Genomic DNA, 134,961 nt, shown 5'->3' with positions numbered 1-134,961 from the left:
CTGTGCAATGTGCGGCCTCTGTGGTTATGGCACCCTGAATTTATATTCACGCTCGACGTCGGTCGTCTGTAGATCATAAGTGCATACCATAGCTGGCGTCTCCCAAGTGCGGACTGATGAACGTGGAGAATAAACTCCCAGCCTTGGGCTGTGGAGGCCTGGTGTGTTAGTCGTGTGAAAGGAAGCGAGACTGATTTCTGCCGTAATGAATAGCAGAGATGCATTTAAATAAGAGGATTAATATGTCTGCCTTCTATATGGTGAATAAATTGATTTGGGGATCCTTTGTGGGAAATGGGCCAAGGAGGGTTTGCCCAAGAATCTTTTTTGACCCTCGGCCGATCGCTTCACAGTGGCTCTGCTTAACCATGGAGATGAATTATGAATGTTGGAAGCGGAAGGTGGCAACTCATAACAGCACCTGGATATATATAAGTTTGTATTTGAACATACGCAGGTTTAAGGTTTAGTAGAGAAATGAAGATTTTTCTTTGGGCACCGTTGTGTCTGTTCAGCTGGTCTTCCGTATCCGTGCACACCCCATGCGTGTGCATCGAAGGCAAGCGCTATATCTTTGCACACTTGCTACTGAACAAGTACTTAAGACCTTTAGAAGCAATATTGACCGGCTCTGTCCTGATTTTACCTTTTTTGTAGATTTCGAGGCTACTAACAAGAATCCTTTCGTTCCCTCTGTTTTAGCTCACTCCATCACTTGGCGAGACAAAACCAAGATTTCGACTTTGGAGAGGCCAAACTTAATGAGGAGGAAGAAAAGAAAAAGGAAAAGAAGTTGCTACAAGACTCGATTACAATCCACTGCACCTTGTAAATGCTCTAACTGGACATGAAGGAGGGGTTGGGGGAGGGGGTGGGATTTTCAGTGCAAGTAGCACATGGTTTAAATATGAATGGATGAACCTGTGATCTAGTCCTTGTCTTGTAATTGTGGATTAATGTCAGCGTTAATCAGCCCCTCAAAGGGAGAGAAAAGCCGGGCCTTTTCCCTTGCTGTACCATATTCAGCATTTGATTTCCATGGGCTCCACCATTTATGTGTAAAATTTGAAATGGTTGTCACCTCTCTCCGAGGAGCAAGCTTGAAGCCTCCACACCAGCTGCTGCTGGAGATTGAAAGCCCAACTGTGGGGCCAGGAGGGGAGCTGGCTTGGCTGGCCGCAGAGTGAGGACCCCTGGACTCTCCACTAATCTCTGAGGGGTTGTGCTCCCCAGGAAGGTTCTGAACAATGGGGCCATTGTTGGTAGGCATTTGGTGGATGTTCTTTTCTATTTATAAGTGACTTTAAACTTTCCCTTGGCTGTTAAGAAGTTTGTTATAGATTGAGCTATTTATTGTTTGAGCCTGCATGCTGAAACAGTGCTTAAAATGGTCTTCACGTGTATGGATGTGTGTGGATGGTTGTATGTTTTGCACAATTTTGTGGCTGTTGGTGAAGCGCTTTGCTGCACAAAAATGAAAACTTGGGAGTTACTGTTTGGAGTATAACTGGAGGGTGGGTTGGGAAGGGGGGGGGGTTTGTAAATGTCAAGACAGGGAAGGAGTACAAAACAAAAACAAATCACATCGTAGAGGTAGAGGAGGCATGGAGGTCGCTTTTCTTAGACTCACTCACTTTTAATGGTGTTTCGTGGGCCCTACTCATGCTGATGGCTCATGGGGTGAGAGGGAAGGCTTCCTTCTGCCCTGCTCCTTCCCATCCGGTTCACCCACTTCAATCTCAGCTACTGAAATTTGGAAAGGACCAAGTCGCCTCGCGGTTTTTTTTTCTTTGTGTCGTATCCTGAAATCCTGGAAAATGCTATGGCATAGTTTTGTATATAGGGCACAGGTAAAGGCATTGCCCCCGAGTTTATTTATTTCTCTATTTATTACCCTGTGAAAATGCTTTGCCATAACCACAGTTACCAGGAAAAGGCTGAATTGTCAACAGACGTCCGTGAATTCGCTCGCCAGATTCGCTCGACCTGGATGCATTGTTCTCGCTTCTCGCCTTCCGACGTTGCAAGCGTTAGAAGTTCTTCAAGACCGCGTTCACGTTGGCACGGGGTAGACTTCAGCGCTCACCCTTCGCGAGGTCTCTAAAAGAACTCTTTGGTGTGTAAAAGAGAACATCTGGCAGGAAGACACCAAAGAATGACGAGCAGTGGCCCCTGTTGAGAGGTTTTTCCGGGATAGGCGGGAATCTGTTATGAATACATTCTTTGCTAGTTCGAGTGTTTGTTTACTAACCATGTGCCGTGATAGGTATTAGTGCCGGACCCCGCGAGGCGCTTCCTCAGGGGCGTCGGGGGAAGGCCAGGGGTTGCCAGCCAGCACCACTTTCATCCGTGTTGCTCACGTTACCGTAGTTTAGAAAATAGAGCTTAGGACCGATAACAACCTTTTACATCGTGAGTGTGTTTGCATTGTCTAGTGACAGATCAACCCTTCGCATTTCTCTTTACCTGGATGCTTTAGACTAACTGTCCCTGTCTGTTCGTGCCACGAGTAAGTGGGCTATCGCTGGACCAAAGGCAATGAGCCGTTGGAATAAAAGCATCCCAGTACTTTTCCAGCAGTCAGCCCCTCGCTCCTAGATGTGTTGCAAGCCATGCAAATGTCTAATTGCACCCTGGCAGCAGAGGGGTGGCGTTTATACTGTAGCTCTTACAGCTCTCCGGTTTATGATGCAAATCTGCCGAGATGTGTGTGTGTCACTGCGTGACTTCTGAAAGCGGGATGAATTTTCTGCAGCTGTTTCAAAGTTGTGGTCTGTCCTTGAATCCTCTATTAATTACTGTGTGTGAGCCAGAGGGAGCCGTGGTCAGGGTGGGCCCCCAGCCTGCAGGGAACTTTCTGGACTCCCACTCTTTGAATTGATGTAGGCATTTGGGCTCACTACTTGACCATTCTCACCCTGTGAAACGTCCCCCACTTTGAAGCAAACACAATTCACAGCACAGTGCACACAAAAACCTTGGCAGAAGACAGAGAAGGTTCTTCTTATTCTGTGGACTGGTTGCTGTGGAAACAGATAACAAAGGGCAGCCTTCCACTTCTGGTATAATTGTGTAGCCCCCTTTTCTCTGGGCTTGACACCTGTCTGAATAAGAGTGATTAGAGCTGAATAATATCCCTCTCTTGGCTGTTGAATATGTGGTTCACGTACAAAACTCCATGTAAGTTGAAGCGAAGTGTTCGTGTTCGTATGTGCTTGGTTGCCACTACTACGTTTTTGAGGTTTCGTAAAACTTGTTATTTTTGTTTTTCACAATGTGAAACTGAAGGTCAAATAAATTATTAGAGTTTTTCTCTTCATTGTGTGTGGGAGTCTTTATTTTAATACAGCAGAACTTAATCTGCGAAAATCTTGTGTCCTTTCTGGCTTAATCAAGATGAGGATCGTTGCGTGTATTTTCTGAAGGCCTTTCTTGCGCCATCTAGTCACGTACTAGAAAGCAGTTTTGCGCATTGAATCATTAAAAATGTTGGCCTTTTCGGATATTTCTTTAAGCGAAGCACAACACCTCAATTCTGGGTTATTGGTAGCTTAGAATATAAAAAGTCACATACCATGCAATGTTAAGACAGCGTGTGTAATATATAGAAGAAGTGATTTTTTAAATCCAGCTCATGTGGGTTATATTTTGGTTGGAAAACAGAGAGAAGGGGTTGGAGTTCAATCCCCTTTTCATCTGATATGCCTTAGAAATCATTTAAAGTAAAGTGGGAATATATGCCTATTATTTCCCTGGATTGGCACAGAAAAACACAAGTTTAATCCCTCTGATACACTTAGCTTCCCCCAAGTTTGAAAGCCAGTGTCCCAGCTGGCTCAGTATAAAGACTGAGGAAGACTTTCACCCCCACCTCATGATCACTTCCTGTCACAACAAGATGCTCCTTTATCACTTGGGCTGGGCTCCTTGCTGTTTTAGTGTGCAGAGCAATGTTGGGCATAATCTTTTTCGGATAGGCAATAAATGCTACCTAATTAGAACTCTAGGAGAGCTCACGAGTAGGCAGAATGCAATTATAGCCTTTGGACTTTGACCAAAATGCCAGAGCAGATGCCTTGGGCTTTACAGAAGGATCATCCAGTGCTGTGCTGGGTGAGGCTGGTCTAGTGCCAAGTTTTGGAGGCCTCAGATCCCATGGGCAGGGTGCTGATGACCCATGGAAACCCTGTTGATGACACAATATACAACACCATATGACAGGGAAGAGGGAAAATTTAGCAGCTGGGAGTCGACACGTGGGACTTGGATGTTCAGCAAGAGTCTTGATGTTAATCCTCAGAAAGGTTGAGAATGACTCCTAGGGAGATGATTGGAAATCAACCCTTCATACCCAGCAGTTCTTTTTCTTGATCATCTCAGTGAGGACATGTAGGGAGAGTGGAGTAGAGGAGATACTTCAAATACTTAATTTTTGTTAATTTGGACATTTCATTTCATTCAGACGTTCAGGTCGCCCAAAACAGTGGATGTACTGGTTTGGATCGCCTTCGGTTGTGTGTAATAGGAAAATAGGAATCTGGCGATGATGGTGGCTTAACCGCAGTGGTGAAACTGTTCGGCAGCTGGCAGCCCAGGGCTGTAACGGTGCCGTGCACAAGCCCACGGAGGTCTGGGGCTGCTCTTTCTGCTTTGCCATCTTGGGCATGGACCTGTGGGCCTCAGGATAGCAGCTGTAGCTCATGGCGTCACATGGTCTTTCCAGTCAGCAAAGATGGGGACAGGCTAAGGGAGAGAAGCATGGGCCAGATGAAGTTCTTCTCTTTTCTGGGGACAGTAATGGTTTAACAAAGGCCCCACCTAGGAAACTTACAGTTCTCTCTTGTTGGCCAGAACCAGGTCACGTGAACTTCTGAGAAATAAGGGAGACCGAAGAGAGGCGTGCTTTCATTGGAACACATTGTCAGCCCACACAAAAATGTGATTTTGTTAGTGAGGATGAAAGGAAGAATGAATGGATTGGCAACCACCCAAAGAGTCACTTTAAACTGTAGCCTCGTTGATTGATTACGTTGTGCTCAGACGACACGAAGGATGTGCTTCAGGTTCTCTCTTAATCCTCACAAAAATGTAGGTAAATCCAGAACTTTCTTAACATCTCTGAACCTCAGCTCCTTCATTTATAAAATAAGGATTAATACTCTCTAATAGGAAGAGTTAATAATTCACAAATTTAAATTAAAAAAAATCTAATGTTAGTTTTGAGAGAGAGGGGCAGAGAGAGAGGGAGACACAGAATCTGGAACAGGCTCCAGGCTCCGAGCTGTCAGCACAGAGCCCAATGCGGGGCTTGAACTCATGAGTTGTGAGATCGTGACCTGAGCCGGAGTCAGACACTTTACCAACTGAGCCACCCAGGCCCCCAATACTTCACAAATTTAAGACAAAGCACTATACCTAGTGCCTGGCATATAGTAGGTTCTTGATGATTTTCAGCCATCGTTTTAATTTTTATTTTTAAAGATTTTATTTTATTTTTAAAGTTGTTTTGGTTTTTGGTTTTGTTTGTTTGTTTTGGAGAAAAAGAGAGCCTGAGCAGAGAAGGAGCAGAGAGAGAGCGAGAGAGAGAGAATCCCGAGCAGCCTCTGTGCTGTCAGGACAGGGCCCAACGTGGGGCTCGAACTCACAAAGTGTGAGCTCATGACCTGAGCCAATGTCAAGAGTTGGACGCTTAACTGACTGAGCCACCCAGCTGTCCCAAAGATTTTATTTATTTATTTTTAATGTTTATTTATTTTTGAGACAGAGAGAGACAGAGCATAAATGGGGGAGGGTCAGAGAGAGAGAGACACACAGAATCCGAAACACGCTCCAGGCTCTGAGCAGTCAGCACAGAGCCCGACGCGGGGCTCGAACTCACGGACCGCGAGATCGTGACCTGAGCCGAAGTCGGCCGCTTAACCGACTGAGCCACCCAGGCGCCCCAAGATTTTATTTTTTTAAGTAATCTCTACTCCCAATGTGGGGCTCAAACTCACAACCCTGAGGATCAAAAGTCACATGCTCCTCCGACTGAGCCAGCCAGGCGCCCCTCCGTCATCATTTTGAAACACTGCTAGGAGAAATACACCTGCTAAATCTAAATGCTAGTGCCTATTTCATGCAAGGGATTGCGTGAAGGGGTGCGGACCCACCACCTAACTCTGTCCTCACAGCGACCTGATAGCCAGGCACTATCATTACCCTCACTTTGTAGATGAAGAAACAGGCTTGGAGAGATTATCTAACTTGCCCAAGGGAGTGGTGGAGCCTGGGTTTCAAGGCCTGCTCTCCGACCTGCTCCTCTCCATCCAGGAATGTGGAGAAGGGATTCACAGGGCTGAGCCCGACTGTAGGAAACTCAGGGCTCCTTGTGTCCCGCACTTCCAGCAAGACTTCACTTCACAAGAAGATCCAAGGGAGCTGCAGCTGGAGAGTCTGGCCCTAAGACACGAAAACTGAAGAAGCACGTGGGAGGACTCTGTGTGGTGGTTCGAAATGCCCCTTGACAACATGCTCTGAAGACAAGATTGTGGAGAATTTAAAAATAAATGCCCCCCCCCCCCCGCCCCGGGTGGCTGTTAACATTTGAGAATTTATGGAGCTGTACGCTTATGCTGGGTGTACTTTTCTATTTGTACAACTTTTATTGACTGAGAGGTTGAATATACAATGGACAATAGCCAGACCATAATAGGAAGAGAACTCTGACCCACAAACTGCAACAAGCAGCTCGGGAAACCGTAATCTCTAGCAGCCAGCCTGCAGTTGAAGCCAGACTTGTGGGAAAGTCAGACCACTATCTCTAGCAACTGGTTCAGGAAGCCAAACACCCCGTGTAACAACTGCCTCAAAATGGTGAGGATTCTGGTTGATAATGGATACATTCCCTAATTTGTGTCCTTGCTTCTGATTTAGGACCAGCCAAAGTGAAACAGGCACCCCTGATCATCACCCACTTTTAATCAGCCAACCTACAGCTTCCCCAGGCCACCTGCCTCTGATCAGGACAGATCCGAAGCCTTCCCTCTCCTCCTCCACTCTAGAGCTTTCTCACTTCTCAGCCAGCCTTTGAGACTCTGCCAGAATGCAACTGACAGCGGCTGACTCTCTTGCCATAGCAAGCTCTGAATAAATAACCTTTGCCTGCTCTCATTTGGCGGGCCTTTGTTTACTCTCGCAGACAAATGTTTGTTCAATAAAATAATTAAATATTTCAATAAAAAGGTTCACAAAAATGAAGTGGGGATCAACACTGTGAGTTCTGGGCAAACCGGGTTTGCAGAAGGATCCTGTTTTCGTCCTGACGGAATAAAATGAAATGTGCACCATACATATGAGAAAAATGGATTTTGAGTTAATGGGGTTGAGATTAGGGCATCTGGTTGGCCAAAAGGAGAGCAATTGCTTTGTTTGGGAATATTTTGAAAAAAAGTGAGAACACTTAAGTAAGTTTTTATGGCCATATTCGTGGTGCACATGAATGTATGAATAAATGCAAAAATTTAGCAGTTAATTCCTGGTCGTGCCTGTCACAAATCTTAAGTGCTTTGCCTGTCTGACACATACTCAGACAAGCCATCTGTCCCGCATTTGAGTTTAATCGTAGACAATGAATTTTAAAGCTCTGTTATTTGTCAGACATTGGGCCACAAAGTTTAAGACCTAAATTTCAGAGGAAAAAAAAATGTATGCTGAGGCATGACTGTGAATTAAAAGTAATTTGCCTAAGTGAATTATAAATCTACCATAATCTTGTCCAGCTCTGTTTATAGCCCAGCTTGCTTTGTGATTCCCGAGGAACCAAACGAGACAAAGTTTCTGTCTTTCTCTCCCTGGTCCTGTTTCCTTGGCAACCTAATCTTTATCTGAAGAAAGATGGAGGTCTGTGCGGAGGAAAGGCAGTTGGAATTTCAGCAAAGTCACTCACTAATCCTTCTGGTGTGTTATCAAATGATTTGTTTTGTTACAAAAAGTTATTTTACACCCACTTTGTAGATAGTACTGGGAGGTGTTTATTGGATATCCTGTAAAGCCTGAGAGAATGTGTCCATGTAAAGCTGTACCCACAAAGAAGATGAAATCAGCCTCTTGGGGGACACAACTAGGCACCCGCAAAGTGAGAACTGAATGTCTCTTGGGGCACCTGTCTGGCCGTCCATGGAGCTCCAACTCTTGATCCCGGGGTTGTGAGTTCAAGGCCCACGTTAGGCATAGAGATTATTTTAGAAAAATCTCTCTCTCTCTGGTCTCACTCAGCTACCCACATACCTTCTGGCCAAGCACTGATGCCAGGAGAACCATTCTGAGAGAATGAATCTTGGAATTTTGACATCATTTGTATTCTCGGGAGGAAAGGAAGGGAGAAAGAGGAAAAAGGTGAAGGACACTGAGGGATAGGCGTCTGGTGGGTCGTGGCCCACTTTACATCCCTTTCCGGCACTTCCTGAGAGTGCACTTGCTGAGGAGATGGATGGGGGTCCACCAACGTGCCCAGGCCCCTTCTGAGGGGGCTGTTAGTCATTCACACGTTTATATAAATCAGGCCAGTTGGAAGGGTGGGTGCAGCTTGGGAGTGCTGACAGGCGGCTTCCGGGTACCCTAGCAGGGCGCTTGCCTGAGTGGGATTCAGACATTATGGCACCCCCAGGGGGAACACCAGGAGGTAGGAAGCCTGGAGGTGTAGTAGTAGCAGGTGGGAGAAGAATGAGAAAGGCAAAATTTTACTTCCAAATATTATGGTTAGAGAGGAAGGGCGGATGACTATGTAGGACCCAGAAGATTTTTAGGGCCATGGAACTACTCTGTATGAGACTACAAAGGTGACTGCTTGCTATTACACATTTGTCAAAACCCATAGAATGTGCATCACCAGGAGTGAATCCTAACGCAAACTATGGATGTCGGGTGGTAAGGATGTGTAAGTAGAGGTGTTTTGTGCGGTGCCAGATGTTGGTAAGGGGGGAGGCTGTGTGTGTGCCTGAGGGGGTCGCTCTACCCTTTCCTCTCAACTTTGCTGTGAACCTAAACCTGTTCTAAAAAATGTTTATTAAATGCCAAAAAAAAAAAAAAAAAAATTACCTTAGAAGCAAAGGAGTCTTTCTGGGGTGTGCAGTACATTGTTTCATCAAGCATACAATATATATTTTTAAAAATGTCATTGTGAATGGATTCCAAGTACTGGAACAAGAAAAAAACTCTTCTTCCCATTCCTGTGTCTGTTTTCCCAGGACCCAGAACCAAGCCGACACTAGTAGAGGCCCAGGAAATGGCATCACGATGGCTAATCATGACCCAACCCCCAATGATTTCATGGCCGATAGGCTATGTGTCCCACCTTCTGAATTGGCAACTTACAACTCACACTGTCAGAACGGACTCACCCATAACTTAACGACAGCCTATATTTTGGCAAATACCTGTATATGAATATCTGCGCTCACTGTGTGAATGCTGATTCAGGGATTTTATTTCTGCAAGGGTTTCTCTCTGCAATACTTGGCAGTCAAAATTTAATTACTATAATATATTTTCATTTTCCTTTTCAGGTATTTCTCTGGAGCAGAAAACTAATTTTGGAAAACGGCTGAGTGGGTGTGCAAATGCCCATGTGTGGCTAGAAATTCATTTCTTCATTTGTTGCTTTATTTGCTGGGGAAAAGAAAATTAATGCCATTTATTGGAAGTGTAGAAATGTTCAAAGAGATAGACTAAACTATTTGGGCAGAACAATGGGTGTTTCAAAAAGTTTTACTAGAGTTGATTAAAGATGTCTGGGAGGGGAGCAGAGTGTTTCTCTTGGATGACAGGAGCTTGGCCTTGATGGCCAGTGTTAGGGCAGAACTCCTTGAGCTTTCTATGAAGAGGCATCTGTCAGCCTTGGTATCCCTAAGGGTGGAGAAGTTTGTGGGGAGGAATTTTGTAGGGCAGTGACTGCCTATACAGTCTCTAAATGGCACTCACCGCTTCTTCTGACCTTCAAGAATCATGAGAAAGGCAGAGAACCATGATATCTTGACGTCTCTTGGTTGGCTCTGCTTGTGCTCTGACATGCAACGTTGAGTGTGTCACTCAAGGTGATAGGTGTCATTAGTAGATCTTGTCTAGCCTCTGACAACAAGGGATGGGCATGACTCCTTCCTACACATCACTGAGAGCGTAGGAGCTCTCAGAACCAGAGAGGAAAGAACCATGAGGTGGGAAGGTGTTGCCATAATTGCACCTGGAAGCCGGCGCCAGGCATTGGCTCTTAGTGGGGAGCAGAGAGGGGAGAATCTGAGACAGAGATCTGGGCATCTCTCCTCTTTCCAGGTTGGCTTATGCACCAACAGCTCTTGTTCGCGGGTGGGCGTGGAAAGGCATGAGAGAGTCTATGATGGGCACAGCCCTAGACTCTGTAATCTGCAGCACTGAACAGAACCTGCCAGAATAAGGTAAGAGAGATGACAGATGGAGCAGCTCCTGCCCGACACAGAAGGCCCCCCCACCCATGGGGAAACATGAGTGTTTACAAGAATGCTCTGCATCCTTCTTCCGTCAGGTCCCAGGGGTCCCCCTGCACTGTGGTCTGAATGCTCTCCCTGGTCCTTTCTCCTTATTCTGCAAGTTCTTTCTCTCTAGACATCTCTTGCTGGTCTATTCCTGTCTTGACATCTGCCCTTGAAGATCCAAATGAACTCATGAGGGTTCTAATTGAAGACTAAGATCGAATCTGCACCCCCCCCCCAACCCCCATCATCTTGTCCTCTGGCCCTATGATTTCATGTGGGCAGGGCATGTGTAGGAAGGTGACAGAAGTTGTTTTTACAAGGGATGCCATCACCCCAGTGGCCCAGCTTTTAGCATCTTACTTAAAAAGGGCCAGTTTCTTCACTTTCTTTTTTATATTTGGGGAGATGACTAAATGTTTTTGAAAATTTCTTAGCATTTGGCAATAATCTGCCTGAGCATAGTGATATGATTGCTCTGTTCACAACTAAGCTGCAATTTTAGGCAGAATTTTCAGAGCATCTCAGCATCTAACAACTCACGAAAGCTTGACAGTAATTTCAGGACACATAACATCTGCTCATTTCATTTTGTTACAAGTCACCTGGGCAAAAACTTCCTCACTCTGGTCTGTAAATGAGCTAATATCCAGTTAGAACATTCTGGTTAATAGCAGTAGCAATCTTCCCTGAGCCATGTATAACGAAGCCTTAAAGGTAATGGCACTTCTCTGGGTTAACAAAACAAAACCATTATTTTTCTTTGTAGCTCAGATGGGCTATTTGCTAATGTCTTACTAGTTCTAAAAGCTTATTCTCTGAGGAGGGAGCAGTCTTGGTTTCTTTGAGTACAAACTACTCCTTTTATCTGTGAATTTTGAGCAAATGGATTTGGGATCCATTTAATGGGCATTTTGTTTTATTTTATTTATTTTTATTTTTTAGAGTGAGAGAGAGAGAACACGAGCAGGGAAGAAGGGCAAAGGGCGGGGGGATGAGGGAGGGGGGATCCCAAGCAGTCTCCATGCCTAGCACGGAGCCCAATCCCACAACCCCGGGATCATGACCTGAGCTGAAAATCAAGAGCTGGATGCTCAACTGAGCCACCCAGGTGCCCCTAATGCTCATTTTAAAATAATGCGGTGCTATACTAACACTATAGCCTCATACTTTCTGATCATTTTTTAAAGTATGACTATTGCATCTATTTGAGATTTTCCAAAGGGAGGTGGGTCTTTGAGTATTGTTATTAAATAGATGCCAAGTGCACGGAGCTCCATAGTTATTTCTTCTCCCATTTGCCACCACCCCCCCCCCCCCCCCCCCCCCCCCCCCCAGATGACTATAATGTCACTCAAGAGAAGTGTATCGATTGAATGCGTTTGCAAGGACCTCGCTGCTTTGGAAGGAGCAGGAAGCCCACATTGGTCATCTTCAGTTTATTACATAACCTGGCCACACGGCAAGTGTCTTTCTTCAAGGTCAGCTTTCTGTTGCTGGTGTGCGGTTTTAGAGGATGACCAGAGTACAGCGCCCTGGAGAAGACCGCAGTTGATGCCAGGCTCTTGGGGCCGTCAACCACGGCCAGAAAAGAGCCTATCAGCCGCCATTGCAGGCTGCAGTCCCAATCCTGCTTCTGGGTCCTTTGGCCAAACTGGAGACAGCAGGAAATCATTGAGAGTTGGGCGCCTGGGTGGCTCAGTGGGCTGAACATCTGACTTCGGCTCAGGTCATGATCTCGGGGTTTGTGGGTATGAGCCCTGCATCGGGGTCTGTACTGACAGCTTACAGCTTGGAGCCTGCTTTGGATTCTGTGTGTGTGTGTGTGTGTGTGTGTGTGTGTCTGCCCCACCCCTGCACACACTCTGTCTCTCTCTCTCAAAAATAAATACAAACTACAAATTTTTTTTAATTAAAAAAAAAAAAAAAAGGAAATGACCAAAAGTCATCTGAGCTGGGGCCTAACCAAAAACTTGAAAGTTCCTTTTTAGCGCTCCATGCACGTTTCCTCTGCACCTGTGCTTTACCCCAGAGACAAAGCTCTCAGGATATCATGGGCTCAGAGCGGATCATCAGTCCAGGGCTAGAAGCTGACCTTGAATCTGGACTCTGGGCCTGTGCTTAATTCTCTGCAGTGGCAATGAAAGCTCATTAAAAAGCTGACACATTGTTTTCAGCCTTGAGCTCATCTCTGTGATTCACTTCAATGTCTTAAGGAAGGAGAAGAAACCAAATTAGTCACAGAAAAAAAAAAAGAAAGAAAGAAAGAAACATTTGGGGCCTCCTTTTTTATGTCATAAAGTTATTTGTAATTGGAGAGTTATTAACTGATCCCACTAAGAGCCCCTTCTGTTGAAATGTTAACAGCAGGAGACAAGTTAAACCTACCCGGAACGCTGTCCTTCACCCACTTGAAGTGTTACTGAAGAACTAAAATAGAATCACAGACAGCCACACGCCTTGCTGCAAATTCATCCTTAGAATTTAGCTGAAGGAGGAATGACAGATGATGAAGAAGTGTTTTAAATGCGGAAGAAGTTGACTGGAGAGCTTTCATGTTTCAGCTTGATAAAAATAATTTCAAACTTCTTTTTTTTTTTTTTTTTTTACCAGAATTAAAATATCTGAATAACTCGGGCTAGTCCCTTTATACCGCAGTGCATAAAACCAGATCGATTTAAATAGCAATAAACAGCCAGTTGTTATTTAACTTGATAATCATAATTCCAGATGGGAATAATTTTCCGGGGAATTTGAAGAAATATTTTTTGAGGTGAGGTTTGGGGCTTTATGTGGCACCTGTGATGGCAGAGTCCCCAGAAATGTGCCAAAGGCCCAAAGGAAAAGGTAGGTGCTTGTCAGAAGTAACCGCCCAGATTTTGGAAAGTAAGTGTCAAGATAGATTCTCAGTGAAGCCAATTATTATGTAACAAATTTTTGAAAGCCTGTAAGAATGACATATGTTTAAAAGCTGATGAGCAAGAATTGTTTAAATTTGAGACCCAGCTTTCCACGGAGAGGGTGTTAACCTGGATGGGTGCAGTTTTACGCTGGCCCCTAAAATGGGGTGGCCCAGATATAGTTGATCCCTAATACCACACGTGCCTGGTTTCTGATGAATCTGGCGTAGGGACAGAGCAGGCAGGAGCAATCATACTATCCTTATTAATCTGCAACTTGTATTTTTTCTCTTCGTATACCATTCAGTTTTTCCTATGCAAATATTCTCCGAATCTTGTTCTCTTTTCCTCTGGAAGGGGGTTGGATATCTGGACATTAGGAATAAGTAGGCCCTCTGGCCTACCCTGTCTTACTCGCTCCGCAGACGTATCCAACCGGAAACAGTCTTCGTTTTTTCCTATTTCACATTCCATTGGCCTCCTCAATCCAAGCTGCCCAGTAAACACTTGTACTTGACTTCTAACTGCCTTTTTTGGGTCCTTTGCCAGTTTGGATCTGAGTTCCAAACATATTTGAATGGATGCAATCAGCAAACATATTCTCAGTGGCTTGGCTATGGATAGAACTTCCTAACGCTAACTGTCATAAAGTTTATTTTTCAGAAGCGCAGTCTGTTGGCAAAGTGCTCAGACCTCCAAACCGCTTTAGTTGATGCCTTTGCGATGCATGTGATACCGCCGTTGTGGTTGGTGGCCTTGGCGCTGTTCAGCCTCTCACAGTGATGTGCCGGGACCTCTGTCCATCGCCGCTGCCACGGCTGTAAGATGTTCAGTCAAGAACTGATGCGTTGAGCAGCGGAGCAGGTGCACAGCAGAACAGTATGGCGATGATACGTGGGAGAGAAGAAAATGGACGTGCAAAGCATTTGCCCAGGTTAACCGGTAGACCTTACCTATCTTCCTGCCTTTAACAGCAACATGAATTTTTTTTATTAAAAACAGTGACGTGATGAACACACAGAGGTGCCATTGATTTTTTAACTCTATTTTTAGCTTTGAATTAAGTGACTGCAATAAAAATGTACACCTTTGTTTACTGAGGAAATGGAAGTTGAATGAATAAAAACCTTTCTTTCTTGGGGCGCCTGGGTGGCTCAGTCGGTTAAGCGTCTGACCTCAGCTCAGGTCATGATCTTGTGGCTTGTGGGTTCGAGCCCTGCATCGGGCTCTGGGCTGACAGCTCAGAGTCTGGAGCCTGCTTCAAATTCTGTGTCTTCTTCTCTCTCTGCCCCTCCCCGCTCATGTGCCGTCTCTTTCTTTCTCAAAACAAAAACAAAAACAAAAACAAAAACAAAACCCCTTTCTTTCTTAAACTGATGTCTTCTTTCTTGGGGACTAGAGCTTTTTGTTTTGTTTTGTTTTGTTTTTAAATTTTAATTGCAGTAGGGCGTCCCTAAATCATGGGAGTAGGAAAAGTATCATGGATGCCATAGCAGGGACACCTGACTTAATCTTATTTTCCTAGCTTGCAATGACACCAACCCATGTCACTAGCTGCAGAATGTGTTCAATTATGTGGTGTCTTTAATCTGGAATGTCTCCATGCTTGGAAAACATCATTGCTTTAATTATCACCACACCCCTAGGAGGAACCATAGGTGGAAACTCTGACCAGCATCCCGGTATTACAGGTGAAGGAGTGAAGGAAGGGCTGCTGAATGGCTAGACAGACAGCCTTGAAGGCCTGGGGGCGGCAAGCATACCGGCACCGAGGCACTGAGTTCAAACTCACAGGTCATTACGCTGGTCTGTAATGACCAGTGTCCATTGACTGAGATAGGTGATGACCCTGAGGCACGCTGAAGTGGTATATCAGCAATGGATTTGAATGGAGTCAAGAACTAGGTAGCTAATCCTCATGCTGGCTTTACTGAGTGTAAAAAAACACCACTTTCCAGGCATATGGGAGGACTAAGTACCTTCAGAGGATTTTGAATCACTAGTTCGGGGCAGCCTGGCCAGACAGTTAGATCTGAGGGACAAAGTAATGCTCACTGGTCTTGCCTTCGGATTGTCCTCTTCTGTAGTCCTTCAGGCCAACAAAAGCGCGTGCGCGCGCTCTCTCTCTCTCTCTCCCTATGTCTCTCTCACTCTCTCTCACCACCACCACCCCCACCCACCCCCTGCACCCTCCAGCTCTACTCGGGCTGTGTGAATCTTTTTTAGTTGACAGTTAAGGAGAACTACGATATCATGATATTAAGAATTAAAACCATATTTCCTCTAAAAAAAAAAATCTCAAAGGAGAAAATGCCCGGGGCTATGGACCCAGATTGTTGTCTTTCTGGGCAGCTGGTGCATCTCAGAGCTAAAGATGCACATAGCCATTTGGAGGTGAGGCATCAGGACAGCGGGGTTCTGTCTGTGTCTCACATTTCGCGAGTATTTACCGAGGGACACCTGGTATGGCATGGTGTGGCAGGAGGACAATGTGGCAGAAAGGACTGATGAGCAGGGATGCTGTATACAGGACCAGTATTTTATTCACACGTGTGAGAAACAGTCACACGAGGTGTCATTCTGAGTCTTCGGTACTGGGAGCCCTCGAGCAAGCAGTGTCTCTGCCCTCCAGGGGAGAGTCCAACCACAGGCAGTGCCCCCCACCCTTTTTAAAAAAATTATAAATATTGTATCATTTTCCTCTTTACTCTCCTAAATTTAAATTGCCAGATGACCTACCGCCCAGGGGCCAATAACCGTTACAGTGTTCTGTGTCAGGTTCCCCCGGGGGAAACAGAAACTGAGACGGCATTAGGAGGCAAGAAGTATATCAGACGTACTCTCAGGACCAATGCGAGAAGGAGAGGGAGGGAAGCAGGACCGGGCTGAGGCAGAGGTTGGGCTGTGCTTTGAGGCAGTCTCCCAAGTGACTCAGCAGATCTCACAGGGAGCTCTGGAGCTGGGGTGATCCTGAAGAATTGTGCCCAGCCAGTGCCTTCCCACCACCCACCTCCCTTCAGTGACAGTCAATGGGTGCGGGCGGCTCCCAGAGAGCAGTCAGCAAACCGGAGACCAGAGTGGTGGCTGGGAAGGGCGGTGGCACTCAGCTATGGGCTGCCAGAAGTCACAGCTGGAGCAGCTGTGGGAGCCCTGATGCGGGGACCTAGGAAGGGGCCCCAGGGCCCAGCACAAACTGTAATAGAAAGGGGGGCACCTGGGTGGCTCAGTCGGTTGAGCGTCCGACTTTGGCCCAGGTCATGATCTCGCGGTCCGTGGGTTCAAGCCCCGCATCAGGCTCTGTGCTGACAGCTCGGAGCCCGGAGCCTGTTTCGGATTCTGTGTCTCCCTCTGTCTCTGACCCTCCCCTGTTCATGCTCTGTCTCTCTCTGTCTCAAAAATAAATAAACATTAAAAAAAAAAAATTAAAAAAAAAAAAAAAGAAAGGAAATATAATAGGAAAGTAATTCATAATAAAAGCATGTGTATTTCCGGCAGGACAAAACTGAAAGATATTATGAAGTAGTTTGATACTTACAACTATTTGTAACCAAGTAGTCGGGGCTTAAGAGAAGGTAATAATACTCAACTGAATGTTGTCAACACTTTGTATTGCGCATTTTGAAATAAGGGCTAGGTAAGCGTATGTGTATCTATACTCGAATGTGACAGTTACATCTGCAAACTAATACATTGTCATTGGATGTAAATGTCAGACGTTTACTGAAAAGATGATCAGTTCTTGGTAAAATTCCACACAGAGCAAGTATCTGCACACAGAGGTTGCATTCTTGGAAAATTCAATGTATATTAAATCTGTGAAAAAATATTTTGTTATAGATGTTAAATGGAGTTAGATATGAGGCTCAGCTAATTTTATCACGTTTTCCACTTACATAAGCAGATATTATTTGAAGTTTGGGATGGATATGGGAAAATTCCTCGCCATGGGGACCAGATCCCACACTTGGTCGAGTGTTTACCACCTCTAGCCACACACACTAAATGCTAATGGTGCCTCCCAACTCATGTGACAATCAAAAATAGTCTCACAGGGGCACCTGGGTGGCTCAGTCGGTTAAGCAGCTGACTTTGGCTCAGGTCATGACCTCACTGTTTGTGAGTCAGAGCCCCATATCGGGCTCTGTGCTGACAGCTCAGAGCCTGGAGCCTGCTTCCGATTCTGTGTCTCCCTCTCTCTGACCCTCCCCTGTTCATGCTCTGTCTCTCCCTGTCTCAAAAATAAAATAAAATAAAATAAAAATAATCTCACAAATTTCCCTATTTCTCTAAGGAGTAATATCCCTTCCTCTGAGAACTCAGTTACTCCTCTGCTTCTAGCCTAAACAGAATGGTCTTCCCTTCTGTTTAGGTGTTTTAAAGATGTCTTAAAGCAAGAGATCTGGCAAGCTCTGTTAGGTCCCAATTTCAACAAAGCAGTCCAAATTAAAGAGACTGCACAGCTATGCGCACACATGGTCAAGAGCGAAGTCACACGTGGGATCCCACAGCCTTGAGTGCTGGTCCCCTGGCTCTCCCATAAATCCTGGGAGGTCACCCTCCAGTGTTTGATCGTCAAAGCCACAATCTAGTTTATCTAGAACTGACTGATCAGCATCCGGGAAGGGTTGTGGGCATCCTGGGTTTTCTTTACTTAGTCAGACTTTCACTGCCCACTGAGTTTCCTCAGTGGCTTCTTGCTTTGGCAAAGCTGAATTTTAGGAGAAGACCGCAGATTCATGGGCGGGGGGGGGGGGGGGGGGGGCGTGGGATGTAATCTATCATACCTGCTTACATACAAGCCAGGGAAATGGTTGTTTTCTCACAAGCTTGATTTCACCCTTAGTGGGGCAGACTCTGTGCTCCTTTCCTCCTACATCAAATAGTTGGCCCCAGCAAACACAACAAGAGTAGCCCGCCCAAGGGAAATTGAGAAGAATGGTAGGACGAGGACCAAGGAAATGGAATTTGAGATAAGGAGAAAGATTTCCCAGCTGATTTGAAATAGAAGAGGCAGCCACACCAACCGGGAAATCGAAAAGGAAAGTCTTGGATATGAATTATCTTGCAAGGGATGTTTTATGCTAATTCAGATGTTAGGATTTAATTGTAAAGCAGCAAAACTGCTGACGCTAGTGATGGTTCAGTCTGTATGAAGAATTACAAGAGTCTGGAAATGACTGCCCAAGACTTAGAGTAATTTGCATCCATAGGAGTCCATGCTAAGGAGATGGATGTGTTTTATCCGTGCACCTGAATAACATACAGACAACTGTTAGTCATTTGTTTATGAATATTTTCCATTACCACTCCTCTCTCAACATGTGGCAAACATTTATTATTTCCTTCTGTCCCCTCTTTGGTGGGCTGTTGGAAACAGCTGGCACATATCTTTTGATAATTTTGCTGATGACTTTTCTGATGCACTGGGTTTCTTCTCGTGAGAGAAGAAATTATTGATCTTCCCGAGACATTAGTTCATTGCTGCCGAGAGGTCCAGGAGTGTTTTTTAAATGAATAATCAATCATGCTGCTGATTCTACCTCAAAATGTGGGTATCTTAGGAATTTCTGAACAAATGCATATTGACATAAGTGCCGTTCTACACTCAAAGGACTACAGTGTGATAATTTCCTAAATCGTGGTATTACACCTTCGTGGACTTGAATAGTTCACATTTCATTAGAAAAAGTAGTGCTGAAAATTGTGTGCATGCAGTTAACTGTAGCAAATCCTTGTTAACTCTGATATGATGCAGACTAATTTCAGTTTTATTCTGGTTTTATGCAACTTATCTTAGTTTTTTTTTTTTTTAAAGTAATACAAGCAATTCTGAGTATTTGGATCTCAAGTTCTTAGATTTTTGGGAATATGGACTGAAACGGACAGATGCATCATGGCAATCCTGTAGTCCTTGAGATGAGTGAAACTTTACCATTGGAACCCTCTCAAAGTAGATTAAATCAAAATAGGTCAATAAGAGTTATAATCAACCGGGGTGATCTCATTGATGGTAAAATGAAGGAGACTCAGAAACTAATTCCAAAGGCAATTACAAGTGAAGATTTCTAAAAAGATATTCTCCGTGAAATCAATACACAACCTTCCAAATTGTTATTTTTTAAAAATTACATGCTTGCTTTTTTTTAAAAAATAAAAGTTTCTCATTACCTAGTATTTTTATTTGACATTCAATTCTCAATTTTCTCTGTTTCTAAGGATAAGGATATCATGCATAATTGGTACCTGTAACTTAAATATTTTACTGAACTGGTGACTAAAACAAAAGAGTGAATTAAATTTTATCCATTTTTCTGCCTGCACATTGTACATGAGTATAAAAATATATATATTCACTTATACACATACATGTATTTTTTAAAGGTGAGAAGGCAAGCTGTAAGAATATAAGAAAAGGCATAAGCCTAGTAAAATGTACATTGTATAGTCTGTCTCAGAGTAGTTGAGTTAATCTGAAATAAAAAGGAGCTGTGTTTAAATAGTGTCTCAAATGAAATCATATTATGTATTATGGTTCAGAATTAACAGCAAAAAAAAAAAAAAAGAAAAAATAGAAAAGATTATTATGCTTAAATTTTTAAGGCAAACACTGAGTGATTTTTTTCCTCAAAAGCATAAAACAGAGATAATTGAAAATGGACAAAGAACATGAATAGACAGTCTATCAAGGAGAAAATAAAACTAATAAAAAACATGGGAGGGCACCTGGGTGGCTCAGTCAGTTAAGCATCTGACTCTCAATTTCAGCTCAGGTCATGATCTCACAGTCTGGGTTCAAGCCCCATACGGGGCTCCGCGCTGACAGCACAGAGCCTGATTGGGATTCTCTCCCTCTCTCTCTGCCCCTCCCCTGCTTTCTCCTTCTCTCTCTCTCACAATCAAAATAAATAAATAAACCTAATTTTTTTTTTTTTGCCTAACAAATTAGTAAAAGTTAAGACAGAGAGAAAGAGAGAGAACTGACAAAACTATGATAGAACAAGTACTTTCATACATTGTCAATGGCAGCATAACTTGACACAATATTTCAAGACACAATCTAGACTATCTATTTCAGGATCCTTAAAAGGCTGACGCCTTTGGGGCGCTTGGGTGGCTGAGTCGGTTAAGGGTCCGACTCTGCACCCAGCTCACGTCTTGATCTCAGTGTTGTGACCTCAAGCGCTGTACTGGGCTCTGTACTGGGCGTGAAGCCTACTTTAAAAAACAAAGGGGGCGCCTGGGTGGCTCAGTCGGTTAAGCGGCCGACTTCAGCTCAGGTCATGATCTCGCGGTCCGTGAGTTCGAGCCCCGCGTCGGGCTCTGTGCTGACAGCTCAGAGCCTGGAGCCTGTTTCAGATTCTGTGTCTCCCTCTCTCTGACCCTCCCCTGTTCATGCTCTGTCTCTCCCTGTCTCAAAAATAAATAAACGTTAAAAAAAAAAAAAGAAAAAAAGGCTGATACCTTGGACCCAGTTATGCCACATCCAAGCGTCCTTACTGTGGAAGGACTTAGTGAGAAAGATTCAGGTTACAACGAACGCTCCCCAAGCCCCAATTGTCCAGTGACAGACTGGTGGACAGTGAACAAGGGCCTATCAACTTGATGGAATGCTGCAGAGCCATTAAATGGAATGTTTACAAAAGATACGTCATAAAGAAGAAGATGTTTATGGTAGGATGTTAAGTAAAAATAAAACAGCTCTCACGGGGATGAAGGGTATATCGTAGGGAATACAGTCAGCAGGACTGTGATCGTGGGTGATGACAGACAGTAGCTCTACTGGGGGAGAGCAGAGCACGATGTACAGAGACGTCGAATCACTGGGTTGTGCACCTGACAGTAATGTAACATTGTGTGTCAATAGTACTTCAATAAAGAAATAAAAAGAAAACAGTTCTCAGAGTCATACATGGAGTGTTAGTTACATTAAGAAGAAGAAGCGAAACTCAAAGATGACAGATAAGACAAATGGCTGAAAATAAATAAATCCAAATAGAAACTCTGGTTTTATTTGGATGATGATGTAGCCCATGTATCATGTGTTTCCTTTTTTCCTACTTTTCCAAGCGTCTTTTGAAAATAACAACAACAAGAACAAAACTGGGGCGTCTGGGTGACTCAGTTGGTTAAGCGTCTGACTTCCGCTCGGGTCATGATGTCGTGGTTCGTGAGTTCAGGCCCCATGTCAGGCTCTGTGCTGACAGCTCGGAGCCTGGAGCCTGCTTCGGATTCTGTGTCTCCCTCTGTCTCTGCCTCTCCCCTGCTCATGCTCATTCGGTCTGTCTCTGTCTCTGTCTCAAAAATAAACATTAAAAAAAACCCCTACTTCAAAAATCATAAATTTAAAAACTTAATAACGTGTTACAATTATACGCTAAGAGAAGTAGTTAGGGAGGCTCCTATCCTGGCGTCAGATGGCAAATCTTACCAGGTGAGTTTTCAAAAAATTCTGGATGGCGACATGGTTTAAGCTGTGTCATGACTCTAAAACGTGAGACATAAAAGTGCCAATTATCTAGCTATTATCTGCATACATGAACTTCCAAGGACGGGACTAGCTGAAACGGTTCTGGGAAACCACCATTCTATGAACCTGTGCTGTGTGAGCTCAGTCTGACTCTGTCCTGTCCGCACACCCCGCCCCCCTTCTCTGGCCTGTCCGCGCGTCCCCTTCTCTTTACTGGGGAAGCCAGACTCCTGGATACTTCCGCAGAATGAATGCTAGAACAAGCCACTCCTAAACCATTCTGCGTTTTAGTTTCTAGTGACTCACTATTGCCTGTCTACAGAAAGGCCCAGGGTCACCAGGTCTGATATTTCTTGTTCTTTTAGAATTATGCCTGCAGCCCCCAGTAACATCAGGAGTTATAACTAGAAAACTAAAAATGTCTTAGCTACAACAAGCAAACGGGGCTGGGGATCTTGATGGCTTGGAGGGAGAGGGGCGCTTCAAAGAAAGGCATTAATAGCTCTGGAAACTCCTTTTGCATTGTTTGCTGTAGAAAAGACTGGCTTTGCTCTTTCCCCCTTTTCTGAGCTGATCATACTCCTCGTCTTTAAGGTCTCAAATTTAGCATCGCTTCTTCATAGATGCCTTCCTTGGCGCCAAAACCTGGGAGAGACACTGTAGGCTTCATAGCGCACCACCCTCCCTTTCCTAGAACTTACAAGGAGTACTTGTAAGTATTAGTTAATCCTTCTTTCCTGCTGGACTCTGAGTCCATGAGAGCAGGAACCTTATCTATTCTGCTTATTGTCATGTCCCCAATGCCAAGAACAGGAGCCTGGTATACACTGGGTGCTGAATAAATATTAGTTTAATGAATGTATTTTCCGGTGTGGTCTACTAAGGTAGAGAAAGAATGGTTGGCACAGAACCAAACAGTGGTGGAGTTGGAGGCATAAATACTAAAAGCCTTACTATTTTTTTTAAACAAGTATAAACATATACATAAATAATATCCTATCATTGCTCTAGTATTGAATTCAAGAAGATTGGCCTTGGCTTTTGTCTCTGAAAGCGATGAACACAGTTTGTCTGGTTCCTCCACTGTGAGAGGAGCAGGCATTTGGTACTCCTCCAAAATTTAGGCTATCTACTCCTTAGATACCTTTACCCACTTGAGCACGACTTTAACGTAAATAAAGTTTAGCACAACTGGAGAAATGCAGTGTGGCAAGGCGAGTTGTGAATCCAGAGACCCCCTAAGTCCCTCTTTCCTGGAGTTCAAGATAAATCACTCCACTTAGCATATCTGTTGTTTGCAGCCTCTACTTCCTTGCCTTTTTGTAAAAGCAAAATTCTTGGAATTTATCTTACAAGCGCAAATCACCTGTAATTCTTTGCACTTAGTAGCTATTGAGCATGTAACTACAGAGCTTAACAATTACCATATACTGTAATCATGCAAAGATTTTAATCTTTCAAATTAGATCTCACCTCCACACTGGGAGAGGAAAGGAAATTTACAGGATCATTAGCTCATGGGCTAGTTGGCACCTCTAGCAATGTCAGGAAGTCATATGCATGAATGGTCTTAAGGTATTATTTATTTTTTATTAAGTGCCTTGCATTAAAACTGCCGTGCATGCTCTGTATTGAAGAAACTGGAGAAAAATCCTTTTTGCAAGGGAATGTAGCCCTTGCTTGATAACAAAACTTGAGCGGAGGATGGCATATTTTGTAGAGGCATATTCTGCTGCCCTTCAGGGTGAATACTTAGACGTTCGCGTGTAACAAGGGAACCGAGTCAGATGTTAGAACAGGAATGCCAAAAAAAAAAAAAAAAAAAAAAAGCTTGTGCTTAGTCTTTACGAGCTGGTTTCACACCAAATTTGGGAAAGAGAGTTTTGAGCTACAGAGTTACCTCTTCTTACCCCAAACCCCAAACCAGAGCCTGCTCCGTCCTGCTCTCTGGAGCAGATTGTGTACATGTGTTCCCACCTCCACATTCAGTGATGCCACATTCATAACTTGCAGTCAGCCATAGGGGTACTCATTACACCATGACAATTGCCAATGTGCAAACCAGGGCTCCGTCCACCAGACTGGCTGGTACACATTTACCAGTATATCGCTTTCCCAAGCCTACCTCTAGGAGAGAGGAGGGATGGGCAAGGAAGAGAGGGAGGGAGAAAGATTTGGGAAGAAAGACACACACACACACACACACACGCACACACACACACAGACATTGTAAGGCAACCAGTAGAAAAGTCCCTGACCTAGAGCAGGTGTCCAGTAAATTCAAATACCTCCCTCCCTTTAGCAACAGACAAGAGGAGTGAGACCACAGAGCCAGTATGGCAGCACATGGAGATGCGCGTGTGGAGGACATCATGCCAGTTGGGTCTACTGGCTGTGATACATGTGACATTTTTCAGAGGTTGATCTATGAGAGTGAGGAGGCTGGAGGGGAACATGGCCAGGAAAACGTGGGTGAGTTGAAAAGAGGCAGATTGCGCTCAGCATCAACCCCTGAGAGCAGGAGTGGGGAGCAGAGAGATCTTGGGGGAATTTATTAACTACACAGGGAGCGTTGGGACTGAATTCAGGGCTTTGGGAGGGTTTGGAGCAGTTTCTTTTCCAGAGACATAAAAATGAAAGGCATTGAACTTGGTATTTTTTCAACTTTTCAATCTCTTGAAGTCAGAAGCCATCTTTATGCATGTATTCACTTATATGATAAAGGGAATCATTTTTGCTATTCAAAAAGTGCTAATGAGAACTTACATGACCTGTCCTAGAGCTCATACTGCAGAGTTTCAGGACAAGGATCAAACATAAGCCTCATTTCCAAAGGTTTTATAATCTCTTTAGGACAAAGCTAACCCACAGAATACGGTAAGATAAAAATTAACTGCTGGGCAGTTTTATGCTTGTTAAAAAGATTCCAGTAGGGTTGAGAGAAGGCAGGGTGCGCCGTGGGTAGATAATTCTTCGAGACAATGATAACAGAGCTTTTCTGAGCTTCTGTGCCTGCTGATATATTTCTCTATATCATTATGAGCTCCATTACAATCAGCAGTCAAATTATAGTACCGCTAATAGAGATCCATAATAATAAATTCTTTACGATGGTTATAGACTCACTCAGCCTTAGAGCTACACTCCAAAGTAGGATGATTGCCAAGTGTTTTTAGATCCCTGCTTTATACTCACTGAGAGAGTCAAATTCAATACCTCGTCTCCAGCTTTTTATCATGTCAGTAGCAGAACCGGGGAAAAACAAAACAAAACAAAACACATGTCCCCACCTCTGATCACTGGCTCTAACGAACCAGCATGAAGAGTGGTATCAGGTCTGAATATGGAAACCAGCCTAGAAAAGTCCCAAGATATCAGAGACGACAAGAACAACCAAGGAAGTGATATATGCACCTCTTGGATGGAGAACAGACACAGGATTTTCATCTGTAGACCTTCAGACAATAGGGAGGTATGTGGACCATAAAAGGAAAAATTGGAACTGTCTAGAGAAATTGAGATTAAGGTGTGCACATGGGCTTCGATCTCAGCAAGGAGCAATTCTAGGAATGTTTTAGAGATAGCACTAGGCAGACCAGTTGAGGAAGTGGTGTGGGAATTCAGTAAAAATTGAGGGCTCAGCTTTTAGACCCGATGACCTGGGAACAGATTACAGAAAAGACAAAAAAAAAAAAAAAAAAAAAAAAAAAATGAAAAAAAAAAAACATATTTTGTTCTAAAATAGAACGTATAGCATATACAGGCAGTAAAGACAGAAAACATCGGTGTGTGTTAAAAGTGACCGAGAAGATGAGTTGGGGAGAAATGCAGATTTAAGGAAGGATCATCATCATCAGAGATACAATAGTGTTTGGGGAAAACATGAGGTTAAATATCAAAGTACAAAAAGTTCAGCTAAGCTTAGGAGAGCTTGGTATTGAATGGGCTACAAATTTTAGTCCGACTGCTCAGAGAATATGGGGCAGAACAAATTTCTAAGACCCAGAAATGTCAGTTGTTGCCTGTCACACTGTGGTGCGGACAGGTCACGATAATACATGGTTCTTAGATTTATCAGACTGCTTCATCCAGAAGAAGAAAGAGACTCAGAGGCGCCTGTGTGGCTCAGTCAGTTAAGGAGCCGAATCTTGATTTTGGCTCAGGTCATGATCTCACCGTTTGTGAGTTTGAGCCTTGTGTTGGGCTTCATGCTGGCCGTGTGGAACCTGCTTGGGATTCTGTTTCTCTCCCTTGCTCTCTCTCTCTCTCTCTCTCTCTCTGCCCCTCCCTTGCTCTCCCTCTGTCTCAAAATAAATAAATAAACTTAAAATAAAAAGATAGACCCTCAAATCTTGAGTTCCTTCCTCCCTTCATAATTCCTTCCTTCCCTTTTCCATTCATTCATTTAACAAATATTTATGGAGCGTCCACTTTGGGTCATTCTCTGTGTTGGCTGTTCAGGGTATGAAGCTAAATAAGGCCCACACAGCCCTTGTCCTTGAGCAGCTCGCGGTGAAGCAGACAAAACAGATGGCTTGGAAAATATGTATTTACAAAATAACGTAATGATGTGTTATAAGAAAAGAAAGTTCATAGGCAATCACACTGTCTTTTGAAAAGGAGCTTCCATTTCATTTTGGAAATTATATGTTGCTTACTCTGCATCAGAGAATTATCCAAATCCTTTACGGTGCTCTTTGGGACTCTGAGGCAAGGGAAGGCTATGTCAGAATCACTCGTCATCGTGCAGAGACAGCACAGATGTGCAAAGGGAGATATGAAGCTCGCATCTGAAGGAGAGTTTTCGTTGGGGGAACCATTCATTTTTACAGCATTCATCATAGTTCAGTATTGAGCATCACTGCTGTAGGAATACTGATATTCTTCCTTATCTAGCAGAGCAGCTCCTGCCAGATGGCTTTTCTGTTTTGCACAATGACATATATCATTATCAGACACAAAGGTGAATACTCAGTTGAAAAGGCAGAGATTCGTTTGGTCAATCAATAGGTTATCTTGTTAAATTGATATCAAACAAGAAATTTTATAAATTTAGGAATTGGAAAGACATCTTTATATTCAGAGCATTAAATTAAGTTGGAGGTGTTAGGGGGCATTGAGCGGACAACAAAGTACACTTTTAGAATATTGTTCAAGAGGGGCAAAGACAGGACTTGCAAGAATTCTGGATTATGTTGGAAATCCATACCACGTGAAATAGATGTAAGTGATAGGATCTGATCTATAGTATAAACTGACGATACATGAAGGAATGTGTTATCATGGGGTTTGTCTCTTCTGGTCCATGCCTCTAGCTAACTGGCTTTTATCTACACACTTTGTGGTATGAAGAATATGTCACCCATAAGGCCCAAACCAAAAATGATCTAAATATTCTATGAACAGAGGTTGCAGGAATGCTTACAAAAGGATGTTAAGAACTGAAGCAAACTTCCGGATAATTCAATAGGAAAAATATCCAATTGGCACATCTGGGTATTATAAGGGAGATACAGAGTGGGGGGAGGGTGCCTGGGTGGCTCAGTTGGTTGAGCGTCCGACTCTTGATTTCGGCTCATGGTTCATGGGATCGAACCCCGCGTCACAGAGCCTGCTTGGGGTTTGTCATTTTCTTCACATGTGCTTCACATTTGCTTATTCTCAGAGAACATTTTGTTTGCCACTTATGCCCAAATCGCTAGCGGGGGCGCATCTGGACAGGCTCCAGAACATTACCCGAAGCTCATGTTTATAGCACTGATACTGTTTTTACTCAGTTTACATTTTTAGGGGTGGTGGCTAAGGGAGGTTGTAGTGATGGAGATTATTGAGGGGGAGGTTTGAAGTGCTCTCAGGTTACCCCATGGCACTGCACCTCTCCTCTGGCCAACACTTGGGAGAAACTGAGTGCTACAGCTCGCAGAGAATCTTAACACCATTTGCATAATAAAAGTAGCTGAGGCCTGCTCCATCTCAACTCAGCATTTCTGAAACTTAACTTGACCACAGAAACCAACCTTCCCTCGACTTTGTCTGCCTTCCCAACTCAGGACGACATCCCAAAGAAACGGGGTTTCTAAAAACTCATTTGTTTGCTTGGGCACTCCCAAATGATTTTTCAAAAACTACGTACTCTCTGGTAGAGTTAACATCTAAAATTTTCATCCTGGATTTACAGAAGTACATTCTTGGGGCAGCCTGGATGGCTCAGTTGGTTAAGCATCCAACTCTTGGTTTTGGTTCATGTTGGGATCTCATGGTTTGTGGGATCCAGCTGGTTTTTGGAATCAAGCCTCGTGTCAGGCTCTATGCTGACATTGCAGAGCCTGCTTGGGATTCTCTCTCCCTCTCTGCCCCTCCCCCGATTTCTCTCTCACTCTCAAAATAAATAAATAAACTTAAAAAAAAAAGTAAAGGGGCGCCTGGGTGGCTCAGTCGGTTAAGCGGCCGACTTCAGCTCAGGTCATGATCTCGCGGTCCATGAGTTCGAGCCCTGCGTCGGGCTCTGTGCTGACAGCTCAGAGCCTGGAGCCTGTTTCGGATTCTGTGTCTCCCTCTCTCTGACCCTCCCCTGTTCATGCTCTGTCTCTCCTTGTCTCAAAAAAATAAATAAAAAAAGTTAAAAAAAAAGTAAAAAAAAAAAAAAAAAGAAGTACATTCTTTGTAACCAGGAGGTAGAAAACATTAAATATGTTATGATTTGAAATAAGATGAGAACTGACTGTAATTAAAAGGAATATTTTATGACTGGTTTGAGAAAATAGATTTTAGGGGACTTCCTGAAATGCTGCTTGAATCAGAAAGAATTTGAAAAGAATCCCTGCTTGTGGGTTTCATCTTTAAAAAGTTGATAATTCTAGGAAACATTCCAAGAACATTTGAGTGATCAATGTCATTAATCTATACTGCATTGATTATTCTGAAGTCAGAACCTCCCACACAGGTCAAATTTCATTCTATTTTTTTTAATTTTATTTTTTATTTTTTAAAATTTACATCCAAATTAGTTAGCATATAGTGCAACAATGATTTCAGGAGTAGATTCCTTAATGCCCCTTACCCATTTAGCCCATCTCCCCTCCCACAACCCCTCCAGTAACCCTCAGTTTGTTCTCCATATTTATGAGTCTCTTCTGCTTTGTCCCCCTCCCTGTTTTTACATTATTTTTCCCTTCCCTTATGTTCATCTGTTTTGCCTCTTAAAGTCCTCATATGAGTGAAGTCATATGATTTTTGTCTCTGACTAATTTCACTTAGCATCATACCCTCCAGTTCCATCCATGTAGTTGCAAATGGCAAGATTTCCTTCTTTTTGATTGCCGAGTAATACTCCATTGTATATACATACCACATCTTCTTTATCCATTCATCCATCGATAGACATTTGGGCTCTTTCCATACTTTGGCTATTGTGGGTAGTGATGCTATAAACATGGGGGTGCATGTGTCCCTTGAAAACAGCACACCTGTATCCCTTGGATAAATGCCTAGTAGTGCAATTGCTGGGTCGTAGGGTAGTTCTATTTTTAGTTTCTTGAGGAACCTCCATACTGTTTTCCGGAGTGGCTGCACCAGCTTGCATTCCCACACATTTCATTCTTGACAGAAGGAACTGAGATGACAAGACAAGAAGCCCCTATGTTTAAGGTGACTTGAATGATTAGCTCACCATAAAAGATCTGGCTTAAGAGAAGGGTATATCTTTCTTTTTCAAGTGTGATTTGGGCTATCAGGCAGTTTCAGAAAAGGACGTATAGAACATATAGGACACCGAAAAAAAAAAAAAGCATAGAGGACATAGAGGAGATGAAGATCTAGAAACTGATTCCCTTCAGATGGTTTATTTAGCATCTATACCCCCTGGAAAGTCTGTGGGTCCCTAGGGGTGTAAGTGTTGCTTTGTAGTTCTCTTGCCTTAGAGCACAATTTTGGGTGCTGTTACCACAGCGTTTGGCAGTAACACCTGAACTGGTCTCTTACAAGTCTCTTTTTGTCCCCTAACCAGTTACTTCCATCCCCACAAAACCTTTTTCTCCATGGAATGGAACAAATATCTTGACCAGGCAGGAAGCTTCTCCACAATATGGTCTTTGCTGACCTCACACTTTCTTTTCCTGCTCCCAGCCCCAGGCCCTAAGAACCCTGAACTCCAGCCTAAGGGATCTCCAGGCTCTTTCTGGAATGTGCATTGCCCTTTCCTGCCTCCGTGTCCTTGTTCTCTTTGTTAGGCACTGTTATTTTCCAGACATCTGCTTCTCCCTACCTATTAAGAAAGAGCTTGACTCCCACCTTCAGAAGGGCTGCTCATTCAGTCTCTCTCCCTTCTCCCATTCTCATGTTGTCCTTTGTACCTCCCACATATCTTCTGTGTCTCCCATTAGCAATATCTGGACAAGTGTTTGTCTTCTGAATTACAGTCAAGTCCCTGAGCAGCCATGACTGCATTCAACTGTATTCAACTGTATTCCTCCTAGCACCTAGCACAAGGCTGGTTAAATGTTGGTCAATTTGTCAATTTAAATGGTTTAACCCCATTTCGAATATGAGAAGGGCGTGGAATCTCCAAGAAGGAATGTTGCTCTTCCTTGTACCTGGGGAGCCCCCTGGCCTCAGGAGTTGGATATTTTGACATACCAGCTGTAGCCTGAGAGACCAGAGGAACAAGATGGCCGTGCCCCCAATCCACCTTAACTGTAATGGCGGCGGTATGCTGGTGATTGCAAGCTGGCTTAGATTTGTGGAACAGCTGTAAAATTTGCAAGGCTACCCACAAATTATACTTATTTGCAAAGGCAAATAAGTATCTCCTTTTCTTAAAAGAAAAAAAAAAAAAGTTTGCATACCCAAAGTGTTTTAGGTAAATGAAGACCTTAGTTTTCCCTAAAGGGCCTAACAAAGAATTTCAGTCCCTATTGTCAGAAATGTCTTTGTGGCAGGTCCCTAATCTTTCTTTTTCAAATTTCCTTCAAAGGATGGTTAAGGAGTCTTTAATTAACTATTAAAACGGGTGTTCTAACACGGAGGACAAGATTTAGAAAATCCCTTTAATTACTGGAACCAGATTTTCTCCTGATTTGTAAATACCAGTTTACTCCTCAACCAAATTAGGCTTTAATTAAACTGGGGGTAGGGGCTTGGGGGCCTGAGTACTGGGAAGTGCCTTAATTTGCATCAGCCCTAGTTTCAATGAAGTTGGTTTAAGGGTGGGGATGAGAGATTCTTACTGTTTATTGTTTAAACTGGAAAATCAGGCAAAATGGGATTTGCTTTCCATACAGGAACTCATGGAAATTAGACACACCCTTGCCACCTCCAATTTATTCAAATGCCATTGCTAGAGGATTACCATGGGGTCCCTCAGTGGTATGAGTTTATGAAGTAGCCCCGTGTTTCTTGCTTGCTTGCTTTTTTCCTCTGTATACATTAATTAGGCAAAACGAGGCTTATGGTTCTAGTGACAAGGAAAGAAAAACCAGAGCTTGCTCGACACCTCCCTCAATATAATGTTTAACATTCAATATGGTGCACAGTTTGTTGAGAAAATAAGGTACATGTTTTGTCATTCCCCTTATGGATTTCAGTCAACACATGGAGGTGTTTGAAATGATCTGCTAATCCAGTTTCCTTTCCTTGAACCATCTGGTTCAAATTCTGTCTACCTGCTTGGAGTGCACCAGTCTCGTCTGCATGTACATATAAGGAAGTCACAACTCATTAACAGTTTAGGGAAAATCCCTGTGGAAATATACAACTTTACTATTGTGGTAGGTTTCCTCTTGGGAGAAAATTAGATAGGACTTTGATGTAAACCAAAGACACTTGAGGGTTTTGGGAAGACATGAGTGGTCCTGAAAAAAATTAAACCACTTTAAAAGCTTTTATTTTAAATGGGAATAAAGTTATTAGCTCACTCATACCACAGCTCAACTACCAGTGGTCATGTGAAGTGATGTGCCGAATGTGGTCTTACTAGTTTCATGATGAGCCCCTTGATCGAATTTTTGAAGGAACATCCAGCAATAATAAAATTAATGGATAATTGGCTAAGTTAATAGACCTACTCAGTCTTCTTGTGGCCCATTTTGGAGGTTGGGAAATCTTAACACCCTCTTTTCCAGCGCCCTTGAAGCTAGGAATGTCTATGTCACATGGATTTGGCCAATGAATTATAAGTCAAAACTTGTTGGGGGCTTCTGGGAAATATTGCTTTCCTGGTAAAAGGGAAAGATAGATCAGACCTACCGCCTCCTCTTTCTTAGACCCAAAAAGAAAGACTGAATGCAGACGCGATGTCTACAGTGGAGGCGATCATTTTACGACCATAAGAGGAAGTCTATAAACATTGCAGACATCAAACAGATTTTGTCAAGACACAAAACCAAAACCAGCAGCCGCTTCCCTCTAGATTTCTTTGCATTTAATCCACCTTGTTGATGACTTGAAGCTGAGTGCCATCAATATAAATCCTACATACTTGCATGTGCCTTGAGAAAGGTCTTCCTAAGCTGAGTGACTCCGCCAACCTTCCCTCCTCCACTGGGGCCTCCAATGGCTTGGGATGTCTAGGTGAGCCTGGAAGGTAGCATCCGGGCCTGAGCACAGAGCCAATGATATAGTGTGGGTTGAAGGAAGAAGTCAAAGACCCAAGAAGAAAGACGAGAGATGATTCCCCAGTCTCCACTTTGCACATGAGGAAATGATGAAAGCAAATGTTGCCGTCTAATGATTTTGCACGATGTAAGTGAGATGAAAAGTCAGAACTCCATACAAGCATTTGCAGGTGCCCCCCCTAACCCCCCCACCCTCATTCACTGATTCGCTGCATTTCTCTCTTCCCACGACCTTCCCCAGCACCTGGAATCTTCTCAGGAAGTCAGAGCCTTACCATATTTGCTTATTTATCTCCGTGTTTATTTGTCATGGCTAAACTTTGATACTAGTCTACATCCCCTTCTCAATTCCTCCCACCTTTCCGTTTTTGAAAAGCGCTTCCCCTCAGCTCCCCTGGTCTCATCTTACACAAAGTTAGTTCAGAGGTACGTGCAAGTTTATAGTGTCTGACATTTTAGCCAGAAATGAAAATCTGTGGCGATGAGGAAATAAAAAGAGAACCCTTAAGAGCACACGCAGATGTTGCATTTCCTGATGTGGAAGAGGATATAATATCTAAAAAAAAAAAAGCTGTCATAAACATTTTTACTTTTCCTGAGCTGGATTTGGCCTTTTTTTTTTTTTTTTTTAAGAGCGCTTCTCATTGACTCGATATATGGAATAAAATGGAAAATAAGGCTACAAAAATCTGACTGTGTTCATTTTTTATTTTCCCCTAGAGGTGCGCTGCTTAAGGACAAAGAGACTTTTCTAAGAGGAGTTTTTCCCTGTGTCCTGGAAAAATCCCAGAGACAGACCCCCAATTCAGCAGGTCAAAGGCCCACTTGAGCAGAGGCGCTGCTAGGGCAGGAAATGGTGGATTTCCTCTTCAATAGGAATCCCTCCCAGAGCCAGGCAGGTTTGGGGGAGGGGAGGCAGCTGTTTTGACCACTCAAATTCAGAATTTAAATTGGGAGAGACTGCCCAGCGCTGAGATCCTGTCCCCAGGTCTGCGGAGATGGGAAAATGTGCTGCCTGGTTTTACAAACCCAAGTTAGCCCTGACAGAGATGCCAGGAGGGAAGCCCAGGTGGTTCTGTAGAGCCAGGGGCTGAATGCCCCAGAGACAGTGTTTCCCAAAATGCGTTTAGGTGTTGGGTAAGACCCTAAGATCCTAATTAGAGCTCCGCGAAATGAAGTTTCCTTGGCCAAAAAGAACTGGGGAAGCACCCACTTACCTCAACAAGCTTCTCCACTCTTGTGATTTTCTAAGAGAGGATTTAGTGTCCAGTGTCCCCCAAATGGACTTGATGGCAAACTTAACTGCTTCTGTTTTTCTTTTTTGGTGCAGTGGCGAAATATTCCTCAACAGTAGCAAACAGTTACTACAATGCAGGGAAATGCTTGGGGGCGGGATGGGGGAGAATCTGCTTCGGGGGGGGTTTCATCTTCCTCCCCCTTCTCACTCTTAACCGGCTACATAGTAATGACAGCTAACCGTATCTGGCCACTTGTACTTAACGTGTTCCTAATCCAGCTCTCCAGTGAAGAAGTAACCAAAGGACGACAGCATTTAATATCTGAAGACTCTTCTAAAAGAACTTGGAGGCTGAGTACATTGTTCTGCCTCTATTATTGGCAAAGCAAAGTTTACCTTTTTGAAGAAGGAGAAAGCTTCAGAGAACATGGCACTGTTTACACAGGCACAGGAAATTATTGGCAAAACTGCAGCTGTATTTTTCAGAGCCTCATGAATTACCCATTGCATTCATGTAGAAAGATGATCCCTTCCCCCTTTTTGTTTGGTCTCGAAACAGACCCTTGGCTAATTCCTTTGTTGGGAGAGAATGAATTTGAAAATGATTGTTCGTTTTTTAAAGAAGAAATTACTTTCTTCCTCTTCCTCTTCTTTTTTTTTTTTTGGCCAGCTGGGATGATCCATGATTAAGATCTCCATTCTTTTGAATAGCCCTAAAACACTACATACGCTGACAGCTTGCAAATCAAAGTCTCAGCCCAGAACTTTCTTTTCTGAACTCCCAACCAATCTCTACAACCAGCCAGTGAGCAGCCATTCTAGGATGTCCCAGAGACACCACAAATTCACTGTTATTCCTGTTCGCCTCTTCCTGTATTTCTCTCCTGATGAACAGCCCTACTGTCCGTCTACTAACACGGAACGAAACCTGGGATTTGTCCCCCCGCATCCCACCCACTGACTTTCTGCATCCAAATGTCAATCAACTTCAAAATAGTTCTCAAAAATGTTGCCTCTTCTCCACCATCTGTCCCTTAGTTCAGCAAAGATGACCCTGGCATTGCTTACCATCCCTCAAGATGGGACTTTTCCAACTTCTCCTGTGTCCTCTATGACCCTGCATCCTCCTCACATGTTCCTGGACAGTTACCCAAACTCCCCCTGTGGTTTCCATTGCTCTGCACTTTGCCTGCTGTTGCTGTTTCTTCAAACATGCCACCCCCTTTCCTTCTTTGCCCGATGAGCTCATACCCCAGATCTGAGGTCTGAGACCTCCATCAAATGCTTCTTTTTGCAGAGCCTTCCCGGAGCTCCCCAAGCAGAAATGGCCACTCTTACCTTTGTAGCAGTACTCATTCTTTCATCAAAATCCCTGATTTTTCCCTGGGCGTGAATATCATGAGAAGTAATATGTGCTTTCTGTTTTGGGGTGAACTGTCATGCAGCAAAAGCAAAGTGGTGCAGCCTAGCACATAACAGGTGCTTCACAAAGGTTCAGTGAATAAGCCGGTTATGAATGCTTACCTGAGGGTATTTTATTTTCCTCTACAAGATGAAAGAAGATAATATTTTGTGACTGAGTTGCCTCCCTTAGAAGCTCACTAATGGAGAAGGAGGTCACTGGGGAAATACCAGGGGCTTAGTCGTTCTCTTCTTTGCCATCCCGGAATGGTCAGTGTGCAGATGGCAGTGGCCCGTCAGGTCAGCCAGGGCCCTTCCACACGGGCATATTTGATGCCCTGAACTCCAGTCTCAGAACCGTGACCAGATATCACCCGGCTGGCATCTCACCTCCATAGTCAGCTGAGCATCTGAGACCTTTTTTATAATGATCGAGTAAGTGTCAAATCATCTAGTACAAAGCCTGATACAGAGTATGTCCTCGCTGTGAGTTCTGTTGTCTTGCCATTTTTTAAAAGGCAAAAAATATGAAACTAATTTTTTTTCTTGAAAATCTGTGCATAGGCTATGGGAAGACGATGGTTGCCAGTGTGCAGGATGTTTTGTGTGTATGTTCTTTCCTCTTCCTCAGGCAAACCCCTCTCCCTCCACACTGTTTCTCTTTCTCTTGCATCCCCAGTGCAAGACGTTGCTCCTGCCACGTCCCCTCTGCAGAAGTTCAAGGTTCTCTTGTTGTACAGAACCCTCCTTAATTCTGCTCTGCACGCACTCGGGCTATTTTCACTAAGTGACCTAAGAGCAGGTCTTCTCTTGGGGCCTCTGCATATCATTCCTGTTCTGGCCACTGCAGTCTGGCTGCTGTCCTAGCTATTCATACGACTCCTGCTAAAGTCAACTCTGACCTCCTGTTGGCTAAATTCAATGGGAAGTTCGGCCCTTATCAATTTTACTGCATCTGTTGCCATCAAAACTCTTTCAATTCACTCTCTGAAGCCCTACCTCCTCTTGGCCGCTGTGACATCACTCTGTCCTTGTTCTCTTCCTGCCCTTTGGACAGTATCTTCTCACATTTCCTCCCTTTTTCACCCTCTCTAAATATTGATACAAAATCTTACCCATTCTTTGAAACCCAGCTCAATTTCTACTTACTCCAAAAAAACCAAATCCCATTTCTATACTTAGTGATCGTAACTTAATTGTTCTAATATTACTATTATTCTATGTTAATATTATGATAATATTATTTCCAGATGGAATCAGTATCTTTATCTCATTGTATTTATGAATGGCTATTTGTCTCGGGACTGAGGGATTCCCAAGGTGGCTGGGGAGTTGAGGTGGGCAGCTGGTTTACTCATCATTCTTTTCCAGCTATGGTCACATTTTCTGTACCAGACATTGCTCTCACTCATGATAACTCATTCTGTATTATTCAGTATAATAATTGAATGTGGGCATTTCAGTTCAATTCAGCAAAACCACGCTGAGCTGTCCACTGAGCGTGAGGCATCGTACCAGGCCTCGAGATGCACAAATGAGTGAGGCTCAATCCTTAGCCTCAAGGATTTCTTAGTTGGGCTGGAGCTAGTTTGGGTATGAACTACCTAAACTCCAAACTGACTTGGAAATTTAGTCTTGATGACTGCAATATGGCTGGTTTGGTGACCTTTGAAGGTTGGTTGAAGGGATAATTCACTATGTGGCCCCGTGTTACACAATTTGGAGCTATGGCGGCCTGAGTCTTTGAGGTGATTGTCTTCTGCTCATGCCAGTGAGATTGTTCAGGTGTGCATTGTGTCCTAACATTTCCTGCTTCTTCATGGGCACAAGGCTGATTTTATTGGCCGGACTTCCACAGCTACTGGGTTTACCATCCTAGGAAGTTTGGAGAACGTGTCTTCAGATGTCTCTTTCCTGAGCAGCGGAAGAGAGTTTGGACTAGGTGAGATCCACAGCCCCTTTTGACCTTGAAACTCTGTGGTGGTATAAAAACAGCCCAGCCCAGAGGTCTGAGTCTCAGCCTCAGTATTCACATGCTGCCTGTTTGGCTTGTTAATCAGGAAGCGGGTTGCTAAGACAATATTTGAGAGGTAGATTCTACTGGATTAATGTGGAGGTGGGTAGAAGAAAGTATATTTTGAGGAGAATGGTGGCTACAGGGACACAAAAATAAATCTGGCTTAAGCCCCACTTTTTCCTGGAAGAGTTTTTATACTCTACGAACCTTCAGCTTAAGTAGCACACAGGCCTTTACAAAATACTCTGCTCTTAGACCGTGAAGAACCTCTGACATAATGGTTTCTCTCTCTCTCCTCCCTCCCCCTCTCTCTCCTTCCCTTTCTCTTCCCCCATCACCTGTTTCATAAAATGATATGTATTTGGTTTGTAACGCCCAATGTATTTGAGGTTAGGGACCATGTCTTACACATTTTTGGGAAATGCCCCTTCTCTCCTAGTACCTAGCCCATGTTAGAGACACAGTATGGGCTTCAAAAGAACTTGATTGATTGTGTGAAAGTTTCCAAGGATTTTAACTTAAGCCTTCTGTGCTGGGAGGGCAAGGAATGCTCAAGGCCCTCTCTCCTCAGTACAGGTCCCTGAGGAAATTCTTACAGATAACTGGGGTGCTAGAGTTAGGTGATCACAGTGTAGCTTTTCCCAAAACTTGTGGACCACCAAATCCATTGCCACAGTGAACTGAGGTCTTTCGTGGTTGGTTTCCATGAAGAATAAACCAAGGACAGAAGATGATGACAGACTTTCTTTGGAGTACTAGTGGAGGCTAGCTTCCCATTCTCCCAGGGCAGCAAATACTTCGTGTCCCCAACACTGATTCCTACCTCTTGGTTCAGGTCCTGTAAACTCTTGGGTCCAAGGATGGCCACAGGAGTAATGGAAGCCTAGCTTTCCAAAATGTCATGCAAATGAGTGATGTGTAATTTTCCTGGAGAATGAGCCCATTGCTTTATGTTCTTGAAATTACTGAGAAATAGTACTTTATCCACATTTCTGCTACACAGGCTTTCTGGGGGATGATTTGTATGGGAACATGCACAGATCTTACAAGAGAGGGTGGGGGTAAGCAGGCCATTTGGCCTAGGGCCTGAGGCTCAAAAGGGGAGGTCAAACTTTGATTTAAAACAAAAAGACTTAATTTTTTTTAAAGAGCAGTTTTAGGTTCACAGCAAAAGTGAGAGGAAGGTACGGAGATTCTCCTGCTCCTGCACACATGCATAACCTCTCCCATTATCAACACCCCTCACCAGAGTGGTGCATTTGTTAGACATGATGAACCTACAGTGACACATCATTATCACCCAAAGCCCATAGTACATTAGGGTTCATCCTTAGAGTTGTACATTCTATGGGTTAGGACAAATGTATGTGTCCCCCACTCTGGTACCATACAGAGTATTTTCACTGCCCTAAATGTCCTTTGTGTTCTGCCTATTCACCCCCCTTTCCATTAATTCCTGGCAACTGTTCATCTCTTTACTGTCTCCAAGTTTTTGTTTTGTTTTGTTTTTCCTTTTCCAGAATGATTCTGGTTGGGGTCATATTGTTTGCAGCATTTTCAGGTTGCCCTCTTTCACCTGGTAATAGGCATTTAAGTTTCCTTTACATATCTTTCCATGGCCAGGTAGCTCATTTCTTTTTATCACTGAATAATATTCCATTGTCTGTTTATACTGCTGTTTATTTATCTCTTCACCCACCAAAGGAGAGCTTAGTTGCTTCCAAGTTTTGACAATTATGAACCAAACTGCCACAAATGTCTATGCCAGTTTTCCACGCAGCCATAAGCTTTTGATTCCTTTGTATAGAAACCAAAGATCATGATTGTTGCATCATAGGATAAGAGAATTTTTAGTTTTATAAGAAACTGCCAAATGGTGTGCCAGGGTGGCTGTACCATTTTGCATTCCCGCCAGCGATGAACGAGAGTTCCTGTGGCTCCACACCCTCACCAGCGTTTGGCGTTGTCAGTGTTCTGCATTTTGGTCATTCTAATACATGTGTAGTGGCAGCTCATTGTCATTTTTATTTGCATTTCTCTGATGACATGTGATAGAGACCATCTTTTTATGTGCTTACTCACTATCTGTCTATGTTCTTTGGTGAGGTGTCTGTTAAGGTCTTTGGCCCATTTTTAAATCAGGTTGTTTGTTTTCTTATTGTTGAATCCTAAGTGGTCCTTGTATATGTTGTGTAGCAGATCTTTTTTTTTTTTAATTTTTTTTTTTAACGTTTATTTATTTTTGAGACAGAGAGAGACAGAGCGTGAACAGGGGAGGGGCAGAGAGAGAGGGAGACACAGAATCTGAAACAGGCTCCCGGCTCTGAGCTGTCAGCTCGGAGCCCGACTCGGGGCTCAAACTCACAGACCGTGAGATCATGACCTGAGCCGAAGCCGAAGTCGGACGCTTAACCGACCGAGCCACCCAGGCGCCCCTAGCAGATCTTTATCAGATGGACCTTTTGGAAGCAATTTCTCCCAGTCTGTGGCTTGTCTTTTCGTTCTCTTGATCATGTCTTTCTCAGAGCAGAAATTGTTAATTTTAATGAAGTTCAGATTAGCAGCTCTCTCATAGATCATGCTTTTGGTGACATACCTAAAACGTCACCAACAAACTCAAGGTTGTCTCTATTTTCTCCTATGTTATTTTCTAGGAGTTTTATAGTTTTGCATTTAACGTCTATGTCTATGATCCATTTTGAGTTGATTTTTGTGAAGGATATAAGGTCTGTATCTGATTCATATTTTTTGCATGTAGATGTCTAGTTGTTCCTATTTTTTCTCCATTTTATTGTTTTTACTTTTGATCTTTCTAGTGGCATACTTGTTCTTGCACGGAGTTGAGGTTGCAACACTATGCAAGATGAATAGTGATGATGAATCTACTTCATCAGTTTGTCTCCCACCCCCACATTAGGTAAACAGGGTAGGAAGCCTGACTTAAGGTTAAGCGTCTTTCAAACTGGAAGCCCTGGGGTTTCGAGAACTTGGGCACTGTCTGGTTCCAGCAGTGAATCTGGAACAAAGATCTAGGAAAGCTTTTCTCCTTGAAGTAAGCCTGGAAAAGAAAAAGCTGGGAGAAACCTTGCCTGAAAGGCAAGCAACTCATACAATAGTAGGCCCAGAAAAATTAGATAGTAACATCCCAATCCTGTAGCCGGAAGGCTCTTAAACAGAGTTCTCTAGATTTCACAGCACCCTATCTTTGCACAATGAGAGATCTGCTTTTAACTTCCACTTTGAGCCAGAAATCCTTTCTTGCTGAAGAGGGATTGAGCTGCCGCCCCCTTTTCCCTTTGCTGCATAACACATTAAGACAGAAAGTGCTTAGTTGGGGAGCAGGAACTATAACATTATACAGCCACTCCTGGGGTTAACAAGCAACAAAAACTAAGAAATGCATGTGAGTGGAAACTAGAGCCCCTAAGCAGGTGGTGTGCACCAGGCGTCACTGTCACGGTCAACTTGGGAAATACAGAAGGGGCTCCACATTGGACCATTCCTATTTAGCACTGCTTAACACTAGGGAAACCACCCTGGTTAACACGAGGAAGGAGTTTGCTACTGGTTTTGCACTAAAGAGAAATTAAAACAGAAATCCTAAAACCGAGCCATTGCATCTCCTTTTTGTTTATATCAAATACACCCAAATCTACCGTACCCAAACTATACATAATTCTCATAGAGAGTGGGTTCTTTTGTTCCTAGCAAAATATTTGGTTGTCCTCCTAAAGTCCTGAGTTAATAAAGAACTTGGAGGTAATATTACCTTGTGTCTGATTTGGTCGATCTTCCAGGATGAGGAAAACCAACATCAGAATTCACATTGGGCTAATGTGGCTAATTAGCCATAATGTGGCTAATGTGGGCTAATGCAGAGTTAGCCCAGAGTTTTGAGATCATGGCTATTGTGTTGAATGTTTCAGTGAGCTCAAATCTTATTTTTCTCTATTACTACCTCTTTGAGTTTTAGTCCCTTTGGTTAGAGAGATAGGAGGGAGGAATTTTTTTTTTCTGGTATAATTATTGAGTAGCATATTTTTCTAATAATAACAAGATTAAGAAATGGTTATTGAACATTTATTATAACTTTGGTACTGTTTTAATTGCTTTACATTTATTAAATCAGTGACTCCTCACCACCACATAAAAAAAAAAATATCGTGATTATCCCCGATTTACAGATGGAGAAACTGAGGTGCCAAGAAATTAAGACCTTGCCTGAGGTAACAGCTAGTAAGGAGCAAAGCTAGGATTCAAACACAGGCAATCAGTTGCCTTACTCATGCTGTGTTTTTCTTCAAAGTATTCAGTCTTCCAATAAGACTCTCTAGAATGTTGTAACGACGATTTTGGTCTTGGTCAGTTCTGTCACTGCTAGGTGAGTGGGCTCTCTTTTGTATCCTGATGAGCAAATGAGGAGAGTGGAGAGAAACCAGGGTCTTCTTCCCAATGTGTGCAAGCCTCTATTTAAATCCTAGGGCATCTGTGTTGGGCACCTAGTGTTGGATGAGTAAGGACAGAGAATCAATGTCTAGTGATCTGATTTATTTTCCCTTGTCCTATAAGGAATATTCCCAGGGCAAGATGATGTTTATGGTATGAAGGCAAAATGGAAATCAGAAAATGTGAATGTGGTCAAAGTCTGATAAGCAAAATTTGGTAGAATTGGAATTTCATTTTCTATTAAAAATAGATTACCTGAGATGAAACATTATTTGATATGATTTATGGAAAGACTCCTCCCGTACCCATGCTGACAACCCACCCTTTTCCACACAAACAAACGAGCACAACAGACATGAAGGCACATGGACACCGAAACAAGGAGCTAGCCCAAATCCCCCATTAATCTACCTAATAAGCTTTGAGGCTTAAGCAAATGCCCACCCTGTGGCGAAGCCAACCTTGCCACAACCTAAATAAGCCTGCTCTTCTGACGTTGATATGGCTCTCCAGGTGGCGAGTGGCAGCAGAATGCACCAAGCCCTATGGCCCAAAGGGTGGGCTTTCCAACTGGACTCTTGTCAAAGCACAGTAGAGCTGAGGACGGAATTGGTGGGGGACTCAGGCTGACACTGACTTGATGTTTTTCTGGAATCCGAGGGAAGTTCTGAGACTTTTGATCCTGGCCAGGGATATTTCCACAGAGCCGGAAACCAACTCCACCCCCCGCTTCCCCCCACCTCCTGTCCCCCCCGCCCCCAATTATTCCTCACTTCCCTTCACTCCCAGTAGAATACCATAGCAAGATTAGAAGCAGATTGTGTGACAGCAAAATGACGAAACCATTTTTCACAAAGGACAATTTCAAAAAAAAAAAATGAAGACTGCATTGCTTGAAATAATTGTTACATTAAAGTGTATTTTGAATTTAGTATTGACTGTTGCTCGGAAAAACTGCAGTTATGAGTATGCACTTGGGAGAGAAGGTGAAACACATTTAAGGATGATGATCTCTTCCTTTTGTAGACTCTATGACCTAACGAGTGTGTTCCCATGCATGGTCTCATGTAATCCTCACAGGTGACCTGTGAGGTAGGTAGGACTCATCACTATTCCACAGGCTATCGTTCACTATGATCACCATTTCACAGACAGAAATCTCAGAGGCTGTGACCTTACTAGGGTCCGAAACCTGTAAATGGAGCCTCAAATTCAGATCCATTGCTGTAGTAGCCTGACCTTCCCTACATAGAGCCTTGATGAAGCGCACTGTCGTACAGGTGGTGTTTTTCTAGCTGCTTCCTAAAATTCTTTACACCCCAGAGAAGTCAAAGACCTGTCCTATTGTAGTTTACAGTGTCAGAGGCTTCTTTTGTCATAGAATTTTCAGTTGGGGGGGGTGATGGCTGAGCAGGAGAGCTTTATTTGCCACATTGAATGCTAACCACCGCCTGCCCCTCCGTCCCCCACCACCCACTCCCCAGTAATCTTTGGCTAGCAAAATTGGAGTAGAAGTAGTTCTCGATTCATAGTAACATCGCACTCTTAAGCCAGGAACTTGAATAATGGAAGTGAATTAGGTGATTCAATTATACTATTCAGTTAAACGTCAGTAATTATAGTCATCTTTGTCCTTTGTAATCTTCTTAACCTTGTGGTATTTCCTAACTCTGACATTCTTGGTGTGATTATATCTATCAGCTGGGATGATGACTAATTCCTCTGAGCTATTTTCTGTCTGCTTGTTCTTATTTGTAATGGGGAACTATCTCTTTGTAAATCTGTACCAAAAAGACCAATAATTATTATCACTTCTATAAATGTAGCTTAACGCAGTACCTGGGACATAGCGCCCAATACATGGTGGTTATGATAATGAAAAAAATCAAGGTTTGCCCAGGAACCTGCTGAGTGGGTGATTTTTGAAGCCCGACGGTCACAGAACTTGGGAAATCTGGTAAGTGTTTCCAAAGTGGCTACATGAGAAATCCAAGGAAAAGCAGTCAAACCAATGCTTTGCCATACCATCGTTTTGACCATTCCAGATGGCTCTGCTCACTTTAGCTCCTCTCAACTTCAGGTCAGAGAACATTCCCCAGAGACCTGCTCCGCCCTCTTGGTCCTAAGCCATCAGGACCAAACTTGACAGAAAGTCAAACATCTGATTCCTATGTGCAGGTTAAGGAGTGGAGTCAGTCTTGAGTGCCTAATAAGCTGGAAGCTTCCAACTCCCACTGTGTGTGTCCAGTTTCCTGCATCCTGTCACTACCTGGAGATTCCTGTAGCTGTACCTTTTTCATCAGAGTAGACAATGATCGGCACAGTTGCATTTTAAGTGCAGGTCAGTGGGATCACTCCCCCAAGGGTACAAAAAATAAGGGGTGCCTTTTCCAAGTTCTAAACAATTGATTTTTTAGTAATTTATGTCAGATGAGCATATGTTTATTATTGTCCTTTAATACACATGGTTTGATACAGTTGTGTAATACACATTTTAATATTACTGTCTTGAAAAAAAATTTTTTTTAATGTTTATTTATCTTTGAGAGAGAGGGTTAGGGGCAGAGAGAGAGGGAGACACAGAATCCGAAGGAGGCTCCAGGCTCCGAGGTCTCAGCACAGAGCCCCACGTGGGGCTTGAACCCACGAGCCATGAGATCATGACCTGAGCTGAAGTCAGACGCTCAACCGACTGAGCCACCCAGGCGCCCCTAATATTATTGTCTTTTAATTACACATTTCACAAAAACATGGACTTTAGTTCTGAGGACACCCCTCATTATACAGTTGGACCTCAACCCAGGTGGAAACAGATGTTTGTTTCCTAAATTCATAGCAATTCAAAATCATTTGAGCTGGGTGTAGGGCATAAGTTAGAGGGTCCAACCCCTGTGATACCAGCTATTGTTGCATTTATTTATTTATTTTTCAGATGTCGCTGCATTTAAACAGTAGATTCAAAATAAAAAATGATGGCATAATGATTGCAAACGTGAAAGAACAAGATCACGTGGAGCTTCTGTGTTTATAATTTTAAAATGTTTAAAAAAACATTTTTTTTTTAAATGTTTATTGATTTTTGAGACAGAGAGAGACAGAGCATGAATGGGGGAAGGTCAGAGAGAGAGGGAGACACAGAATCTGAAACAGGCTCCATGCCCTGAGCTGTCAGCACAGAGCCCAATGCGGGGCTTGAACTCACAGACCGCGAGATCATGACCTGAGCCGAAGTCGGCCGCTTAACTGACTGAGCCACCCAGGCGCCCCTCTGTGTTTATAATTTTAAACAGCGAAGCCGAGTGCAAACTGTGAGATTCATTACTGTAATAGACTGTAATAGACCAATATGTACTTATGAGTTACTCTGTTTCCAGAAAATATGCTAATGTAAATTAGAAAGTATTAATATTCATGTTTCCCTTTTATATACTTTAGCGTATTTTATTATGATGACTTTTTACAGGCACAATTATACACAGGAAGTTCAATAAAAGAACACTTTCACTATCTTTATTCCTTTTCTGGCCATTGTTATTTTTAGGTTAATTTCGTGATTACTACTAAAAATAGCTTTTTAGGGGTGCCTGGGCTGGTTAAGCGTTCAACTCTTGATTTTGGCTCGGGTCATCATCTCGAGTTTCATGAGTTTGAGCCCCACATCGAACTCTGCTATGACGACATGGAACTTGCTTTGGATTCAGGGTCTCCTTCTCTCTCTGCCCCTCCCCTGCTCGGGCTCTCTCTCAAAAATAAATAAACATTAAAAAAATAAAAATTAATAAAAATAATTTTTTGGTGTTGAGGGGAGCAAGGGTGTTAAAAATGATCTCCTCGCTGTGTCACATACTCTACCTAGAGCACGGAGTCTGAGTTCACTGTGCTTCTTGGACACTATGATTTGAATTATAGGCCATCCTTTCCACCCAGAGGACCCCTCCTGTCATCTATCTTACTTGGTCTTTCTATTCCTAGTTTGTGTCTCTGCTGAGATACCAGCACGCCTTGCATCAGACCCACCAGGGTTTTGACACCTGAAACGTCAGACGACCGCATCTCCCTTGTAGCAAACGTCCAGGTGGAAAGAAAATTCCAGTTAATCATCCAGATCTTTTGTTTCCTTGAAGGCAGGCGTCTGGTTGATTGAACACTTTTATCAGTGTAATGACATGGTCACCGTCAGCACGGGACACTTTCATCTTTCAAATCTATCCGGGGCAGCAGTCAGGCAGGTGTCATGGTCATTGGTGGATATGGCTAGGCATTGTTGGCAAAAATGAGTCTCTGCACTGAATGGGCCTCTCGTCTGCCATGACCACAGCATCCTATTTCCATTTTGTTTTGCCACTACTGTGTGGTTTCAAGGGTGACTTGGTTATAACTGGCGCCCCATGTGGCCCAGTCTTGGGGTGGTTTAAAGAAATAGTTGTTTCACAGACAGAGAAACCTAATAACGCGTTCCTTTTGAACGGATGCCTGGAGAAACTACAAAGGACAGAAGAAAACACACGCTGTATGTAGGCCAAATGCTCTTCAAAGTCTAATGCTCTCATTTCAGTCAGCTGGGTGCTTTGCAGACAGGGACGGTTCCTTCATCTCTCTCTCTGTCTCTCCTCACTCTTACTCCTAACCAAAAAGAAACAAAACAAAACAAAACAAAACAAAACAAAACAAAACAAAACAAAGCCCTTATCACCAGGAAGCAAAAACTCTTGCCCACCCAGCTGGTCCAGCCCTTTTCTTCTCCGTTTGTTTCCTGGCTTTTCCATGACTTCTCTCCCGTCCTCTATTCATGTCCCTCTTTCTGCATCACAAATGCACAGAGCTGGATGAGCAAAGACCACTTCCTCTTAAGCCTAGAGGGAAGGAGGAAATGCTGTGAACATACACATAAATGGCTTTGTCTCATAAGGCTTCCTAGGTGTGCTGCTATCAGAATGACACCTAAGGGCCTATTATATTTGATATAGTGCTATGCAAACAATATAGTTACCTTCTGCCCCCTGGCACTTGTCTCATACCCGAGGGGAGAGCTCCAGTTTGGGTATCTCGTACTACTGATCAGAAACCATCAAAAGACCCGGGGAAGTATAAGGTTTGAGACGGATGGTAGACTGAGATGCCTTAACAAGTCATTTGATTCAAGCCTAGCTCATCCTCAAGTCATTCCCACTTAATGATTGCTCAGAGGCCTGTGCATGGTTGTTTGTTGGTCTCAATCTAGTCATTGGTGGCCAGCTGTCCATGACCAACGGCCCCATTGTTTGACCGGGAAGTGCTGTCTGTTGAGCTGTGTCAGATCTCCTTTTGTATTCCTCTTCTGAATATGAGCTCAGGTATTACAGGGTGTTGGGGTCGGGGCAGGGGAGAAGTTTGGGAGAGGAAAGGACATTTCGAAAGGTGAAATTACTGTTGGCTATCGCTTGTTTTTTGCCCCAGGGGACCAGAAAAACAAGCTCAGCCAGTGTCAAACTCCAACAAGTGTGTGAAGCTGCATGTTAATGGCTCAGGCTGAGTGTAATAAATTGCCACGACTGGGGCCTTGCCAGGTTGTTGTCGATTCTGAGGGAAAGTGGCATTTTCATAGGCTCCTGGTTATTCTGAGCTGGAGAACTTTTCAAACATGCTAAGGAAATATACAACTGCACTTTCCGCAAGGCTAACCTTTCCAGAAGGGTGTCCAGTGTCATGTCTGGAGACGTTTAATCTTAGCTGCTGTGATGGCTTTTTGATCAGTGAACTTTTTCTGTTTCCTTTTCTCCAATTTCACGACCCAGTTTACTAGTTCACTTCCTATTGTACATCCACGCTGTCAAAAGCAGTTTCAGATGACTGGCATTTTGTCTTGATCAAAGCTAAGGAGAATTTTATGTTTGCTGTTTCCTGGTTGCAAGTCAATGGGGTAATTTCTTAGGAGATAATAGAGAAGTGGCCAGAAATACAAGTCTTTCCTTACTTGGAGATCAGGAACCGAACTCTGTGGACCTCAGGAGGTCCCAATGTGGAAATTATTAAAGGAATATGAATTTGAACATAAAACCCAAGACAAACCAACACAACTTATTCCAGAGTTAGCATAGCCTTTCTGAAAGCAGAGCATCACCTCCTAACTTACTTCAGTACAAATCAAATAAAACGTAGAGTACATTTTCCCATCATTTCCCTACTTTAATTTTTTCCACAGTCAGCGACCGGCAAGTGCCTTTCTGATCCCTGAGTTGGAGGGACCCCGGGGGCTGCAGTCACGCTGCCCTCCTTCTCGCAAGAAAATCTCCCAGGTCAATAACCTTTTATTTCTGACCTTTTAACCAGCGCTAGTGGGCCATGAAAACCTAAATGCCATTTCTTTCAGGTTCCTGGGAAGCTTCAAGTCTCTTGAATCCAATTCTCTAGGGGAGTTTACCCTGTCTGCTCAGGTCATTGATCCTGGAATAACAGCCTCAAGTCATTTGTGCCAATCCTTCCTCGAGGGGAGGGCAGCGCCTGCTCGACAGGGGGAGGATGATGTCATTAGACAGCTGTAGTCCTCCCCAAAGCCAGGAAGCTGTCATTTCTAAGGTCAGGGAGACTCGGATAAGCATTAGGAACAGGGATGTGGACTGTTCTCATGGCGGAGAAGTTCGAAAGACTAATCGATATGGGGCGTTGCTGCTTACTCTGACGCTTGCTGAAGAACCTGTGGGCAAAATGGGTCTTGAAATAAAGCAGGCGGTACCCATGTTCACATGTGCTTCTGATGCCCATGTGTTTGGACCTTGAAAGTATTTGGATGGAAACCTCAGGGGCTACGACGGTTGGTTGAGATTGTATGAAATATTTGCAACAACTGGAAGCTTCAGCACAGGTCTGGCCTGTAAAGCAACAATATGGCCCAGAGCGGGGGGACTGGGCCACTGAAGGCCTATCGTAAGTGGGAGGTCATTTCTAGCAGACTTGACTAAAATGACCGGTCATGTCATTTCTAGAGAGTTCGTATCCTTTTGCAATCAAGAAGTTGATATTCTACGTTAGCAATTTCCAAGACCTTGATTGGGAGTCAACATTCCTGAATTCTAGCCCAGGCCCCGTCGGTAGATCAGATCAGCTGTCTGATCTTGCACTCTGAAATTTCTGTCACAATTTCTGAACCTGTGCAATGGGAACACTATCACCTGCTGGCATCTGCGTGTCTATTCCATAGGGTTGTTGTACCAACAATAGATGTGAAATGCCTTGGAAATAACAAAAGCAATTGTGCCTGTCATGGCCTTAGAATTTATTCAAATTTTTCTTGTCGACATCCTGGGGAAATGAGTCTCAAAGGAAGGCCACTCACCATAGAACGGGTGCCTCTTCACCCCTGCTTGCTTTTTTTTGGAGGAGACGTGGCAGGGTTTAAGCTTGTGTCTTTCAAACTTAAGTATGCACTCGATACAGAACGTCTCTTTAACCTTTTTTTTTTTTTCAACGTTTTTTATTTATTTTTGGGACAGAGAGAGAGACAGAGCATGAACGGGGGAGGGGCAGAGAGAGAGGGAGACACAGAATCGGAAACAGGCTCCAGGCTCCGAGCCATCAGCCCAGAGCCCGACGCGGGGCTCGAACTCACGGACCGCGAGATCGTGACCTGGCTGAAGTCGGACGCTTAACCGACTGCGCCACCCAGGCGCCCCCTCTTTAACCTTTTATTTACCGAGAACCGTTACCTTTGAAAATGTAGGAGAGTGTGCAGCTGAATGACCGAAAAATAAGCGTATCAGTGTAAACGTTATAATCTAACAGCAGTTAGCTCTGTGTTTACAGCTTCGATCACCCTTTATTGTATTCCACGACAGGATATGGAATGAACAGTTGAGATTTTATGAAAACCTGAGGTGAATTGTTCATCTTCCTTACCGCATCCTGGCTGTCCTGCTGTGCGGGATGTGACTTACGCTCCTCGCTTCCATTTTATAAACATAACAGCACTGGAAAATTATTCAGCAAGGACACTGTGAGTGGCAGAGCGGTGATTTGACTTGAATCACTGCTGGGCTTGGCAAATGAATCCTGGCCTGCGTGGTAGGTAGGTTCAAATTTAGTCAATGATTTGTGGCTCTCAACAGGTGATGGGTTATCTTTAATTTGATCAGATGGTTAAACCTGATTTCATTACAGAACGGGATCCTTGGATTCCCTTAACTCTTTGCCTCGGACTTCCCTCCTATGCCAAACAAAATAGTCCCTTTGTTGTTGAAAGGGCTGGTAAATGATGTAAATGACATTGCGGCCATATATATATATATGCATATATATATATATATATATATGCATATATATATATATAACCTCAATTGGAATATATATACATATATATGTATATATATTCCAATTGAGGTTATATATTTCATTAAATTTCCTAATAACCCCTTAAAATAAATTCATATTTAAATATACCCATGATGCACGAATACACTCTAGTTGTAAATACACTCTAGTTGCAAAACCCCCAAATGATACAGGAAAATCAAACCCTCCGGCCAAATTGTGCCATTGCCCTCTCTCCAATGAGCCAGACTGCTTTTCCCCTTTTTCTCTACACAGTTACATTTATATGTTCCCATAGGAAAATCATTTTGTTTTTGTTTGGTATATGTGTGTACATACACAAATGGGGTTACATTTGTTCAGTAACTTGCTCCCCCCACCCCCTTAATATGTTTTAGACATTGTCCCAAGTCACTAAATGAAAATCTACATTGTTCTTTTAAACTACTGGATAGTATTCTAAAATATGGGTGTATAACAGTTTATTGTAATTAGACTACTTGTGATTTTTCAAACATTAGAAACAATACTACATCTTGCCATTTGCGACGACACGGATGAAGCTAGAAGGTATTATGCTAAGCGAAACAATCAGAGAAGACAAACACCATACGATTTCACTCATATGTGGAATTTAAGAAACAAAACAAATAAACGTAGGGGAAAGATAAAAAAAAGGGAGGCAAACCAAGAAACAGACTCTTAACTGCAGAAAACAAACTGATGGTTAGTGGAGGGAAGGTGGGTAGGGGAATGGGTTACAGAGACGATGGGGATTAAGGAGGGCACTTTTGAGAAGGACCTGGTGTGGTATTGGAAGTGTTGAATCACTAAGTTCTATGCCTGAAACTAAGAGTATGTCGTACGCTAGCTAACGCGCATTTAAATAAAAACTTGGGAAAAAACCCACAATGCTACAGTGAATATTCTAATACATGCCAAATTTAGAAGTGGAATTTTTGGACAGAAGGATATGAAGGATATAAAGAGACCAAGGGAAAGGTAGTAGTAAGTTACATGTTTGCTGGGCTGGTGACTGTCTATTTATTTTGTTTCTGATGCCAGAGATTCTGGCTTTCGTTTCTGTTTTCATAATCCTCTCCTTCTGCAGCCCCTTTGGGGCTATACTTGTGTTCATCTGCCCCTGAAGGATAGTTCACTACTCAAAGTCAATTCCAGGAGAATATGGGTTATAGGAGCTTGGACACCCTTAACAGTAAAGACACCCAACAACAGAGCTACCAAAGGAACAGCTTGGAGAGTGCTTTGCTCTCTCTGTTCTGAGTTGGCAGAGGTGGCTGGGGCCAAGGCAGGGGTGGGACCAGGTCAGGGGTTATTCCTCCCAGGAGCCAATGAGGCCTAAGTGATAGCAGGCAGGGCTGTACTTCCTGGCTCCTGGGAGGCATGGAGACTCTACTCAGAGCACAGGTCTTTGTTTTGTTTTTGTTTTTTTCTTTTTAAATTAAGTTATAATCGACATGTAACATTATATGAGTTTCAGGTGTGCACCATAAGGATTCCATATTTGTACATACTGTGAAATGATCACGGTAAGTGTAGTTTAGTCCACATCCAACACCACACATAGTTAACAAACTTCCTTTATTCTCTCGACGGGAACTTTTAAGATCTACTGTCGTAGCAACTTTCAAAATTGCAATAGAGATTTATTAACTAGGGCCACCATGCTGTGATTACATCCCTAAGGCTTGTTTATTTTAATAACTGGAAGCTTGTACCTTTTGACCCTCTTCACCCCTTTTGTCCTCTCCCCATCCCCAGATGGGCGACTACCGATCCGTTCTCTACATCCATGAGTGCAGTTTATGGTTTGTTTGTTTGTTCGTTTTTTAAGATTCCACATGTAAGTGAGAGAGGACCTTTTCAATGGCCTGTGTGCCAGTGGGAATGACACCCAAGTCTCCTGAGCAACAGCCAAGCGGTGGGCAACACGGTCACAGGCATCCTCTCTAGGAAGAAAGGAATCCTATGCTAAGGAATGTTCCTCCTCCTCCCCTTTCCAATTGACTCCTGAACTTATTTGTACTTCTGATAAGAACATTTTGGATAATATCGTAGGTCAGGGCATTTTTGTTTTTTTGTTTTTAGAGAGAAAGAGAGCGTGGGTGAGTGGCAGAAAGGGGCACAGGAAGAGAGAGAGAGACAGTGACAGAGACAGAGAAAGAGGGAGAATTCTTAACAGGCTCCAGACTCAGCACAGAGCCTGACGCAGGGCTCCATCCCACAACCCTGGGATCATGACCTAAGCCGAAATCAAGAGTTGGGTTCTCAACTGACCGAGCCACTCAGGCTCAGCCCCATCCATCTTTTTAAATAGAGGGATCATTACATAACAGAGAGAAATCTGGATTTATACTCAGAGTGTGAACTGGTTTTTGTTTGTTTGTTTGTTTTAAATTCAAGTTAGTTAACATACAGTGTAGTATTCGTTTCAGGAGTGGAATTCAGTGATTCATCACTTACATGCAACAGCCAGTGCTCATCCCAGCAAGTGCCCTCCTTAACGCTCATGAACTCTTAACATTGATCATAATTATACTCCTGTACACTCTTGCCTTACCTGGTCTTCTGAGAGAGAATTTTTTTTTTCCCGCATAGAATATCTGCCCCAAATCCCCGACTCTTTCTTTAGCATGATGATCTGGGGTGTATTAACCCTAGGAAAACCTGAAGGTCTCCATGCTATAAACTCAAGGGAAGGAGAGACTAATTCTGGTCCAAGTAGCAGATGAATTCCTTTGGAGAAAAAAGGTGATTTTTTTGAGCTATAATATCTCTCTTTTTTTTTTTTAAGTTTATTTATTTTGAGAGAGAGAGAGAGAACGACGGAGACAGAGAGAGCACGTAAGTGGGGTAAGGGCAGAAACAGAGGATCCCAAGCAGACTCCACACGGTCAGCACAGAGCCTGACATGGGGCTTGAACTCACCAACTGTGAGATCATGACCTGAGCTGAAATTAAGAGTCGGATGCTCAACCAATTGAGCCACCCCCTGCTTCATGCGCTATAATATCTTGATAAAATATTCCTCCAGTCCAACTCTCTTGGCAACGATTATGCTTACCAAGTAAGCATCTGCTATTATTTTGTTTTCCCTGATGAGGACAAAAGGTTCTAAGAGGTTGACATGCGAAGTCTGGTCATCTTGACCGTTCTATTTATCCCTAAATGAAGAGACCAGAATTTTGGATTTCTGGCTAACCTCTTGGGATCTTGCTAAATAGGACACGGAGAGCATCCAGAGCAAAGGAGGGGAGGAAGAATACGTTTTAGACGACTGTGCTTTTCTCCTTGACCTCAAGCATAGAAGACTCCATGACTGGAGTCTTCCTGGTCTTGAGGAGAAGACTAGGCCATCAGTGGGGCTGCTGGCTGCTCTGCTCCTGGGAGGGCTGCTGGCCACTGTGATTCTACGCCTTGGACTCGGAGGGCGACCCTGCATTCATCCACCAGCTCGTGCTCTAGTTTCTTCTGTTTTTTGAATTTATTTCCATTCCTTTCCACCCACCATTTTGACTCCCTTTGACCTCTTGCCATTCTCAGAGAACCTGAATAATCACATGTAAAAATAAAATCTCTGCAAGGTTCCTGCCCCTGGGGACGCCACATTTAGATGTGGAGGCTGTGAATGACGGATGGCTATAGGCCATTTTAAGGGCCACAGCATCCACTGTTCATTTGTAAAAACTTACTCTCCTGCCAGTTTCCTGCCAGAACTGATGTAAATCAATGTGTCAGTTTCTTGACTAAAATAACTTTTTTCCCCTCTGCAAAAACAGGTTTTCAGATAGAGTTAGCCTGACCCTCACTGTGCCCCTGGGGAGGTGTAATAGCTCTGTGCCTTCTGATACCGCAGAAAGAGTGTGCTCCTGCACCCAGCCACAGCTCCTCCTGGATTCCAGGCTTCACCGGGTCCAGGACTGAGTGCAGCAGGGACCCAGGTAGCCAGAGCTGACAGCCTCTGGGAGCACACTTTCCAGAAGTGGGTGGAAACTTTGCATCCAGGTAGAAGGACTCCAGCTACACATAGTGGAAAAGGCCAGGGCCTGGCCAGGGTGATCCAACTTCCTTTTTTATTTTATTTTATTCATTTATTTTTGAGATAGAGAATGAGTGTGAGAGGGGCAGAGAGAGAGGGCGAGAGAATCCCAAACAGATTCCATGCTCTGTGTAGAGCCTGAGCCTGAGAGGTCACAACCTGAGTCGATACCAAGAGTTGGGTGCTTAACTAACTGAGCCACCCAGGTGCCCCAAGAGTGATCCAACTTCTTTTTAAAAATTTTTTTAACGTTTATTTTATTTTTGAGAGAGAGAGCGTGCATGAATGGGGGAGGTGCAGAGAGAGAGGGAGACACAGAATCCAAAGCAGGCTCCAGGCTCTGAGCTGTCAGCACAGAGCCTGATGCAGGGCTTGAACTCACAGACCATGAGATCATGACTTGAGCTGAAGTCGGACACTTCACTCACTGAGCCACCCCAGGCGCCCTGGGTGATCCAACTCCTTATACCACACTCCATACATTCCCCTAACATTCAAACACACACACACACACACACACACACACACACACACTCACACACATACTCTTCTCTAAATAGGACTCAAGCCCACATTTAGGCTGGTGTCTTACAAAATAAAGCAACTTTGCAATTTCCCTTCTATAACCTAGCTAAGCTTTTATAATCCTGACTCCTTCTAGGTTCAGGGAATAGACATAGGCTGGAGTTCATCTTCTTAGCTGAGCTATTGAGTTATTAAAGATCTCCCTAACAGATGCCTATGTCAAGTCACGTTCACAGAAATTATGTATTTTTTTTTTTTTCCGTATGAGACCAAAAATGTGCTGGTCTGATTTAATTCCTTTCCTTCTCTCTCATTTATGACTTAGTTTTATCATGAAACCAAAAAGGTGGGGGGGGGGGGCAGGGCCACATTTGATCTTTCAGTTGACCATTTCTTTGCAATTCTTTTAAGCCGTAACAGTTTTCCATTAACTCATCTTTACCAAGATAAATGAAGGTGAAAACAAGCCTCTGGGGTGAGTAGTCTGGGAGGTGAGGGCTGGGAGGAGAGAGAGCTGGAAATGAACAATGCTGAACACGTGAGGGACCTATGCCCCTTGTCTCAGATTTAACAGCCATTTGCCACGATTTACAATCCAAGGTACCATTCCTTGCCTCTTCTATCCCCAAGACGTGAAGAACGGAAAGAACAAAAATGTCATGTATTTCTTACATTGATGACTTAGGGGTTTTTAAGGAGGTTCTCTTGGACATCAGAGCAAGTTGCCCTTGACAGATGACTCTGCTACTGTATTTGATTTCAAGTTCCCACCAAGGAGTGCCAAACAAAATCGGTTATGTTTTAAATTGTCCTATAATTTTTGCCCCTTCTCTCTACTCTGCTGTGCCCCCAACCAACAAATAAATCACGCCAAGGTCTTTTAACCACATGCTTTAAAATGAAACAAGCACAAGGGACATTTTTCAAGCTGACATCTGGACCCATTGTTCAGGAAGAACTTTACCAGGTAATGTTCAATTTCTCATGACAAATCACAGCATCCAGTCCATCTGGGAGAGCATTCTAGGGTGATTCGGGGAGGCTGCAGGGCTTCCTTCTGCATCTGATATAGACAAACGACCTGTGCTGACACAGAGGGCTTTTAAGACTATCTAGTCACCCACTGAGCAAATTGAATCATCAAGCATGGATGCTGCCTCCACCAGATGGTCCAGGTCCAGATGATGCAGCTTATAGAAATAGCCTTCTGAACCCAAGGCGATTGAAGATGAAAAGAGAAAAAGAAAAGACAAACTTTGAAACTCAGCCTCAGTTCTTTCTCTCTTGAAGTTCTCCATTAGTCAATCCAAGGAGAGTATGTTCTGGAGAAACATATTCTCATGTCTGAAAGTCATGGAAGATAGTTAATCAGGAAGTCATTGCTTTTCTTTCTTTCACTCTTTCTTTCCTTTTCTCCCTCCTCCCCTTCCCTTTGTTCTCTCTTTTCCCCTTTCCCTCCCTCCTTCCCTCCCTCCCTTTCTTCTCCCTCCCTCCCCTCCTCCCCTCCCTTCTCTCCTTCCTTCCTTCCTCCCTCCTTCCCTTCTACCCTCCCTTCTCTCCTTCCTTCCTTTCTCCCTCCCTCCTTCCTTCCTTCCTCTCTCCCTCCCCCCTTTGTCTCTGTCTCTCTCATTCTTCTATTTCAGGACTTAAGATAGTTCTGGGCTCACAGAAGTTATGACATGGATACTTTGTGATCTTGCTTGGTTCGATGGTTGAGAACACCAGAGTCAACAGGGGACGAGTGCCCTACTTGAATAGTAGCTATAGCAGGAGGCTCTAAAGGATGTTACCCTGTGTTCTCTGCACAAGAAGAAGAAACCAGAGGGTGGGAGGAAAATTCCCAAAGAACAATCTTAGCTTCTTGCCATGAGTGGAGGGAGACAAAACCCGCTGAGAAATGAGCTATCAAAGGGGAACCTCAAAAGCCAGATTCCTGGGCAGAGAAGTCCTTATGCCCCAAATGGGAAGTTTTGAAGGGAAATTATGGACATGGACTCTGAGGAGAAGCTATTTTTGAACACAGAATTTATTAAAAAAATTTCTTATTGTTTGCTTATTTTTGAGAGAAAGGCAGAGCATGAGCAGGGGAGGGACAGAGAGAGAGGGAGACATAGAGTCCAAAGCAGGCTCTGTGCTGACAGAATAGCAGCCTATTCAACCATGAGATCATGACCTGAGCCAAAGTTGGCCGCTTAACCGACTGAGCCATCCAGGCACCCCTGAACACAGAATTTATAACCAGATCTCAGTTTTGTTCCTGTTTGGAGTATATTACCCACAGGGCCTTGTGCCTGATGATGACAATAGAATTTTAAAAATTCTTCTGAAACGAATCAGTTGGCTAACATCTGGCAGGTCATGGGCACATGTGACTAGAAGTGAGGAAAATGTGTTGATGTGACTCATGGTTTTGTGGAGTGAAGAGAGGGTCTCAACCTCATTCCTAGCTTTCCCTTCCTCTGTAGGCAAAGAGTTCAATGTTTCATGTTTTAGAAGCACAAAGAACATGTGATAACACTCGCATGTTTATATTGATTTCTTGGCTTCGAGAAAAGGGTTTCTTGCTATCAAGAGCTTGGCTTTCTTAGGGGTCTCTGAAAAAAAAAAAAAAAAAACCAACAAAGAGAAAATGCTTGTGGTGTTTTGAAACTTTTATCATGGAAAGTTCCAAAAACATACACGCATAAAGAGAGCATTGTCTACTGGCCCCATCCTCCCATCACGAGGCATCAGCAATTATCAATTCAAGCCTGAGTGTGCTTCCTTAATTCTCCACCCTTTCCCCTGCCCCCAACAGGACTTTCTTGACCAAGATCCCAGGCGTCATATTTTTTCACTGGTAACTACTTCGAACCTTATCTCTGAGAGCTATGGACTCTTCCTCTCTTTCTTAAACGTAACCGCAATATCATTATCACACCTAAAAAATCCTAACGATAATTCTTTAATGTCATCCAAATTTCATGACCTTTTGCATTTGATTGGTTTGAGAACCTTCCGGCTGGTGGGAAGGGGCTCTCAGGCAGGTCACTGGGCACCATGTTAATGCTTCTATTATGTGGTGTGATGTCCACAGGTATAATTAGGCCTGTGGCCTTCTCAGCCCCAGGCAGCCACTAATGAAAATGCAGGGCAACAGCTAAAGGAAAAAAAAAAAAAAAAAAAAAAATCTCTGATTTAGCAATTCCCCTCAGGCGCTCTCTTTTCCTCCTGGTTGTTATCCCACAACCAGTTACCATTTTGTAATTTCTCCAAACCACCCCCATTCTTGTATTATCTAATCACTTACAGAGCATCATAGATGTTGGTAACATTGTTGTGTTTCCGAGAAAATACTTTTCTATTTCTAAGTCTGTCACTGAGGCGAGAGCCATTGAACTTTGGAAAACTGTCAGGTTAGCTGTAATTATGGTGTGGGGTCAGGGACAAAGATTTGGGGAAAACACCAGAGCTCCTTAGAGCGAAGAAGGGGACCACTGAGGACAAGGAGCCCTCTGTTTCTGGCATATAATTGCTTTAGCATTGACAAAAATGGCAATCCTTGACCTCTGAGTCTGGAACTTTCTTCAGCATCTCTGACAGAATGTCACTCTGTTTATGACTGTGGTGAGATGATCCTTTACTCACAGTCTTCTCAAGAGTTGTGGATCACGACGAATATTGTCTGGCGGTCTCACGTTGAGCGTTTTGAACTACAATGAATCTAAAAGCTCTTTGGATCACTGTGTTTTGGGTTTGGTAATTTTTTCCAATTTGCAGGCACAGCCACTCACATCTAAGAGCACAAATTCATCGAGTTAATTGAAATGGCCCAGCAAGGGCTTTTCGTTGCAAAATGTTAATTTGGAATAGGCCTTCAAACCTTTCTCTTCCTGGTAGAGCCACATGGCTCGACAGAGGCCCATCCAGCTCTCCAGTGCATGAGGACAGTGTTGATTATACAGTTCCATTTCGGCCACGGAAAGGTTCTGTGCCTGTGCCCTCAGGTAGAGACAGGGGAGAGTTACAGTTGCCTTTTGAGTTCCCACGCCGGGTGTTCCTCCCTGCAATCCTATTAACTCACTCTGGGAAGGTAAAGGAGGGTGGGATTTGTCCCTTCCTTTTTGCATCACAACTGCACCTGTTAGACTGGCTTTCCTCAAACCTTTGCTCTTTTATGCAAATATCCAAAGCCAATCAGTTCAGCAAACCTACTGGCCCTCTCCTACTAAATGCAGGGTCTGGAGTTAGGCTCAGGGAAGCAAGAAATACTGGAGACACAGATTTTTGTCCTCAGGGAAGAAAGATCTACCCCCAGGTAGCCTCATCCAATACAAACCAATGTCCTGTTGACCCACCCTCTGAAATACCATCGCATCTGTCAACATTTCTCCATGGCCATCTGGCCCAAGCCACCGCCACCACCACCACCACCATCATCTGCGTGGCTGCTTGCAGGGACTTCTATCTGGTCTTTGTGCATCCACCTTTGCCTCTCTACAGTCCCATGTCAATCCACACAGCACATGAAACCAACTTTTCAAAACAGACACAACGATAAATCACCCCTGGGCTTGAAGGCTAAAGGTACAAATTCTTAACAAGGCCTTCAAGGCCCCCCCCCCCCCCCCCCCCACCGTCTCTTTTGCCCCCTTTGGCTCATCTCCCTCACTGCCGTTCACTGTGACCTGCAGGTCCTGTCCTCACGAGACTTCCTCCTGCCCCAGCTCTCCCTGATAAACTCTTCCTTCCATTTGCCTAATGAGTTCCCAAGCAGCCAGGAGCTCTAGGCTCAAACATCTCTCCTTAGGGACTTTCCCAGAGAGCCACATAGCATCATGTTCTTCTCTGCAGTGCCCCTCACAGTTGTCATCTTCCTCTTGCTGTGTGATTACTTGATGTAGGTCTGTCTCTCCATGCCTTTTGGACCATAAGCAACATGATCCGTGAAGAAGACAGGGACCACGGCTCCTTTATTCACTGTTGCGTCCCTAGTGCCCAGCACAACCACTGGTGTGGAACGAACGAACAAGGCAAATGCCCTAGGTCAGGGAGACAAGTCACATTGGGAAAGGTGGTCTGGTAGCCTTAGAAATGAAAGGCAGTGCTAAAAGATAAACTGAGGTACATTAAAACTTTTAAGAGCTTGTTTGAACAGAAATTGATCTGGGGGTGCCTTGGTGGCTCAGGCGGTTGAGTGTCCGACTTCAGTTCAGGTCATGATCTCGCGGTCCGTGAGTTCGAGCCCCGCATTGGGCTCTGTGCTGACGGCTCGGAGCCTGGAGCCTGCTTCGGATTCTGTGTCTCTCTGCCCCTCCCCCACTCACGCTTGGTCTCTCTCTCTCTCTCTCTTTCTCTCTCTCTCTCTGCCAAAAAGAAATAAACATTAAAAAAATTTTTTTAAAGATTGATTTGAAGAGGGCAGCAGGAAACAGAAGGGGTTAAGGGCGCTCTTCTGACCGGAGCACAAAGAGACTCTCATAGACCAAAGGCGAATGCAAAGCAAGGAAGTTATTGACTAGCTATAGCTCAAACGTTTGCCTTACTTGGAAAAGCCTAGGTGGCCATTTGTGATTGGCTGTCCTTAGGTTCCCACTGAGTAACCTTGAGGCTTTATAGGCTTCAGTTTTGGTTTGTTGATGTTGGTGGCTGCTAAGCTATTAGGACCACTTCAGTCTAATGACCACCTTGATTAACTAATTTAGCAGGAGAGAAGGGAAGGAAAGCAGAGATGAGAGACTTTGGGAGACAGAGTCGAGGTGACTCGAAAAGCACCAAAGGTAAGAGAGCCTTGACGTTTATGAATTCCCACACTTGATGGCTATTTCCCAGAATACATTGCTCAGCACACTTATCCCAAGAAGCGTCCCCTAAAAGAAAAAAAGGGGTCCACGGACAAATACTTTTGAAAAGTATTCTCATCCATATCTCGTTTTTGGAGCTTCACAATACGAATGATCATATTTGTACCTGATACTTTAAGGTTACTTAAAGAAAGCCTATTTGACTTGAAACGAGGAAGAGCTCTTTGGTGGGTGGGGAGGAGTTAGAGGGTAATTACCTTTTCTGATCTGTTGAGTGAAAATGCCAGCGACTTTCCGAGCGGGGATGTTAAACAGGTCATTGCAAATGTAGCTCTGGAGATGAGAGGGTAGATACGTGAAAATGCTCAGAAAAATGTAAGTTCAGGCCCGAACACGTCCATCTTCTACAGGAAGAAGGAAGCCCATTCCTGTAGAAGAATGGGCTTTCTGGGGATACAGTCCTTTAGCCTCCAGATAAACTATCTTGGAGGAAAGTTCAGACAAAATGTGCTTACCAATCTCCCTTGCAGTTAAGAGTGGCTAGTAAAAATAAGTGGGAGTTGGTTGGGACTTCATACCTGAGCTCCTAAGGAGTGCTATTCACCGCAGCCAAAAAGGGGAAACAACCCAAATGTCTACTGACATGCATGGATGAACAAAATGTGGTGTTGCTTTCTAAAGGGAAGAGCCAACAAACAAAGAACCACGGGCAGGCCAGGGAGGTCTGGGTGCTTCTTGAGCGATAAGCAGGAGAATTACATTTTTTGCATGTTTCTTTAAAGGTAAAACCTCTTGGTAAAGAATTCAACGCGATCATAATTTTAGGGGTGAGACTGCCAGGTTCTTGGCTACAACTCATGGTTGAGTATTAGTTGCACTATCTATGATTGAGCTAATTGTATGTTACCGATGCCGTATGTATATTTATTCAATATCAACCCACATTTGTTTGAGTCCCACTTTGTACGTGTAGTGAGCAGCAAGGAACAATAGACTTGACTGAAGCCACAGTGATGGATCTTATTGCAAACCACAAGCTTTTAAAATTCCCCATTAAATGCAGAGAGTCCTCATGGAAGGAAGGAACTAAGATCCCTATTGATAAATACAGACACCGGATGACCTCATTGCCTCTGCCCCCTTCCACCCGCCAGAGTGTCTCTCAAGGTCCCTGGGTGATTGTGACACTAACAGACTCCTTTGTAGATCAGCCATTAATTTTAATTAAAAAAAAAAAAAAAGTCTTGGGATTGCGTTTGAGCTCAAAAGAAGAATGAAGCCCCTGCAACCAAGAGTGATTGTGGGGCAGGTGGAGAGTAATGAAGACATGACCTTGGGCAAGCCTTCTCTGCAAAACCCAGCTCCTCATCTATAAAATACAAGTGTTGGAAGAGGTTACTTCAGGAACCTTCCAGAGCTGATAGTCTGTGATGCTAATTATTGAGCTACTTAAATGAAACGGCTTGTGAGGAATTTGAAATTATGTCTCTCCTGGACTGCTAGAGCCCTAAGTTACGGGATGTTCAGTCACACATTTACTCATCCATACTTTCATCCACCGAGCATTTATCAAGGTCATACTGTGTGCCTGTTCTTAACCGCTAGAATTGTCTTGATGGATATGACATGGTTCTTACCTAGAGAAACTCAAGGTTCACCTGCCGAGGCACAAACACCTTAAGAGCTTTAACAAAGGTGAGATTGCAAAGGAGGAAATACCTGCAATATGTTTATGCAGGTATTATGCAGGACAAAAAAAAGTTTCTAAAGCAATTAAATGAGAAGATAGGATCTTAAAAAGAGTGGAATACTCCAGCTTGGGAGCTAGAGAGGGAATGAAAGGGGTGAGGTCATAGGGACCTATCATGCTAAGAATTTTGGTCATTTTCTGGTTGAGAATAATCAAGGACAATTACTAAATAATCAAATAAACTAGGATAACAATCACATGATGAACAAACAAAGGAATAATCAAAAGTAGGTTCTAAAAGCATCCCACTCCCCTTTTTAAGAAAAGATTTTATTTTTAAGTAATCTCTACACTCAATGTGGGGCTCAAACCCATAACCCCAAGATCAAGAGTTGCATGCTCTGCTGACTGAGCCAGTCAGGTGCTAAAATCATCTCTGAGAGCTCAGGATAAGAAAAATCCAAGGAGTTGTTCATATCCATAATCTCGTGGAATGTGACAGCTGAAACTGTAAGGACGTCCCCAGGAATGTTCCACAAAGCTCAAGAGGTAATCATCCCCCCTGCCTCATATTATCACTTTAACAGAGTAACATGGCCTGCAAATGGCAAGATTTCATTCTTTTTCATGGCTGAGTAATATTTTACTGTATATATGTACCACATTTTCTTTTTAAAAAAAATTTTTTTTAATGTTCTTACTTATTTTTGAAGGAGAGAGAGAGAGAGCACGCAAGCATGAGCAGGGGAGGAGCAGAGAGAGAGGGAGACACAGAATCTGAAACGGGCTCCAGGCTCTGAGCTGTCAGCACAGAGCCCAACGCTGGGCTCGAACTCACAGTCCGTGAGATCATGACCTGAGCCGAAGTTAGATGCTTAACCGACTAAGCCACCCAGGCGTCCCTGTACCACATTTTCTTTATGGAGCTAGAGAGTATACTGCTCACATGTGGAATTTAAGAAACAAAACAGGGGTGGCTATCTGGATCAGTCATTGGAACATGCAACTCTTGATCTTGGGGTTATGAGTTCAAGACCCATGTTGGGTGTAGAAATTACTTAACAGAGAGAGAAAGAGAGGGAGAGAGGGGGAGAGGGGGAGAGGGGGAGAGGGGGAGAGGGAGAGAGGGAGGGAGGGAGGGAGAGAGAGAGAGAGAGAGAGAGAGAGAGAGAGGAATCAAGAAATAGACTCTTAATTATAGAGAACTGATTGTTACCAGCGGGGAGGGGGGTTGGGTTAAACAGGCAATGGGGACTAAGGAGGGCACTTGTGATGATCACTGGGTGATGTATGGAGGTGCTGAATCACTATATTGTACACATGAAACTAATATAACACTGTATGTTAGCTAACTGAAATTAAAATAAAAACTTAAAAAAACCCCAGAGTAACATGACCTAATGTGTCATGATTCAATGTCAAAACGCTCAAGTTAGGTCCTTCTTTTTTTAGTGTTTCAAGAATGCAGAGGGATAGCTTTGAACTTGGACTGATGTAGATCAAATAGCAATTCCATGTAACCTTACACTGATCACTTAATCTCTCTGAACCCCAATTTACTCTTCCATAAAATGAAGGTAATACTTCCTACTTTTTAGGGTTATGAGAAGCAAATAAATCAATGCAAGTATTTAGAATTTGTTAGTGCAATTACAAATTCATTTCTGTGATTTTTAAAAATAAGATCTTTCCCACTACATTAGAAGTTCTGTGAAGGTAACAGCCCTGCTTTTCCTCGTCCTTAGGTGGGTGGATAGTGCCCAGCCCACGCATGGACTCTGTTAAACAATGGTGATGATGATAGATCTTTTGTAAAGCGTATGGGGGTGATGAGAAGGGGGAATCCCCTTAGGACGTGTTTCTACAATTTTTGTTAAACCAAGAAGTCAGATGCAATAGCTCACCCTATTTGTATAGATAGACCTAATTTCTGGTCTCTATTCTGCCAGGCAACATATTGCAAACACATCAGTTAGGTGAGGCCGATGCTCATAAACAATTAGGTTCGGGGTGCCTGGGTGGCTTGGTCGATTGAGCGTCAGACTTCGGCTCAGGTCACGATTTCCCCGTGAGTTCGAGCCCCGCGTCAGGCTCTGGGCTGATGGCTCAGAGCCTGGAGCCTGCTTCCGATTCTGTGTCTCCCTCTCTCTCTGCCCCTCCCCTGTTCATGCTCTGTCTCTCTCTGTCTCAAAAATAAATAAATGTTAAAAAAAAATTAAAAAAACAAAAACAAAAACAATTAGGTTCAGGGCATCAGTAGGAAGAGAGTCCCGAGGCAAGGCGATTCATTCCCCATGTTAAATCCAGTCATCCGTACCATCCTTGTGGTCAGCCTCCGGATCTTTTAAATGATGCTTTCTCAGTCATGACTTCATTTTTCTTGGGGTTAGTCTCCGCGGTACTCTTCTTTCCTTTTTTCTATAATTGAAATGTATTTGATGTAGCACATCGTGTAAACTCAAAGCGCACGACATGCTGATCGGATACATTTGTATATTACAGCATGGTTGCCACTGTAGCAATTATACGCGACTCTCAGGTCACATAATTATCATCTCTTGTTAGCGGTTCGAATAATTAAGACAGCTTCTTAAGCAAGTTTGATGATTACAATACACTGTTGTTGTCTGCATTCACTATATTGTACATTAGATCTCTAGCGCATTGCAAATTTGTACCCTTGATCGGCATCTGTCCCGTCCCGCCACCCTCCCTCCCCTGGTAACCATAATTTTACTCTGTTATTACAAGTTGGTTTTTTTTTTAAGATTCCACATATAAGTGATATGCGATATTTGTCATTCTCCATCTGACATCTCGCTTAGCATAATGTCCTCAAGGTCCATCCATGTTGTCACACTGCAATTTTCTAAAGTGGATAATGTTAAGGTCTAAGTACTTCGGGTGCTTGGGATAACCATCACATCAAGATAAACTCCTCTGTCAGATTTTAAAGTTACAGACGGATCTGTAGCAGACTCAAATAATAATTTGGGTGTTCTAGGCATTATTCTCACTGGAGTATGCGCAGGGAAATTCTTCTGCAGGCATGATTTTCTGCTTGACACTTTCTTCCTGAATATGGAAGAAAATGGCCTTTCCCCATTTCCCTTTCTTCAAGATTTGGTCCTTCATCTAGACCCTCCTGAGATAACCTCCAGATCACGGTGTCTTGCAAAACACATGGACTTCAAAGTCAGACAGATCTCAGTTGCAATCTGGACTTACTACTTACCAACTACGAAAATGTGGGCAGAGGCTTTGGATTTATTGTACATCAAGTTCTTCTTCTACAAAATGAAAGTAATAATAACGTGTGTTTCAGAGGGCTATTACAGATGTCACCAGATGTGGACATTTTATTTGCCTTAACTTCTCTTGTAGAGAACACTATATTTGTCTGGAAGAAATACCGGGGCGAGGGTAAGACCCATAAGGGCAAGCTCAAGACACCCGTTGTCATGAATACACTCAATTGTAGGCAATACGAGGAGGATTTGACTTAGCTTATAAGGAAAAAGGGAAAGGGAAAGGAGGAGAGAGCAGAGATAGGGTGATGGTGGAGGGCTCTATATTGTTCAGTTAGACATTTCCTCAAGCCCTTTTCTTGCCCCCCTAGCAAATCTATAAATTTGATTAAACTCACCAGATTGGCTCTAGAAACACGTGAATGGGGCTGGATTTCAGTTTGGGATCAAAGAGGAGATAGCACATGTGGATGTAAGCCAGGTAAAAGATTAGACTAATGATCTAGGAATTCATGGAAATTGAGGGAAGGGCTTGGAACTTCCATGGTTTTTAGAATTGAGGTTCAGGCCAAGTTCACTAGAGGTCAAGGAACAAGGAAATCCTAGGGGATGGCTGGATTCTTGAGGATTTGAGTTAATGTACCTAAAATTGTCTACTATGCATTGTTCATCTAAAAACTGATGGCTACTGGAGTGCCTGAGTGGCTCCGTCCATTGAGCATCTGACTCTTGATTTTGACTCAGGTCATGTTCTCCCAGTCTGTGAGTTCAAGTCCTGCCTCAGGCTCTGCACTGACAGTGTGGATCCTGTTCGAGATTCTCTCTCTCCCTCTCTTTCTGCCCCTCCTCCAATTTCTTTCTCTCTCTCTCTCAAAAGAAATAAGTAAACTTTAATAAAAAAATAAAAACGATGGCTGCTATCTTTGGCCACATGCAAATCCAATGCGGAGTATTAGACTTGAATTGCATTTCAAGGCTGGAGCTAAGCCCAGATGAGAAATTAGATATAAGAAGACTTCATCTGACTTAAAGAGGGGAGGGAGGAGAGAGTGCAGAAAAGAAATGCCCAAAATAGGTATTTCTGTCCATCCAGTCCTCTGTTTGTTGTTTCTAAGTCCAGAAACAAGAGCTGTCATTTTTACATTCCTAGTAACTAGCTCTGGAGCCTTTCACATGCCTTCTAATGTCTCAGCCTTAGTTTGACTATTTTTGCAAAGTGAATTTCCCTACATTGACCTCAAAGGAACCATGTCTGGTTTGAATGAAATAAGGGAATGTGAAAGTACTTTTCCAAATATGAAGTCTTACACAAGAGCGATTGTGAGCATGATCATGGCTGCCCTGACCACCCACCACCGCAAGCTACTTAAGGGCATGGGCTACTGTCTTATTCATGGCCTTATCTCTTTGCCTAAGACAACGCCCAGAAAGTATTTACTGAGTGAACAAATGACTGCATTCAGCATTTTTCACTTTTTGAATAACCACCACACCTGAAAGTTTATCGTCTACACTGTCTTCATAGCACCTATGCCAACGTTTCTCTGTTCCTCTGACCCCCCACCTCCATTTCTTCTCTTTGAGCTCATGACTTCATCCACTAAAGAAGAGTAAAAAAAAAAAAAAAAAAAGTTATTGCAATTCTTCCTCTTGAGCCAATTCTGTGCATCTGGGATTTCTATTTCCTACCCATAAACCCAAGTGATCTGGTTTCTGTCCCGACACTCGACTGAAATTGTTCCCAAATAGTCAATGTAAATTCACCGATTGGAAAGCCTGATTACCTTTTCTTAGACTTTATTCTTCTTGACCTCCTTGAAACACAGGACACTCTGGTCACATTTGGCCACTTTATCCTTTGGCCACTGGACTCTACCCCCCGGGGTCTTTTACCATAAATAATGTATATCCCCCTTGGCTTCCCTCCCTTCTTCTATCTGTCCCCATTTCTGGACCAAATTCTCATTCCCTCCTCAATGAGTCTCCAATGGTTTCTACCTTTTCAACTTCCTGATACATGTGCCCTGCCTGCTTTGGGCACCAGCACCTGGATCCTATTTTCCCACGTCATAGACTCTCCAATTCCCTAGTGCTCCAACATGCTGCTCTGTGCTTCTGGGAGGATGCTTGGGATCCACCTCCACCTCTACCTTGGGGCAGGTCTCCCCTTCCTGAAACTGGAAGACAGCAGCTGAACAGAGGGACATAGGGACAGTCTCTTCAGTCTTCCCCTCTCTTGGAATATAACACAACATCATCTGTGATTCCTGTTTAGATGACTCAGGGACACATTTCTCTGGCTGTCATGTCACCAGACATCAGTCCACATTTCCCATGGCTTCCTAGATACTTCTATTAGAAGCCCCTGCCACCTTCTCAGCCTCAACTCTATTAAAATCTGACCCACCTTCCCACATAATCTGGATCTCCCTCTTTACAATCAATAGCACTACCATTTTCTCCAGTTTTTAAAGTTTATTTTTCATTTTCAAATTCATCTCTGATTCTTTCTGCTACTTCTAACTTATTTCTGCTCTGTTTAATTATAGTAAAATAACTTGCTGCCTCTTCCTCTCTTCTCTATAACATCCTTCTCATTTTCCCTCCTTTCCATTTCCACTCAATTTCCATTCCAGCCTCACTTTTGTGTAGGTCATCATCTCAGGTCTGAATGAATACAGAATTCCTCAGCTTACCAGGAGTTGGAGCTTGGAGTATGTGGAGTTGGGCTGCCTAGGTTTGTGTCCAGACCTTACTGCTTCTTACTGTGTATTGAGGACATTGTCCTTGTGCCGTATCCCTGGCCAGATATGCATGACCTGTTCCCTCTCACTGCTCAGCTTCTACTCCCGCTGCATGGCTCAGCTTGTCTCACCTCCATGTGGCCCCCGTGGCACAGCCATTGCACACTGCTTTCTTTCTCCTCTGAAACACACTAGCCTTTATGTATCAGTAGCACCATTTCCTAGTTAGGAAAACTTACACCGTACTACATGAATGTATCCAGTAAATATTTACAGAGCGCTTTCCTAGGCACTGGGGAAATAGTGTGGCATAGGGTATATAATGAAGCCTACATTCTAATTATGCAGGTATGGAAGATGTGGTTGGCAATTATGTAAACAAGTCGGCAATCAAGAACAACCTAGTAATAAGTACTATGACAAAAATTTAATGGCGATGGATCTGAAAGTGTTTCATCAGCTATTTTGGGTTGGTGGTATAGACAAGGAGGATGTGTTGATTTTCTGAGGAGGGAGCACTGAAACTGAGATCTGAATCACAGAAGAGTTAACCCTGGGACGATCTGGGACCAGAAGTGTCTAGGTGAAGAGACTAGCAAGTTCAGTGCCCCAAGAATGGAACAAGCCTAGTGACTGGAGAAACACAAAGAAGATCCATTTACCTGCAGGGTATATATAGGAGGAGGCAGATAAGTCAGAGAGGTTGCCATGGGCGTATGGGAGCCCCAGATCAGATACAGCCTTGTAGCCTCAGGTAGGAAGTTTTAGATTTAAGTTTAGATGTGGTGAAGCAGAAGAATGATACGGCCCGATTTATTTTGAAAATCTCACTCTGGCTGCTGTGTGGAGAAACAGCAGAGGAACATCCAAGTGGAGGCAGGGAGGCTGGCTGCGAGGCCACTGCAGGAGTCCCAGAGAGTGTTGGTGGTGGGAAAGGCACGGGATGGGGGAAGGGTGCATACTGGGATATGTTTTGAAGGTGTGGTTGGCACGGCTTGCTGACAGATTGATGTAACCGTGGATGGGAAATGACAAAGCAAGGATGTTGGGGTCTCAGCTTGAGCAGTTCGCGGTAAGAGTTGCTTTTTACTGAGGTGAGGATGACAGGGCTCCCCTCTGTGAGGCGGGCAGAAGGTAAGTGTTTTAGAGGAGAGAGAAGTCCCTATGGGCGAGAGGGCAAGTTGGCTCCTCGGAAGGGGACAAGCTGAGCCTTGAACGATCATCATGGAACTTAATCTAAGAGAGGTTCAACTTATTTTTTTACATTTCGATACCGGGTTTTAATAAGAGATATTCAAAATCATTATGGTCGAAATCATTACATCAAAAACTTTTATAATAAACGCTTGTTGTTAGTCTACATACAATTTCGTTTTTGGTGCAAAGTTCTTTGACTGCAAGAAAGAATTTTTGGCTTACTTCACTAATAGGACTACCTCTTAATGTTGGGATGGCCTCTTCTTCGTATTTCTTCTGCTGTTGATTTTTAGCCTAGTTATCTGTGATGGCACGAGTGGAGTTGAGCTGAGAGGTACTCATCATGTTTATTCCCAACAAGAGTACGTAACCGATTACTATAGTAATGAGGAGGTAGACGGACAACGCAAATGCCCAATACTTTTGAGGCCAGTAGGTTAAGCCTAAGGAGTTTAGCCAAGATTCAGAAATACAAGCTCATACAAGATATAGTATGAAGCCACATTGGGAGCTTAAGAAAAGAGCAAAGCCATACATCGCTCTTTCTGGCAATGGTGATGGTGAATGTTCCACCATTTCCCCTGTGGCTTTAGACAATCTTGGGTCCTCGAAGTGCCCACTCAGGCCCCTCCTGACAGCTCGGCCACCTCAGCTTCGAGTCCCCTGCGCAAGTGCTGCCCTGGGCTTTCGATATGTTAGGGTGAATGGATATATGTGATGAGAAAGCTAAGGACAGAGAGACTACATATGTTAAAACCAAGTCTGTCCTAATTCACACCAATGATTTTTCTAAACTCAAACCTCATTAGGTTTCGGCACTTTACTGGCCCATGTTGCTGAAGCGTTAGCAGTGAGGTGGAGGGAAATGTAGAGATTTGAAGAACGGGATTCGACAGCTGAGGGACTTCAGGTACATTCTCTGACCTTCTCCCATGGCTCTGACTTCTAAAGCCTCACCTTTTCTATTCATACTTGTGCTGGTTTTATGTTTGTCTGACTTGTCTCTTTGTCTTTGATGGCACCCCTGTTTTTGTTCCCTGGGGGCCTTCATTTAATACTCTTCACTGATCTCCTGTCTCCCTTGCCTGAGGAATTCTCTTTCATCATCAAAAGCATTTCATCAGGTACCTATTTAGCACCCTGCTCTGTGTTAGGAGCTAGACATGTTTCTGGCCTCCAGGTTTCTGACAATTCTTAAATTCCTCTTATATTGTGCCTTTTTGCAGAAATTGTTGTGGCCGCCCGGGTCTACACCACCAGACTTCAGAGAGTTGGTGACGGCGGACCTTGCTCCAGCTCTATGGCAGGTGCTCGGATGTGGCTGGTAATTAGAGAAACTCTACGTTTCCTGGGCTCTCTGTGTTTTAGGGCAACGGCTATGGCCAGAGTGCTCATGAGCCAGATAGAGCAAGGTTCGAATGCTGACGGCCGCTTTCTAACTGTGTGATGTGACTGACAGTCCTCATTTTCCTAAACCTCGGTTTCCTCCATTGTAAGTAGGCTATTACACACCTACCTAGCAGTGCTGTGGAGACCTACGTGAGCTAATGTATGTAAATCCCCAGCACAGTGCCCGACACAGGTAAGGGTTCAATAAATGGTGGAATTTCTTATTGATTTATCAATCTGTCATTATTGATAAAATGGCATGCCCAGTAGAGCATTAACAAGGAATAGAAAAACAGACACAAATACGATGAGAAAGTGATGATAGAATCTTAGACGTGGAAGAGGCCAAAGTAGTAGAGATAAAAGTTATTCAGAAAATAAATGGTGAGTGCATACATGGAAATTTAAAGGCTTGTGTTGTCAGCCTGATTGAGTTCATGGGGGTCTGAAAGGGCAGGGTAATAATATTTCCCAGGACCCACCCCATCAGGAATAGTAAGCTATGGGACTTCTTTCTTCCCAGATACACAGAAAGGCAGCAGCACAGAGGATAACTTCCCGAAGCCTTCTTTAGGAAGCCTTGCAGGCAGGGACTGAATCTCTGAAAAAATCCACTCCAGGGGAGCACTGATGCTCTGAGGGCCAGGAAATGGTTCTCTGAAGGGCCTTCTCTTGGCTTTGCCTCGGACAGGATTGCGCTAACTTCTTCGAGTTAGCCTATAGTTTGGCAAAAAGCCTTCCCTCCTGGGTAGCTGAATAATTTTTAGATGATCCAGCTGGCACATTGGAGAAACGGGCTAATGAGTCAGGAAGGATCTTCTAAGGCTCTTCCACACCAAACTCGCTCAAGGGTAGAGAATTTCCAGGAAAGTCAGTGAAAGATTTATGAGACGAATCCCGGAACTATTTTCTCCTCCATCTATTGTTTCAGAAACAGTGGGCTTGCGGTGCGAGGGGTGGAGAGGGCAAATTAGTGTGGAACAAAGACACGACTCCTGCTTTCCAGAGAGAGCTGGAGAAAAGAGTGACTCCAGAAGCCAGCTCATGAGGATTCCCTGACAAGGAAATATTCAAGATTGGAATGCGCCTGCCTGCAGGCCCCACAGAGCCTCAGAGATGAATTTGAGGAGGAAAAGAGGTGCAAAATTCAGAGGCACTGAGCGGAGAAAGCTTACTCCAACTCTGTGCTGGAAGGGGTCTGATCAGCTGGCTCCTCTGTCTTCACACAGATGGGGAAGAGGTGGAGGGAGAGAAGAGGAGGGGGAGTGGGAAGGTGGAGGAGGAGGAGGAGGAGGAGGAGGGGGAGGAGAAAGTGGTAGCTGCAGTGCTGGAGCCTGGTGGTGTTTCTTGTCACCAGGTGAAATTCCTTATTCACTCCCCGCGTGTTGCTGCCTTTTCTTGGAGTGAGATGGTCTTTCCGTTACATCGTTACATGGTAGGCTGGAGAGCTACCGAGGCTTTCATAGAACCCAAGAGTCCTTTACAGAAAACTTAGGGGATATGACTTGGATCGCCATTGGATCATTGGGAGAATATCTACAAGAGGGTGCTGCTCTTTGGTAAAAAGGGCTCCTACAGGCACTCAAAATATGGGGACTTCTGGGGTGCCTGCCTGGCTCATTTGGTGTAGCGTGCGACTCGATCTTGGGGTGGTGAGTTAGAGTCCCACATTGGGTGCAGAGATAACTTAAAATTAAAATCTTAAAAACCCCCACATTTATATTTTTAAGAAATACAAAACGGCAAAATGGAATAACAAGATTTGATTAATTTGGTTCCATTTCGGTCATGCAGGGACAAAGGGGATAGATCCATCAGGCATGATTTACATGGATAGATTGTCCAAAGAAGCTTGATTATGCCACAGCTTTAAGGTTTCTTCTTCAAAAAATCCTGTAGTTGTAAAGAGTGGAACAATTGAATTATTAGAATTGCACCTCCTGGATGTCCCCCAGCCAGAAATAGTCAAAAAGTATGCCAACACTGGGGGAGACATCAGGCACATGTGGAACCCACCAGTTGAATAATCAAGATATAATAAGCCATAGGCAAGGTCTTATCTTGGTTAACAAGGTGGTCACAAGAAGAAGAGGTCTTCTGGAGGCCAGGGACAGTGGTTGGGACTTTCAGTTCAGATTCCTCCTAGGCCCTCAACGGCTGCTGTCACATGGGCACAGCGGTTGGCTTCCCACCTACTTCCAGCTCCACCCAAAGCTTTCCAAACATGGATGAACAGTTTAATAAGTAAAAGTGAGGGGCGCCTGGGTGGCTCAGTCGGTTGAGCATCCGACTTCAGCTCAGGTCATGATCTCGTGGTCTGTGGGTTCGAGCCCCCTGTCGGGCTCTGTGCTGACAGCTTGGAGCCTGGAGCCTGCTTCGGATTCTGTCTCCCTCTCTCTCTGCCCTCCCCTCGCTCATGCTCTGTCTCTGTCTGTCAAAAATAAATAAACGTTAAAAAAATTAATAAGTAAAACTGAGCTTTTCATAATATAGTAGGCTTTAACTACTGACAGTCTTGGTAGCAGAAAGGATGTTCATATCATTTCCCTTCCAGACATTTCTAAGAGGTCTCCAACGCTCTCAGAAATGATTCTTCTTTTCTTTTTTTTAATTATTATTTTTTAACATTTATTTGGTTTTGAGAGACAGAGACAGAGTGTGAGCGGTGGAGGGGCAGAGAGAGAGGGAGACAGAACCGGAAGCAGGCTCCAGGTTCTAAGCTGTCAGCACAGAGCCCAACATGGGGCTCCAACCCAGGAACCGTGAGATCATGACCTGAGCCGAAGTCGGCCGCCTAACTCACTGAGCCATCCAGGTGCCCCAAGACTCTTATTTTCAAATAAAAGGAGTTTTCTTGGATGAATCCACCATTTTTACAGTTGATTTTTTCAATACTTAAGGTCTCTAAAATGTGTTTGTCCTTCCCACTAATATGAAATTTTGTGATGGCATGCATACGTGTGTGCATGGGAGAAGTGAAGAAAGGGCTCAAGTGTAGCAAAGAAAACTTCAGTTTGACTACAGGCCTCGGGCCCTAACCATAGGCTCCAGATTTGGGAGCCTTCAAAACTATTCCCTTCAAAACCAGAAATAATAATAAGTAATAATCTTCTGTTAATGGTTCATCCCGTATACCGTTGACTTATCTTTTGGAGGAAGATTGAAATGAGTTACCGTGTCAGAACTGGCAGCCACAGGGCACATGTTCAAGATTCGATTATGAGAACAGAACTTTTCATTAAGACTTTTAATTTTGACTTCTGTTTGTAAGATGTGCAGGATTCCAAGCCTTGCAACACTTGGGAATACCCAGTGGATTTTTTTTTTTTTTTCATAACTCTAAGTCTTTGCTAACAGGAAACAGAAAAGACTGATTAGAAATTGTTTTGGAGCTGGGTCTGGTGGGAATTAGAATGACACCCATGATGCATTTCACAGGGGCTGCTAAACAGCTTCAGATAGAAATTACTTTCGGCGCTTTTTTCCCTTCTTGTCCTGAACAGGAGCTTGTGTTTCCTGCTGATTACAGAAAAAAAAGCCACTGTGTTTACCAACATTGCTGATCCAGTCAATCCCTCTGGCCTCTGTGTTTTGAACTAATGTGTGGTTTCTTTGAGTCTGAAGTAGGCTTAGAAGCAGAGGTTCAGACCACCCACTTTTAGGATCGCTAAGGCAGTGCTAGAACTAAGTTGAAACTGAGGTACTTCATGCAAGCTCGTGGGTTTGAGCAGAGGCAATTTTAATGGTCAGAAAGTATTTTGAAGCCATTTTAATATTAATGTCCCCAGTGGATGGGGCCAAGCCTGGGCCTCAAAAAAAAAAAAAAAAAATGAAATCAGGGGACCTGGGTAGCTCAGTCAGTTAAGCATCCGGCTCTTGATTTCGGCTCAGGTCATAAATGCATCGTTCCTGAGATGGAGCCCCGCCCCGGGCGCCACCCTGACATTGTGGACCCTGCTTGGGATTCTCTCTCTCCCTCTCTCTCTCTGCCCCTCTCCCACTTGCTCTCTCTCTCTCTCTCTCTCTCTCAAAATAAATAAACTTAAAAAAAATGACATCAGAATGCCCAACATTCTCCCATTGATTGCCTATTTTATCTCTCTAGTAGGAAAACTCTACTTGTTTTTTAAAGTTTATTTATTTATTTTGAGAGAGTGAGCAGGAGAGAGAGAATCCCAAGTAGGTTCTGTGCTGACAGTGCAGATGGCAGGGGTCATTCTCAAGAACAGTGAGATCGTGACCTGAGCTGAAATCAAGAGTCGGACGCTTACCAGACTGAGCCACCCAGGTGGCCCTTGGAAAACTCTGTGTAAATCAGGCATACTCAATCCTTTCCGGTGAGCAGCTAGCTTTGAGTTTGCCAAGTTTTCCAATAATCATAGATTATTCAACCTGGATCCTTGGCTCGAATTCTTTCATCTTATTGGTGTGGCAACCATGGTCTTGGCTACCGCATTTATTCGTTTAGTAATTTCTTCATGCATCTAAGTTTTACACATCTACTATGTGTTGGGCCCTGTGTTAAGCACTGGGTATACCATCATGAGCAAGACAGAAAGGATCCCTTAAGGAGTTTGCAGTCCGGTCAGAGAGGTAGATGCTAAGAAAATAAATGTTACACATGTTAATGTATTTCATGAATTGAACAGGCAGGTGGGGTGGGGGGGGGGGAAGGGAGAACCTCTCTTGGGTAGAGTCTTCAGGTAGGTCCCTGGAAAGTGATGTTTTAGGCACTGGGAGAGGAAGGGGTGTGTTGTGAGTGCATTGCTGATAGAAGGAAGAATGGGAGTTACGGTGAAGAAGCGAAGACATCCACGGGCCATTCTCAATTCTCCAAATGGAATCCTTGTCAATTTTCCTGTGGGTCCCGGGGGACTATCAGTGTGGGGCTGGTGGATCTTGAATGGGCAGTGGGGTTTATTATCAGGTGTCATTCTAAATTACTGAGAGGTCCCCCACCCTCTCTTTTTTCATCTATTGTAGAAGTGGTATAAAGGTTAGACCAGGAGAGATTTGATGTAAAATACAGATTCTACCACATCCTGGGATGGAGAGAGGAAAAGCTCACCCATGCCCACACGCTCGCTGAATTACAACGGTAGAGGCAAATCACTCACCCTCGAGTCTAACATACATACGAGGACAACTCGACACAGCCCACAGTCCCTGAGTGTTCTTCCTCAGGTAGAAATAGCCTTTCTTTCCATCTAGCTCCAGGTCTCTGGAATGCTACTTTGGATCACCTAGTTTTTATGGGCACTTCCAACCTCTGTCACGTCTCACAAGTTCCTTGAGGGTAGGATGCTATTGGACTCAGCAGCCTCTAGCAAAGCCAGCACCCAGCATATTGCCATGGGCACAAAAACCACTCAGTGAATATTTGTTGAACGGATCATATAGAAAGATTTAGTCTTCAGGAAGAGGAGTTAGAAAGGCAGTACCACTTTTCTTCTTTCTGGCTTTTGCACCGTGACCGGAAGTGGGAGCCCAGTATGATTACTCTCATTACCAACAACAAAAAATGGCTATCACAGGATCCTGGCTTCATTCCTGTGATGAAGCCATTGGCCTGGTGACAAGAATATCACTGAGGACAGAGAAGCAAACGTTGAGCTGTTTAACAGAACCCTCAGCGGGGACGTTGTTGCATCATTCCACTGAGATGTGAAGTAATGTCTGAGCGCTCGGTTCCCAGCGCTGGGCTGCCTCGGTCCCCGCTCCCACTTCAGACAGTGGCTAGACCCTGCATCCTGTCTCCTGACCCGGGCTCTGCCGGCTCCAGGCCAGTCCTACCAGAGGCAACTGGGCAGCAAGGCCCATAAGGAAGTGCACGCAGCCCCACGAGGCCCTCATTAGCACAGGTCAACGCTGTGTCTGCCACGGAAACTTTGGGGGAAGGATCACCACCCTCCAGGCAGTCCTTTCCCCTGACCCTGCTCAGGCCCCACTCCCAAGCAAAGGAAGAGTATTGCAGCCGGAAATTTGAAACTCTGTTGTTCTAGGGCTATCCACTGAGAAAACCACTAAAGATCCCAGGTCAGTTTCCCGTTCGCGCCAAAGCCAAGAACATGCTCTGAAATAACAGTGGTGGGTGGTGTTTCCAAAGATAAAGGAGTTTGGGGGTGGGGCCCAGAGGCAGGCAGTCTGTCCCTGCCTGGTGGGTGCCGGGGTAGGTCCCTCCTGCTGTATCACCACTCCAGTAATGGTGCTTCACTTCGGTCCTATGAGAAAGATTCATTTTTACTGGCAAGGGAAGGGGCCTGTTCTGAGCTGACAATGTGGAGTTGTCGGAGGTTAGAGGTGGGAGATGAGATGAAAGATGGTAAAAAGGATTAATGTCAGCAATGTGCAGATTGGCACCCTGCCTCTGGTAACCACTCAGCCAACAGCAGGGAAACTGGGCCACAGTTAACTGGACATCTGTGCCAGAGGCACGAAGAGGTGTTTATCATTTAGAGGATTCCTGTGTTCTTGGTGAATGAAGACTTCAGGAATGACAAACTTCCCTCCTCTTTTGGTTCTTCTCGAAGATACTGTACGGTCGTCTGATTGACTTTGGTTTTAATGGCCTACAATTAGCATTAGATGAGGAGAGAAAGGTCCGTTTGTTGTATTTCGTACTACTTTCTTTTGCCTTTACCCTTCCCTGAAACATAAGCTGAAAAGAAGAAAAAGAAAAAACAAGCCCAGGTAAGAAGGCTCAGCACCCTGGACTAACACTGAGGGCAGAACCTCTTCAGTTGAAAAGAAACCACTACCGGTTATTGTGGGGGGGGGGGCTGGAATCACCCAGAGACCAATTAACACCTTGTTTTTGGGGATTACCCCCTGCAGTATTTGCAGATAGTTTCTTAAACAGCCGTGTTTAGAGTCCACACTGTAGGAGTGACTCAAGTGCTGATGAAAGAGCTTCCAGAACAAATAAGGAACCCTACGGGAAACTCTGGCGGAGGTGAGGAGGGCTTCAGTCTTTGGGTTAACAGCTTGGCACTACATTCATTGCTGGAGGAATCTGAGCCTCACAAAAGACAGCTTTTCAAGGAAAAAACTCTTTTGCTTAGAACTGGTTAACAGTCTATTTGTTCTCTAAAGGCTGTTTGGTTAGGGCCCCCGAACATGCAGTTCCTCCAGGGGCCTGCACCTCCCGGGACTTGGAGCTTGTGTGTGCCAATTGGCTTTGGGCTGAATCTATGAGATTCTAGCTTGGGAATCGAGTCCTTGTTGTTCTCAGCGGCCACCGTTTTTATTTTAAACTGCTCTGCACAATTGCCAAGGTACTTTCCAATTAGAGGAACTTGCCCGCATTTTCTTCACTCACTGTTTGCTGTATTAGTTTGGTAAACTGCTAACCGGGGGTAACTGGGACTGGGAGGATGGAGATAGGAGTCTGAGGGGCAGTTTGGTGACATCCGGAGCCTGCTTCTTTGCAGTCCTAATGCTAGTGAAACTGTCCCCAAACAGAAGCCGTCCTGGGCATTAACTGACGTGACACATTCCCACCGCTATCTCCCAGGGAAATGGGCTAACTCTTCTTTCAAAGAATGGATAATGATGAAATTAATTACAGCTCCACACTCCAGGTACATAAAACTCATAGAGCCCCCCTTTCGCACAGGAGGAATCTCAGTGTGTGCCCGTTTTCTTTGTATGGGCATCTTGTTGCTGTACCCAGTTTGATGCCTAAATGGACATTAAATCAATAAACATAAATAGAGGTTTTGATCTATAATGCTTTTACACAAAGTTTTTTATTTTAATAAAACATTTTATTCTAAAAAAATTTTTTTTTTTTTGAAACTCAGTGCCAAAGATCATTAGAGCTGGCGGGGATTAATACAATCTTATTTTATAGATGAGGAAACTGAGTCCCAGAGAGGGAAAAATAATCCTTCCCCACCCCTTGCTCAAAGTCTTAAAGCTAGTTACTAGCAGAACTGGGATAGGACCAGGTCTTTTGACTTCTAGAGTAGGATTTAGCTCATTAGTTAGAATTGTCAGAGTTCCAACCTAGATTTCTCCCAGAATGCATGACACATTTTCATGTTTGGTGTTGATTCCCTCAGGGCTGCCTGACTAGTTTAAACTTTGAGCCAACATTTCAGAAATTATAGTCTTTCTACCACCCATGTAAGAATTACCTGTTAAAAATGCAGAGCCCTAGACTTTCCCAACTTTCAGAATCAGAATCTGAGAACTGTATCTGCAATCTGGATTTTAATGAGCTTCCCTATGAAGACTCTTATGCATTTGAGAACCATTTTACCTGGCTCCAAATCAAGTTAATAAACTTTATTGATTTAAAATGCTAATTTAAAATAAAAAGTCAACAAGTGGGACTATAGAAACTTAACAGCTTCTGCACAGTAAAAGAAACAAAATGAAAAGGGAACCGACAGGATGGGAGAACGTTTTTGCAAACTATGTATTGGATAGGGGGTTAATATCCAACAATTACAAACAATTCACATAACTCAAAAACAATGACAAAAGAGCTCAAAGAAGCTGATTAAAAAATGGGTTGAGGGACTAAATCGACATTTTTTCCCAAAGAAGACCTTCAAATGGCCAACAGGTCCATGCAAAGGTGCTCCACATCATTAATCATCAGGGAAGTGAAATCAAAACCATGATGAGAAATCACATCACATCTGTAAGAATGCTCCCCATCACGAAGATGAGACATAAGTGTTGGCAGGGGTGTGGAGGAAAGGGAACCCTTGTGCATGTTGATGGGAGTGTGAACTTGTTCAGCTGTTGTGGAGAACGATATGAAGATTCTTCAAAAAATCAAAAATGAAACTTCCATAGAATCTGGCAGTCTCACTTTTGGGTATCCAAAGGAAATGAAAATGGTTTATTGAAGGGATAGATATATACACTCCTGTGTTTATTGCAGGAGTATTCACAATAGCCAAGATAAGGAAACAAACTAAGTGTCAATGGACGAATAGATAAAGGAAATGGATGGATAAAGATGAATAAGAAAAAGGAAATTCTGTTTCAGGACATTATGCTAAGTGAGGTAAGTCAGAGAAAGCCAAATACTGTAGGATATCTCTTGTAATACGGGGAATCTAAAAAAAAATTCACAGTACAGTGATTTTAGGCCATAATCCTGTAGTTTAAACATCAAACTTACTAAGACACTACGTCTCCATTGTTCCCACCACTAGAAGATACTTGTGTGACACAACAGAGGTTTTAGCTCATGCTACCATGGTGATCCTACTTCACTGTGAATGTATCAAATCAATGTGTCATATGCTTTGAGCTTACACCATGTTGTATGTCAAATATAACTCAGCTGAAAAAAAAAAAAATGCGTCATGTTTCTGAAATTAGGTGGCACCTTACAATCAATGATTAATGTAGACAAAAAAGTGTTTAAGTGAATGGAGTCATAATTAATAGCAACTTCGAACTGAGGACCAAGTTTTTCTCTTAAATCCTTTAGTTTCTGAAGAAGCAAAAATTTTAATTTTTATCTGACTTCAATTGCACAGCATGTGATTCTTTCACTGCTTAAATTCCTTTTCAGTAGCAAACAAGAAATGTGGCAAAAATTTGTTTCCTCAGGCCCCGGGCAGTCGTTGGTGAACCGCTTCTCCACACCTTAAGTTCTGCCCCGCAGAGTGTTCGAGTCCATTCAATAGAAGACTTTGGGGGCGCCTGGGTGGCTCAGTCGGTTAAGCGTCCGACTTCAGCTCAGGTCACGATCTCGCGGTCCGTGAGTTCGAACCCCGCCTCGGGCTCTGGGCTGATGGCTCAGAGCCTGGAGCCTGCTTCGGATTCTGTGTCTCCCTCTCTCTCTGCCCCTCTCCCGTTCATGCTCTGTCTCTCTCTGTCTCAAAAATAAATAAACGTTAAAAAAAAAAAAAAATAGAAGACTTTGACTCCTATATTTTAGATTTTACTTTCTGTGATTATATTCAAATCTATGACTTATATTTATGATCTATAATTTATATTTGTTATATGTATTTTATGTGTTTACTGCAAAATTTCTAACAAAATCTTGAGTTACCCAATATCTGTACCTTCTTCCTGAAAGATTCAAGGAATTTAGCATTTCCTACCCACCGAATATCACCCCCATCTTGCAGAGTATCTCTGCCTAGATTTTTAGTCTTTTATTTATTTTACTTTGTGAAGTGAGTGAGAGAGAGCCCAAGTGCAAGTGGAGGAGGGGCACAGGGGTGGGAAGACAGAGAGAGAGAGAGAGAGAGAGAGAGAGAGAGAGAGAGAGAGAGAGAGAATCTTAAGAGGAGCCTGATTTGGTGTTTTGATCCCATGACCCTGGGATCATGACCTGAGCCAAAATCTAGAGCTGGACACTTAACCTGCTGAGTCACCCAGGCACCCCTAGATTTATTTATTTATTTTTTAGAACACAAATTAGTTATTTAAAGTCAGTGGCTAATTATATTTGTCCAAATATTTTATCCATTTTTGGGGGCTTAACATGTGAGTGGTAACCCACTTAATCTTTTTGTCGGAAAAAGATTTACTTGACTCTGTTGCAAATAATATAGATATAGAATTCTTGGTTAATAGTTGTTTTTTGTCAAGGCTGTGAAAAGATTGCTGTCTTCTGGCATCCGTTGTGCATGAGAATTAGTTTACCTGTCATTTCTTTGCAGCTCATCTGTCTTTTCTTGCCGGTAGGAATTTTTTTTTTTTAAGATTTTTTTTTGAGGAACTTCAACACCCAACTTGGGGCTCAAACTCACAACCCCGAGACCAAGAGCTGCACGTTCCTCCGACTGAGCCAGCCAGGTGTTCCCTCTCCAGTAGCTTTTAAGATTTTCTCTTATCTTCAATGTTTACCAACGTCACTATCAAATGTTTCTCGGTTAAATTCACTATTATGTATTCTGTTTGACATCTGGTGCTCCCTTTTACAGACATAAAAGGTTTCATATATTATTTTCTTCTGAGAACACATGTCATTTCCTTTGTTATGAAAAGTTCTCAGCCGGTGTCTCTTGGGCTACTGATTCACAGATATTTTCCTCTATTCTATTCTTGAAATCCCCCGTTAGACATATATTAGAACCTCTCAGTATGTGTTCTCTGTCTCTTAGCTGCAATTCAGCCCCCTGTTTAATTCTTTATGTTGCATTCTGGGCAAATTCCTCGATATCATTTTCCAGTTCACCAGTTGTCTCTATTACTATTTCCAAGATGGAATTAATCCTGTCTATGGCACTTTTAATTAAAGTACTATGCTTTTCATTACCAGGATTTCCAATCTGATCTTTTTCATACACACCTGTTTTGTTCCACAGTTTACTGACCATTTCAATGGATATTCTTTCTTTTTCTCTTTGAAGACTCTAAAAACCCTTATTTCAAATGAACTTTCAGGGGCACCTGGGTGGCTCGGTCAGTTAAGCATCTGGCTCTGGATTTCAGCTTAGGTCATGATCTCACAGCTTGTGAGTTCAAGCCCCGCATCAGGCTCTGTCCTGACAGTGTGGGAGTCTCCTTGGGATTCTCTCTCTCTCTCTCTCTCTCTCTCTCTCTGCCCATCCCCCATTCACTTGCACATACTCTAAGTAAATAAAAAATAAATGAACTTTCAGATTCTGCTATTATTCTCACATAATGTGGCATTAAAGTCTCCCAATATTGATTTTGTTGGCTGCCTTTCTTAGTGCTAGTTTTTTTTAAAGTGTGTTAGCATTTGAATGTCCATGACATACATCTGGAGGGGTATCACACAGACTTTCTCTTATTTTCTTTTTCTATCCCTTTCTCTTCTGCCTGTTTACTCTTTCCTGTCTCACAATTTTGCAGTTGCTTCCAGGTAGGACTCAGGGTCCCTGTCCACAACCTGGTTTTGTGTTGGTGGCTATGGACTCCTTTCTTATGAGGACACTGGGACATTTCGGATTCTGTCACTGGCAGTTTGACCCATGTCCTGGCCACAAGGTCTTGCTTGTTTATTCCCGCTTTTCTAGGTTCACATTCATCTAAGCCCTCACCTCAACTGCATATTTTTTTCTGGCAGGCACTCCCACCCCATTCAAATTCAAGCAATAAACTTGGAATCAGGCTTCATCCATGCAAGACAATACTTTATCCCCAGTATTTTTGTTTGTTTGTTTGCTTGAGAGAGAGGAAGAGAGGGTGCGAGTGAGGGGCAGAGAGAGAGAGAGAGAGAGAGAGAAGCAGCGCTCACCCAATGCACGGTTTGTGTTTTACCAAAAGTAGGGCTCACCGGATGTGGGACTTGAACTCACAAACTGTGAAATCATGACCTGAGCGGAAGTCACATGCTAAAGGACTGAGCCACCCAGGTGCTCACTTTATCCGTAATATTGTGGAGGAGATCTAGCATATCTTGGCTTACCTTGAGAGTCTACCAAGCTCACAGCTTTAGGAACTTGTTTGTTAGATTTCTGTTCAATTACTAGTGCACAAATACTTATTTCTTCTTTATGTACGCGTGTGCGCATGCTTTACTCCCCCCACAACTATCTTTTTTTTTTAAATTTTTATTTATTTATTTTGAAAGAGAGAGAGAGAGAACAGGGAAGGGGCAGAGAGAGACAGGAAGACAGAGAGAATCCCAAGCAGGCTCCATGCTGTCAGCACAGAGCCCGATGTGGGGCTCGATCTCACAAACGGAGATCATGACTTGAGTTGAAATCAAGAGTTGGATGCTTAAATGACTGAGCCACCTCGGTGCACTCCCCCAACTATCTTTTAAATTTACTTAAAAAAATTTTTTTTAATGTTTATTTTTGAGAGAGAGAGAGAGAGAGCGCGCGGATGAGTGGGGCAGAGGCAGAGAGAGAGAGGGAGACCCAGATTCTGAAGCAGCCTCCAGGTTCTGAGCGGTCAGCACGGCGCCGATGCAGGGCTCGAACCCACAAACCGTGAGATCATGACCTGAACCCAAGTTGGATGCTTAACTGACTGAGTCATGCGGGTGCCCCTAAATTTACTGTTTTAAAATAGGTTATCTGTAATTGCTAAGTGTTTAGAGTGGATAGAGTGCCTTCAAAGCATGAGCTTAGAGCGCCTTCAAAGCATGGCTTTACAAAGCCATCTTGATCCCCAGACTCCGGTTCTGGGAATGAGAAGAACAACTGTTCTCATGATACCATTTTTGAGACATCCACCATTATTGCTACTGCTAGATTGATGTCCTTTGTTTCCCATATAACATGCATTCCTCTCCGAATATGGCTCAGTGCCTGACAAAGCCCAGTTGATATAGTTGAGTTTTCCTTTAAACGACTTTATTAAGCCCATCAGTGATTCACTTAGCAAGCCCTTTTGTAATAAATTTGTAACATCCTCTAACGAAATGGATCTGGAGGACAGCCAGACTCATTTCATAGGGAACATGGTTTAAAAATGAATGAATCATTCTCAAAAGCACACAAGATGGTTATAGAAATATATTAATATGTTTCCCTCTTTCCACACATTAAACTAAGATTCTTTGCAGATATTAAAACAAACAGAAAATTCCCACAGATTAGGCATCCCAACCAAGCGTTCAATGAGCTTATTTGCTTTAGCCTGGAGAGAAAAGTCATGATATGCTGCTGAATTACATCAGCGAGGAACCAAAGGTGAGACTGGATTTGGTTCTAGAATCCCCTTAGGTGTGCAGTATGCAAATCACTGCAGCAGTGTAGAGATGCATGAATTATTCAGGGATTTCTTAGGGCTTCCCAGAGAAACCTCCATTTTTTTCATTAAAAATGGTTTCGTAAGGCAGTCCAAAAAATCATTTTTGGCAGGTCACTATATTTAAATCAGTTGTTTGAAACGCATCTGCATTTTTTTCAGTGTTACACTTGGTGGTTAAGGATTCCTTGGCAGTTCACAAGGGGCCATTTAACTCATAATCGTGGAAGAGGACAAAGAAACAATTTCAGTTTGGTATGATGAGAGCTATAATGAAGATATGCAGAAGAGAGGCCCCTCACATAGACTGTGGGGTTCAAGGAAGACATCCTAGATGAGGTAATGCAGAGCTAAGCTTCCCAAAAGAAACAAGAATGCATCAGGCAGGATGAGGGAGGTAGTGGTGGGTGGGTAGGGTGGGATGAAGTGTTTCAAGAAAAACAGCGTCGTGACATACACAATTGTTACTTTTCGGATGACCAGCAGCTGTACCCCACACTGATTTATTCTGGGGACTTAATCTCTCTCCTTACCCATTGCCCACTGTTGTACTATTGACAGGAGGGAATACACAGGTCCCTTTCTCCTAGAGACTTGAATTAAACACCCTTCCTTATGTGATCTCAATAGTACAATGACAGCAAGCTGAGCTATGCCATTCAGATTCTCTCTCCTTGAACTTCACTTTTGACCCAAGGCTGGAATGAAGACTTGGAGGTAATTCACTGCAATACTGGCATGCCTAGTGGATTGTTCCCATTGCAACACTCTTGCTGTCCTTTCTATTTCCTCCTTAGTATCCATGGTTCCTGCCTCTTCCCAAGCCTCAACCCCCATATCCTTTCAGTAAATCTCCTTTTGTTTTAACTGGTTAAACTATTCCATTTTGGGGGAAGAGAGAGAGAGAGAAGTAGATCAGAAAGTGTCTTATATGACACACAGAGGCATTTCATCTTTATGCCTGAGGCATCAGGAAGGCTTGATTGTAAGCACGAGCAGCTTTATATCATTTTTGTGGCAGCTCCGTGGTACGCTATTGGGAAAAGGATGGGTGAAGGAACAGACTGGAAGCAGGGAGAGGGTAGTTACAGAAGATTTCAGTAATTGAGGTAAGAAGTGATGTGATGATGGTTTGCGTCTCTAAGGACTTGGCTGATTCAGATGTGGGAGGTGAGGGAGAGGTGCGTGTCTTACTGTCCGACGTGGGGACTTGAGGAGAGTACAAGTCAGAGTTTTCCAGGGAAACAGAATCGATGGAAGATTTATTATGAGGAATTGACCATAGATTTTAGAGGCTGAGAGGCCCCATGATCTCCATCTGCAAGCTGGAGATCCAAGAAAGCTGGTGGTGTAATTTAGTTTGAGTCTGAAGCCCTGAGAACCAGGGGAGCCAGTAGTATAAATCCAAGCTCTAGGGCTGGAGAAAATGAAATGAGATGTCCCATCTCAATCATCAAGGCAGGAGGGAAAGGGCACAAATTCTTCCTTCTTCTGCCTTTTGTTCTATTTAGGCCCTCAAGAGATTGAATGGTGCCCACTGTTTGGTCTGTTTGGACTGTAATGATGCACCACAGATCTGGTGGCCTATAACAGAGGACATTTATCTCTCACAGTTCTGGAGGCCAGAAGTCTGAAATCAGGGTGCCAGTAATGGTCTACTTCCAGTGAGGGCCCTCTCCTTGGTTTCATACTATTGACTTCTTGCTTTGTCTTCATATGGAGCAAAGGGGCAAGGGAGTTCTGTGGGTCCTCTTCTATAAGGGTACTAATCACCTCCCAAGAGTCTCATCTTCTAATACCATCAGCTTGAGGATTAGGATCTCAACATAGGAATTTTGGTGGGGGGACACAAACATTCAGACCATAATACCCACCCACACTGGGAGGGCAGTTGACTTTCTTGAGTCCGTACATTCAAATACTAATCTTATCTGGAAATATCCTCACAGACACTCCCAGAAATAACATTTAACCTGGGTGGGCATCCTGTGATTATTTAATCTGACACATAAAAATTAACCATTATAATGGAGCTATCCCAGAGATAAGAATATAGGAGGAAGTAGGAGGGGTATATGTGTGGTAGTTAGAGAGCTCAGTTATAGTTTTAAGTGCTCACTTTGGACGAGAAAATTCTCTCCTGCTGCAGCAGCAGGGAGCAAACATCCATTTACTAACCACGGTGTTGACTAACTTGATCCACGTTTGAAATTCCAGCTGGGCAGATCTGGTGGAGGTCTAAAAGGGGGGCATGGGGCCCATTGGAGAGAGAGGTGGGTGTAGTGGAGTGTGGGTTGGTAAGAGTTCCTGGAAGTTCAGGTGGAAGAAGCTGGACCTCCTGCCAATGTAATACACTTTTCTAGGATTCCTCTTCTTTACCCCGCTGGTGGATCCCAGGGTTGAGCTACCTTTTTTTAAAAAAAAATTTTTTTATGTTTATTCATTTTTGAAAGGCAGAGAGAGACAGAGCACAAACAGGGGTGGGGCAGAGAGAGAGGGGGACACAGAATTGGAAGCAGGCTCCAGGCTCTGAGCTGTCAGCACAGAGCCCGATGTGGGGCTTGAACTCACGAACTATGAGATCATGACCTGAGCCGAAGTTGGAAGCTCAACCGACTGAGCCACCCAGGCACCCCCAGGGTTGGTCTATCTTATTCTCTTTCCCTTGCCCACACCTGTTGGCACTCAAGGTTTCTATCTCCCAATGACTTGCTGTGAGAGGTTCCTGTGATGGGGAAGAGAATGGTTTTGGTTTAAGATCGGATGGGTCTACACAAAAAGGGTTTGGCTTCCTGGGGAACAAATGTAGGGCTACGAAGTAGAACTTAGGAGTCATCCAGTTACTAATGGATCAGTTGGTGGCAAGTTGGTCTAAGGAACCAGACTGCATGACCATATTTTGTCTACCTCAATGGAGCTCACACCCTGAAATTTCTTTACACTCTGGCAAAATAGTTTCTGTGTTGCAAATTGGTGACTTTTACAGAAAAAGGCATTCTGGAAGCAAGGGGGAAAGATTACAATTCCAAGGACTGTCTGTGGAAAAAAAAAAAGAACAACTCTCCTTTTCTTTTTCATTGCCTTGGAAGTGGAAAGATATTACTGTCTCTACAGCCAAAATGCTCAGGAGGGCCTATCCCTGGACTTTACCATGAAATGCTGTGATCCCAGGAAAATTTTCATGTCAACTTTGACTTTTGAGTCTAGGAAGAACAGGAGGTGGTTGTAGACAGGAAAGGGCAGATCCCAGAGATAATTTTAAAGTAGGATAATCTGATCTTCAGAGTGGGATGTGTTTTCTTGAAACTTATTTCTCTTCTGGGGCGCCTGGGTGGCTCAGTCGGTTAGGCGTCCGACTTCGGCCCAGGTCATGATCTCACAGCTCGTGAGTTCAAGCCCCGTATCGGGCTCTGTGCTGACAGCTCAGAGCCTGGAGCCTGCTTCTCATCCTGCGTCTCCCCCTCTCTCTGCCCCTCCTCCGCTTGTGCTCTGTCTCTCTCTGTCTCTCAAAAGTGAATAAATGTTAAAAAAAAAATTTTTTTAAAGAAACATTTCTCTTCCGGCTCCCTGTCACAGAATGAACATGCTTATCATTTTAAATCATATTTATCATTTATACCTTTCCTTAGATTAAGAGCTTCTTAAAAACATGAACTCAGTTTTATTCATTTTCCTCCTCTTTAGAGTCTCGTCCAGAGAGTGGCATTCAATAAAAACTCAACCAGTGTTTGTGAATTAGATATGAATAATTTCCAGAAACTCCTCTATTCTTCCTGATTTCTTTCCTGCCCTTTCCTTTCTGGAAGGCCTTCACCCATTCAGACTTAATAATAGAGGGAGAGAAGGAGAGCATATTCGAGGATTCTAATAGATCTAACATCATTGTATTCCTTACCTACCTCTGATCCCTCGTTCTGAGAAGGAATCTATTATTCAGGAAAGCCTCTGAAACTCACTGACATTAACGACCTAATAACTGATAGTGGGTACGTGCTAATAAGCAAATCCTTTTGTTGATAGTATAGGGCTCTAACAATTTTTTTTTCTTTTCTGGTTCACCCCATATTCTCTTTCTCTCTAATCTCCTCTGCCTCTCTCCCTAGTCACCCAGGCATCAAGAGATTGAATAATTTTCAGCCATTTTGGTTATTAGTAAACTCTCCTTTTTTTAAAAAATATTTTAATGTTTATTTTTGAAAGAGAAAGAGCACGTGCATAGGAGGGGCAGAGACAGAGGGAGACAGAGGATCCTAAGGAGTCTCTGTGCTGACAGCAGAGAGCTCGATGCAGGGCTCAAACCTAAGAACTGCGAGACTATGACCTGAGCTGAAGTCAGATGCCACCCAGGGGCCCCTCCTTTTTTTTTTTTTTTTTTTAATATTTATTATTTTGAGAGAGAAAGCGCGTCAGCAAGTTGGGGAGGGGCAGAGACAGAGGAGAGAGAGAATCCCAAGCAGCCCGTGCCCTGAGCCCGATGAGGGGCTTGAACTCACAAAACTGTGATATCATGACCTGAGCTGATATCAAGAGTTGGACGTTTAATCGACTGAGCCATCCAGGAGCCCCAGTAAATTCTCCTTTATGTTATTTTAGGAGAGAAGCGATGGTCTGTATCCATACAAAGAAATCCAAGCAGACGGCAAATTGTCTAAAAGAATTCCACTTTTAAATGAAAGAAAGCAGTTAATCTAAGGGACAAAAGAGAGGAGCCACGAAGGAAGGCATGTGGGTCCACCCACCTGCGTGCAGGCCCAGCCCATGTGTGGCTGTCCTGGGGTCTCAGAATTGGGACCTGTGCTATGTGCTTTGATGCTCATCTTTCCAAACATTTTTGGTTTTTTTGTATGGGTTTTATTTCCGTTTCTAATTTCTCCTTAGATTCGTCGTAAAATTCTTTTGAAAAGTATACCATGTTTTGGCTGAACCAAAAAAGGAAGAACAGTTTTGTGTCCATTTAGACTGGAAAACAAGACTCGAAGTAAGAGTTTGCTATATTCTATGGCAGTGACTCTGAATTTGGGGGAGGTGCCAGACGGCTTTGAGAATCTTTGTGAATACTTTGGACTCGTTGTAGAAGAATGCACATACGCACAACATCCCACATTCAATTTCAGAGAGTTTGAAGGGTCTTTAGATCCGAGGTTAAAAATCTCTGCCTTGGCGGTGGGGCGGGGAAGGCGCGGTGGCAAGCTGAGGAAGAAAGCCTCTGATGTTTGGTGCCTTCATCACGTCCAATCTGAATCAATTCCTTTGTGAGCTCACTTGTTTCTTGGATTATCTCACTTCACCAAGTCATTATGGTTAATAGCTTACATTTATTGAATATATGTTAGCACAGGATCTCACATAATTGTGCCAACAACCTCAGGAGGCAGCTGTGTTATTTTCATTTTATAGGTAAGGAACCTGAGATTTAGTGAGGTTTAGGTACTCGCTCTCAGCGATTTGCTCAAAGCAAATAATCCAAGTTATGTTCACTTTTTTTGTGTGTTCTGTTATATTTGAATCTGAGATTTCTTGACACATCTCAGTTATCCAGAATGCTACGGTGCCTCCTGGTTTACCAGGGGTCCTTAAGACCACGTAGAGGTGCATGCGTTTTTGTGAGCCTCATCTTCTTTTGGGGCAGGTTATTTTCTGAATTTCCAGCTGTCATTTTCCTCCTACATTCTTGGCAGACCTGTAGGGAATACAGGGAATATTTTCCTGAGGTGAAATGCCAAGAGTTAAGTGATCTCATCAGATGCAAAGAACATAATATTGTTTTCTTTGGAGGACAGCCAATCTCCTCCTTCGTGTCAACCGTCGTTAATTGAGCACTTACAGCATGCCATGCACCTTGCTGGGGCCACAGCAGAACTGTCTGCTCTTTGCTCGCATCTTAGTGGGGAAACAAGTGCTCTTCTCAAGCAGGTGTTGGTCAAAAGTGCCGGAGTTTTGAAGTTTTAGGAGACTTGGAGTTTACCTCCTAAATAATACAAGTGGAGTGATCAGAACTTGGGGGAGGTTTATGTCTGTATTGGGGTGTTATTCTCATTAAGGGACAGAGAAAAGTGAATCGGACAGGGATTGGCACTTGGACTCGTAGTCATAGCCCTGACATTAACTCACCATTCTGGCTGGGGACACCATCAGCAGTTATAATGGGCTATGCAGGACAGGTCGGTGCACATCCACTTTACGCTGAGGGCCATTCATAAATGGGACTCATATTTTATTGATAATTGCAGTGCATACTATAGAGTTTTTAAAAGTTAAGGGACAAAAGGATGACATTAAGAGTGAGTTGTTAGGGGCACTTGGCTGGCTCAGTCAGAAGAGGATGCGACTCTTTCTTCTCGGGGTCCTGAGTTCGAACCCACGGTGGGTGTAGAGATGATTTAAATACATAAATACACTTTAAAAAAAAAAAGGAGCTGTTACACAGAAGACTTCATCACTGTCATTTACTACAAAGCATCACTATTTAGGGGTCCCCGGGCGGCTCAGTCAGTTAAGCACCTGACTTCAGCTCAGGTCATGATCTCACAGTTTGTGGGTTCGAGCCCCACATCAGGCTCTGTGCTGACAGCTCAGGGCCTGGAGCCTGCTTTGTATTCTGTGTCTCCCTCTCTCTTTGCTCCTCCCCTGCTCACATTCTGTCTCTCTCCCTCTCTCAAAGAAAATAAACATTAAAAAAAACTTAAAAAAAACAAAAACAAAAACAAAGCATCACTATTTGCTTTATGAGTTTGTAGTCATTTTAAGAAGATGGCTTAACCCATGCTATTGCAGTCGGTTCAATTACGTATCGCTCTGGGAAGCATTACTTTTCCTTTAGGTGAAAGGGCTAGTCTTCTAAATCAATTTCACTTCTTTTTGACTCTGTGTTTTCTTGCTTGTGTAGAAAAACTGCAAATGTTTTGGCTCATTAGCTGAGAACCTCAGATGTAATTGAATGATGCATTAGACATTTTGGAAAGGAAATTGCTTCTTTGAAGAATTAGTTTTTTCCTCCTGTGGTATAGGCTAGAGGACAGAAAAATCCCTGGGGTACAAGTGGGAGAAAAAAAGAGGGCAGGAAAACACAAGGATGAACTGGGTTAGTATTCCCAGATACACCTGTCCTCACTGAGAAGGATCATCAGTTTCTCCATCTGTCCCATTATCCTGCCATCTTATCAAGTGCTCCATCTCTTTGTATCCTGTCCATTTCAACTGTCAGCACTGTGGCTTTTACTGTCTTTTGTGTGTGCTATTACAGGGTCATCCTAAGTCTTCACTGACTGTAAATAAAAGGACAGAATGGCAAATAAACATGAAGTCAATGCTAAGAACTGTGCCTGACCCGTAATACTTACTGACTAAATATTTGGCAGAAGAATTAAAGGGAAAGACAGAATGTTGAGGGAAATTAGACTTAAAAAGGATGTACAATAAACATCAAGCGCCTTAGAAAGCACATACCTGAATCGTTAACTTCAGAGCTGAAAGAGATTGTAAATCATTGGAGGAAAAATTTAATGTAGCCAAATTTGAGGTACGTGCAACATCTTGGGATCATAATTATAAACAATGGTTTGCATGAAGCTGTTTGAAATGAAAACCTGTTTCCGTATTATAAGACCTGAAATATTGCTCATTTAAATAATTTTTTGCCTCCTAGTGCCCTCATTCTCGTTATGTGTATATGGTTCATATAGATTCTATTCGAGTGCTCATTCTGCTTAGTCTATTGGGCATGGTCCTGCTAAACCTAGGGAAGATGTTTTCCTGACACAGCTCCTGAAGTTTTAAAAAAAACTTTCATTAAGACTTAATTTTGGGGGGCACCTGGGTGTCTCAGTTGGTTAAGCATCTGACTCTTGATTTCGGCTCAGGTGATGATCTCACCGTTCGTGAGATCGAGCCCTGTCGTCCAGCTCTGCTCTGACAGTGCATAGCCTGTTTGGGATTCTCCCTCTCCCTCTCTCTGCCCCTCCCCCAATCTCTCTCCTTTTCTCTCTCAAAATAAATAAGCTTTGAAAAAAAAAAAGTCTTAATTTTTTAAAGCACTTTTAGGTTCACAGCAAATTTTTTTTTTTTTAACGTTTATTTATTTTTGAGATAGAGAGAGACACAGCATGAACGGGGGAGGGGCAGAGAGAGAGGGAAACACAGAATCGGAAGCAGGCTCCAGGCTCTGAGCCATCAGCCCTGAGCCCGACGCGGGCCTCGAACCCGCGGACCGTGAGATCGTGACCTGAGCCAAAGTCGGACGCTTAACCGACTGAGCCAGCCAGGCGCCCCAGTTCACAGCAAATTGAGAGGAAGGTACCGAGATTTCCCATGTACCCCACCTTGGCCCCACACATGCAGAGCCCCACCAGAATGATACATTTGCTACAACTGATGAACCTACGTCAACACATCATAATCACCCAAAGTCCATTGTTTACATTGGTGTTGTGCGTTCTGTGGGTTTGGACAAATGTGCAATGACATGTATCCATCATTATGGTATCACATGGAGCATTTTCACTGCCCTAAAAATCCTCTGCACTACAATGATTCATCCCTCCCCCTGCTCCCGCCCAAGCCTCCGATTGCCACTCATCTTTTCACTGACTCCATTGCCTTTTCCACAATGCCATTTAGTTGGAATCATATGGTATGGGGCCTTTTCAGGTTGACTTCTTTCACGCAGTAATTTGCATTTAAGGTTACTCCATGCATTTTTATGGATCGATAGCTCATTTCTTTGTAGGGTTGTATAGTATCCCATGTCTAGATGCCCCACTGTTGATCCATCCACCTACCGAAGGGCATCTTGGTTGCTTCCAAGTTGTGGCAATTACGAATAAAGCTGTTAGAAACATCCACGTGCAGGTTTTTATGTGGACACAAGTTTTCACCTCCTTTGGGTAAATACCAAGGAACACAATTGCTGGATCGTGTGCTAAGAGTACGTTTAATTTTGCGGGAAGCTGCCAAACAGTCTTCCAAAGGGGCAGAACCATTTCCCATTTCCATGAACAACGAATGAGAATTCTTGTTGCTCTACATCCTTGCCAACATTTGGTGGTGTCAGCGTTCTGGATTCTGACCACCCTGATAGATGTGCAGTGGTGGCTCAGTGTTATTTTTCCTTCGTATTTCCCTGATGACGTACGATTCACCCATTCACTTTTTTAGGCTAGTAAGATGCTCACCAAGTGGGATCCCTTTCCACCTGCTTCAATCCCCACCCTTTCCCAAATCATTAGTGTGGTTAGGATTCCTGTTCAGTGTGTCCTCTAGCCTTTTAGAATATTCTGACACCCCCTGCATGCTGGTTAACAGGCCTGTTCCTCTAACACATTGTTCCTCTAACACAAATGGTCTTCTAAGACCTTGGGTCGTGTAAAGTATAAGCATAAGGCTTGACCCAGTGTGTTGAGCCCAAAAAGCATTTCCAAAGAAGCACCTTCAATAAGTTGTTTAGTTCGGCAAGTTAATCCATATTTCCCAGGGAGAACAGAGCTCTGCCAAGCCTGCCAATTCCTTTTCCTTTTCATTTGTCCATGGTCCCAGAACTCAGTTAAATTCTGTTTGCTGGTGTGCGTGCTGTGACGCAAACGCAGAGAAAGGAGGAAATTCACTTCTCTGCCCAGTTGACATTGGTTTTTCCAGGGGTGAGAGCCCAGGATGGCACCGATGTTACCTCTGAACATCCTTCCCTGCACAGCAGGTGCCTGCCTAGGAGACTGAACCATTTGCATCTGCCATTTGCATATACGTCTTGTGCACTTGGTGTTGATGTTGGCAGCATCTTCCGGTGCAGCCATTTCCTAACCAGCCTGGCAAAAACCAAGGCAAACCTTTTCAAAAGGGCCGAGCGGGGCTTTTGGAAATGCAAATGTACATATGGGCTTGGGACAGAGGATGGCTTATAATTAACGATCTTTTGTGTATTGCTCATTAAGGGGGTCGACTCAATAAAAAACACATTGCTTCTTCTATGTCAGTGACAGATACTCTTATCAGAAACAAGGCTTTTATTGTGCTAGTTTCCCTCTGATGGGAGAACAAAGGGGTCGCTGTGCACCGGCACTGATGGGGACAGTGAGGGAGAGGGAGCCCGAGGCTGGGGGGGCGGGGCGCTTCACCCTAAACACCATTTAAAAACACTAGCATATTTATTGGCATAATTATTAACACACTGTTTCGCTTCATAGTGCAATTTGAGGTCTAGTGTATGTGTTAAGGTGTGGATTCCTCTCTGCCGTCTTTTTTAAGGTGTAAACCTGCCAACCTCTTAAAAGAGACTAAACACCCATCACCCACTTTTGTAAATGGTAGACTTTTTAGAAATCGCAAACAAAACACATTTCTTTCCAGGCGCTTTCTGTATTACCCTCTCTTACTTGAAATTTAGCATCCTCCATAAACATTCAAGAAACAAGTCAGAAGAACACCAAGAAGGAATTCAGGGGCTCAAAGCAGAGACCTTGTCTCAGCTAAAATAATGGCTGAGGAGTGAGGTTTTTCCCTGGTGGGGAGCAGGTCATGTGTTTATCCTTATGAGAGCTGCAAGTGAGAAATACTGTCTGATCTGGTAGCTAGCTTTAGGGATTCTATAATTGAGTCTCTCCAACAGGTTGCAAAATTGACATGGATGTTTTCCTCTTCTGGATTAAAACTAATTCTAGAAGTTTCCTTTTGTTGAAGGCATAGGAACATTGAAGCCCTCTGAAATGGATTTCAGTAAGTAATTATAAGTGCCCTTTGATGTGCTGAGCAGCCCTTCACATTTGTCATCAAACCTACCCAGCTCTGGGACTTGGCCCAGCTCCCTGGACTTCACTGGTCCTTTTCTATAAAACGGGGATCCTGGTAGTGTCTACTTCATGGAGCTGTGAGCATTACAGGAGTCAGTGGCTGGAAAGTGTGTGGTGCATAGAAAGTACATAGGAAACACTGCATTAGCCTTTCTCCTCCTCCTCCTCTCCCCTCATTTATCTGCCCCCTTATCTTGACAAGGTCTGTCCCTTGTCAACAGACCATTGAGAATGCAAATGTTCTTAACACAAGCCTTAGGTGTGCTCATAATTTTCCAAGGCGGTGGGGGGGGGGGGGGCGAAATCCCTTGAAAACCAGATAACCAAAAGAAGACAGAGAAATAATGTATAATGTGCAACATTTCTCTATAGGCTCACAGCCTGCTTTTCTTCAGGGTCTTCCGTGCAATCTCAGGAGCCAAAGGGCCGGCTAGTTGCCTATGGTTCTGCCAATGAGGTTAGCCTGGCCCACTGAGGCAGGGAATGAAGGTAGGAGCACTGGGCTGGCACCCTGGCCTGATTCCAGTCTTCACTCTGCTGGAATTCTGGAGTGCTAGGCAAGTCATCCTACCTCCCTGGGACTTGTTCCTTCTCCTGCAAATGAGAGGTGTGCGCATATTGAAACTTAGGCATCCTTTCAGCAGGGGAGTCGGGGGATTCAAACCCTGGGAACCTGGGACATGCTTGTATAATTAAATAACTCCTGATTTGAGAACTTCCTGTGGGGTGAGGGTGTGGAGGACAAGGACCACCTTCTCAGTGTCAGACTTGCAGGCCGTCAGCCTGTTTCAGCAGCATTAAGACCTGTATTTAGGATGGGAGCTTCGTTGGTCCCAGGGCCGTGCCCTCATTCACCACTGGGGATCTGAAGTGACCGTGGGCTACCCCACTGTCACCCGTCTCCACCCAAGTGCTTGAGACTTGCCCTGCATGAACAAAGCAAAAAATGATCTGGATAAAGGAGCTGTTTCAGAGTGAGCAGAGCCACTGAGCCTGGAGTGATAGTGTGGCACCCCCTTCTGCTTGGTGGAGCAGGAATGATTGTGGAGGGTGTTTCTGAGGGAGGGGATTCATTAGCTCGCTTTTTGCCCCTGGAGTCCCCATGGACTGAAACTCTTCTGACTGGTCCCAAGAGCTGCAAACAGAAAGAGTCTGTGACAGGCTACTGGGGTTCAGGGGTAGCTGCTGAAAGAGTGGGTCACACCTGGTGGTGTTATCACTTATTCCCATCTTGAAGTGGTTCACTGAACTGGAAGGGCATTGATGGTGGAAAAACCATGGGGCAACGGAGGCCTGGGGGAGTGGGGAGGGAAGGGTTAGAAGATTGTGCACCGGGAGTAGATCCAGGGGCAGGGAAGTGGACTTTCTATGAATGTGTCTGTTCTCATGTTACAGTGATACATGTCCATGGTTAGGCCAATTTTCGGGGAGCCTGGGGCCTGTCTTATCTTTGGAGATCAGGTGCCCTAGAGTGGGTCTACTCATGTGGCTTCTCCAGCCCTTCCTCATCTCTGCCTTCCTGTCCTGGCTCATGGGTCTCTCCACTTGCCCTTCAACCTTCAGACCATACTGTTAGATTGTAGGTTCCCTTAGAGATAGTTTGATTTCATTTCTTCTTACTGGTAAGGAACCCAAGGTCTGGAGATATGAAAAGAGATGCCCAAGGCCACATGGCAGGGCAAAGACTGGAAGCCACATCTTTGACCTCTAGTTCTGTGTCAAAGGGAGAGAGAGGGCAAGGGAATTCCGATTTATTCAGAGCTTCTCTGGGCTCAGCACTGTGTTGTAGTTAGCTCGGCTCTTTCATTTAATTTTACTCTATCACAGAGGTTTTGCCACTCACTTTACAGAGGAAGGAGTTGAGACTTTGGAGAGGTTAATTCATTTGTGCTGATAAATTGCAGACCTTTATCAGACAGGTTCCAAGCCAAGTCCTTTGGAGTTTCCCACTCCTGTTTCCTCAGTACCCTGCCATACGGACGCCAGGCATTACCCTGACTCGTGCAAAAGGTGGATCAAACTTGTATTGCCTTTCTCTGGCTTCTCTGGGTTCAAAAGGTTGCTCATTGAGGCTGCATTCTTTTGCTCTTGTTGGGACTAAGGATTCTGAACATCTTCGAATATTCCGATACTCCTGAACAATGAAGAAATGTTCTACACAGCATACCTCTGTGTACCTCTTGAAAAAGCTGCACTCATTTAAAACACACATGCCTTCCCAAAGGCTTGTTGTGATTTTCAGGCTAGAAATTTTGAATGGAAGTGAGCTCTCAAGAGAAAGACTTGAAGTCTGGTGAGCCTTCCTTCATTAGAACATAGTGGGAGATGACTTCATAATCCACGTAGCAATCTGGCCCTGCAGAAACATATCCCGTTACCACTTTCTCTAAGCTTCCTTTTCCTTATGGGTAAAATGGGAATAATTACAGCACCTTTCTTATTGCTGTTTTATTTTAATAAGTCAGTATACACAGAATGCTTACAATAGTGTCTGGCACAATTAATTCAAGCGAAACAATAACTTTAATCCTGAATTTGATGTAAAGCGTTGAACGGAAACATTAGAGTTCTTTTGCAAAATGTTCAACTATAGGTACTAAAAAGTTGAAATATCCTAGTGCTCTCCGAAATTTAAAGTAAAAATGAAACATTTTGATACCCTGAAAATATGTACCTGCTGCTGGAGAATAAGAATTCTAGAAGTTGAAGAGTTAGAACCAAATCAAATCAAAAACAGACACATTAACATTCACGTTTCTCCAGGCCTCAGTGATGTCTCTGGGGCTGGGTTGTCTGCTCTCTTCTTGTCATCTGGACCCCAGGATGGACAGTGGTTTTCCTGGGTAAAGGGTCTGCAGGCACCTCACATGCCATGGCCAAGAGTAGCCAGAAAAACCGGGAGAGAGAGAATTCACAAGGGCTCTTTTACTGTTGTAGGATGTTGAGGTTGTACTTACATTTGTAACACCCTCAGCTGGATGGCTGGATTTAGGGCTGGGTAGTTGGGCTTTAAAGAGCCAGGTCATTCTAAAGGAATGTGAGGGGTGCATCTTTGTGAACAGAGGTTAAAGAGTGGGAAAGTGGATAAGTCATCGGCTATCTCTGAGCTAATGGCTCGCTAAAAGTTAACATTTCACTACCCTCCTGCAGGGAAGCTAATGAGCAAGCTACTCACACAGTTTTACTTAGAAGAAGACACAATGGCGTGGGGAGGGGAGGGGGATGAATTTATCATTGCTGCACACACAGCCCCTCCAGACACGCCAGTCTTGTTGTTTCTTAAGACAGCCCCGTGTTTCATTCTTGGAACAGGCACAACAATGTTGGAGGGTCCGTGCAACATGCTCCTTGTGATATTAAGCAGTAAATGTCAATGTAATGACATTTTCCAGTGTCCCTCAATCTATCATGGGCCTGTTGTAGGAGGGAAAGTGTAGTAAAGCCTATGGTAGATCCAAAGCAAAGAGTGACCCCTAGCCTCAAGGGATTTACAGCATATTAAAATACCTAAGACACATATAGCACTGTTTCTCAAAGAGCCCTTTTCAAAATCACGGGTTGCGTCGTGTGGCTGGCTCAGTTGGTAGAGTATGCGACTCTTGATCATGGGTTGAAAGTTTGAGCCCCATGTTGGGTGTGGAGATTACTTGAAAAAATAAAATCTTAATAAAACTCGGGTCTGTTACACGAGAAGATCCCCAGCAACCCGTAAATCTGCACTTTATCAGAATTATGGGGGTGAGGATTAACACTGGGGTTTGAGTGGCTTTGGTCTGGAGTAAATGTAGGCTCTGAGCCTGGGGTATAAAGCCTTCATTTTCTGTGTCTATACAATTAGTGCAGCCATATCTTATAGGGGAATGTTGAAAGATATTGAAAGAAGTGTGCAGCTCATAGACCCCAAGATGAGAAAGACATGTTAGGTGTGTTTGAAAAGTAGAGGAATTCTGGGGCACCTGGGTGGCTCAGTCGGTTAAGCGTCCGACTTCGGCTCAGGTCATGATCTCACAGTTCGTGTGTTCAAGCCCCACGTCAGGCTCCGCGCTGACAGCTCAGAGCCTGGAGCCTGCTTCCGATTCTATGTCTCCCTCTTTCTCTGCTCCTCCCCTGCTCACTCTGTCTCTCTCTCAAAAATAAAAAAACATTAAGAAAACATTTTTTTAAAAAAAGAAAAGTAGAGGAATTGGCCTTGGGAAGTAAGAAGTGGCTTCACTTCTATAGCAACCAGAGGAATAAATGAATAGAATCCCAATGTTCATGGAAAGCCCAATTGAGTGACTGATGTGCCCATCATCGGGCCTTAGGCCTAATGCTTTTTAGTATGCCATCAGTTCAGAGGGAAATCCTGCAACTTGCTTGTCCACAAATAGTTATCAATGGATATTTGGGGAATGAAAACATACCGGGATATAGGTTTCATTTATACATGTCTGTCTTTGTGTGGATGAGTTGGAGAGATTAGATATATCTATTGGGTACTATAGACAGAGACTCCTGGTTGGTTTGGGGTGCTTCTGGTTGGGATGGTGAAGGTTTATACCTGGGGGAATAAACTGAGAAAGTCTGAACTTTGGAAAGGAGAATCTTTAGAGGGACAGGGGGTAGAAAGAGCGATGTGTGCATGTGTTGGGAGGAGGAGGCAGTTCAGGGAAGCTCAGAAGTTGTTCTTTTCCTTGGCAGTTTCCCTGGAGGAATTTCTGCGGTGGAGCTCAGAGCACATTGTCCAGCCTGCACTCAAGAGGCTGAGCAGGAGATGCAGGAGTGTAAAGTCTAGAAGTGGACTATGGTTGGGCAGAAAGGGCCTTCCTTCCTTCCGACCACAAAAGCAGAGAGAGCTAAGTGTAGGCCTGGAGAAGAAGAAGGAGAAGTTGCCAGAAGAGTGTGATGCTCTGGGTGGGGGCAGAATAGGGACTATGTGGAGGAGAAACAGTTAACGCTGGAAGCCCAAGTCCAGCTATCTGAATTACAGGGCCTTGTCTTTTAGCTTAGCTCTTGACCTTGACCTTGAGATGCTCTCCCACTGCACCAAAAAGTGGGGGGTATTTACATATCTCATAACGTGTTGAGGAGAAGCGGAGTCCTAGATGGAGGAATGGTAGAGCGGGTGGAAGTCTTTGAACAAATCCTTTTATAATCCTCTAGGTAGTAACGGGCTGAGGAATCCACAAGAGGCTGGTAGGGGAAGACTTTGGTTCAAGACCTGCCTCTGGGATTTTGTCTTTGGGATTCTTCTATCCTGAGATGAAAAGCAGTTTTGTGTGGAAGCATTGTTTATCCTGTGAACTGACCTAGCTCACCCAGTCCTTGGAACAGTTGTAAATGAAGTGCTACCTTAGCTTGAAAACAAAAGAAACCAATGTTGTCACTTTCTTGACCCCTGATGGGACACTCCGGCTCAAGGTGAACCAAGCTGTTCTTGTTCAGTCGCTCCTCCAGGCTTCTCTTTTTGCTGTTATAAAAACTAGTTGAAGATTGGGAAGCAAGACCTTTAGCTGCACGATAGCCCTTGATCCACCTGCTTCCGGGGCACTGGGTAAACTTACACTGTCATTGGTCTTGGGTTTCTTTTGGGCCCCTAGCATGTGGCGAGGAGATGCTGGGCTCCATCAGGCTGGGGGCTCAACTTTCAATGGTGAGCAAGTACGTAGAGAAGGACTAGAAGAGCCCCTTTGTAGGGAACACCCCAGAGGTTGTTTGGAAGCAGGCCTGGGACCCCAGAAAGCTGTAGCTCAGCTCCACAGTGGCAAGATCTCCTGCAGGAAGCCCTATGGTGCCTGCAACACCTAAGTTCAGCAGTCCTCCGACAGCGCAGTCCTATGGGACAGATTCTATTCAGCATGGGGATGAGGGACCTTGTGTATTTTCGGCGAGCACAACACACCGGGACATAGTCACCCAAGTGAGTGAGTGTTAGCTTTTTCGAAGTAGCTTCAAAGCAAACCAAAAGTCCTCTTGCTCCTTTGGCATTTTCTCTGAATACTCAGTGATGGTAAATTCTCTCTACCTGAAATGGATTGTTGCAAATTACCCAAATCCTGAGGAGTCAGAGTCAATGAATGAAGTAGGAGATCAAACAAGCTCAATTATAATATCCTGATATTCTTTTCTTCATGGAAAATGGCCCTAAAAGCAATTATAACAGGAATTTCAATATTATACTAAGCAATGGCAGCCCAGTTGGAATATCCTCCATGGTGAGCCATTGTGTTTTTTGTTTTTAATTTTTTTTAATGTTTATTTATTTTTGAGAGAGAGCATGAACAGGGGAGGGGAAGAGAGAGAAGGAGACACAGGATCTGAAGCAGGCTCCAGGCTCTGAGCTATGGGCACGGAGCCCAACATGGGGCTCAAACTCACAAACCACGAGATCATTACTTGAGCTGAAGTCAGATGCTTAACCAACTGAGCCACCCAGGCACCCTGGTGAGCCACTGTTTTAAAAACATAGATAAGTATCATCACTTTTTCTCTCCCATGTGAAATTCATATGCTTACTATCATTCATCAACCAATACTAAATTTAGAGCTTCCAGTGAGAATTGCTGTTTCTCTAAAACAAACCTCTTTTCCTCTTTAAAATGTTCTTCACACACACATAGAACATGATTGAAAAGATTGGCTTTGAGGAAACAAAATTGCATGATTTTACCCGATTTAATGTTTTGTCAGTACAAGTCTGATGGCCTAACAGCTCCGATCCAGTGAGAAGGTTGGAAAAGCAAACATAGTCTCTGTCAGAGCTGAGACACTAACTTTATTAGTGACAGATACTAGTAGAGAGATTCCATTAGAACCACCCTAAACTTAACTTTGAAAGATTATTTCTGTGTTTGATGGAACCTCTAGTTGCCCAAGCATTTGAATGCTTCAAAAAGATAACCCCTTGTGGATCCTGAGAAACTTAACAGAAGACCATGGGGGAGGGGAAGGAGAAAAAAAGTTACAGAGAGGGAAGGAGGCAAACCCTAAGAGACTCTTAAAAACTGAGAATAAACTGAGGATTGATGGGAGGTGGGAGGGAGGGCGGGGCGGTGATGAGGGCATTGAGGAGGGCACCTTTTGGGATGAGCACTGGGTGTTATGTGGAAACCAATTTGACAATAAATTTCATATTAAAAAAAAGAGATAACCCTTATTCCTATCAAGAACATTCTAAATTTTTTCCTTGGCATTTGAAAATTTCAAGCTAAGTAAGCATGTCTGTCCTTGCTCATGTCATACGCTCTTCAACTTGGGCCATTCAGCAAAATCCCAAAGACAAGATTTGGAGCAGGACTATCTGTTCGTGTCATCACACAGAGAAGCTAAATTGCTGGGCGATGATGAAAGGGCAGCTCGGTTCCTCCCAGATTGCAAGTGGGCTTGGCAGATCTTTAGTTGGAAATCTCTGAGGCTCACTCCTTTCGTACACTACATCTTGAAAACTGATTAAGCGTTTCTTCAATTTACAATGCAGATATGTTTTTAAAAAATTCTAAGAGTTTCAAGGTACCAAGTCCCTTTTTACATCTGTGTCTTTTGAGAAACTGATTCATGGTATAAATATAAGAAATTAACCTGGATCATAATAACTGAGGGCTACTGGTGAATTAGAAAAATCTAGAAAATTGTTCCTCAGGTAATAAACAGAGAGAGAGACACAGAGAAAGTCAAAGTAATAGTTTTTGCTTTAGCCATTCAAGTAAAGGTGAAAATTCTTAATTTTTTTTTTTTTTTTTAATGTTTGTTTTTGAGACAGAGAGAGACAGAGCACGAGCCAGGGAGGAGCAGAGAGAGAGGGAGACACAGAATCTGAAACAGGCTCCAGGCTCTGAGCTGTCAGCACAGAACCCGATGCGGGGCTTGAGCCCACAAACTGTGAGATCATGACCTGAATTGAAGTTGGATGCTTAACCGACCGAGCCACCCAGGCGCCCCAAAAATTCTACTCAAAAATTCATGAGTCATTTTAATTTTCTTTGTTATCTTGAAATTTGAAGTGAAATTTTATAAACAGGGGGGAAAGCATTACTAGGCAGGTGATATTCAGTAGCTACTTTTAGATGAAAGCAAAAAATATAGCTACATGTGTTGCCTAAAAATTGTGGTATAAAATATGTAAAGAACGTGTATGGTTAAAGCATTTTCTTAGGGTAATAAGTAGTTTAGGGTTCATGTGTTTCTCCAAGAGTTCAGGTTGCTTCATCAACCCCCTTCAACTTTAGATAGGCTTTGTAGCTAACTATTTCCCACCTGAACTCTTGGTCAAAAAGGAACAACCTACGGCATATATGGATTGTCAACCTACTTAAAAATAATGGATGTTCCTGGAGATATTGTACCAATAATATTAGAGAAAGTTTTGAAGGAAAAGCTGCTCATGATTATCACTATCCTAGCATAGTGTTTCAATTTTTATAGAGTATCTTCCAATTGTTATCTGCATACAGGCATATCCTTAGGAACTTATAATCATTTTGTGTATTGTCTTATAATCTACATTTAATTTAGGATGCCTGTAATGGATAATGGGAGTTATCTCTATTATTTGAGAATATTCAAATAATACAAGAAAAACAAACAGGATGTTTGAGACTCCTATGATGTGTTAAGCATTCATTCCCATTTAAGTAGTAGCTTATGAGATATAGGCAAAAGGCCCCTGATGTGTTAGGCATGCAGAGAATGAGGAAGCAAGCAGTTCTGAAGGTAGGATTCATAAGATATGCTAAATACACTTAGTACGTAAATTAGTAAACCATAAGACGTGTTAAAAATAGAATGGAATATATAATGGAACAAACAAGAGAGTTACTTTTAGATAAAGGAAGAATAGAAAGATTATGTCCTAATGTTTGATCACTTCTGCATTGACAGCTATGTCAGCCCTAAATTGGCACCCATTAGTGATATCTTTTTTTTTTTTTTTAACGTTTATTTATTTTTGAGACAGGGAGAGACACAGCATGAAGAGGGGAGGGTCAAAATCTGAAGCAGGCTCCAGGCTCTGAGCTGTCAGCACAGAGCCCGACGCGGAGCTAGAACTCATGGACTGCGAGATCATGACCTGAGCCGAAGTCGGCCGCTTAACCGACTGAGCCACCCAGGCACCCCTAGTGATATCTTTATAGTCCCACTACGGCTCCTCCTGTGCTCAGCCTGAGAAAGGCAAATCAAATCCGTAGCTGTTCAGCAGGCTATTTGGCAAGTTATAGTTATTGGCCAGATGTACTTGCCCCTGCACCTCTGATAGAGCAAGACTGCACTTTGGCCCATCTCAGTGTGGTCCTTAGAACCCCACGAGTGGCAGAGAAGTCTCATGGAGAGGAGAGAGAGGGAGACAGAGTGAAAGAGAGGACATAAAATCATTGTGTAACTAGGATTCAGGTAGTACGGTCTTCCCACCCTGCTTATATCTTATCCTGAGTATGTTAACTTAGCTCACGTAGTCACATTTGTGTCTTGCCATGTGTTTAAGTGACTTTAATATACTGGGGCGAGGGTGGGGGGTGGGTGCTGAGCGTGTTGATTTGGTTTGTGAGTCTTTCTTTTCCGTGACCCTGGGAGAGCTTGCTTGGTGGTGGACGTGGGTCTTCCATATATGACAATCACTGAGATTTCAAAAGTATTTAATCTCCAAAGGGAAAAGATTATGACTCCATTTCTCTCCAGCAAATGATGGAAGAATCAGGGGACTAGAAGAAAAGTTGATTGTGTAGCAATAAGGGTCTTGAGCCAGCATGGTAGGAATAGGTATTCAAATAAATAAATACCTGTTGAATGAATGAATCAATGTGTGCGAAGAGTTGGGGCTAGCAAAGGAGCTAGGAAACCCGAAGGCAAGAGAAAGAAGGTGAGTAATGTGGGGTGTAAGCTGTGTTTAAGGGGTGTAGGTTAATTGAATTACATGGGACTGTACTTGATACTTATTTGTAGGCCATTTGTGCCAAAGATCCCTGGCTCTATGAGCCAAAGAGCCAAGCAAATATTCTTCTGGTAGAGAGAAGGCAAAGTGGGAAGAGATGTGGGTTCCAGAAGCTGTATTTTCAAAAGCCAAAATGACTCCATTGAAGTGTTGGAATTTACTTTCACATACTTCAGAACACATAGTGTGAACTGTGTGTGCTTTGCTGGTTTAAATCAGATCCTGGTGGGGTAGATTAAACATCTGAAGTATCTCCCAATGAGGGATTCGTACTCCAGGGATTAGTAAATTAGCATTTGAAGGTCCTAATTGGAAATGCATACCCTGAGGCGGTTACTATAAGCCCATTTTGACTAGGCCCCACTAGATCTGCCAAAGATGATTCATCAATGGTTATAAAGGAATGTTAGAAATAATTTATTGGAGCGATGACGGCCATTTGATTTGTGTGCATCGGGTAGAAATATACACTTGCATGAATAGAGTCTAAGACTGTGGTAGAACCAGAAACCTAATACCTTTTGGAGTGGCATTCTTCGCCTAGAGCTCCAATCTAGTCCTATGTGCTGTCACTTGATAGGGATTCTGTCACTTAATCTGAGTATTAGAGTATTTTGCCACATCCGTCTCAGGTAAACCAGGTAGTTGGTGTGCCTAAGGGACAGAGAAGCGGGGCCACAGGTCATTTAAAGAACAGATTATGGGACTCTTTGGGCCTGCTGACTCATCAGTGTTTGCAGGGGTGCTAAAATGTGGCCTGAAGCTTGCTGTCATTATAACATATGGTCCAGAGCTGCAAAGGGCCTAGGATTTTACCCTACTTATAAGCTACCAAGCTCACCTGCCGCTGGTAGGGCACCTGATGCTGGTAGGACACATGAGAGTCTTACTTCAGAGATGAACAGTGTATCAGTCACAGCATAAGCAGCAGCCAGAGTGTTAGCAGTTTTGAACTGGTTCCTTGAGCCTCAGTCCTTACACGGTGAGAAGAGGGCCAGCTGATAGCTACACAGGGAGTGCTTATGTTACAGGAGAAGACAAACGAGTTTAGGGAAACGAAACATTTTATCACGGGGACTAAGCTCTGGACGGAGAGACTATCTCTTTTTTCCCGTACTATTCACAATTTCCTAAGGCTATTGTGCAAACACGCTTGAAAAGGTAGCCCAGGACAAAAGACAGTCCAGGGCTTACTAATAAGACGTGCAAAATGCGAGAGAACCATGGAGAATTGCTTCCCAATACATAAACCCCCAGGAATAAGGTGTGAAGGAGGAGTCCTAGTGTCTTCACCCGCTCAGATTATTGGACACAACCAACAACCAACAGAGAGACCATGAAAACTGAACAGCCAAATGGTCCCAGACCCTTGGTGGTCCCCGTGCCAAGCCAGCTGACGTCTTCCATTTCAAGTGGTGGGAATGCCTGACTGGGAACTTTCTGTTTGGCTTTGTTCCCCTGACCACTTGGACAAATCCCCTTCCAATGCAGCAGATATGGTTATGAGGTTCACAGTCAGTTAGCTTTCCTTCTCTGAAGAAAGCTGCAGGGCCAAGGCTAGGCCAAGGCTGCCTATGTTCCACGGGATCTATCAGTGGCTAAGAAGGCCAGTCACTAGGGATTAGACTTCCATTCTGTGTGTACCGAATCTTCTGGGTTCTGTTTGGTAAACTCAGATAAAACCAGACGATTAGGTCACTGGCACTAAAAAAAGATTTACTGAGGGGCACCTGGGAGGCTCGGTCGGTTAAGAGTCTGATTTCGGCTCAGGTGATGGTCTTGTGAGCTTGCCTTGGGCTCTGTGCTGACAGCGCAGAGCTTGATAGGGAGTCTCTCTCTCTGCCCCTCCTCACTTTCTCTCAAAAAAAAAAAAAAAAACCACCAAAAAGAAAAAAAGGTTTTACTGAAGGGGATAAAAAGTATGACAGGGGTCTTAGTAACTATACACAGAATGAACAGATGTATGAAGAGCTGGGTGGGGTAGATGGGAAAAGGAGGTTGCAGAGAAACTAACGAGCAAAACAAAATTCCTTTCTTGTCCAGTCTGATGACTTCTCATGTCCTAAGCAAAGGTGCATTTTGAGTTATCAGTACTGTAAAAGACAGCAATCATTTCGGGAAGCAGGAGTGCTGTTGTGTATTCTCATTAAACCATTTTTTTAATGTTTATTTATTTGAGAGAGAGAGAGAGAGAGAGACAGAGGGCAAGCAGGGGAGGGGCAGAGAGAGGGAGACACAGAATCCAAAGCAGGCTCCAGGCTCCAAGCTGTCAGCACAGAGCCCGATGCAGGACTGGAACCTATGAACCACGCTATCATGACGAGAGCTGAAGCCTGACACCTCATGGACTGAGCCACCCAGGTGCCCCAGATATTCTCATTTTTTAAAGCTTACTTTAGATATTTACTTCTTTAAGGACGGGGTCCTTGGAAGACCCAAGCCGGGCATTCACTGAAGCTATCGGTTTCTAGATGTTCAAATACCTGGCCTTGTTAGAAGCATGAGGGAGAGAAACACTCCATCAAGGCACGACTGAGATTAAGACGTAGAGACCTGGTAGAGTAGCAGATCAGCATTAAACACACCCAGTCAAGGGGAAACAAATGGATTCTCTACCTGCCCCATTAACCGCAAGTCCTTGGGCCATCCCAGGGGTAAGCGACAGGAGGGAGAGGGGCTCCCTAGAACACTATTAAACAGCTGCAAATGGAACCATTAATCTTTGTGATAGCCGTAGAGGAAAACCAGTCCTCCAGCTGACGGGCTTCACATTAGGAAAGTTCTGGTTAGAAGTGGGGCCCTCTCTTGGGGGAGCTCTGGGGATCGGTTTGGGGATGGCAATCCCCTGGCAGCACCCAAGCATTTCATGATAATCATAAAGGAGAGGGAATCGTGCCTTCTTCACAACACTTCCCTGGAATTTGCAGATAGTTGCAGCATCAGCGATTGGATGGTTTTTCTCACAAGCACCAGACAAGAAGGGGCCTGCTTCTGCCGGGAGAACGGATTGGGAGTCTGGTCACAGAAAATGTGAGCTGTCACACGGTCTGCTTCCGGCTTCTGCTCCTGGATCGTGGTGTGCCTGGGTTATCGAGCCCTGTCAGAGCTGAGGCCACCGGGCACTCTGTGTGAGGGGCTGCTGGAAAGGGGGTTGTTGTTGGGGGCTTCAAGGCATCCCACGGATGGCTCTGCCTCTCTGGAGTTGCAAGAACTTTCCGGGGTCTCAGGTCTGCTTCAGAATGTACTTGGCACATAATAATGTCTGACAATTATCGCCCACTCTATATCCTAGGTACTGTTCCAAGTGCCTTGTACATATTAAATCAGTTTTTTTATTAAAAAAATTTTTTTTAATACATTTATTTATTTTGATAGAGAGAGACAGAATACAAGTGGGGGAGGGGCAGAGAGAGAGGGAGACACAGAATCCGAAGCAGGCTGCAGGCTCTGAGCTGTCAGCACAGAGCCCGACGTGGGGCTCGAACTCACAAACTGTGAGATTATGACCTGAGCCGAGGTCTGATGCCTAACCGACTGAGCGACCCCACTCAAATCATTTAAGTCTTCAAAACCTCTCAGTCTGGTATTGAATATTGGTCGATTGAATCAGAGGGTTTAAGCTACTTGCTCAAGGTCACTTAGCTCGTTAAGAGTAGAACTAGCCTTTGAAGCACACAGCAGGCTCTTCACCTGTGGGATGTGCACTCATGGTGTGCACTCAGTCACTAGGCTGATGACAGGGACCCTCTTCTTCTTGGTAGAGATTTCCCATTTGCAGCTGGGCTGACCGGATATGGATTTCTGCACGGTGCCTGCTCCTTGCCTCTTCCAGGCTGGCCTTTGCTGACCAGTGCGGACACCCTGTTGCTCGGTCCAGCTGCTTTATTGGAATGTTCTGATTGCTACAGCCCCTGGTCCTGTATTCTGTTTCCAGGGTTAGGCTGCTCCCCGTGGGAAGGGAGGACACATTCTGAACTCCTGCACTCCATCGTCAGCATTTTCCCTACTGCTGGCTGTGTGTTTACCACCGAGCTACCGCACCTGCCTCTGGCTCACAGGGCTATCGGCTGCACCCCGGTGGAGTGGGAAGGAGGAGGTGTTGGTACCTGCTGAAGATCACTTGTGTGACATCCAGAAAGTCATTCATCTTTACTTTTTATTGACAAAAAAACAAAAAACGCGTATTTATTTTGAGAGACAGCAAGGGGGGAGGGGCAGAGTTCGAGGGGCTCAAACTCGCGAACCGTGAGATTATGACCTGAGCTGAAATCAAGAGTCGGACGCTTAGCCGATGAACCAAGCCACCCAGGCAGGCACCCTGGAAGGCACTCATCTTTAAACTGAGACAAAAACAGGAGCCCACTTTTGTGAAAGGATGCACTGGACATAGAACTTAGCACGCAGTAGGCTGTTGACTGCGTTCTCTTTCCCTGCCTTTTCCATAGGAAATATAGCTACTGAGAATAAACGAGTGCCTCTTTCAGCCGTAGGCCCTAGGAATTTCACATGTTTGCTTAGTGCCCCCGAAGAGGAACTGTGGGTATATGTGGGTTAGCTGCGTGAACAGGTAGGACCATGCAATGCATAGCCCAGACCATTAATAACCATGTGGCTTCTATGTTTGAAAGCCAAAGATACGTTCATACAAGGCCTGAGTATGTTTTTACAGCTCCACAAACCATTCATCTACTTCGGCAGGACTTTTTTAATGCCAGTTTTAGAATTTTTGATGTTTTCTCTTTTCTCCTAAAAAAGTGATTTACATTGCAAAGCAGTTTCTGGCCTTGGCATGCTGCAGAGTTGGGGCCTGGACATTTTTTTTTTTTTCTTTAACAGTTTATTAAGGATGTAGGATCCCTCTTGGAGAGACCCTGAATCCTGTGGATTCTGTTAAAAGGTTCAGCCCCAACTACTTTTTGAGCATAGAAAGCAAAGAATTGGTTTAAAAATATGTATATAAATCGATTTATCGCTCCCTGCTGAGACCTGGGAGGACTGTGGTAATATGGGAAGTCAGAGAATACCAGGAAGGCTGGTGGGGGGTGTGGGGAGTCGAGGCTTGGGAACCCGCTGGTTCAAGGGTTTCTAGGAAGTGAAGGCTCTTAGTGCTGTCTTTGGCTGCCCCGGTAAGGTAAATTTTGGGGCACCTGGGTGGCTCAGTCAGTTGAGTGTCCAACTCTTGATTTCAGCTCAGATCATGATCTCACACTTCATGAGTTTGAGCCCCACATTGGACTCTGTGCTGACAGCGCAGAGCCTGCTTGGGATTGTCTCCCTCTCTCCCTCATTCTCTGCCCCTCCACTGCTTGCGCTCTCTCTTAATATAAAAAATAAACTTTAAAAAATAAAACAGAAAACCCCTGCTCTCCTTAATCGGGTTGAAGATACATTTAACATACTCACCACCTACAGGATAGGAGATGCCAAATTTGAGTCCTATTTCTGTGACGTTTGTCACTACTGATTTCCCATTTTCCAAAACAAAACAAAACAAAACAAAACACAAAAAACACATTCCTAACAGCGCCTTGAGCTATCTACAAATAAGAGGCTGACCTGGGACTTGGAACTTTTTACCTGTCAGTGGTTTGTGTGTGAGATTATTTATTTATTTCACTACTCTGTTCTCTGCAGTCCATCTGGCACTTACTTGATAGAGAAGCTAGGGGCTTTACCACCGATAGCCTGCAGGACAAGCTTCGCGGGTCTGTGACCTGTGCCGTCACACAGGGCCCTGCTCTTGGTAAGGGGCCCCACACTTAGTTTATGCTCTGCTGTGGCTGTCTTGAAATTCTTGATACTTTTTGAAAGATGGGGCCCTGCGTTTTCTTTTTGTGCTGAGCTCTGAGAATTGTGTAGCCAGTCTGGATGGCCAGACTTAATCCCGTTCATTAAGGTCATAGGCCTTTTCTTTCTTCCCTCCCTCCTCCTCCATATGTCACCTTGGTGCCCCTCCCTCTGATGATGTGGATGGCTGTTTCATTTCTTTTCTTTCTTTCTTTTTTTTTCCTGAGAAAGAAAAAGAGCATGAACGGGGGGAGGGGCAGAGAGAGAAGGAGACACAGAATCCGAAGCAGCACAGAGCCTGACGCGGGGCTCGAGCCCACGAACCGTGAGATCATGACCTGAGCCGAAGTTGGACGCTCAACCAACTGAGCCACCCAGATGCCCCATGGCTGTTTCATTTCTCCCAGCCTCTATGGGTTACCTTGGAGGTTTGGCCAACATGGAAAGAGCTGAGGACCGTGAGTGTACAATCCAGATTTGACCAGGCAGCATAATGCTCTGATCCTGGGGCTCCAGAAACACAGGGAACATCTAGGGGAGACCTGTGTGACCTTTAGAGTGACTAAAAGTAACAATGTTGCTCATAGCCCTGAGGATTTGTATAGCCTTTGAAGAAGGGGTCAGTATTGTCCTGGGGGTGTGCTGGGTAGGGGCATTATTTAGAAACAAAAAGACCTATGATGGGATGTTGAGGTTTTAAGGCACAGAAGCTGCAGTGAGTAAAGGTCCAGCTTACTAAGTTGCATGTGCAGAAAGGGGACATGAAAACAGGTGATTTTCTCCTTATTTGTCCCTGTCGCCCTATCCTTTATTTAGTGAAGTCCTTTCTGGTACTCCTTCACGCTGAAACACAGATTGCTGTTTCTCAGGATATAACTGTGTGGGGTGCCTTGTTAAGGCAGGATTTTTGAGTAAGATATCAAGGCCAGTTTAGATTCCCTAGGGCCAGATGCAAATTCCTGGCCAGCGTGTGAAGATCAAGGACTTTGGTCACTCTCGCAGTTCACACACAGGTGCAAATGAGACCAGAAGCAGAACTTGATGTAATAGAAACGTGGAGCAGACAGGGCCGGGGCACCAGGCAGAGAGGGCTGCGGGGGTGGAAACTGGCGAGGGCTGTGTCTGCCCCAGGTCACGGCCTTTTGGTAATTCGCACAAAGGAAAGGAATGGGCTATCTCAGTCTTCAGACCTTGGATTCTATCACAGGATTTCTTAAATGTAAAGAAACTCAAGTATATATATTTTTCTCTGTTTAAAGGTTAAAGTTGGTCATTGTGTAAAAACTTGGAAAATAAAGAAAAGAATCAAGAAAAATATTTATAATCCTGTATTTTGGTGATCACTGTCTTTTTTTTTAAATATTATTTGTTTTTATTTTTATGTTTTTAATGTTTTAGATGTTTATTTATTTTTTGAGAGACAGAGAGAGGCAGAGCGTGAGCGAGGGAGGGGCAAAGGGAGAAGGAGTCTCAGACTCTGAGCTGCCTGCACAGAGCTCAGTGTGGGGCTCAAACCCGTGAGCTGTGAGATCATGACCTGAGCTGAAGTTGGATGCCCAACCGATTGAGTCACCCAGGCACCCCAAAAGATTGTTTCTTTGTAAAGGAGCTAAGTCTCCTGCTGTATTTAAAGAATGACTATATACAGATCTCCTGTGCTCATTAGTCTCCTGCACGTGTGAACAGTCGTTAAAGGATGAATGGCTTTCTGAAGGGCTCCTGGCAAAAACTATTTTGTGTCTCTTCCAACTAGATTGTTAGGGTTCTTTATGGAATTTCTTTTCCTTCTCTTCATCGTGGTAGAGGAAGATGTTTATGCATTACGTTTGGGCTGATTGAAAGTGAGAACTGACTTGTCTAAAAATCCACTTTTTAGGAGTGGACTTCTATTATTTAAGTGTTCTAATGATTTAACTGCACGAGCAGAACCTCTTATGCCATGATCCTACCTGTGTTTATTGAACTTAAATTTTTATGGATTGTTGAGAGTTTCCCGTGCTACTCTTAGGCAAGGGTCCTGTGGAAAAAGAACTCACAGGCCTATCTTTGAGTGGCCAGAGTACTGGTGTTACTGGGAGAAGTGATTTTCATCCTATGGCATGTTTTTTCTCTCTTTAGTTAAAAAAAAAAAAAATCATTGAAGCCCTTTGTGTTTGTGTAACTTGGAAGACTAAGAGGCCCACGGTTAACTTGAGAGTTAAATTATAACTTAGTACCTTCTGTGTAAATACTCAGTTTAAGAAAAGAAAAAGGAAGAAATCAATGCCCAAATTGAGAGAGCGAGAGAGAGAGGATCCCAAGCAGGCTCCACACTGCCAGCCTGGATCCCAATGCAGGGCTCCAACTCACAAACCGTTAGAGTTCATGACCTGAGCCGAAATCTAGAGTTGGATGCTCAACTGACTGAGCCACCCAGGTGCCCCTTGTTTTATTTTGGAGTTTTACAGCTTTCACTGAATTTATCCAGTTCAATTCAACCAGCATTTCCGCATTGTAGGCACCTACCTACCTTTTGGGGGCTGAGGCAAGGAGAGGAAGAGTGAAAACAAAAGTGTGCCCCCCCCCCCCCCCCCCCCCCCCCCCCCCCCCCCCGGAGTATAACCCTAGCTAGCTGGCTGGGCAAATGGAATCTTACTCCTAGTCGTAAATGATACATTGATTTTACTCTAATCACAAAACTGTTTTACGGTTTCATGACAGGGATGATAATTTTAAGCATCTGACTTCACTAGCAGTTTTCTGCAAGGGCCGAAGCTGAGACGGAGGCCCGTGAATCGGCTCCGTGTATCGTGTCTCGCAGCAGCCCCCTCAGGCTCATTGGGGCAGCACCCTTTGGTTTTCTTTGTTATGTGGGGTTTTTGGAAGTCATCGCAAGGGCCTTGATCAGGATGGGCCTCAGGAACATCTAGGTTGGTGTCCTCTCTCCCTTACTTACCCTGGAATTTCCCTAACATTGTCAGAGGATGTGGAGGCCCGTGGTTGCTGGGATTATACGGGTCTGTGTCTGTGTAGGCGGAGAGAGCACAGTGGACTGGCTGGGGCTAGGTCTCCTGCTGGCCACCTTGAGACCTCCGCAAAGCGAGGGCCAGACGGCCCTGGCTAGGGTTCTATGTTTTTGGTGTTTTTTGGTCCTTTTGGTTTCCCAGTCTGAGGTTGACCACAGAATTGTTATAGTATAGAAGCTAGACCTCCTTGGAAGTGCTAGTTTGTGTTGCCTAATATCCCTTTGTGAGGGAGCTATTAATTCTAGGCAGAAGTGAAACACAAATTAGATAACTTGCCCCCATTTAGACAATGTGGAAAGTCAGAGACCTTCAGCCTCAGGCCCTGGAGCTTGGGTAGGTCTCTCAGCTCCTAGGGCATCTGTAACATCATCAATTCAGAAATGCTGCAGGGGAGAATTGACTTTTGTCCAAAGCAGTTTTATTTTTATAGGCAACGGTAGTACTTTTTCTTTGAAAAAAAAAAATCAAGGTGTGGATTATTTTCAAACGAAAGCCATGAGTCTGCATTTTATCTTCTAGATGAAATCTTCTAGAGAACTTACTCATTGAAAATTAGGCTAACAAGTATCCATAAAAATGAAACTGTATCTGATAATTATGTGTATTTCTAAAACCAGACCTGAAGAGTTCTTTTAAATGTCACATTTGCATCTTGAAAAGAGGATATTATTTATTTGCTTTTTTTTTTTTTTCTTGGCCCTCTGCTCTTTGACAGACTATTTTGCTGTGATTGGTAGCATTTTCCTCTCGTGTTCCATTTTCAAATGTTAATCATTAGTCATTCCTCATGACCTCTCCATGCAGCAACTCAGAATATAGGGCTTTTAAGGGCTGCCTACTCGAACAATGCTGGAGGAGGCTCTGAGGGTTTCAAGTGACCCGGGGTCATGTCCTGGGTCAAAAAAAGATGAAAGGTTAGTCTGGTGGTCACAGCCCCCAGGTCCTGGGAAAGGTAGGCCTCTGCAAGCTGTGGAAACTGAGAAGGAAGAACGTCCATGCGCTGCCCTGGTTGTACTGAGTCAGGGAGACGGGCCTCGCAGGTTCCCAGAAACCCCTTTGATTCGCTGCCCGTTCCACACGATGTTTAGTAATAAACAGAGTTCAATGACCAGTCTAGACAAACAAATCATGGCCCTGGCAAACCCTGTGTTCTGATGACATGTTATGTCTCTGCAATGCAGAGAGGAAGCAGCCAGCTTTGAAACTAACGCAGGGCCTTTGTGAGCTAACAGCAAACAGAGAGGCTGAGAGGGATTCAGACAGCAGACCCCACTGTGGCCAAATTAGAAGGTATTCCCCGCTTTGTGGTTTGCGAGTTTCCTGCTCTGTCTTCCTCCAGGCATTAGGAAGCTGCCCTGAACTTGAGTGAAATGCGAGAGGTTTAAATATTAATATTTCTGAAGCCCTCAGGGTAGACTCAACCACCTGCTTCCCCCGTAGCAGCTGTCCTACACCGTTTTCACTAGAGAGACACTATTTTTCTCCTTAACAGAGTATTTTCATCAAAGTTGGATTTTAATGGAGTCAGGAAGCCTTCCAAGAGATTTCCTTTTCACGTTCATTGGCTAGCTTTATCTGTCATTTGGAGGTGAAATCTCAGAATTTCCTCGTTTAACTTGCTCTTTCCTCTTCTACCCTGTCAATCAAAGTATGGTACCAAACCTTGGCGAGTTTGTGTGTTATCAGCATGTGAGGCAAACAGTGAAATCTGATGTCTGTTGGGACTAAAAGAGGAAAAATGCTAAGAAAGAACTGAGCTTACTGAACTCTGTAAAAGAATCCTGGGTGAAAACATCAGGGTTTTTATGTGTGTGTGTGTGTGTGATTTTTTTTTTTTTTAATTTGAACATGTGCTTCTTATAAATACAGTGCTGGATGATAAACTGTGTATATACACAACAAAGAATGCTTAGAAGATATCTCTGGTAGTATTCTTCTGTGGATGTGTTTGGGCTGTTTTCACTTAGAAATAATTCATTTTCAGTATTTATCAGGGGAGGTTCCTTTACGATTATTTAAATACATTTTTTCTTCGCCTGCATTGAATTGTTTACTTAATGTTAATGGTTCTTCACAAATATTTACTAAATCTCTCTGTAAACCGTCCTCTGAATTAGACCAGAGGGCTCAACACTCTGACTAACTCCCTTCTTTAGGTATCCGGCCTTTTAAGGTAATCTCTCTGCTGATATCTGTGCAATTAACTGAGAGCATTTTAATAACAGGGAATAATAATTGCTGTTTGCCTATCACTGAGAGGAATTTCCCCCCAAACATCTATTTTTAGGGAGACCAGATTGTCATGGAGAACGTGATGACACTGATCAAGACTTTATTACTTCCTATGTGAGAGATTTTGTGGGAACAAGAGTTTGCAGTACTTTTGCTCATATTTTGTGCAGAATTAAGAGTCTTAAATCCCTGGCAATGCAAGCTGGTGCAGCCACTCTGGAAAACAGTATGGAGGTTCCTCAAAAAACTAAAAATAGAACTACCCCACAACCCAGCAATTGCACTACTAGGCATTTATCCAAGGGCTACAGGTGTGCTGTTTCAAAGGGACACATGCACACCCATGTTTATAGCAGCACTACCCACAATAGCCAAAGTGTGGAAAGAGCCCAAATGTCCATCAATGGATGGATAAAGAAGATGTGGTATGTATATACAATGGAGTATTATTTGGCAATCAAAAAGAATGAAATCTTGCCATTTGCAACTACGTGGATGGAACTGGAGGGTTTATGCTTAACGTGAAATTAGTCAGAGAAAGACAAACATCATATGACTTCACTCATATGAGGACTTTAAGAGACAATACAGATGAACATAAGGGAAGGGAAACAAAAATAATATAAAAACAGGGAGGGGGACAAAACAGAAGAGACTCATAAACATGGAGAACAAATTGAGGGTTACTGGAGGGGTTGTGGGAGGGGGGATGGGCTAAATTATGGCCAAGGGGCATTAAGGAATCTACTCCTGAAATCATTGCTGCGCTATATGCTAATTTGGATGTAAATTAAAAAAAAAAAAAAGTTTTAAATCCCTACCATCACTGAAACCGTGGGAGCTGCTGGAGAAAAAGGTGTTTTATAGATAACTACCAATCTATAAGAATATTCACGTGTGCATCAAAATATGCGGAGATGAACAAGCGATCAGGAAACAAAAAACAAGAGCCTATCCATGCTTTTTCTATTCTTTACAGGGAAATGGTTTTGTCATAGATATAAATTAATTCCTCTATAGACCAATCTGGGAAAAAGAAAGTGTGTTCATGTGCCCTACCTTAGTTCAGTAGAATACTATTTCCATATGCATTTTTCCTGACATGGCCAATTCTGTAAATATTAATTTTTATTTTGCAGTATGAAAGAATTATACCTCATTCCACCTAACATTTACCCCAGTCTAAATTCAAACTCACACATTTTTGATAAAGCAATGCCCATGTTAATTAGATTTCAGGGATCAAGGATTGTATTAAATACGCTTGATTAATATGTATGTAAACATGTGCTCGTGATACTCCATCTGCAATTAATAGAATGGAAACATATTAACCATTTCTCCGTTACTGCAAAGATTCATCAGTTCAGACAAGGCGTTCTTTGTCATCTTTCAACTGGGAAAGGAAATGTGACTCAGGTAGCTTAAGAATCTCAAAGCCAGAATGAGAAAGAAATTCACCTGTCTCATCACATTAGTTCATTCACTTTGCATTCATGCAACAGATGAGGGCCTACTATGTGCCAGCCTTCCCTGCTAGGTGTCAGGATTACAGGTTCCCCTGTTAGCAGGAAGTAGAATGTTCCTATGAAAATTTCATGAGCCAAAGTGGTATAAAGTGAAAAAACAATTATCGTTAATTTATATGGAAAACTTTCTGAATGTGCCCAGCACCCCCTTCCCCCACCCCCCCAAATAACCTCTCTTAGGCTTTCCTGATACCTTAGGACACGTCTTGCTGACAGACGCACAAAATAAATTGGGATAAAGCACAGATGTGGACAGACACAGCTCAGAGCTATGGCAGCTTGATGCTAGGATGTTGAGTATAGTTTCTTGGGGAAGGAGTATAGTTCTTTGCGGTGCATGCTGCCTCTGTAAGGGCTCACTGCAAAATAAATGCTAAACACTATTTTGTATTTCACCTTTTTTTTCCATAAAAGCAAAAATCCTCTTCTGACTTCTTTTGCTTAGCAAAAACTGGTCCTAATATCAGTCCTTCATAAAAGCAAAGTGGTGTAACTTGAACTCTTGGAAAGTGGGGATACTTACACAGTGGTGAGCAAAAGCAGATCAGGTCCCACTCTCATGAGGTGGACACTGGGGAGAATTGACGTGACACGATTTGCATTTTGAAATGATTAGCCTCGTTTATTTTGAAATTTTAAAGATGATTATGATATTTAAGTGAACTACTGGAGCAAAACCTTAGAATAGCAGGAAAATTTAAAAGGTGATATAGATTCGTTGTGTAAATTACCAGGAAGGTTTCTAATACTATATTTATATTATTTTCTGTGGTAGAAGTTAAAAAATATACCCCAGATATTAGGTAGTAATATTTGTGCACCCTGCCCCTCCCTACCCTCAGCTTTCCGGATTTATTTTGCTCTGGTGAAGGCTAAACTTTCTGCAGCCTTAATTAATAGTTGCATAGTGGGTAAGAAGTCACAAGCAGTTGAACTTAACCTCTACCTATATCCGAGCCTCCTTGGGACCTGAAAATTCAATCTTGCCAATTCAAGGAAAACAGTCCAGTTAGCAAGCACCCAGTCATTTCTGGCTAGGCCCAGTCATGTGCAAGGTTCTGCCCCCTCCCCTAGTTCTGGGGTTGGCATCTAAGTTCACCCATGGGAAGGGCTGGCAGCACTTGAGGGATGGGTTGGGGGAGATCCTCTGGTTTCTGGCTGGCACCGTATGAGATGTCCTTTGGCCCCACGGTTTTTAAGGGCTGTTGGCCTCAATCCCTTCTAGATGCTGCAGTTATGTCCACATGGCTTCTCCCAGCCAGCCCTCCACCCCCAACACAACTCCACACTCTGTCTCAAGTTCATTTCAGAAGACTCCTTCCGGTCTGTCAGTCCCTTCCTCTGCCCTTCCTTGCCTCCGCCGCAGGGGTGGGACTCTTCACAGACACATCACTGGCTCTTTCAGCTTTACCCCCTAGGGCATTGGTGGATGAACCACCTTTAGAAAAACTTGCCTCACTGGGATTTCTAGCACAGGTTTCTCTGATCTGGGACTCCTTCAGGGTATTTAACTCAGGCAGGACAGGTGGGCAGGGCTTGGGGCAGAGCTTGGAGCACCTATGAGGTAGGACTTGTGGGCGGGGTGTGTAGGCGGGGCTTTGGGCAGGGTGAAGCTGGGCATGTTGACAGGATGTGTGGAAGGGGCTTGGGGCAGGTGCGAGGCAGGGGGTACAGGCAGGGTGCGTGGGGCAGATTGTGGGGGGCGGGGGTGGGCAGATCACACCAGCAGTGAACACTAGTGTTCTCTCATTTCTCCACAGTCCATTCCCAGCCATAAAGATTTTTAATCTCCTCTTTTTCCGGTGGGAGAAAGTTCCCCGCCCCCCTCCCAAACTATTTTTTATGGATAAGCTTTATATATATAAGGCTGTAGCACCTGATATTTAAAACCAAGCTTTTGAACCTCCGAACAACTTTTATCTGTTCAAAAGCTTTGTTTTTGTACGTCAGAAGGCTCTTGGCTTTCAAGACTATTGTCACGATTATAAGTTTAAAAAACTGGTGTTCAGAAACGTGATTGCTCTATTCACACTGTGTTTTGACCTCTCATGAGGCTGCAAACCTCAGCCTTAAATTCAGTTTTCTTTCTTAAAGCTTATTTTATTATTATTATTATTATTATTATTATTATTTTAGTAATCTCTGCACCCAGGGTGTGGCTTGAACTCACAGTCCCGAGATCAAGAGTTGCATGCTCTTCTGACTGAGCCAGCCAAGCACCCCTCAAATTCAGTTTTAATGGAGAAAAACTAGGGAGTAGGTAGGGACGTTTGTAAGAGCAGGAAAGTGAAAGGACTATTGATTGGAACAACTTACTGAGTACAAACCCCCTTCAGAAATGTTTCAAAAATGTTATCCCTGTGTACTTAGAATTGGAGCTACCTGGTAGAATCTGTAGATCTCAGGTTTTCTTTAGGCAGGACAGAGCATACTCCTCAAAATCTCAGGAGTGTGCCATTTCCCCCTTGCTTACGGCTTTCTTAGCAAGGTCTTAATTAAGGCCAGTTCTGTATCTGCCCCAAATTTATGACCTAATCTGCCCTGGAAACTATTTTTGTTTCTGCTTTCTATGCCTCCATGGTGGTGTTTAAATTTGCTAAGTGTGAAATCTCACCCCAACGCCTTTTCTTGAAAGTGATCCCAACCATCGAGGAGTAGATGATTGAAGCCACTCTTCAAAAACCATTACACAAAAGGCAATATGAAATGAGACACAAGCCGCCGGTCACGAAGGTGAGAACACGAGGCCAGAATGTGTTTGTAAAAATGCGATTGCGGATTCAAATGATATTACCATTCCCAGATCACCACTGGGAGCCAAGTGGAGTTGTATTTCAAGCCCCTGGAGGTTTCGCTTAGTTCTCTAGCAGCTTAGTTGTAAGGAAAAACTAAATAGCAACATAGATCTGCAACATGACTGGTACATGGAAGTATAGACTGAACATCTGGCTTCTCCCAGGCTGATCAGCAGAGCCTTTGAGACAAGCTGAGCTGACAGATCATCCATCCCCTTCATTTTTCTGGGAAGAAACTCGAGGCACATTGACTGCAGCATAAGGAAGGAGATGGGGCATTAGTTTTTGTTCTGTGAGACTGGGTGTCAGGAGAATTCTGGTGCCTAGGGAATTTTTGTCGATTAATAAAAATTCTTGCCCCATCATGTGAGACAGTGGGTTTTTTTTTTGAGGTTTTTATTTATTTATTTATTTTAGAGAGAGCACAAATGGGGGACGGGCAGAGAGAGAGGGGGACAGATCTGAAGTGGGCTCTTCGAGGACAGCAGAGAGCCCGATGTGGGACTCAAACTCACGAATCATGAGATCAGGACCTGAGCTGAAGGCGGATGTTTCACCAACTGAGCCACCCAGGCGCCCCATGTGGTACAAAATTTTAATGAAATCTCAAAGGATACTACAGGGCCCTTCACCGTTTAGATCAATCAGGGACAGAGAATGACAAAGTACAAAACCAGGTAGGGTCTGGGCCCTGCCACACTTGTTGCCTCTTTTATTGAGGAACAGTGTAGCAAAATAAAGAGTGGCCCTGAATTCAAATCTTACCCCTGTTGTTTCCTAGCTATTTGACCCTGAAGAAGTAACTTAACCTGTTAGAACTTCAGTAGAGCTATCAGTAGGCTTGTGAAGATAAAAAAGATTAATATGCCAAGTACCCATGAATCGAAGTTACAGTTTGTGTTTTAAATGTCTTCTTTCACACTTTCCAAATATATAAAATATGTGCACATTGAATATGTTCTTTCAAACGACAACCCCCTCCCATATTTGTGAGTTGCCCCCTTCTGCTGGTAGTCACTGAATTGGACTTTTTAAATCTACCCTCGTGCTCATCTAGAACATAAACAGCAGAATATTATAATATAATCAATCTGATTGTCATTACCATTCATTACCTTTAAAAGCATTTGTGGGGGCGCCTGGGTGGCTCAGTCGGTTAAGCGTCCGACTTCAGCTCAGGTCACGATCTCGCGGTCTGTGAGTTCGAGCCCCGCGCCGGGCTCTGGGCTGATGGCTCGGAGCCTGGAGCCTGCTTCCGATTCTGTGTCTCCCTCTCTCTCTGACCCTCTCCCGTTCATGTTCTGTCTCTCTCTGTCTCAAAAATAAATAAATGTTAAAAAAAAATTAAAAAAATAAATAAATAAAAGCATTTGTGAGGCAGCTATATGCTTGGGGCACTGTCTAGATGGATCCGTAGACCTTGATTTCTGGCACCTTGCAAGCCAAGATGGTTCTGCAGTAATCAGGCTTGGAGGCCTGAAAATGGAAAGACTGGCAAGATTGGGTCACAATTAGGGCCTTTTCAGAGGACATAAGCAAAGGGAAGGAATACCTGGGATCATATGGCATGTAGTGAGTAATGCAGAGGAACCTAAAATGGGGGAGAAGATGGATAGAGGTTTGTTAGTCTGGAAAATCTCAGAGGTGGAGATTGGGTTTTGGGAGCTGCTCCAGAGAAGGGAAGGACACAGAGGGGGTTGGTCCAGCCAGTTAGGGATAAATCCAGATTGAAGCAGGAATAAATCCAGATAAATCCTGTGATTTCAAAGATTTGGGGAAGCCATGGAGATCTTCTCATTCTACCAATGAATGAAATATTCTATACCCATTGTGTGCTGGCCCAGGGCTACAGGAGAAATTTCTGCTTTCCAGGAGCTACTAACTACTCCAGTGTCTGATGTGTCAGGGTAAATGCAGGACAGTCTTTCATGAGTATTTGGGAGGAAGTGTCTAGTTCAGTTGGGGGAGGGGCACTTGTTTGGGGAAAGCTTCACAGAGAACGTGAGATCCTACAGATGAGGAAATTGAGGTCCAGAGAGACAAAACAAATCGTTCAAGAACACACAACAGAGAAGTAACAGAGTTGAGATTACAACCCAAGCCCTGAGCTATGACTCCTTCTTGTCCATTTTGCTGATAGCTGTTTGTCTGCCTGAAGAAGGTGAGGAATCATGTGGGGCTGAAGGAGCGACGGAACAGAAAGCGAGCGGGGGCTTGGGTTTCCTGATGAAAAACCTTGAGACTGGGCCTTGGTTTATGTACAAAAGACCTGTATCCTGGGGATCCCTAAGCAAAACTGAGAATGAAGACTGCACAGTGGAAAGCTGAGATTCCACAGGTCAATGACATCATTTGACCTCTAAAGGTCTACCCGTGGACTTGTGCTTCATCCAGTTGGAGTTCTGATGTGGTACCCAAGAATTTTCACTGGTGCAATTAAGCCAGTGCATTGGCAGGGGCTCTCCCAGGTCTTTATTGCGGACCTACTTAAAGGACACTGTAGTAAGTTAGCAGGACTCCTACTAAGACTGTAAATGTAGAGATGGGAAAGGATGTTTGGCAAGACGCTGAAGAGTACAAAAGCAGGAGAATTTGATGGATAACCGGGTGGATAGATGAAAGGATGAATCTCCTATCTCCGTAAGACTCTCAGTTTTATAGTTGTTGGTGAGGTGCGGGGTGGATGAGGATGTCTAAGAGCCAACATTTTGGGGGGACTAGAGACGCTCTATAATTTCCTGTCTAGCCGTTCTTTTCCCAACCATACTTATTTTTAGTTGCTCTATCTAGATCCACTGAGTGATGAAAATCTTGGAATTCTCAAAGCAGTGGGGACAACAACAGTCATTTGAATGTGGTTTTTGAAAGCTTGCTGGCTACCAGAGGTAGCCTTAAGGCAGTCTGCTGGCAGAACAACCTTTAGGGAAACTTGAAAAGAATATTTCACCAGAGCAGTGGAAAATACCCACCCTGTGGTTTTAGGGTTTGATGTTCGAATTGTATGGCAGCTAAGGATTCAGAGAGTGAATTAGCTGGAGTTAGGCTGCTCATAAATGCTATTCTTGTAGTTAGATGATGAGATGAAAATTCTAGAAGCTTCCAACTCAATTTCCTTCATTTGCAATGTTCTCATTTAACAAGTGGGACCCTAAGAAAGCAGCTTGAGACAATGTCAAAAATATGGAGGGACAAAAGGAAGAAATAAGAAGACGTGAGACTGATTGTAGTTAACCTAATTTGGGGATTCTGGTCAAAGAGATTCACAGCCCTTTGGGTCCCCTCACAGTTCCTTGGTACACTAATATGATCTGATTTCCTAGTTTTAGAATGGGAAATTCAGTGAAATATAAGAAACACATATGTTTAGAGAAGCTAGAAATTGGCTGAGTGTAAGCTGATCGCCCTGCTGACAGCTAGAAAGATGAACCAATGTGACTCTTGAGGCACAGCAGGCTGGGTATGAAATAGTTGGGAGAGCCAGAAAGAACACTGTTTTAGAGCATGGCCTTGTTAGATGTCACAGGAGGAAAAAATTTGCTCTGATTTTTTTTCGGACAGACTCAAGATCCTTTATTTGTTTAGCATAACGGATGCTTTTCAATGAATTTCAGCAGTTTAGTTATCTCATTTCGTGGGTGACCTAACCGCAGAGTGTGAGTAAGCAGAACAGGATGCCGTTTCTGAGAAAAGCATTATTCGTGTCGTTGGAGAGGTGAGCTTTAGGGAAAGGCACGCCTGGAACCATTTCTGGAGACCATAACCCTGATCAGTTGGAGAAAGAAGTCAACAAGTCTCTAAGTCAGGGGACCTCTGTTGTTCAGTCTAAGACAAATTTAATTTCCAGTTTTGCCAGTGCTGATGACATGGGAAGAAAAGAGTCATTAACCCCAGCACCAGTGAGCTGCTTCTTTGGACCTGAGGAAGTTTCATTATATTGATGAGCTTTGGAGTGACTCCTGAATAAATATTAACTTGGCATTCTCCTCCTCTTCTATCCTTTTGAGCTGTATGAAAGTGAAAATAGGAAAGGCAAGACAATAATTGAATGACGGTCGCTCAGTTTGTAGAGCAAACTGGTGATTCCCAACGAAGTTGGAGATACATCTCCTCTACGAATCAGTTATTTCACTTCTATATATTTACTCTAAGACTCTCTCACGAATGCTCAAGGAGCACTGTTTGTACTAGCAAAAAAAAAGGAGAAATGACCCAACTCTCTGTTGACTAGGGTGGGGGCTTGACCAGTTACAGCCCCCTGGGTTAAAGCCAGCTACTTGTTTATAGTGTGCAAGTAGTTTTTACATTTTCAGACGCTTAACAATATCTGTGACACGTAACGTTTTATATCATGTAAAAATTGTATGAAATTTGAATGTTAGTGTTCGTAGTAAAGTTTTACTGGAACACAGCCATGCTCATTCCTGTAAGCATTGCACCGTGAGGCTTCTGTGCAGTTCTGATGCACCCTGAAGTTTGGGGAACAGTGGAAGAAAGGAATGAATAGATTGTGGTGGATTCGGATAATGGGTAGTGTACCATAGTTAAGATCAATGAATTAGATCTATATATGAACATGGCAAAACCTTAAAGGGAAAAAAAACCCTAAAGGATATGTATAGTACTGTTTGGCACATTAAAATATACTAAATGTGGTTTAGACATACATCTCTAAGTGGAGAAAGTTGTACAACACACATATACATAATACTAATTACAGAATGGTGGTTACCTCTGCAAAAGAGAGGGGAATGAAGGAGGGATTAGAGTTTAGCTATATTTATATTTTACTGCTTAAAAATAGAGAGACTGGAATTAAATATGACAAATCCTATTTCCATTAAATATGAATAGTGAATATGTGAGTGTGATAGTTTTTTAAATTTATTTTTATTTAAATTTTTTAGATATTTATTTTTGAGAGAGAGAGAGAGAGAGAGAGAGAGAGAGAGAGAGAGAGAGAGCGCATGAGTGGAGGAGGGATAGAGAGAAAGAGGGGAGACCCAGAATGTGAAGCAGCCTCCAGGCTCTGAGCTATCAGCACAGAGCCTGATGCAGGGCTTGAACCCGCAGGTTATGAGATCATGACCTGAGCTGAAGTCAGATGCTTAACCAACTGAGCCACCCAGGAGCGCTGTGATAGTTTTTCTATGCTTGAAAATTTAAAGCCATACCTATTCATTAAAACAATTAGGAATATAAAGAATATTAAATAATTAGATATTAAGATGATCACCCACCACCTGAAGATAATTACTCAATATTTTGGTATTTTCCCTTCTACTCCTCTTTTTTTTATGCATGGTAAAATACTTTTCATTATATGATATTTACAGTTTTATATTCTTTTGCTTCCTATTTAATACTGGCTGGTAGGATTTTCCACTCAGTTATTCTGATTTGTATAATAACCACATTTGCTCCATATATGTGTAACACTTTTCCTGATTTTTCACATAATAGATGTTTGCTATACAAATTTGGAAAATAAATAAAGTATAAAGAAAATAAAAACCATCTGTTATCGCAGCACTTCGATGCCATAATGTTTTGTGTACATTTCTTCAGTCCTGATTGTTGTTTTGCATCTTTAATATTGTTACTTAACCATGTGCTGTGAAAATTTTGCTGTGATATTAGTATTCGAAACATGATTTTATTTATTTTTTTTTATAATTTAACTTTATTTTTTTATTTTTTAAGATTTACATCCAAATTAGTTAGTATATAGTGAAGCAATGATTTCAGGAGCAAATTCGAAACATGATTTTAAACGGCTTCATGTTATTCTGTGACACATGGATTCAGAAACGCACATGCTCATTTAACTCATCTTCCTATCTTACTGTCTGTCCACATTTTTAAAAAAAAATTTTTTTTAACGTTTATTTATTTTTGAGACAGAGAGAGACACAGCATGAACGGGGGAGGGGCAGAGAAAGAGAGGGAGACACAGAATCGGAAGCAAGCTCCAGGCTCTGAGCCATCAGCCCAGAGCCCGACGCGGGGCTCGAACTCGCCGACCGCGAGATCGTGACCTGAGCTGAAGTTGGACGCTTAACCTACTGAGCCACCCAGGCGCCCCTGTCCACATTTGATAGTATAGAATACTGAATGGTCTATTGCAGATCTGCGTGGGACCAAGGAGAGCGGAGCAGATGTGGGGGGAGGTTGAAGGAAAGTCTCCTGAGCTTTGAGGAGTGGGAGGGTGGGTGGGGTCACTCTTGATTCTCACCCGGAATGGGCTCTACATGAGTTGAAAGGGTCTGCTTCTCATCTTTCATCTCCACCTCCGGACTGCTGGCTTGGGACTGGCTGACCGGCAGGGCAAATTTTGGGGGGATAATGTACTGGATGGTTCTCACCTTCTCTATTAAGGAGACAAGCAAGAACTGTTGGGTGCAAGTAGAAAATATTCAGACCACAAAGCCTTACTTTGTGGTTTGAGTGTCTTAAATATTTAAGTAAATATTAAATATTTAAAGTTTTTAAATTTTTAAAATATTTAAATAGAAAAGATACTTTCGAGGTCATTTTACCGTTAACTTGCTTGTTTTACGTAACTTGCGTAGCCTAAGAACAGGTCTTACTTTTTCTTCATCTTACGTGGCAACCTCTCTCAACAATTCTGAACTGTACATTTGTTCATATTTTAATACCCCCGAAACTGAGATAGGTCTCACAATTCCCGGTCTCTTGTTATCACTTTTAACTGTTGTTTCTACTTTAGCGTCTCTGAAATCAGAACATGACTTACAATCTAGGACTTCCTAGGTTCAATACAACATTCTATTTTAAAGCTGTGGTTTTTCAATCCTGGCTACACATTAGAATCATCTGGAGCACTTTAAAACTGTATATATGCCTAGGCCTATATATGTAAGATGCCTAGGCCTGCCCCAAGAGATTCTATTAAATTGGCTGCAGTGGGGGCCTGCACGTCTGTGTTAAAAAAGCTCCCCAGAGTTGGAACCATTGTCATATACTTTAATGGAGTTAAGAAGAATGTATCACCATAACAATCAAAGACCAAGGGAGGGTGTCTCTTAATAAAGTTGCTAGAAAACTTGGCTTCCAACTTTTAGAGGAGTGGGGTTAGATACCCTGGTGCTAGAAGAATGACCCCTTGGTTTGGAATCAAAAGATTGATCTTCGTTTCTAGTAGTTTTTAGTTCTAAGGTCTTCGGTAGATGAGTTAGCCTCTCCCAGCCTTGGTGCCTTCCTTTGTGAAACAGCAACCTATCTGCTTCATGGGGTTGTCGTGAAGCCTGAACAAGGTGATGTATTAAAATGCCTCCCACATTTTAGGACTCATTTTAAGTACCTGTAAATGGAGGTTTTATTGCAAATGCGGTTAATTTAAATTGAAAGTAGATTTCTTGAGCCTGGATGAATAAAGTGGCACTATGTGTGATTTATTTAAACCTTTTGAATGAATTCCTAGTAAGGAATTTCGTAGAAAGGTCTTATGCTAACAAACTTAAATTTACATATCCAGAAGAATTCAAAATTCACCTGGCTACACTTGCAGAAAAAGGGACCACTTTTTCTGGCGACAGCCAGTAATCAGAGGATCACATGGTATGTCATAAATTCATGTGTTGACAGCAACATGGACTTCACTTCCTGCTTTGGGTTTGGTACATTGTGGGTTTTACGTCGTGTTAAAGTCAGTGTCTACACGTATCATAACGCTTTCCTGTGTTTGTTGCAGAGATACATAACAGGGTAGGCTTTTTTTCCACCATGAGAAAAAATATTTTCCAGCTGCGCTGCATTTCTGGAAATGGAACCAACCATAACCACTGACACCAAATAGTTAGCAGTCTGGACGCTGGTGGAGAGAGAAGGGGGGAGTTTGCGCTGCTCTCAAATCGCTTTTGCCACAGGGCAGATATCATAATGTGATATTTCTGTGCTCTGAATGGTTGAGCTTGTGGGGGAAGCCGGGATTACCGTGCTTAGTGTCAAAGCACAGCCTGGAGTTATCGTGCCCACTAGGGCCTTGGGTGGCTGGGAGAAGCTCTTTTCCACGTAGAGCCGGGGCTTGATTATCTGCTTGTGTGGATAACCCACTTTATGGATTATTGACTGAAATTTTTAGGCCGAGCCTGGATCCTTTTCTCCCCACTGTCTTCCCACCCACGGGGATTCTTTAAACTAGCTCCATTCAGTTGGTGGGTTATAATGCCTCCACGCTAGCATTTATCAAATGCCTATCATGTGCCAAACTTTTTATTACATCACATCTTTAGACAACTTTGTGACTTTAAGTGGGATCATCTTATTTTCCAGAGGAGGGGACAAAGACTTTGAGTCCAAGAGACTTGTGTAAGGTCACATGCACATTTCAGAGCTGAGTATAAGGAGGTCTAGGTTAACCCCTGCTTTTGAAAACTTGAGTTATGGAAACTTCTCTATGAGTGGGAGGAATCTGAAATGGTGTGTACCAATTTAGCACGCCAAATTTCAAATTGATCTCTCATTATATATTCTATATATAAATAAATATATAATACATATAAATATATTATATATTATAAAAATGTATGTTATATATATAAATGTTTATTTATTTTTGAGAGAGAGAAAGAGAGAGAGCACAAGAGGGGAGGGGCAGAGAGAGAGGGAGAGACAGAATCCCAAGCAGGCTCCGTGCTTCTCAGCAGGCTACAGGGCTTGAACCCACAAACCGTGACACCGTGACCTGAGCCGAAATCAAGAGCTGGATGCTTAACTGACTGAATCACCCAGGTGCTCCCCTCTCTCTCTTTTTTTTTAAGTCAACTCTACCCCTAACGTAGGGTCGAACTCATGGTCAAGAGCTGCATGTTCTTCTGAATTAACTACCCAGGGGCCTCTAAATCCATCTCCTTTTATATATATATATATATAAAAAAAACCCTTAAAGGCATTTGAGAGGGCAAGCAAGTAAATAAAATTCAAGCTTTAACATATTATGTTATTTAGGTTTTAGAAATAAAATCAATTGAACAAAGATAGTTCAAGTGTCTATTGCTAGATAATTATTCTTTTAGGGCAGATTATAAATGTAGATAAATTTTTCAAGGCATTTGGCCTGATAGACAGCAATTTCCACATTCTTTCTAGAAGATTCCCTTGTTAATATTCCTGTTTAAAGCCTTGTTACCTTTGCTCTGTGTCCTACTGTACATCATTGTTTCCATAGCAACAAGATAGACTGAGGAGGGGGTAGCAACTGGCTCTTGAAAGAATGAAAATGCAATGGAAAGTTCCACCTGAAATAACAACATGCAAATCACTTTAGCATATGATAAACAACAAAGAAAGTGATGCTTTTTGGGGGAGACAGCTTATTTGGTTTTTGGAATGTTCTCATCTTTCTGACAGCTTCTCTTTCTTGTGCTATCTTTCTTGCCTTATTTTTTCTTTTTTTGAGACCAAAATAAAATCATTAAAAAACAAAAATTCAACCTGACATTGCATGTGACTCAATGGCAGATGTAGCAATTTGAGCTTCCAGAGATAGTTCTTGAGCAGAACATTTATAAAAGCTTTTGATTTTGAAACGAATTTGACTCTTCATTAAGCTACCTTTCATTGCCAGGATATTGCTGACGGGTGAGATATTCCTCTGAAGTGAGATTTCCCCAACCGTTTTGCTATCAAGGACTTCTGCCATTATTTTTCCTTGCATCTTTCCAGACGATTTTTTTTTTAATTTTTTTTTAACGTTTATTTATTTTTGAGACAGAGAGAGACAGAGCACGAACGGGGGAGGGTCAGAGAGAGAGGGAGACACAGAATCTGAAACAGGCTCCAGGCTCTGAGCAGTCAGCACAGAGCCCGACGCGGGGCTCGAACTCACATACCGCGAGATCGTGACCTGAGCCGAAGTCGGTCGCTTAACCGACTGAGCCACCCAGGCGCCCCTCCAGACGATTTTTAACATACTCAAATAATTGAAAGTACCCGATAGTGAACTATATGGTCTTAGAGAAATATAAGATTTCCTTTTTGGAATATTGAAAATCACTTTCAAAATTGAGTTCTTCTAGAACAAAATCATTGCTGAAATACATCTGGAGATGGCCAGTAGAATAGGGTGGACCATCTAGATATTAATGCTGTGTTAACAAAAATTGTGGGGCTGTTTTAAGCATCCCTTCCTTGTAACAACACAAAGCACACTGTAAACACTGTTTATATGTGGGAGTAAAAAAATATATGGAAATGGTGTTCCTGTAAAATTGGGGGGAGATGCCTGTATCATTTCACTTTGAGGCCAAATAAAGTCCTTTTTCATAGCTGTTTATTGCTATTATTTATGGATGTTGCTCTTTTTCCCGAGGTTTTAAAGCAATCAAAGATTACAGAATACATTTTTAAAACCCTGGGAAGGTAACAATTAAGTGCTATAATGCCTTCTTTTTTTTTTTTTTTTTTTTTAATTTTTTTAATGTTTATTTATTTTTGAGACAGACAGAGACAGAGCATGAGCAGGGGAGGGGCAGAGAGAGAGGGAGACACAGAATCCGAAATAGGCTCCAGGCTCTGAGCTGTCAGCACAGAGCCCGACGCGGGGCTCGAACTCACGGACCCTGAGATCATGACCTGGGCCGAAGTCAGATGCCTAACCGACTGAGCCACCCAGGCGCCCCTATAATGCCTTCTTTTATGCACATATGTAGTGTGGCTATCACATGTCTGCTGAATTCTCTCAAGCTGCACCCTTCCCTTTGAGTATGTTCTTTGAGTATCTTCACACACACCTTCCCCTGGGACCACCCCTGCATGCAGGAGCCCCATTCATAAAACCCAGGGCCTTCACTTGAAAGTTGCTGTTTTATATTTGGCTCTGTTTTATTAAGTAATGAAGTCAATAGCTAGAAGATCTCAAGATGAGGTCCTTGGCCACCTGCTTCAGAAAAACTTGTGGCATCTGCTAAAAATGCAGCCCTGAATACAGACCTGTCGATCCTTTTCTGGGGGTGAGATGTATAATCTGAATTTTGAATGGGTTCCCAATTCTTTCTTTCTTTTCTTGTTCTTTTTTTTTTAAATTGATGCTAAATAAAGCCCTCAGCTGAGGAAGATTCAGGGTCGGGGGCTGTCACTATGCTTAAAACCTATGAAGTCCCCATTTGCAGGAGCCACCCTAATACCTGTCCTTTTTTTCTCTTGGTTACTACACCAACCCCTCCTTGGCCCCTGAGCCTGACTCTGTCATTTGCCTCCTCACCAGTCCCTATACCCTTCGGGTTACTCCTTCTCATATGCTCCTGAATTCTTTTGAGAAATGATGTCATTTGCAAAATATGGATTAGGAAAATGGTTATATGTGTGGTGTAAGTACGGCTGATGTAAGGGAGCTGGAAGTGTTGTATTTTTGTCCCAAGAGCTCTGCCCTCGTAGGATGACCTTGACCACACTGGTTCTTCCTGGGGGGTGTGGGGAGGGGGGTAGCAATGGGGTGGAGGATAGGAGGATAGGGATATTCCATGTAGGGCCTTATATGAAAACATTTTCATTTAGTGAGATGGACACAACCTTGATATGATTTGGGGGGCAGCATAGTTATCTAATAGTTTTGTCCAGGGGACCATGTGAATCTTAGCTTGCATTTCCTGACAGTAAACCAAATTGTGACTGCAGGAAAGTGACTCAGCAACACTGATATATGGAGACATCTATTTGGGTTTTTAAAAATATATATTCATTAATAATCGACAAGTGGATAATTTTGAGCTAACTTGAAAGAGTCTTTGATTCCATTGTAACCAACGGATATCTCTGGGGTCATATGAGAGTAGAGGGAATAACAATCCATTTGGCCCTGATAGGAAGTTCTAAAGTCAGGCTCATCTCTTAGAATCACAGGTGAGAAGTATCCTCTACAGAGTTTTTTTATGATTTGGGGATTTAGAGAAGTCACATGATTTGGGATACGGATACAGTCGCTATCTTTGTTTCCTCCAGGCTGGATTTCCTGGGCGTGGTGACGAGCATGATATGAATAGGTCACCATGCCCTCCTCTAGGTTTGAAAATTGATAAAAGTTCCATTTCATCCTCTGGGAGTTCTGAATATCCTGTGCCAATATTGAAATTGCTCCAGAAAATTCAAGGTTTCTAGTAAGGGCTCGGTAGGGCAGCAGTTTCTCTGATAGCACAATGGGTGGCAGGTTCTCAGCTTGACTGTTCGGCATCTAGCAGAGCTCACACCTTGTGGGAAGGGGAAATTGACAGGGACATATTATGGGGATACAGGGGTCAGTAAGGCTCAGGGTGTAGTATTGATAATAGCCTGGTCTGGGTAGAAGCAGAGGTACTAAGAGGGCACTGGGCTTTAGTAAATGGGGAGAGCATGTGGAAACTCTAAGAACAAATGAAGGAAACATGAGGACACAAAGTGATAGCAGCAGTCACCCTGTCGTTTGCAAATAATTTATAGTTTTCCTAGCCATGAGCTCTTTTGATCCTTCTAAGAGCACTCAAGATGTAGTGGTGGTTATTATCCCCATTTTACAGATGAGCATACTGAACCACAGAGATGTCATGGCTCGCTCAAGGCTGGCTGGGGCTACAACACAAGTCTTTTGTCTCTTGTCCCACTCTTCTAGTTCTTTCATTCTACACGGACTAATAGACTGAGAATCACCCTATTCGAACCGCCTGTGTCATAATTTTGCCTGGGGTCAGCCTGAGCAGGGAATAAGTGATCAATGATGGAGGCATATCGAGGAGACTGGACTTTTCCCCAAGGTTGACTTGCACTAAATGAATGCCCATGACCAATGGTGTTTCTTTAGACTAAACTGCATAATGGGTCTCTAATGTGGGTAAGAGAAGACCACCCAACTCACTTTTAACTGATGAAGCTGAAACCAGATCTCCAGAGGTGAAACGCCTGTGCATTAGCCCTGTGATAATAGATTTCCAGATGGCTGGAATCGGACCTCTGTCTCTGGCCTTGGCTAGTGATATTGACCAATAAACTGCTTTATGTCAATCGATCATGAGATATGGTGCAAGTGAATGTTACATGTGGATAATAGCCTTTATTCAGGGTCTTTTATAAAACGATTTAATGTACAATCTTAATACTTAAGTCTCTCAGAGGAGAAATGTTCCGAGAAACCTCTCTGGGATGAAAGTTATCCACATGATCCATGCTTATTGAGGGTAACATATACTAAAATTAAGCAAGGTGTACTCCTAAGAAGGAAAAAGGTGAAGGCACTTGTGAACGGTTTGAACCGTGCCTGTAAGAAATAGCATTGCCCTTCCAAGTGTCCTTTCCACAGATGTCACTTTAAAAGCAGTTTTATGACTGACACACAAAACGGTAGAAGACAATCTGTTTTCTCATGGAGAAACACAGTTATTTTCCACTCTATCTTATGTAAATGTAAATGTGCGTCTCTGAGAAGGCTATTCTCCCCTGTGAATTAATGGAGTCCATCTGAAAGGGGGAGATGAGTGGGCTTCATGTAAATTATGACTTCCCTGGATGTTTCTTTGACATTCGATTTAAGGAGATTGATCTGGTTGAGGCCGGTAATTGTGCCTCTTTCCAGGGGGGGGGGGGGGTCAGTACGCATATTTGCATGGAAGGGAAACTAAGGCAAAGGCGTATATGGGCATGCCCTAGGTACTTGGGAGTTGGCAGGGGACCTCTTTTAGTGATCGTTTTTAAAGCGTTGCTAGGAGGGGGCTGGGGAGTAAGCTATTTAAAAATCAACGGTGGAGTTTAGTCTCTGAATTAAATTCCTTATTCATGGTGAGAATCCAGAATATTATTGTGAAAAATACAACCCCGAGGCGAACAGGGTGGAAAGTGGAGGTAGTGCTCTAGGAAGAAGCCAGCAGCTTGCACGGGGCTGCAGTAGCCCTCGCGGTGGGGACATTCACTGGGCGCCCCAGGTATTTGTGTGTCTGTCACCTGGGTGCCAGTGAGGCTGCAGAGATGTAAGGGCTGCTGTACCAGCCGCGTCTGCAGCAGGAATCGGGATGAAGGGGGAACGTGAGAAGTCAACCACAGCTCTTAGGTGTCTCAGAAAGATGGAGGGTGACCAAATTTCCTGTCTCCCTTATCTCAGGGTTGGCCACGCTGCTCTGAAGAATAGGATCATCGATCTGAAATTGGGGCAAAATGAAAGTCTTCGGTATGTGTGGTTCCTGATTTCATCGTCTTTCCTCTGGCACAGTTTATAGCAAGAACCACAGGCGATGAAGTTTTCCGGTTATAAGAAGTAAGGGTGTTAAGAGAGCACAAATAACTTTGGCTCCTCGTGTACATTTTGTCCTCCATATAACTTAGGCATAGATAGGTTAATGCAGTAAGGTTCTCTTAAGTTCTCTCATTTGCGGTTTCTCTTTACAAAATGGACAAGACGTTGTTCACTTCTTCAACCCAACAGATAACTCATTGAATTGCTTACCGTGAGCCCTGCTCTTTTCTGAGCGCTTTACAAGGCTTATCTCTCTTGAATCCTCACAAGCCCATGAGATTGTGCCTTTGGTCAGATTCCCCAGGAATCAGATTTTGAGATGGAGAGGCATGTGCAGAAAGTTTATGAGGGAATGCTTTTGAGGTCGGCCCCTGTGGGTTTCGAAGGGCATGGGGCCAGGGGGACAGTGGCGGGGGAAGGGTTACACTGCCAGGTAGCTGCAGCAAATGTCTCTGCTGATCTTTGAGAGAGCTCTGGAGCTGGGAAGGCACTTTAGCATTCCCATCTGAGGCGAGGCAACAAGGTTTTTACATCCTCGATGCCTCTCAATGGTCAGTGGATATCAGATGTCCCCAGGAGGGGGTGTGACCC

The 134,961-nt window shown here is 43.5% G+C and overlaps 1 protein-coding gene and 1 pseudogene across 1 annotated transcript in view; one reads left to right on the top strand and one right to left on the bottom strand.

Moving 5' to 3' along the window:
- Positions 1–3,319, top strand: part of ENC1 (ectodermal-neural cortex 1) — a 12,529-nt gene extending 9,210 nt beyond the window's left edge. Inside the window, exon 3 of the mRNA XM_049649634.1 lies at positions 703–3,319. The gene's annotated coding sequence lies outside the window, so the exon portion shown is untranslated. The remainder of the gene's footprint in view (positions 1–702) is intronic.
- Positions 3,320–14,043: 10,724 nt separating this feature from the next.
- LOC125935228 (phosphatidylinositol N-acetylglucosaminyltransferase subunit P-like) lies at positions 14,044–69,692 on the bottom strand (annotated as a pseudogene).
- Between the last annotated feature and the right edge of the window lie 65,269 nt (positions 69,693–134,961).

Source organism: Panthera uncia, assembly GCF_023721935.1.
Source record: "Panthera uncia isolate 11264 chromosome A1 unlocalized genomic scaffold, Puncia_PCG_1.0 HiC_scaffold_17, whole genome shotgun sequence".
NCBI classification, from domain to species: domain Eukaryota; kingdom Metazoa; phylum Chordata; class Mammalia; order Carnivora; family Felidae; genus Panthera; species Panthera uncia.
The sequence above is the reverse complement of the archived record's forward strand: the minus strand, read 5'-3'. Positions and strand labels throughout refer to the sequence as shown.